Below are 121,896 nucleotides of genomic sequence, written 5' to 3'. Positions count from 1 at the left end.
TACCTTGAATCACAGAAACTTTCAGGCACTGGGGACTGTGGGAGCACCCTCTTGCTTGGGCTTTCCTGTCTAGCACCGACAAAACATCTCCAGCCGTGCTCTCCAAGGGCTCGCTGAGATCTTGCAATGGAAATTGAAATGGAAACGCAATGGAAATTCGCTGTTCATGGGCAGAGAGCGGCTGCATCAGCAGGGATGGACCAGCTCCGCATCCCCTCGCACAGAGCTGCATCCCCTGGGATGCTCCAACGAGCCCTCCGGTCCCCGGGTAAATTTGCTCTGCGTGACTTTGCTCACTACACCAACACAGAGGTACACAGAAAACACTGCTTTATTGACTGCATTTGCCAACACATTGAGGAATGCAAAGGGTTTTTTTTTCATAAGCAATGGGCCATGGTCCCAATGTGTATTAAAGCATACACTGTATCTAAACAGGATGAAAATAATGGCAGACAGAGCTATTCCAAGGCAACACAAATAGCATGCATAATACAGTCTCACACAGAACGAGTCTGATAACATTATATTGCTTTAAGGATTAACTAACATGGAAAATGTACAAAAAGGAGAAATAGGTTTTTGCATTAATGAAAAATACATTTTTTCTCTACAAAGGAATTTCTAATACAAGAAAATAAATATTGCAACATAAGCCAAAAATAATTTAAAATTGCTCTTTTCAATATATTTTCAATATTTCTCTTTTATATTAACAAATGGCACATCACGTTCTTTGAAACAAAGAAAACAGAAGGGTTTCTCCTCCTGTGACATTCATATCGTTTCCTGTAACTGATGTGAAGTGGGTCTGTTTTGAGTGTGGAATGGCGCAAACTGCGGGGGGATTTCCTTAAAGAACAACCAAATCTCACGCCCTGCCCTGCAGCAGCATCTTCCCGCCGGCGGCTGCTCCCGCACCCCGCTCCCGGCTCTGTTCCGCACCCCGCCTTGGGGCGAGCTCCGTGGGACGGCGGGCAGCCAAACCCCGTAAAACAGGTGCAAGCAAAAATAAAATCATTTCAAAGATGGCTGTGTGGAAAAGGGGTGTGTGGAATCGGAGATGTCCTTGGGAAACCCCACAGCTATCGGGGCTGGGGTGATGTTGGGGCTGTGCTCCACGATCAGGGCATGATGCTATTCGCATCCTCACCTCAACGGCTGCTGCTTCTCCAAGGGAACGGGTGCTCTTACAGTGCAAATGTCAATTCCTGCAGTTTATACATCTTAAAAGACAACATTTCTCTACTAAAATAAACCCTTTTATTTTTTTTCTTTCTATTCATTTCAAAATACATTTACAGTAACATCAAAAATATTTTCCTTGTGCATTTTCTCTCCCGAACGCCAGGCTCCCCTGCTCCGAGGGGATGCGCCAGGGTGGCTGCAGCCGTCCTGCTGCGGGCCAGCCCTGCCATCCCTTGCCCAGCCCCACGGCTGACGAGACCCCCTTGGCTCCTCTCTATTCCCTCCACCCGATTCTTCTCCCCAGGTTTGATGTGCCCCACAACCCCCCTTTAGCCTTCCCCACCTAAACACCGTCTCCCGATGGCAAAATACAATGTCTGATGGTTTGGGAGCGTTTCAAACTGTTTTATTGCCTGGTGCTGGCAGCGCCGGGTTGGTTGTTCTTTAAAGTCTCCCCCTTTTTGCTTTCCTGTACTGAGAAGACAAGTAGTGCAGAAGCTGATGAATGGAGCTGTGTACAGTGAAATTTGTGGATTGCTTTTTGTTTTTTTAACCATAATTGAGTGAAGCACACGGAAGCAAGATTCATTAAAAGGCAGCATATTGATTATTGTTATGACTCTTATACTAGGATACTGTAGCTAAAGCTAGCAAGCCTGATAAGATAAACTAAGTCCTATTTACTGTATTTAACATTATCTGAACATACTGAGCCTTAATTAATGAGCAGATTTTCATTTCCAACATCAATGGATTATGCTAATTTATAACAAAGGTGGTTCCCATTTTGTTGATTTTCTGTTGGTTGGTGTTTGGTTTTTTTTTTTTCTTTTCCTGCTAATAACTTGTGTAACATTCTTCCCATCGGAGGAAGATTCCTCCCCAGGCATGGTCAGTCTCGGCCGGGTTAGTGTTGGGCTTAGCCAGGGCTGGGCGCAGGCGCTCGGCACCCGACCCGAAGCCCCCGCTGCTCGCCATGCCTGGGATGAGCTAGGCTGTCATCGCTTATCTTTGCTGCAATTTGATCAATAATAAGGACTTTGGAAGGCTGATAAAGATGATCTACTCTAAAACATCAATCGAAGGAGTCTCAGAGTTTCAAAAGAAAGCTCACAGTGAAATGAGCAAAAAGCATCGGAAATCAAAACGGCAGGATGCGGTCTCGGAGCAGCAGCATCCCTCGGAGCAAGCTTGGAACCTAACGCCGCAGCAGTGTGTTATGAGTGTGTCTCTAGTCCTTTGTTGCTAAATAACTTCCAAATTTTTCATAATGACAAGTTTCCGGTTTCTGGCTGTGCTGCTTGACTGTCAAAATATTCTTTGGCATCCACAAAATTATTTGACTGATTGGTTTGACAATTGCAAGGTTTTTTGTTTAGTGATGGGTTTAACCGGTTGCAGAAGTGTCCCAGGTTTGGTTATTTTTTTTTTTTAGTTTTTTTTTTTAAAACATTTTTTATTTTTAAAAAACAACAACAACAAAAGTTTCAGTGAATTCCTTTTTTTTTTTTGTTCCCTGAGCTCACACTGGGGTCACTCCAATAAAACACGTAGCACGACTTAACTGTGACCTTTGAAGCCAAAACCGAAGTAATGGTGCAATTAAGTGCAAACATGGAAATTCGCCTGACTTGTAGGTAACATGGGCTTTTAAACAACATTTAAGGCTTACTGGGGACATTTTATGCATTAAATTATTGTAATATTTATAATGTCAGCTTCTGTGAATCACCCTCCCACAACGAGTCAACAGCTTGTAACCAGGATTTAAGGAATAAGGAAAAAAAAAAAAAAAGGATGGGGAGGAATAAATTCACCATTTCCATTGTAGCGTTTAGTAGGAAAATAAAATGGTGAAGGCAAGCGTTTCCATTTCCCCTCGGTGATGGTACGTTTGGCCTCGGGGCCAAGTATTTCATTGTGCAAAGGGGACTTCGAACGTGCCACCACAGCACGGTGGGACCACGGCAGCCATCGGAGGGAAGCCCGGGCAGAAAAACTTCGCTCAACCTCCCGGGTTAAACCAGCTCCCGACTCCCCACGGTGTTTTTAAAGGATGCTTTTCTCCTCCCTCCTGCCCCGCAGTTCCATTTTCCAGCTTGCTAACAGCTGATCAATTCACCTGAGTAAATCACTTCAGTTTTTCTAATGACCTCAACGGGGTCGACCTACAGGGCAGGGACAGGGAGAAATTCTGCATCCTGGCCCCTGGGCAGATCCCGACCAGACGGAAAGCTGAGGGGAAAAATAATGACCGAATTTGTTTTTTTTTTTCTAAAAATAGAAATGTAACATTGCTCTCTTCCACCCCGAGCGCTTTCCTCCAAGCTTTTTGTGCTTTAGTCATTATTTATTTTAGTATCGCTTATTTTGCTTCCTCGTATACGCGCACACAGGCGGGTATTTCCCCTCCCGCAGCTGGCCACTACCGTACCCTCCACTCGCTCCCTGCTCCAGGGGCAACCGTCCCGGGCAGAAATCTGCCCCTCGTTAAATAATGCCCATTAATTAAACTGTCATCCCTGCAGAAAGCACAGGTACCGGCACCCTCCGCCCTCTCGGCACCCTCGACATCGGTCCCGCCGGGTGCCGGTTCGTCTTCCCGGGAAGTGGGGTCCGGCGGGGATCCGGGGAGGGACCACTACTGTCATGGTCATCGATGTCAGTGAAGCTGAAGCTGTATCTCAGGCGTATAGAGAAGAGAAAGACAACAGTGCCGAATTTCCAACTATATACACATATTAAAAATCCCCCTTGCTATGATACCAGGCAGAAATTGGACATGGCAGTTGGAACTGGGTTGAGGCCTCGTCGAGCCGGCACAGTCGGGAGGAGTTAAGATGCCAGGATGCTCATCCTGACGATGTCCTCACCGGCCGCATCCAGCTGGCCCCGCTGCGCCCTGCCGCCGCGGGACTCCCCGTCCGAGTCGCTCATCTCTGCGTCGGAGAAGTAGCCGTCCGTCTCGGCATCAAAACGGCGCAAGGGAGCTCCGCCGGCACCGTCGGGCTTGGGGGGCTGCGACCTCCGAGTCCCTCGGCTCTCCTTTGGTAATTTGAACCGCACGACGGTTTTGGGGCTACCTACGGAGTCAGGCACTTTGGCCGCGGGGCTGGGCTCTGGCTGAGCGCAGCGCAGCGTCTCCTCCTCCTCCTCCTCCTTGCTGCCGCAGCCCCTCACCCCGGCCGGGGGGTGAGGCTCACCGGCTTTTGGGAGAGAGCCCTTCTTGGCCGCCTTTTTTGCCTCGCCTGTCCCTTTGCGGTCGGTGGGAAGCTTCGCTGCCCCTTTCTCCAACTTGCTCGGTCTGGAATCTGGAGCGAAAGGCTTGGCGGCGTCATCCGACAAGTCACTGGCGTTGTTAGTCCAGGGCTCCGAGCTCTCCGGGTGGCTCCCACCCATGGCGGGGGGGCTGCTCCTGGGCAGCTTTTTCTTAGTGTTCGTTCTCGTTTTGCTTTTCACTTTCTTTGTGGCCTCGCTCTGCTTGAACGGGGACCTCAGGGAATGGTCCATCATGAAGCTCAGCAAGGTCTCCTCGTCCTGGAGGAGCTCCTCGGAGAGGCCGGGGGTGCTGTCCTCGTGGTGGGCGTTGTTGAGGGACCACTCGCTCATCGCCATGTTCTCTGCAGTGATCTGGACCGACTGCGCCAACCAGCTGTTGAAGAAGGTCCCGTCGATGGGGAAGGAGGTTGACAAGCCTGGAAAAAACAAAAGGGGAAGATTGCCTCAGGAGCCAGAAACAGCCACGCTGCCCTTCAACAATGCCACCGACTTCACCAAAACTCCCCGGCACCAGAGAAACACTCAAAAGGTCAACCATAATGCACCGCATCAGAACACAGAAGAGGGTTTACTCCAGCACTAATGATGAATTTGGGATCCACTGAGGTCACAGCACAACAACCTGAGTGATCTCCCACATCCAACACTCCATGAACTTCCCCAAATCTAAACAGAGCATCTTTCTGCAGCAAAGATGTCCCAACTCAACCCAGCATGGTGGAAAACACATTCCCATGCAAAGGCAGCGGGACCAGCCTTTTAGGCTCAGGTGTGAGCCTAAAAATTCAGCGACTGCTACCAGAGTGGGACCTGTGCCCAGGCGAGGGGTGACAGGTTCCCCAAGGAGCAGCTGCCACCACGTGCTGCCAAAACCCCGTCCATCGCCCAAGCTGGGGTGGTCAGTGGGGTGATGGGACCGGTGCAAAGGCAAGGGAGGCAGGTCTGAGAACCTCTCCAAATACTCGAGAAGCATGAAAACTGAAGAAGAGGAGCAGAGATGACAGGCTGGAATGGAAAAAGCCGAAAATCTTCCTACTAATTCTCTCTGAGAGCAAGAGCGAGCATTGCAGGCTGGGCTGGGTCTAATTAGCAACTGGAAAGGCGCATACCTGCGCAAGCACACGCAGTTTTAATCCCCGAAACAGAAACCCACAGGTTCAACATCAGAGCTGGTTTTACGGATGGAAGAAAAATTAGGTTTGGGGTTTTTTTATTTCAGGTGAGAGATTTCCTTTTCAAACAGTCAGTCTAGCAACAGAAGAAGGGAAGAGCAGTGGCACGGGCAGGGTGACTCACGTCCGCAATGTGTGCCCGTCTCGATGACAGCTTCAATCACCCCTCCCTGTGAGCAGCAATACGGGATGTGACCCCCTCCTCCGCACCAAGAGGGGACAAACAGAACTCCCTGCGCAACGCCAGGGCTGCTCAAGGGCGGCACTGGGGAGGTTGGTCAGGTCGGATCCCCTCTCGGAGGTGACACTATTGAGGTGACAGTCCCGCACCTCCCGGTAGGTCACCATGGTCCTTTTGGAGAAACCCCGCTGCCCTGGCACCAGCCCAATGCAGGGGAGCAAGGATGACCTTAGAGCACTGCGTGGTACCCAGGCACTGAGCGGCACAAGGTCTTGCCGGCAAGGGCGCTGCCAAGCTCGCCTTCCCCCAGCCCTTCTCCGATGACTGCAGACCCAAGTGATGCTTCAAGCCCTTAACAAAAATCCAGGAGGTTACAAGATCGTGGTGAAGCTTTGGGTCAGCTCCCTGGTTTCCCAGGCTGGCAGCGGTGCGGCTTTTCTCAGAGACACCTCAGTCCTTCATCATTTGTGGGAATTGGCCCCAGAAAATCCAAAGTTTCTTTAGCAGAGAACAGCGCAGACACGATGCGTGCAAAAGCCGCGTTTCCAAAGGAGCTCCTGCCTAAAAAGCCAACAGCTCTGAAGTTAAGAGAAAGCAGCAGAGGCGGGGTGAGCAATGTCTAAAGCGGAGCAAGGTAGGGTGGCCCAGACCCCCCGACCTCCCACAGAAACTCTTAGGAGGGTTTTATAGCACCCCCAGACTGTCCGAGAGCCCCACAGGACCAGTGCACCCACGGGGCAGCTGAGCACATGTGAATTCATCACCTCGTGCCCCGCATGCTGGCAGAGGTGACAGCGCTGGAGGAAGCTGAACAAAAACCCAATTCCATGTAAAAACCATATGCAGTTGTCAAGCATCTTATCAAAAAAAGACTTTTTTGTTCTGTTTTCTTACTTCCCCCCCCAGCTCCGTCTGCTGCTGAGCGGCGGTAGGCTGTAGCTGATGGGGAAGAGCTGGAGGTGGGGGAAGCATCTGCAGAGCCAGCCTGCATCTCCTTGCCCTCTGAGCAAACTCAAGAGGCCGGCCGTGCTTTGTGCCTGCCTCCTGGTTGCTCCCAGACCGCCGGCACAACCAGTGCAACCGCACGGTCCTGGGCAGTATAGGCCATGAAATATGTGCTCAGCACAGAAGATACAGGGGATTAGCCCTACTGTGGGGTGGGTAAGTCTGATTTTATCACCAGAAAGTGAAATCACTCTTCAGCAGCACATCCCAGGTTTTGTAACACATTCGCCCAATCCAGGAGCAAGCCCCGGGGCTGGGAGGGGCGGGCAGATTTTACACCCCCTGCCCCACCAGGGACCAGAGATGGAAGAGGCTCCCCCAGCCTCGGGTGTAACTCCACTGCAGACATGCGGGAGGGATCAAGGGCTGGGACTCTTAACCCTGCTCCCCGAAAGAGGGAGCCGCCAGCGGCACAGGTCAACTCTGCACCCATAAAATCAGACTTACCCAGTTGTCCCAACACAGTTTCGTTGACTGATTTCCTTTTCTCTTTCTTCTCAGGACTATTTTTTCTACCATCTCTTCCTTTCCTTCTCGGGTCACTTTTCTTACCCTTTGTCTTCTTCCCAGTTTGTTCTGGCATTTTTTAGAAAAAAAGGAAAACTCCGTGTGAGACGAGGCATCAGGGATGCTGCGGTGAGCAAGTTCCCCTGGGGCACACCCCTCTGGTGGAGACCTGGACCAGACCTGCAAACAACTCCAAGCCAAAGGGAGAACAGCGGCCACTTTTTGGCCAACTGTAGGCTACCGTCTCTATAGGTTAAGAAAATTTGAATCCCGTAGGTTATATAAAAAAGAGGTTTGGGCCTTGGACATGAACTTAGCCCGGTTGCAGGAGCAGTCCTACCGAAGGCAGGGGACTCGCTGGAGACTGTGGCCACTGAGGGGCCCTCCTGGACCATGGCTTTGGGGTGAGGACCTGCGGGAGCAGCAGAAGCCAGTAACCCTGAACCCTGCTCAGACACCTTCATGGAGACATGGGGACCTCCAAACCCGGCGGTGTGCCACCCATCACCAACAACAGCATCTTCTGGAGGGACTCAGCTGCAAAACCAGTTTGTCAGCAATGGTCTCGGCAGTGTTTTAAAGCGGACCTTGATTTGATTTGACCTTTCAGTGATAGTAATTGCTCGCACTGATACTGTGTGGGCATGAAAAAAACCCCAAAGCTATAAAACTTAAGCAGTGTCTTGAGCATAAGTAAATGGAGTAGGAAAGATGACCAGCATCGCCTATGGAAAGCCAGGGATATAACTCTTAGCTATGTAGACATTCAGCTAAAAATCAATATTTCCTAAATGGCTTTGAACTTCTACTGGATTTATTCCTCTTGGGTAAACAGGACAAATACCCTATAAAAGTACAACTTGTATTGCCAAGCAAAATACTTCAACAGTTTTTACCTACTCTGTTAGGTCATTCTCCCACAGAAGTCCATGCTAAAACTTCTGCTAATTTGCAGCGGGGGGAGGATATTGCCCTTAAACCAAAATGTGGGTGGCTGATGGAAGCGGAGACGAGACACGCAGTTTTTCAGAGTCTGGCCCGCAGGCTGAACCTGCACAAGCTGTGCAGCTAGCGGAGCAGCGATTTTAAGAAATGAATCAGTTATTGTGTCAGCCAGCAGCAGACCTGCAACCAGCCTCAGCAGAGAGGCCGCGCACTAGACGGGTCAGAGGGAATAAGCCCTGCGCTCCCCTTGGTGCGGCAGTGGAAACGTACTGGGCGTGCAGGGGAGGGAATTCGCATTGCACCTGCCTGACTCTGGATTAACTGAGGATTTACAGTCCTGGGGTTGCCAAGCCAGGAACCCCCTCCTGACCAAAGGACTTACTGAAGGAAAGAAAAGCAAAAGCAAAATTGGTATTTGCTACTTTCCTGCCAAATAACTGGAGAAACGCAGACAGATTTTTCACTTCGCTTACAAAATAAAAATCTAACTTTGTTTAGACAGCACAATGGGGCTAAAGAGAAACCCGAGCAGTACTTTTTGAAGAGGGACCTGTCAAAATAGTAGCCGTGTTTCAAAGCCAGACAGTGTTTACTTTCCACTCCATGCAAGAAAAATACAGGGGAGAGAGGTGGGTTCATCTTACACAGGCAGTTCTCACTAATTTTATTAAAAATCTCCTGCTTAAATGATCATTTGTCAGTGGGAAAAATAAACTCCTCCAGTTATGAGTTTTATGTGGGAGCCATTCCAAAGAAACCTTTGTGCCAAAACCATCTTTGGAATAACCCCAACAGATTTTGGTCGATGACTACTGTAACAGCAGTTAAAAAACTGGCCTCATCCAGGCAAAATAATGGAGCCTTCTTCCTTTCTCCAAGAAATCCCAAGCTCACGGAGCAGCCCAGTTGGGAGCTGTGCGGAGGGGATGCTACAGGAACTGTCCCCCCACTTTCAAACCAGTCAGAGCTTCATAATGATGGAAAATGCTGCAGTGAGTTACCCACAGCTTTGGTTCCGCTGGGTGCTCAGTATCTTTAGCTCTACGTATCATCAGTTGGCATGGAGGAGGCTTAGCAAACGTGTGGGTGTTGGGAGCACTTGGTAGCATCAGGGTCTACAATGGTGCGTGTTCGGGATGGGACCAGGATGAAACAGTTCGGAGCTGAGGCAGAAAATAAACACAACACTGCTTTCCACGGCTCTGCTAGGTGCTGCCACGCACGGGCAGCACAGAGCCGGCGGTGCAGCTACCGCAGGAAGGGCAGCTGGAGGCTGAGCCCTCCTCTGATCTCCTTTACACCAACCGCCCCTCCGTGCTGTGCTGCTGCGGCCCCAGCGCTTGCTCCTGCTGTCGAGCAAAACCTGGAGATCAGCGCGAGGACCACGTGCTGCACCGGGGAGGCGGTACGTACCGACGCTGCGCTCTTCCCTGCACTGCGACTGTCACAGCTAACCGGGCCAGCCTCTCTTCCCGCATTTGGGATCGCAACTTGTGCCCTGATGCTACCTCCCAGCAAGGGAATTCCTCCTGAGCTCAGGAGACCCTATGCACCGATGCTGAAAGACATTCAGGTCCCTAAGGCCCCCCTGGCATGGGAAGGACCCAGATGCACAAACCACCTGGAGATCCCAGGACCAAATTCCCGCAGGTGGGCCCTTTCCCCGGCAGCAGCGACTCGTGGGAGCCAGGTCCCAGAGGCAGCAATCCCTGCCGAGGCTCAACCAAAAAGCCAGTCCCAGGAGAGATGAGCAGCTCAGCTCGGTCGGTTCAGAGCAGAAAACGAATTGGCAAACGCTAACCATTTGGGGCAGGAGAGAAGAACATTTGCATCAAAATGTATGAAGCAATCCCACAGCCCGCACACCAACTGCTGCCTGAGTCACGCTCTCACTGCGGGTTTGTCTCTGATCACTCACCTTTAGGCAGAACAAACATCACGGTAACAGCAGGCGAGCTTTCCCCTGAGTACACGCGTAACATTTTCAGGAAGGGCAATTGCACAGTGCCGGCACTCGGTGGTGCAGGCAGCCCTGAAACAGGAGCAGCAGGGCCCCAACACAGCTCCCCCTCGCTGGTCAGCATCCACACCCTGCCAAGGAGGGTCCCAGCTCGCCCACGCCAGCCCTCCCCGGCAGGAGCTGCCAACTCCCACCCCATCGCTGCACCAGAGAGAGGTTTGGGCATGCACTGGAGGTCAGACTCCCCAAGGCATTTTGGGGAACGCAGGTCCCCAAGGGTATTTCCAGCCATCTAACACCCTGTTTGTGATGGAGGTGAGCTCAAAAAGCCTTCCTGGCAAACTACCCTGTGCTTGTCTCCTTCTGAGAGCTGCAAGTGGTAAACTGGGTTTGCCCAGCTGAACTGAAGAGCACCACAAGATCCCCTGTGATCCCAAAACCCACAGAGCCCTGCAGCGACAGTGCATGGCATCTGCTTTCAGGATCTGAGTTTGTTGCCCTTGTCTTTTATCCACCCGTTATTCCCAAGCCAGACGTCCCGCCTCACCACCCCAGCCAGCGGCATCGCTGCCGGGAGCACTGGCTGGCACAGATTTCCTGGTGCCAGGGAGTGACTCTTGGGATGTGCAACGCAGGGTGTCCAGTTGGTGGGAACAGCTGGGAACACGTTTTTGTGTGTGCCCAGGCTGGTGACCCATATCGCTGGGTCAGCAAGGACGTACAGGGCAACCCACAGCATCACTGATCTGTGCCATGAGGACCAAGAATTTACAGGACCCACATCTCCCCGGAGCACACCCTGGGGTCCCGGCCATGCCTGCCCTGCATTGCCGCCTAGCTCTGGCCACGGAGAGGAATTTACACAGGCTCCGAGTCACAAACGCCTCAACATACACATTACTCAGCCTCCAGAACTCCACTCAAAGGAAACTTTTGTCAAGGAGAGCTCAGCCCAGACAGTTCCTGAAGAAACCCCAACTATGCGATGGCTTCAAACACAACTCCAAAGCCACAAACACAACAACCGTCGGAAGAGCCTGCCAAAGTGCCAGATGCTGCTGCTGGAAAAACTGTTCTGCAGCCATGGGATTTGGTCTGTGCTGCCACTGAAGGGAAAGGAGGAGGGACCAGGAGCTGCGGGCTCCAGCACTGCTTGGGCAAAAGGAAAAAAAATAGGACAGAAGGAAACCAACTTTATTTCAGTTCCTTAATAAAAGGTGCAGAGGCTTCGCATGTGGTAGGCACGACACCCCCCACTAGTAGGTGCGTAGAGCAGAGAATTGCGGCCGACCAGAGCTAAAGGACCTGGCCTCTAGCAGTAACAGACATACCACCAGCAGCTTAACCTTAGATTCTTGACAGAGCCAGAGGCATCTGCGAAGAGTCCAAAGCGAGGGCTGCTGACCTGTGCCAGGGAGCCAGCTGCCATGGATCAGCCCCAACATCAGCAGCCCCGTGCCCAGGATTTGCCATCTCCTCCCAGACAGCTCCATCTCCACGAAAGCTGCCGAAACGCTGCCTTAGCATCACCCCCTAACCAAACCCTTGGTCTTTCTGACCAATTCCCGTGGAGAGGAGGATCGAGAGGGATCTCAAAAACAAGGAGCTCTGACACTCCGGTCACGCAGGGTATGGCTTTATTGTTTGTTTCTGAACAAAACTGGAGATGTGCAAAAAGTCCACATACGAACCGTGCTTAAATAACACTGCAGGGGAGGGGGCAGCTCTGGCTTCCTTGGGGTGGGGGGCTGAGGCTTGGGCACGAGTCTTTGGCTTCAGAGGATGGCAGGGACAGCGTCTGCGAGAACAAGCTCCGGTAAGTGGTACTGACCTGGGTAAAGATCTTTCTCAATAAGCTTCATCTGGAGATGAAAGATCTGCTCCTGAAGTTTACAAATGGTGTGCTTCATTTTCTCCCGTCTCGTCACCATGTAACAGAGATTTCTAACCTACGGAAAAACAAGAAACAGTGCCCATTTCAGACAGGGTTTAAGTGTGCCCGCCCAAGCTGTGTTGCTGCTTCTGCTCCTCAGGGAAATCCCCGCTCCCCAGGGTTCAGTCTTCTTCATCTCACCATCATCTGCACTGCACCAAAACTCCTACCAGGGCTCTCTGGATGCGCCAGGACTACAGGTGAGGGCTCTTGATCCAAACTGTGTAATATAAATGGGGAAGACCATGCAGTGAATGATTCAAAGCCTGAATGTCCCTGCTCTGGCTCTGACAGCCACGACCCCATAGCGGGCAAGGAGGGCTGGCCGGCTTCTCCAGCACGTGCACTAGGCATACAAAAGCTGTAAGGAAGCATGGTATCTCCAGAGTTACGACTTTGCTTATGCCAACAGCACTCTCTTGTAGTCTCATGTAGGGAGACCCTACAAGTCTCTCTTGCAGCACCAAGTCTGCTTGCAAAGCCCCGCAGATGCCTGCCAACACGCCTCGGGCACTCACCCCAAAGCAGATCAGCCACCCTGGAAAACCCAAACATGGCTCTGCCCTGGCACCGGGGCCAGATTGGCCACCACCACTCCCAGTGCTTCAGGCAGCAGCGAGCTGGGACCGTCCTGCCCGGGGGGCTGGGGCAGCCCTGGGTCCGAAGCCCTCCCCACACAGGGGACCACGTAGGATGCTGCACGTAGGAGAGTCTCTCTCTCTCTCTCTCCTGCCTTCATCTGAACATAAGCAATAACCAAGTTAATCTTCAACTTCTCCCATCAAAGGCCTGAATGCACAGGCAGGGTTTGCACTTCGGCACCGCTGCTTTCGAGGGCACAAACTCAGCCCGAATAACACAGCACGTGGGGAGTCAAACAGGGCTGAGCGTGCCACTAATCTGCTCCAATTAGTCAGGATTAATTTTCAGTACTTGTTGCAGCACATCCTTTAATTCTGCTGCTGATACACATCAGTGCACAAAGTGACCAAGACCCACAAAATGGGAACAGAGCCAGGAGAAACAGGTAAATTATTTGTGACCTTACCCAGGTACAGCAATGGTGTGGGGACACACGCTGTTTTAATCTCCTGTTAATTGTTAACAGCCCTAATGAAGAGGTTGATGTCTCTAAAGGATTTGGAAGGTCTCAGAAGGGAAGATGGTGTAGAAGGAGCATTATAATAGATCTGTGCAAAGGCCCAACAGACACACAGTGCCCCGAGCATCGCGCTGAGCACTCAGCCCAGCAGCTACATCACGCATGTGCCTTGATCACACTTGACAGAGAAACCTGCACAAAAAAATGCCAAACGCTAAGAGGTACTTTGGTCCTCTGGGTCAATTAGCCAGTTCTCATCCACAAATTGCTCTTTTTGCAGGGAGGGAGAGACCCTCTTCCTGCAGCCGGTGCAGGGAAGGGGCACAGCTGGGCTGGAGCCCCAGGTATGAGGCTACCAATCTGCTGAATGTCAGAGCCTTAGAAAACTGCCTGCTGCCCTAAAGCAAATGCCAGGACAGGACACAGAAAATACAGCAAAACATCCAGGTGATGCTGGCTCAGGTCAGCAGCCATGTACCAGTGCGGCTCCCCTGCCTCAAATCTGGCCAGCATCCTCCCCTCCACATGGTTACCCACACTTGCTCCACATCTCCCTGCAAATCACCGGTGCATTTTGTCTCAGTACAAGATATTTTATTAACCAAGCGGGAAGCCCTAAACGCAAAGAGCAAAGCACAAACGCTTGCATGAGCTAGCGCAGCAGCAGTTAAACCCTGCTCCTCACACAGGGCTGCTGATAAACACCCCCAGCAACCCCAGACGATGCAGCTGCCATGTGATGCCCGACGGCATCTGTCTTGTTATGCATTTCAGCGCCGTGCTTTTTGCCAGCCCCACGTAAGGGCGGCTGGAGAGCAGGGCTCTGTCACCATGGCTGCAGTGGGCACCGCGGCTTTTGGCGGAAACAGAGGGTTTCGGCTGCGAAACAGAAAATGCTAATGGCAGCTAACAGATTTGTCAGCGTTTACTCAGCTTCCTGATGCTCTGAAAGAGCAAAACTGCCCGTAATAAGGTAATGAGGAGGTGGCCTGATAGGAGGCACGGGCAATAAAGTGCGTGGGGTATGTTCACACTCACGCATGACCCTGATGCCTCTGATTCCTCCCCCTCCTCATCCTCAAACGCCTCTCTGCAGGGGAAAGCTGGGGTATTTCCAGGCTTTGGGGACTGTCCCTACAAGGTCGGGAGCCTTTGTGCCTCTCACAGTGACAGAGCAAGCCAGGACCTCGTCCCATGCTTACCTAATGTCTGCCACCAAAGGCTGTGAAGGCAGCGGGACGACCGTGGCCACCCCCTTATGGCATCAGTCTTACCTAAGGACAAATTGGAAACACTCAGGAATACAGGAGAAAAAGCTGCTCTTTTTTCTTTTTTTTTTTTAAATCCCCTAGATGTAAATATAAGGCAGCGAGCTATATCCTGTATATTTTACTACATTCTCTTTTTTTTTTGTTCTGGATTGGAGAATATATCAAACTCAAATTTCTTTATGAGGAAAACAACTGCCTCTGGCAACCTGCATCTCAAAGTGTTTGGTGGTATCTCTTCACCATGATTCGATATTCCTGGAAGAAAACATTACTTGTTCTCTGCTTACAGACTGCTGGTGTTTACACACACTTAAACAGATAAACACCACCCAGCACTGCTTCCCCAAGCCAAGCTTAGATGCTGGTATGAAAGCCTGGAAACTAGAGGTTTTTGTTAACGCTACTTTAAACAACCAGTCCTTGGAAAAAGCTTCTAGAAAATTGAAGAAGGCAAAAGAGGGTTAAAAAAGGCCAGAAAGAAAATGGGGGGACCGTATTAGGATTCCCAGGCAATAGCTTTAATTTGTTGACACCGTGAAGTGCAGAAATGACAGTGGTTAAGAGGTGGCAGAGGGAAACGCTGTCACTCTGGCTGCCCCAAGGCTTCTGCCTCCCCAACTCTTGGATCTAGATACCATTATCAGCCCCCAAAATCACAACCATTCCAGCCAGATCAATTGCTGCAAACACTAAAACAGCAATGTGATGCCCCCGTGGACACCCTCCAAAGGCTACCCCTCCAGGCTGCTCTTCTCTGACCCCTATTTGATGCGCTGCCTCACTATTTGCAAGTGAATTTGATGTGATGCCCCACTGTTTGCAAGTGAAATGGCATGACTGTGAGTGGTGCTGACAGACAGGATCAGATACCTGGGATGCACTGGCAGCAATGGGATTTAAACCCGTATCACTAATCTGAGCGCCAGACTTTGATCTGGCCAGTGTTTATTGTTCCCCTGTCTTGGAAGAAGAGCAAACAAACAGCTCTTCCAGGGCCAGGCGGTGAAACCTGGCAGGGAGCTGCTAAGCAGAGGCTGAACACTGATGGGGAATGACCCCAGGAAGCCTGGAGGCAACCCTGGAAAATGAGGAATCTGGTAAAACCCATAGTTTTGACACAAAGAGATCAAAGGGAAGCTGCCATGCCATGTCTTTGAATTAGGCAGCTCCTGGAGCAAAGTGCTGTACCCAGAGATGCACAGTGGTTCGCTGCAGCTGGGAAAGTCAAGCTGGGAGCAAGTGGAAGCAGAGGGAGGTGGAGCAGCCTGGTTTAGATTTACAATATAGAGAAGCAGATGAGGGGAAAAAAAGTGAGTTGAACTTGTCACCCTCGGAGCCGGCAGCTGCAGCCTGTTGCCTACAGCTTGGTGCTGGAGACCCACTAATGCTGGCCCAACACAGAGATGGAAACACGATGCAGTGAAGGCAGGAGCAAAGGAGGGACAGACTGGAAGAGCGATGGCAATGATGTACGCAGGGATGAAGGCCAATATGGCCAGAGAAAAGAAACCAATAGCTTGAAATCCAATTGTTTTTACACAGGAGAAGGGTCTCAGGCTCCAAGAACCACATGGGGAACTGCAGTGAAGGACCGGGACAGGCTGGTCCAGAGCTGAACCCCACCTGGACATGAACAGCCCGCTCACCCACACCGCCTTTCTCCCCATGGGTTCAGTTATGCTGCAGACCCACAGCGGCTTGGAGGGAGGGCTCAGGGATAAGCAGGGCAGCATCGCCACCACCTTCGCATCCCAGGGAGCAGCATGTCCCCTGCAGCACCCTCCACCCCCCGGCTCAGGGCACCACCTCCACCAGCTCAAAGCAATGCCTTTTTCCTGTTTTCCTCCTTCCTTGCCTGCTCCCAGTGACTCCCTGAGCCCTTCCATGGGTTCTGCACCGTGGGTGGGCTGTCAGGAGGGGAGCCAAGCAGGGACCATGGATTCACCCCTCTGGCAGGAGCAGGAGAAGGAGGACCAGGTTTAAAACTCGGGTTTTAAACACAGGAGGAAAGGGAGCTTGGTCCGTGCGTGCCACACTGGGCAGCCTTGCCCTGCACTGTGCCCATGTTGCCCCCCAGCAGCAGCACTACCGCACCGTCCCCTCCCAGGCCGCTCTCTGCCGTCTCACTTTGCGTGCTGTGCTTCTTCCCCTGTGCTTCCTCCCCTTGCCGCTTCTTGCCTTCACCTCCCCTCCTCCTCCCCAGCCTGCCTCTGCCCCATCCTTGCTCCTGCCCGCTCCTTCCCTCCATGCAGCCACGACAGCCAAATCCGCAGGCAGGCAGTGCGGCGCGGCAGCGAGCACAGCCCGGGGGGCTCCAGCATCGCTTTGGTACTGCTGCTCCGCTGACATTTGCTCTCCCCAAAAAAGCTGCCGCAGAGGCAGCTGCTCCCTCCCCTGTGCGACGACGGCCCGTGCCGCCGGGAGCTGCAGGCGCCTGCATCCTCCGTCTGTATCCTCCGGCATGGCTCTGCCTCCGCCGGCAGCTCCCCCAGGAGCCGACCCACTTTTGCCTGCGGCAGGGCAGGGAATGCCCGGTCCCGCTGGCCCTGCAGCTCGCTCCTGCCATTCACCCGTCTTTGATGTCTAATGTAAGTAAATAATGAAGTGTTCCTCTGCCTTGCTGCTGGAAAGCATCTGAGGGGCAGCACAGGGTAGTTTTGTGGTCTGGGGCTATGAAGAGCTCGGTGGAGCAGCATTATCTGCCTCCCAGCCACCCAACCCCACCGATGCACCTCTCCCCGCAGATATTTCTTCTTTTGAACCCCTGGCTGAGACTGCCACTAACTCATTTCATGAGTGTCAGTGTTTTGGCAGTGATGATACACGCGCGCCGAATAACGCTCTAGATGAAGGGATGCACCTGTTAGGGGAGTCGAACTGAGTCACCAGGGAACAGGGCTCGTTCTGTCTATAGGTGCCAGCACACATTAAAGCAGCCCTGATGGAGCATATGGGTACACCACTGAAAGAAAAGCTGTACTCACTCTCTCCAGGTCTTGCCTGAGGTGCATGAAGAGCTTTAAGCGTCGGTAGAGAACGTCCTGTTCTTGCTGGGCCAAGTTGTCCACTTCATCCGTTTTTGGTGTCAGCAGCGGTTTGTTGGAATTTGCTTTCCTCTTCAGCTTCCAGTACTGGTAGACAAAATCCACCAGCGATTCACTTAAGTCAAGGTTCTCCGCCACCTCCGAAGGCTTCACGAGTTCATAGAAGTCCTCCTCCAGCTGCTGGAGCTTCTGCTTCCGCAGCGTGACCTTCTCCAAGTCCAGCTGGGCTTGGTCAGGCTCTGTCCGTGCCTCCTCGGGCAACTTGGTGGCACCAGTGCTGTGCTCAAGGCAGAAGGACTTGAACTTCACTTCGTCGTTGTCTGCTAGAATAGTCCGCATGTCGAGGTTGTGGTCGAAGGCGCAGGTGACGTGGAACGCGGTGACGCAGGCGGGCATGGAGCACTGCGGGGAGAAGGACAGGGCTTACGGCCAGGGCAAAGCACCATCGGCGGGGGGGATGCTTACCAACACAACGTGACCACAAGGCTCAAGCCTGGCTTAGTACAAAAACTGTGACACCCGTATGAGTGACAACGCCTACCACGAAGTGATGGAGGTATCTTATGGAGCAACACCTGTATCGCCCAAGCCTTACACCCCCATGACCCAAGCAGAAGAAATGCAGGGCTCACTAGCTATCAGTGGGCACCTTCTCACCTTACCTGCTTTAATCCTTCTCTTTGACGAGCCCTGCTCATCTTTCACCCACCATAAACGGGAGCTTCCAATGGTTCTTCGAACACGACATGTCAACAGCCAAAGACAACAGCATGGGCCAATGGGATGCTCAGACTGTCAATAGATTTCTCCGGATGGAGAAATTTCCAGCTGTATTTCACCCTTAAACTACTCCACTCTTTTACCACTTCTAAAGCTAATATACCATTTTTATTGAAAGCATACAGAACATGTCACGGTTTATGAGTGAATGCGGTATCTCCGAAGCAGCCAACGCTCCCGGAGCACGACACCTTTCTCCTCTGGAAATTACACAGCCTCTGATTAGCTCCATTTAAAAAAAAAAAAAAAAAAGGAAGACAACTCAGCATATACAGAGCAAAACATCATAAAATGAACTTTTACAAACTGGTACAGTGGCTAGACCGTTGTCAAACTTATATCAGATTAATTTTTTAACAATTTCCCTGATGTACCTCAGAGTTAAATTACTTTGGATCCCACAGGCAACAAACCTCAGCCTGGTTTCCTATGGAGGAACCCCTCCAGCCAGCGCAGTGTATATGTCCATGTCAGCACCTTCTCCCCCTCTACTCATTAACTGGTTTTTAATGGCTCAGAGTGTCAGGTAATTATTTCAACCATAACCCATAAGAAATCAGTCTATTCCAGCTGCTAATGATCAGTTAAACTGCAATAATGAGACATTTTAAGTGGGCTATTACTGTAGGCACCGTATTTCAGCATTTCTAGAAGAATTGTTCTTGCGGGGGATGAAGATGCAGTTGCAGCCTGAAGGACCAGGCAGAAGCATGTGAAATGGATGTTGATGACAAACCATTGGGGATGCTGTAGAGTTTTAGTGGGGCTCTGCTGCACTTTAATTCTCGAAAAGAAAAAAAAAAAAATTCCGGTAGTAGTTGAGGAACAGAAGTTTTACAGCTTTTTATCTTCATCCCATCAGCCCTGCATTCCTGCTCAGTCACCCAGCATGTAAACTTTTGACATTGCTGCTTTTAGACATTTTCCCTTGACTTTGTTTATGAATCTGCTGGTGCTTATGAAAGCGAGAGACTCGCGTGGCTGCCAGGGCCAAGAAAAGTGTAGGCAAGCGGTGTCCAAGTCCTCCACTTCCAGGGCTCTCCAGGCCCCGCTCCAAAGCCTCCAAAACCAGTGGGAAGAGCTGGATGCGGCGCTGACGCGGCCGAGCCCTGAGCTGTACGAGCACGGCTCTGGGCAGCGATGTGGGGCACTAACTCCTGCAGGCACCAAACATAAGCAGATTATTAACTCCTACCTCCTGCTTACCCTGTTCAAATATGGCCATTTGTTCCTAATTTCAGCCTGAAATTGCTCGTGAAAATAGCTGATAGCTTGCACGAATCAGCACCCTCTGCTACGCTGCCGGCGCTTGCATAGAGCCCGGCACCATGCGGGACCCGCCGGTGCTCCCCGCACCCGCCCAGTGCACCCACCGCAGCGGTGGGCAGCGGGCGCCTGCCCTGCCTATCCCGCAGGACAAGCCCTTGGCACAGCCTCCCACGCGGCTGAAGCACCGGCTCTGCTCTCGAGTTTTCATTGTTGCCAATGAAGGAGGGACAGAGGGAGCCCAGCCTGACTTGCAGTGTCCAGGTTTATTCGGTGCAGTCAGCATATCACGCACTGGCTTTTAAAGCGCAAGTGCTTGCTCCTGCAGCCATGGGGCAAGCGTTAATACACGAAGGGGATGCGATGCACTTTCAGGTTGGAGGCCTTTGCCAGCTGGAAGTGCCCATGATTGAGCTTTCTTCTCTGGTAGCCAAGATGGTAATGGTACTGCATGAGCTGCTGAGGTACTCCTGATGTACTCCAGACGTACTCCCGATGTACTCCATCCTGGCTGTTCTGGCATAACAGCTGGGGGTGCTTCAAACTACAGCACACATCTGTGCTGTTATCCACATAAATACCTATGGTAGGGAAGATGGACATGGAGAACTCGCTGCTCTCAGTGAATTACGTGAGCTAAGGAAAGCCACGCAGCAATGTCCCCTCCCTCCTGTTTCTGCCACCAGCAGTTATATTGGCATTAGTACCACGGTCGTGGCTTCTGCCAGGACAAGGGTGCACAGCGCACCCGCTAACAGGAACGACCATCACTCCACCTTTAGGAATAAAGGAAATCGAATGACACCCATCCCGGATCTCTCCTCCAACAGATGGCAAGCAGCACTTGTCAGAAACCGTGCCCAAAATGCAAACAGAAAATAATTAGGCAGCTCAGCTGACAGGACAACAAAGAGAGGTACCTGGTCGGCCGCGGCTACCCGGGGACCTTGCATAAACTGACAATAAAACCATATTGATCCATCCCACAACGGTGCTGGAATGAAGCCGCTCTTCGTGGGAGGGAGAGATCTGCCACGCAGAATGAAGTGGGCTCGGAAGGACTGGTGCATCCCCCAAGTCTGCTTTGTTATTGACCGTGCTTTGTTATCTCACAGCACCTTTCATTCAAGGATTTCGGCATGCTTTGCTTGACCACGCAAATCCATCCCCAAACAGAATTCCGAAAAAGAGGGTGAAAGCTGCACCAGTGATTAATGTGGGCTGTTAATTAGTCCCCAAACCACTCTTAGTGGGAAGAAATAGAGGGATGATTTTGTTCGCCAAGGAAATTCAAGCAGAAGTTTACCAGTTTACAGAGGTGCTCTGCTGCAGTTTGGGGCTGGAGGGGAAGGAAGCGGCTCCTCCAACAGAACTACGAGGGAAACTCAGGAAGGAAAAATTAATTACCGGTACTGAACCCTGGCCAAGCCATCAGCCACGACACTTCTGCATCCTTACAAAACAACCATGTGATTTTTAGTGACCACAGATGGTCTGGATCCTGGTAGCGCTCCTCAGCCGAAATAGGCAATTTCAGCATCTCAGACGTCCTCGGAGGATGCGGCGGTGAGTCAGAGCATGGCGTGGGGGCTGCACGGTGCACACACACTGCTCTTCCCCTGATGTCAAGCTGTACTTTTTCAGGGCTACAGGCACAATCGGTTGACAGCTCTGGGAATCACCGCACCAGTTATCCCAGTGGATGGGGACCAGTGGCACAAGGAGCTCAAGGCGAGCGGGCAGCAGCGGGCAGAGGAGCAATAATGAATAAGTGAGTGCTGGAGGACACATCTCAGGGATTTTTCTCAAAAAAAAACAAACCAAAAACCAACAAAAAGCAAGCTGGAAGATGATGACAGCAAAAGATTGTGCCCTTTGGAGAAGCCTGCCAGGAACTAACAGAGAGCTGGCACTTTGCACTGCTCTGAAAGGCCTTGGTGTGCTCTTCCAGTTGCTCAGAGAAGCGAGGAGGGAGTTGGTGAGGAAGGAGCTGGGTCCCAAGCAAGCACAGCTGGGACTCGGGCTGTGCCAGGGCCCGGTTCCTAGCACTCTCTTTTCTGTCTCGGCAATGCAAACGAGAGAATTCCTGCTAGATACTGAGCTCTCTTTGGCATCTCCTGATGTCTGACCACAAGAACCACCATGAAGTCATGATTTCCCCTTAAGAGGAGACGGGGGAAGTGTGCCTCCAGGCCTGCATCCCTGCCCAGCATCCGGGAGCTCTGGCTTGACTGCGGCCATGCCGAGATACCCTGGGTTCCCAGCTCTGCACCAGAACAGAAAGGGAAGTAATTACATGCAAGCAGCAAGGTCAGAGGCATGGAGAATAGTGGGGAGCCCTTCCTCAGGCTTCCCCAGTTGTGCTTCCCTTTTGATGGTGTCATGATTTTAGCTGGGATAGAGTTAATTTTCTTCACTGCAGCTGGCACGGTCAAATTTGGATGGGGAAAAATACCCCAACGCACAGAGATGCCGATGCAAAAATATCTCACTTTAGTCTCCGTTAATGTGGCCGAGGTGGGTGTTTTCTGAAGCTGCGGTGCTGCCTCTGAGCATCCCCCTGCCCCTCTGGGATGACAGTCTTCCCCTCCTCCAGCTTGCCATCCGGATTTTGCATTCCTTTTTGGCAAAGCCCAGTTCCAACCAGCCACTTGGAAAAGCCCCTCCTGAAAGCAACACCCTTCCTTCCCCTGACCTGCCCCACCTGGAGCACCTGATTCCTGCTGCCAAGAATAAAAGCTCAGTGCTTTAACAGAAAACAACCTTCTCCTTTTACAGCTGGGTCATAAACCTGAAGCGCTGACAAAGGTAGTTAGATTACACCTGTATAAACAGGCACTAATCAAAAATATGCTCCATAAACATAAGCTTTCAAAACAGAGCTCTGTACCACTGATGAGTGTGGAGCCTGTTTATTTACCCATGGGTGAACTTGCTGATTTACCCCATAAATCCTTAAATAAAGGCACTGCCTGCCTTTTTTTTTTTTTTTCTTCCTTCTCCCCCTTTCCTTGAAGCAAAACCATCCTGAGCATGCTGGGGTGGCCTCAGCAAATGCTCCAGTGACAATCTTGTGAAGACTTATAAACCGTGAGCTGCCGGCACAGGAGACAATAAAGCTCCTGTTCCATCTCAGGTGACCTTTAATGCAAATCCATTCAGTCCCAGGGATCTCACAGCTCCCGTGCCATGCCGGCACTAAGAGGATGAAGCCTCAGAGAAGCTGAATTCTTTTTGATGCTGCCAAGCCTGTTTGCCTCCTTCCCTGCCCTTCCGTTCTTTGAAAGCAGTTGCCGTTATGACACAGTATCTCCATCTGGCAGGGTGAATAAGCAGATCCACCCAGAGCCATCAAAAAAGAAGTGAGTCAACACTAGAGATTTAAAGAAGTATTGTGAGATTTCATTTCAAGCTAAGGGGATTGCTTTTAATAACTCCCTTTAAAGTATTAAACCCAAGGCAGTGGCACAAATGCAGCGGAGCCTATAGACATCCTATTCCTACCGCCCTTCTGCAACCCGCCAGCTACTTCTGGTCCCCAACAGTCACTGCTGCCGACGCTGACCTCCGAGGTGCAGCTCCCGTCGCGGTACTGGGGCCGATCAGTCAGGATTGGTACACATCCCAAACTTACTCCCAATTTTTCAAAGCTTAATGGCTATTCCATCCCCCTCTGCATGCCAAGACTGCTTCCATACCTAGTCTGCCAACAAAAGCAACAGGCACCAGCACCACAGAGCAGCAGATCCCCCAGTCTGTCCCCACGGACCACCGGGACATTACACTGGCGGGGCAGGGCTAAGCTTGGGGAATCACTTGCATGCAGCAAGGCTCCCCGAGAAGAGAGACCATGGCCTGGGAAGCTCTGTCCCACTTTTGTAATAGGAAAGCCCAGAGCGTCCTGGTTTCGGTCTGAGATGAGAATGTCTTGCCCCCTCTTTAGTACGCTGCTGCTGCGGGGAGAGCAGGCAATCAGCTGTCTGCAGTGGTTTGCTTAGGTGAGCACAAGATGTGGGAAAGTAATATGCGGTAAATACTCTATTTTCCAAGCCAGCAGGCTAGTGAGGACTACCTAATCTCAATGTTTCCCGATATCCCACAAGAGAAAGGCTTCCCAGCCAACCCTCTGGTTTGTGAAATGCTTGGGCTATGTATCTCATGAGTATCTCACTTTTCCGGCAGCTATGCCAAGCCTTTATGCTGGAGGTTCCTGATTTCAAACCAAGGTCATTTGCAGTCCCGGTAATTAGTGTCACTACAGCAACATCACTGTATTATGCAAAGAAAGTTAATCTAGATTCCTAGCACTCAATACATTAAATGATTGCAAACAACATCTGATGATGTCTGATGGGCACTTGTGCTCCGTTTACTCAGAGCAGGAGTAAGACGCGGCCAGACCGCATCCACCAACAGCTCGAGAATCTTCAGTGGCAATTATAGGCACAACCCCGGAGGTCTGAGATTCTTTGGTGCCAAGTTACATACCTGAATACATGTCCCGGTGCACTCCTTGCAGAGGCTGCAGGACAAAGCCCATCTGCTTGCTGGGATATGTGAGATCTTTGTAATGGGTTCCATTTTTTCAGGACATCCAATGCTAACCTGGCCAAGAAATAGGAGACAAGTTGTAAATACTCATTACCCTCCCAAATCTCCTACGGGGGGATGTCTGTGGCAGTCTGAATGAGGGATGGGTTTTTTAGTTGTTTCCCCCCCCCGCCGAGTCACTTATAATTTGGAAAAAAAATAACCACACCCCCAAAACCAGAAACAAATCTGGATGAAACGGAAGTTCCCGCTGAACTAATTCCTCAACTTGATGTTACCGTGTATTTCAAATGGACACACGAAATTAGTTTTACCCTGCCCAGGCAGGTCCTGTGAATGCCCCCCACCTCTGCGCCCTTGCACCCCACCTCTGCGTCCTCCCTTAACAGGGTGATAATTAAAACACAGCCAGATGACTGACCGGCATCGCGGCTCTGTGGCCTCGGCAAGGCTTAATGAGCCAAAACTGGACTTGCTATTTAGACCATTAATGAACATCCTGGGCTCAGACATGGAAACCAGGTCCGTGCCCACCCGTGTGTCAAGAGGAGGTTGGAAAACATCTTACTTCAGGTATCCATAAGGCACAGCTAACGTGGACCCATTTCGTCCCGCTCCGGGTGGGCTTCAGCGCTCCCCCTCTCTTCGGGCACAGTAGACACTTGGGCTGAACCCCGAGGGCGCAGGTCCGGCACAGCCAGCTCCCGATGGGGACCTTCAGGATGCCATAGCACGCCTGTGCAGACATGAGGGAGGTGGGTTAGCCCCAGCAGCCCGGGAAGAGCATCCTCCAGGGCCTCCTCCTCCACTCCTACCTTTTTCACTACTGCTGGCTTATCGCCACCGCATCTGGGCATCGCAATAATAAACAGCAGATGTGAAGCAGCTCCGCAATCACAGGCAGTGAGGTTAAGCTCTTCATTCCTTGCTACCTTCCTTATTTTCATGTGGATACTCATGCCAGATCAATATGTCCTGGATTTTAATTAAAACCTAAGTACACAAACGTGCCATGTACCGTGCCAAGCATCCAGCCGGCTCTGGGTTGTTGGGGAGATGCAACCAGGCTGCTCCATCAGAGCCCCACCACTGGCAGCTCTGTGGTACGGACACCCACCCACTCATCTCCTGCCCGTTTCTGAACAGCTATCAGACCCACGATGACTCGGAGAAGTAAGAAATGCTGTGAGGAGAAAACCTCTGAGGTAGCTGAGGGCTGAAAAGCCACAATCCCATGATTGAGAAAGATGGCCACGCTGGTTACACACCCAACACAGCCCGAAGGCGAAGCGAAAATAACTACGGAAAGGTAAAAAGGGGAAACTGATAGCCATAAATATAAATGAAAAGGGAGGAACCATAAAGGACAATAAATCTAAAGGGTGATAAAACTGAAGGAGGCAAGAACAAGTCTATGGCCAAGAGACAGAGAACTAAAGGACTCGGGTCGCCCACGGAGCTCCCCGAGCTGCTGCGATAGCGCAGGATGCAGCGAAGCCAAAGCGCTTCATAAATATTTCTCTTCCGTACTTGGGGAAGAGCCAAATGATAAGCCGTATCACACAATGATGATGATAAAATACTTTCCACTTCAGCCGTAACTTACGGCTGCATTAAACAGCTAGTGCTAATACTAGACAGTTTTTAACGGGCAGGTCCTGATAACTCACACTTAAAGGGTTTTCAGCGAGTGGCAGACAACCGCCCTGGGCACCAACGTGGGCTGTGTCACTATTTTAAGTGAGGCAATGTAATTAATTCTAGATCTGGCTGCTCTGACATCCCTCCAGCAGCAAACGGGCAGCGCCGATAAGGACCCCCAGCGCTGCTGGCTGTAAATTGAGCCCAGGAATTTGTCAGCTCCACTTTTTGAATTTTACCCCAAAAAGGAAGAGTTTTTCATCCTGGTGCTGCAGGTCAGTGTCCCCACAAGTGACATGGGACAGGGGAAGAGGGGGCACATGGAGATGCACTGGCACGGGAGGAGTGTATCCTCAGTCCTTACTGGCCAAGAACGGACTTTGTAGCACGACTTCAGCTTGCCCCAAAGCACAAATTTACTCTGATAGTGATTTCCAAAGGGAAAAAGCCACTTGGTGAACAGATTATTGGGATAATAAGGAATTAAGGGAGGTAATATTATTGCTGCAAGTCTACACGGTTCACAGAGACTTAACTGTGTGCTTCACAGCGCTTTCAAATCTGACAGATAAATCGTTTCTGTTACAGAGCTTTATAAAACATCTGATTTAGTACCAGACAAAAATCAGCCCGGTACGTACTACCAGGAGAATAAACTGGCAGACTGATCTCAAAATCCAGGGTAAAACAGGAATTATGATCAGGTGTGCATCTCTAGCAGAGAATTAGCTCTCGGTTATTTATTCCTAGAAGTTTTAGAGCAGCTTAAGGTGCAGTTCTGCTCCTGGGCGCAAACACTACAGGGCCTCTGTCCTGGACAAGGAGCGGCTCAGGAAATGAGTTGGGTTATCAGCTAAACATGCTCTCCCCATCCAGCACCAGCCAGAAGGTGCTCCAGGAACACGGAGCCAGAGCAATGCTGAGTAGGAGCAGAGCAGCTATTTTTATTGCTGCGCCTGTCACGGGCTCAACGTCACCGAGAAGGGGACGCCGAAACACCGGGGAGGACGCTGAGCCACAGAAATGCTCGGTGTGGTCCATGTAACAGAGGGAGGCTCAGCCGTGTCCCCATGCCAGGGAATGGGAATTTGGTAGCGACAGGACCATGGCACGGTGGCTGGAAGCTGGAGATGGATCATTCCCGTGCTAAAGAGAAGTGCGACATTGCCACCATGAGAGCGATGAACCGCAACGATTTAGCGGCGGGGGAGAAGATGCCTCCTCGCTGAAGATTTTTAAATGAAGATTGCATGTGTTTTCTAAAAGCCGCGTTTCACAGGAATTAATTAATAGCAAGCCTCGTGGCTTGTGTTATGCAGATGAGATGATTACAACGATCTCTTCCAGCACCACAACCCACCAATGCGTATCTGAGCACAACCCTTCCTCTGCCCCTTCCCACTGGGATGCAGGATGGAGCATCGCTCCGGCCGTGTCCCCTGGCACCCGCAGCTCCCCTCTGCTGCTGCCCAAATACACCGAGCAAGTGGCAGTGGCACCTGGTTCCCCACGGGAAAGCATCGTGCCCAGCAGGTTTTGGATGTGGGGCTAGCAAAGGCTCAGGGAAGGTCAGATTTACAACATGATGCCACGTAACACCCTGTGCTGCATCTCTGGACTTTGTGGCTTAGGGTGCAAATCGGGGCAGAGATTAAATCACAGGCAGTTTACAGGCTGCATCGGGCTTAGGGCTGGACTCTGCTCCCTGAAGACAATGGAAAATCTCCCTCTTCTTTCAACAGCCTTGAAATCCAGCCTGCCGCGTCCCCTTCTGCAGCACCGCTCTGCTCCCAGCGCTGGGGTCGCTGCTGAAAGTGGAGCCCATGGGGTGCTGTGGCCCGTGGTGGGCACAGCCAGGGTCCGAATGTCCCCATGGCAGCCTTGTGCACACTGACTTGCCTCCCCCCAAGCCCCTGCCCGCAGCACGTGTCAGCTCACAGCCTGGCACTGCCACATGGGCTTGTTAAAAAAAACCCCAAAACCCAACAGAAAAACCCCCCAACCCCAACCCTGAATCGTCCTGGTATTTTGTGGAATCTGATTCACCGATGGAAACCACTCAAAACACCCACCTCCTGCAACTATAGATATCTCCAGCGCTCTCCCACCTCCAGGAGCACTGATGGAAAAGCTGCCCAAAAGATGAGCAAATGGCTCTCTTCAGAGGAAAAAACCAAAACCCTTCACACAGAGCGTGAAGCCCAGGAGCTGCCGCTGCCTTTCCAGCACCGCACGGCACCTCCCCCCACAGCACAACCAGCAAAACCTCCCCAGACCCATGTGGGACCCAGGAGACCCTCACAAGGCTGCCTTCTCCTTGTCAAGGTCTCCCTGCCTTGAGCACCAAGCGCAAGAGCCCACAGACGTCCCCAGCAAGGGCTTGGAGCATTTGCAGTCTATTCTAAAAATAAAAATTATTTTCCTCCAGGCAGCAAAATAAAGTGAAATCCTACACTTGTACAGCAGGGAAGCTGGGATAGAAACCCTGCGATGTGAGACAGCGCTAGTGGAGCGGGAAGGTCCTGCTACACTCAGTATAATGCAGAAGAGGAGGAGGAGGCTGGCGGTCCGGGCCAGCCCACCCCTCCGGCGAGCGCAGAGCAAGTGCAGGGCTGCAGACCCTCATCCCTCCCAGCCCATGAGCCAGTCCCACTCACGGTGCTTGTCACCCCTGGATGCTAAAGGTCCCACAGCTGCAGTTTAATAAAGAAAGATGGGGTAAAGAAAGAATAATAATGGAAGAGGAGGCATAAAATACAATATGACCGGCCAGAGAATAAGGAGGACAGGGGAAAGCAAGCTCGCAGGAAGCCGTTTTCAACCTCCGGTTGTGTATTTCTGTGGGCACTTATGAAGCGTTGGGGCTAAGAAAGTAAGAAAAGCAAGTTTGCTGTCTACCAGCTATCCAGGATCCCATTCTTTATCCCCGGTCCACTGGAGACGCACTGGGAATCCATGAGAAAAGCTGAATAGGTGTCTACAGCTCAGGGAAAGGGGGACGGTGGGGATGGAAGGAACCCAGGGGAGGGTAGAGTGTGATGTGCAGCCAAAACCTGCCGCTGTCCCCCCGCGGCGGGGGCTCACCTGGTGCACGCAGACGTTGCACTTGTCGCAGAACACCATCTCGTTGCCGTCCTCCCCCTCCGGCGAGCGGCAGACGTCGCACACCACGTCCTCATCGTACTCGATGCCCAAGCCCTCCTCCGTTTCGATGGCGATGTTCATGTTCTCATAGCACATGGTCTCCAGCTCCTCCAGCACTCGCTCCAGGGTGATCTCGTCCAGCTCGGGCTTTTCTGCAAGGCAGAAGGCAGAGAAAGACACTGATGCAGCTCCGGCACAGGAGCCGACCCGCCTTCGGGGAGCGTTTTGCGAAGGGCTGAGCATTTTAAACGGCAATTCAAGAGGCAAATCCACGGCGACGGTAAGCGCGGTGATTCAGAAAACGGCTGCTTCTAACTCGGGATGCAGTTTATGTTTCATAGACAGTAACAAAATATTGCTGCTGGCTGAGAGGAAAGAAACCCATTCAGCTGAAGCAATGAGGATAATTAGGTCTGACAGTTTAAATGTTCAAGGAGACAAGTTTTGCAAAGATGTTTTCTGCAGCGAGGGCTCAGACAAGCTTTGGCAACACAAAGTCAATGCTTTAATTGTCAAGATGAAAATTGACCCTTTTAAGGCCAATTAAATGGAACTGTAAAACTGAAGCCAAAGGCTGAAACTGAGGACAAATGAGGTGGTTTTTTTTTTCATGGTTGGGTTTAGTGTAACCAGAAGGTCAGACCCGCTATGGGCTCAGATCTTCTGTGCTTCGTTTTATTCCCTGGGTACCAGGATCCTTGGTAGAAAGAAGCAGCAGAGGTGCTTTGCCAGAGGTTTCTCTAGAGCGACAACCAGGAATATGAGGCCAATAACCAGGAGAAGCTTTTTTAGAGCAGCAACTTCCAGCAGTGGGATACCCGGTCACTGGTACGGGGGGGACACTGAACGCTGCTCCCAAAGGCGCTGCCTCTAACCCGCACCCAAAGATCCTGGTGCCACAAACGCAATGTGAGGTCACTCCAGGTAAGGAAAAAAAGAAAGAAAAAGATCTGTCAGCAGCAGGAGCGAAGTTCTCTGCAGGGTAAGAGGCAGAGCTAAGCCCCCACGGCACCCTGTCTCCCCATGAGGACTATTCCATCACCGGAGAAGGCACAGAGATGGGGATGGAGATACCAGCAGGATGCAATAAAAAATATTTGAACTTTGCATTTAATTTGCTTATATTATCCGTGATAACAGCCAGGATGCTCCAGAACGCACCAGACAGCGGAGGAGCCTGACCCACGCTGCTGTCCACCTTTCCTCTTGCAAGGCAATGGGAGAAAATATCTCGTTTATGAGCAAAGAAGGAGAAAAAAAGGCTTGAGGAAGTATTACTATGAAGCAGTTATTAATTAAATGTTCAGTGAGAAATTTGCCATCCTGGGCATCTGTTGAGCCACAGTGAGACATCCCTGTCCCAGATGAGCTCTGGGGCCCTGAGGAGCCCCCGGGGCTGGGAGGGGGGGCTGCAGGGGTCCCGGGCAGCGCTCCCAGCCCCTCTGGCTGGACGACGCTTGCAGAAGCTGCACCTTTCCCCAACGGCCACGGACTGGCTGACAAAACTCTGTTAACGGGGAAAGCAACCCGTAGGCGAGCTCGGCAAGCAAACACGCCATTGTCTGCCTTTTTAAGCTCTTCCCCAATGTTTCGCATTGGCACGGTTTCCCTTGGCTTGACAAGTCTCTGCAAACATCTAGCCTGGCATTTTACATGTCTGTGTCGAGTCTGAGATACCATCTAAGACAGACAACACTGTTCCCTATCACAGCCCTTTCAAGCGCTAGGGTTGCTGTGCCGCAACACGCCGAGGAGCCTGACAATACCTGTTTTATTACTGAGCAGCCCCGGCGATGGGCACGGGGTCTCTGCAGAGCCCCAGGCTGGCACAGGCTGCCCGGGGGGGCCGCCGGGGCTCAGCAACGCGAAGCATCCTATGCTGGTATGGTGGCACTGCGAGCCCCGCGTGCCAGAGCCAGGACGGAGCCGCTAGCTTGCTCTTGGCATCGTGCCGGTTGGATGCAACAGGGCAGGGAGCGGGTTACAGACAAAGCCAGAGCACTATTTTTGCCTTAATGGTGTCCCTTTATAAACACACCACCTGTGTTGCACTTGCTAGATGGAGAGCTTCAAGCCATGACTTCATGCGAGCATTAAATAAGCTCTCGGTCAGCATTTCAAGTCCACAACTGTGACTGTGATCCCGGGCACCGGAGTGTCAGGCTGGAGTCACTCCCTTTCTCCCAATATCTCAGGCTCTGCTCCCTCTGCTCTTCTGTAAAGCAAAATGATCATTAAAGCGTTCCCCAGGCATTTTCTAGAGCCGCCCTGTGCTCAGGGGAGAGGCCAGGCAGAGAGCCGGCAGCTGCAGGGAGCGCAAGGAAGGAAGGGGAGGGAGGTTTCCACAGGAATCACGACCCTGACCTGCCCGCAGCGTTGGGATCCCGCTGGCACCGCCAGGGTCGCCCTGGCATCACCACCGTTCCCATTTCACCTCCAGTGGGAAGAACCAGCTCCCATCCCACCTCCTGCATTTTCCATCCACAGCAATGTCCCGCTGTCACCAGCTTAACCCTGGGGACAAAGTCCCCGCCGATCCCAAAACTCTTGCACCGGAGCAAGGCCAGCGCCCCAGCGGGGTCTCCTTACCAGCCTACACGCAATGCAGTCGCTATGCCGTTACATCAAAAAATATAGATCTCGCCCTCCCGCACGCACGCACACGCGTGCGCTCTCACACTCCATTTAGATGTAATTACATTAGGAATTCGTTTGCCAAGCGCCATTCAGAATACCTCGGAGCTTATTGAATTGACAATTGCACTTGATGGGGATGAAGCGATTAATCGCTTATGAAACACTAAACAATGGGGCCTGGGGGTGAAGTGCTTTTTCCATTTGTGCTCCATTTATCTCCTTCTGCATCGTATAAAGTTTGTGCTGTTAAACTCCATTCATAAAATTGTCATCTTTTTTGGCTGCGAAATCGCTATCTGTATCGATCGTGGCCAGCTAAATAGAAAAACCAAAAAAATACTCCACCAAAACACTCCCTGTGTATGTGCACGAGTGACACTGTTATTGTCCCCAGGGAAGCAAAAGCAAAGACCCAGATACTGGTCGTGGCTACAGTGAATAAATCCAGCAATGTCCAGGGGTAAGTCATGACTGAGACCATCACCAGGACTGTGGACTCTACCTGCTGACCAAGAAAAAGGTTTTTTTACCTGGTTAAGGTTTGCCAAGGCCTTGAATGAAAGGTGGGGGAGAAAATGAAGCTTTTCTGAGCCTCCACAGACAAGGGCAGCGTAGCTGCAAACTTCTCCGTAGTTTCTGTCCAGAGGGACATAGGCAGAAGTGAGAATTCAATCTCACACCAAAATAATCACCGCTGATTTGGAGCCATGTTCAAAACACTGACACGGGTGTAAAGGGCTCCGTGTGCCCCATCACCCCTTCCCGGAGGCCACCCACACCCGCTCCCCATTAACACTGAGCATGTTAACGATGATGGGTTTTGATGTGGCCACCCAGCCTCCCTGGGACACCCCCGACATCGGCCCGCGGTGGGAAGGTCTATCACCCAGGGAGCGCTGCCTCCCACCGCATCCCAGACGGAGAAAAGCCATCCTCTCTCAGCCCAGGATGCAGGCGGGCAGCAGGTACCCAGCCAAAGGAAGCATCCCCCGACAGAGAAGGGGGACTTTGCTTTGGAAATGGAGGAGGAGAAGAGGTGCCAGGCGATGATGCACTAGAGGAGGTCTCCAGATCTGATTCAGGAAGGGAAAACATGTAGGAACCCAGCCTTTTGTTTGAACTTTGCTCCCAGCAGAATATTTCTTCCCTGTATCTCTGCCATCGGGGTCTGCCACGATCCCTGCAGCTCCGCAGCCACCCAGCAGCCCTGTTATCCCCGGGGAGCTCCCAAGGCGCCCGCCCCGACCCCATGTGCCTCAGCACCCCCAGGCTTGGGAGCAACTGCCCATACCGCAGCTGAAACACAGAATTTTACATATTTTATCCCAAAGGAGCTGGGATCACTGGGCTGGCACTGAAGCCGCAGCGCCGGGTCTAGAAGAACCATCAGGCACATTCCTTTACACAACACCGCTCTCTGTTATAATTATTTCTGTAATATCGTAATTTATGTGGCATGAAGGAGCGATATTCTTCTGCTAAATGAATTCTCAGCTACTCCTTATCGTGGTGTGAGCCGACTCACTGCGCGGGGAGAAAAAAATAGCTGGAGAGCCACCTTTCACGAACGGAGACCTATTTCTGACTAAATTGCACTCCACTAAAATCAATTTACTGAAACAATAAATTCTTTTACCCTGTGGAAGATACCTGGAGATAAAACAGCTCATGAACAAACAGCCATCAGGGCTGCAGGCTGTGCCATTAGCTGATTCACAAGCTATAAACCTTGGAGTCTACTTTTCAGTAAAAATATTTATAAACAAGCAAAATTACTGGTTTTTTGGTGTTGGTTTTTTTTTTAAAGAAAAGCACTTGTGAGATGATGTAGGCTTATCTCTTAGTATCTTTGAAAAACTGAGAGTGAAGGGGTGCCAGCTCCCTGATGGAACAGGGGTTTTGGCGCATGGCACAGGGACTGCGGGCTCCCAAGATCTCCTTCCAGCTCAAAGACCGTCTCTGCAGCTTGCCCTGGGCGAGCCATTTAACCTGCCTGCCTGGGCTTCTGCCTCTGCAAGCTGTGCAGAGGATCCTTCCTCCCTCAGAGGCCAGGAGAACTGAAGTAATCTGAGGATAAAAAGCACTGGCTAGGTGCTAAAACTGAGTTTAGGCACCTCAGTGCAGAAGGACACTTTGGGAGAAGCACAGTTTGCCTCTGAATAAGGCTGGAAGCCGAGCACACACGTGCTCAAGGCACCCGTGGGGACACCAGCCACCCCTGCCCTGGGCTGGGTGCTCCCCTGGACATCCCGGACCCCGTCCCAAGCATCCTTTGCAAAGGTCAGGGGATGACAGACAACCACCCGAACACCATACCAGAACCGTCTGGGGCTCCCCCAGCCACCTCTAACCCATCACCTGCAGGCACACAATGCTCGGGAGATGCAGTGATTGTATATTCATCTTTCATCAACGTTATTTATAAACAGAACCTTAATGTAAAATGTGACCAACAAAACAAACAGCAACATACAACCAGCGCGAGCTGAGCATCCGCAGTGAAACGGCTATATATTTTGTTACAAACACAGCCTGCTAATGCACTTAAAAGATTTACAGAAACCAATTATCACCCTTTCTGCCACCCACCGACATCAATTATTGCTCAAATTTAAGATGATGACAAAATGTTTTAGAAGCCGCTTTATAAGCTGCTGTCTCTCTCCAGCAATGCTCGGCACTGACAGAGCTGTCCTAGAGCACTTCTGATGAAAGCCTCCTCACTCCATCCAGCAGCAAAACTCTTGACTATTGCTGGAAACTACCGCAATTACTGCAAGCAATTTATGGAAACAGCAAAACAACGGCTTGCCATAAAAACTGATTGTGCTGAAAAATGTGGAGGCAGAATGTCTAACGCTTCTCCCGCTGATTTCCGACCCTGCTAATCTATACATTAACACGGCTTTCCTGCAATGTCTGTTTCTATAAGGAGTTAAATAAGCTGGGCTTTCCCTTCCAGAGGCTCTCGGTGTTTTCACCTCTGCCCACAACTTAAGAAACTGCCACCTGAAAATATTTCTGGATTTCCTTGCTCGAAGGCCGAGGCTATTTTCACACAAAATTAGCCTGGATTCTTATTTGAGCTGGAATCATTAATTACTCCTCTTCCTCCCCCCGTTCGTTTCAGCCACCTCGCGCCGGGCGGGCAGGCTGCGGCACCCCAGCGAACTGCCGCGTCGCACCCGCTCTCACCCGGGCAGGGGCACCGCGGCTCCCACTGCTTCGGGAGCACCCTGGCCAGTGTCGGCAGAGGTGGTGGCTGGGGCGATGCTGGTCACCCAGGAGAAGGGCAGCAGCCTTGCGCACCCACCTCCCACCTCTCCAAGACCCCTGCCGTGCTGCTCAGTGGGTTCTCACCTTCATCATTTCCGAGTGACATCGTTTCTGTGCCTCTTTACCCTCTGGGCTCGCTGACTTGCCCGTTTACAAGGCGAGTTCTGCTCTTGCATTACATCAGTGCCTACATTAGCAGCAAGAGCCCGCCAGCAAGCACGAGCGTGACACCTGCCTACGGGCAGCCCAGGTGAATCCTCCTCCCATTGATACCAACGGTGTTAATCCAGATGAACAGCGATGTAATTGAGAGCAGCTTCCAGCCCTAAATCTGTTCCCAAGATACTTCTATGCCGTACATCAGTACCTCTATTAAATACATCTCTTGCTTGTAATATACCGCCAAGTAGTGGAGGGTTTGCTGGTTCATCTATCCAGGCACCAAACCGGTCTGCTGCTGAAATCATTACTTGTGCAATGAGCTTATGATCTCGGCAGAGAACAAAGATTTCAGGCTACGTGCGGATGTTTGTTGTGGGCTGCCGCACAGACATGTTATAAACCAGCTCCAAACTGGCAGGGTTTCTTCAAAACAAGAAAAAAAAAATACTCCAAACAAACAGACCTTGAATTATTAACGGGCTAAGCTTTCTCAAGTGATGAGGAAGCAGGGTGAGCCTGGGTGCAGGGGCATGGCGGGGAAGGGGGTGGAAGGGCCACCGCTGCGAGTGGTCCCTTATGGCTGTGGTCTGGGGGGAAGACACTTGAAAGGGGGAGGCCGGGCTGGTGGTTAAAGGAAATGGATCGCACTACAAAAAGAACAGACTCTGGATATCCTCCCGCTGGCCGGGACTGGGGAGCATCCCTGCGGGAGGACAGCAGCCCCCGGATCCCCCACATCAGGGGGCAGTGGTCCCCGTCATGGGGCTCCCTCCAAGCGGCTGCACCGGCAGGGAATGCGGCTGTGTCTCTGCCACCACAGCACAGCAGGGAATCGCACCCAAAGCCGTTAAAATAATGGAAGAGCTTCAATGACAGATTTTGGGGTGGCCTGCACAGAGGATGGAGACTGGTGATGGGCACCCAAGGGTGGGTGGCAGCTGCACAGGGACAGGCCCTGCATGGGGAGCGCCAACATGCTGCCTCGGGAAGGGGAAAGAGGGCTCCCCAAACCCTGAAAGGACACCGTGGGATAGGGCTAGCCTTGGGCAAGGACTCCCGGCACTGTTGGGCGGCAGGCAGCCGCTCTCCATGGCGTACATTTAATGGCAGCCTCTGCTCCATCGAGCGCATCTTCCCCGGGGTTACTCTACCAACTTTGGCTTATTCCACGTCTACTTGACCAATCTCACCTCCGCTGAGGGAGGTATCAACTCATTAGCGCACAGACATATCTGAAGTATGCAGTGATGAATTCCCCCCGGAGCTTCAAAAGCAATAAATGTGACCTTTGCATGTTCCTGCCATAAAATACCAGGAACATCTCCAGCTCCCAAGATAGAAGCTGTGGTGGGCATATGTGAGCAGCATACACCATATGGATTAAGTCAAGGGAATACTTAGAAACTTCGACTTTGCCTTCAGCAAAATTGATTCCGGCAACATTTTTAGCCATTTCTTGAGGATTTTCCGTGTGTTTATGAAGTGCCGATCACTGCAAAGGGATCTTTCAGCCTTGGTCTTTGAAGTCTCTCTAGCCCCGCTCCTACAATAGCTTTGGATTTAGTGGAGATCACAAAATACAGCATAAAATCTTAATATAAAACCCAAGATTTTTCTCTAAAAGGAAAGACCTGTGCTGCCTGGAGTGGTGTACTCATAAATCTGGTTTGGGGTTTCATTCAGACTCCTTCAGACCCACTTTTTTTACTACCTCATATTGCAGCAGCAACAATAAAACATTTAGGCATGCTTAAATATTGATTTAATCTCTAGCACACAGAAGTTCTTTAAAGAGTACATTTCTACCGAGTACAGTAACAGCTACCGAAGCACCTTACTGGGGGGTTTAAAACTATTTAAAGCTGTTTTATGTGAAAAACTTTTGGTTTTTGGTGCAATTCTACCTAATTGGGAGAGGAGCCGGCAGAGTGCAGAGAGCTGGAGCTATCTGGAGGTTTATCTGATCTCGGTGATAAAATTCCATCCCTGGGGTGACCTAAAAAGGACTGGAAAAGGCATGTGCTATGTGCTACATGGACCAACGTGCTGCGCTAAGGCAAAGAGAGATGGATGATCTCATAGGTGTTTTCCAGCTCTCCTCCCCACGGCTCCTCAAGAGCCACTCAGAGATCAGGCTCCTTCTTTGTCATTAAATATTTTGGGAATGACACATTGTGCCCCTGGACTGCCCAGTGACAGCAGCTCAGCTAAACACCCACGAGGAATTTAAACTTCTGCATATCTCTTGACGCTGGGAGATAACTCCTGACTCCTCTGAATAGGAGGAGAAGCTGCAATTCTCCAGTTAAGTCATGTTAATGATCTAAGAGATTAGCAAAGCTGGTTTGGAAATCTCAGTATGTCATTAATGTTGAGGGCTTCCGGAAGAAAGCGCTATTTATGGACTGCTTTCAGACCAACCTAAGCAGGCGGCAATCTTCTGTGTTGGATGGTGAAGGGCATGAGCTCCACGTCCCACATCCGATGCACCCGGCTCCATGGCTTCTCCCATATGGGAAGCAGAGGGAGCAGAGCCTCTGCTCCGGCACAGCCCAGGAGGTGAGCAGCGATAGATCTGCTGCAACCGCTTTCTTCTACATGCACCCAAACCCCATCACTTCCACGGGCAGGAAAATGCATCCCCCAAAGAAGCGCTGATGCCCTGCAGCCTCTGCGGTCCAGCCCCCCGGGCAGCACCGGGCACGGCCGGTGTGGGGTGATGCAACTGCGGTCCCGCAGCCAGGAGCGCCAGCACCCGGCCCGCTCCCTACCTGCCAGACCCCGGCTCCCCGTGGTGCCGGGGATGGGTTATTAATCAATGCCACATGTTTTCCCTTTCAAGTCACTGGAAAAAATGCACTAGCCCTCGCGCTGCTAGAGAGGTCGGGAGGGCTGGGGGATGGGGCGAGACACCAGAATCCTTCAGGCTGAAGCCATATCCGCAGTGGATTTCATACGCCAAATGCTGGTTTTCAAAGCTACTCTCTCCCCAGCATGTTTAAGGCTCAGCCAGTAATTACAGCGCTCTTTCAGCAACAGAAATGGGCCCCAGAATCAGCTGATGGGCAGTGAGGTTCTTTGCGTTGCCACTGCTGAAATCCCCTGGGTTCGTTATTACCATCTGTAGTTGGTTATGGGCTCAGCGGCTTTGTCAGAGACCTGGTCCCAGCAAGCCCGCTACTGTACAAATACTTCCTAAGGACCGTCCTTGAAAAAGGTGATAAAAGACCAGGAGCTGGAGGAAGAAAACTGCAGCTTGCTCAAAATTGCACAGAGGGTCAGCGGCAAAGCACTGGCTGCATCCCGACATCAGGTTCAGGGTGCACTTGCCGGGATGCTGCGATGCCAGCCCACCCCAACGCGCCTGCTAGGAGGTGGGTATATGGCTGTGACAGTGCTCAAGCTCCCCTCCTAAATCCAACATATCCCAAGGCAGCGCTGCTGGCGAAGCCGCTTCTCTCCCCCAGCGCGCTCGGGCTTGGCACACGCCAGCCCGAAGGTGATGTGCCGCTCGCATCTGCGGGGACAGGCAGCTCCTGTCTGGCCTGGGGCAGGGGCATCCCTGCCCCGACGGCACCCGTCTCATCCTAACCTTCCATCCATCAGCATGGGAGCTCCACATCTGAAACCCATTTAAGACATTGCATTTGTAACCTAATACTTGGAAGAAATAATAATAAAGCGAGCCAAATTTAACCCAACTGAGCTGGAGAATCCAAATCTCTGCCTGCTGCCTTCCCAGAGACTTATGAAATACGTACAAGGGGGAAATGGAAATAGAAATAACCCTTCTCTGAAGCCCAAAGACACCTCTGACGGCCACCCAGCTGTGGAGATAGCGAGGGAAATGCCGCAGGAGATACAGTGAAAGCACGGTGGAGTCAAAAGGACGCCTGGTGCAGTACAAGCCAGTTTCTTGATGCAGTAATGGCAGCTGCCCAGCGTTAGGAAGGGTGGCTCCTCTGCATGGCACCCAAGTGGGATGGAGCCACTCGGCTTTGCCCAGGAGCCCCATCTGCTCTGCCCAAGGACTTGACCGCAGCTGCCAGTATCTCACAAGCTGGGTGTGCTAATGACAGAGCTAGGCTGCTAATACAGGACCAGTTAATGAGGGCAAAGCTGACTGCCATTTGCAGTGACGCTACGGGCTCCACAACACTGAGATTATGGGAAATCCAATATACAGGATACATATAACAGATAATTAGCCAAACTCTAGAAGTAGCCTCTACAACTTCCTCAAGGTCTCAGAGATCATGGTAACAACATCTGGTTGTAAATCATGAGACCACCAGAAGAACACACCTTGTCCCACCCTTGAAAGACCTTTGCAACAGGAGTAGTGCTTTGCGTAGGCATGTTTCAGCTTTCACTGACCTCACAAGGTGAATGTTTTATTGTGTTGTTTTTCTTACCTGCGTAGCAGCAGCCGTACCACAAACAACCCTTACCTAACAAGGACTGGAAAAGCCCTCCACAGTCTGGCAGGACTACACACGCACGTGTCTGTGCCAACAAATCTGCCCAGCAGACCATGCTAAGCTCTAGTGCCAACGGTCAAATTCCAAGTCCAGGTACTTGCACTCAACCGAAATGCACTAATGGATTTTAAGAATGTGCAGTGATATAACAGCAGTGATGCAGGCTACATTATGCTGTGATATTGAGAGACACCTGGGAAAGGAGAGACAACCCAGGACCAGCATTTCTGAGAATTACATATTTTGACTAGGAAATCCTCTTGCCTCTGACTCCACTTGCCCAGTTGGGTACAGCTGGAGAAACGTTGGAGAAATGTTTTCAGATGTGGCCAAAGGAAGAGGAGCCAGGGTCAACACACCCCTCCCGATCAACACCTCCTCCTACAGTACAGATGCTGCAGCGATGAGTAGGGGAGATGATGATGGTCATGAAATCAAAGCACAGTCATGTGTGATCTGGATCTATTGGTTCTTCTGCAAACCAGAGCCCCGCTCCACAGGGCATGCTGCACTGTTCCTACCATCATCTGGTTTGCCCCATTCTTCTTGGACCAGGTCTGGAAACCCCTACATGAGTGAGAGGCACTGAAATGCACCCAAGATCCTGCACTGCAGCAATCCCTCTGATCTCTTTTGGAGAGCCTGAACAAAAATCTCTTCTTCAAGGCCTTTTGTTCCACACGATTACTTAAGACTGAATGTCTACTCTAGGATGCCCAAGCAAGGAGAAAAACAACAGCAATACTCACCCATCTCCTTCAGCTCCATATTAACAAGTTCCAACCAGCAAGCATCAAGCTCATCCAGATCATAGCGGCTCACTCCTTGCAAGTAAGTCCTCGTAGCTTCTGAAATCTCGGAGCCAGGCAGGCTACTCGGTGAAACCTGTGAAGGAGAGTTCTCCAGCTGGGGTATGATCCTGGAAGAAAAGAAGGAGAGGTTGAGAATGAGCTACAACTCACAGAAGTGTCCTGTTTCTTGCCATGGAGGGTGCAGCCATACCGTGTACAAACCTCACTCTAAGAGGAAAAGCAAGCCCAGCAAAATCAAAGGGATTTTGTGTGCTCTGGGTTGTCTCCTATGCTTTGGATGCTCTGAGGACCACAACTGGGACACAAGCACTTTCCTGGAGACTGTTGGTCTGAGCACCTTATGTGATGGTCTCAGTTGGGATGCATCAAAACAAGCTGATTTTCAGAAAATGCTGAGCACACCCCGGCTGCCGGCTCCCCTTCTCGGGACCTCAAACGGGCTTCACAAGGCTGGACATCCTCAGTATCATGACCAACTTATGAAAACCTCATCTTTTTCTCCAACAAAACAGTAAAAAAGCTTTTGAGGTCTTCAGAGATAAAAATCGTGTAAAACCAGAGAAATATCCACCTTTGACTACGGCAGATGCCTGGTGCTCATGGACTGGGAATTTGCACTTTTCCCAGTGTCCTAGAGAAAATCGGCGGGGGGAGGTGGGAGGATGGCAGCATGGCCCCAGCATCGCACCTGCTGCTGAGAGCCAGCCCGCATCCCGCTGCGGAGCGGCTCTGGCTACCGCTGGGCTGGCTTCCTATGTGGCACCATGGCCACGCACCTCAGGCTGCGATCCGGAGGGGACGGAGCAGTCTAGGAATCAGGAATTTGGTTTTTGTCCTGTGCCTCCATCTGCCTCAGTGTATTCTTCCCTCCAGATCGGCGACATAACATCAATCCCTTCAGAAATAAACCTGGTATCCGTGCCACATGCAGGCTTTACCACCCCATCTCATTCTTCCTAAACACCCACTGATGGCTTTCGGTATGAACCGGCCCGCACCCCGCACGGCTCCACGCTGCAGAGCAGCCCCGGGGAAGCACCGAGTGGGTGGCTCTGCGCCGGGCTCTCTGCGGGAACACACCTGCTTTTTGAGAGCTCTGCAATTCCCCCTCACACCATGAGAAATTAAGCCATTTGTGTTGCTCCCTTCTTCCTTCCCTCCTTGCATTACTACCTGCCTGGTGGCAGCAACCTCCTACATGTTTGGATTCCCGAACCAAACAACTCGACCTACGGGTACAGCCGCCGGCATCAACCTCATGTTGCTGCCCCTGACGTCAGAGGGTTGTTTCTGCCCATGGGGGTTCGCAGAGAGGCTCACACAGGAATACATCAGGGCAGAAATAGCCCATTTGGGAGAAATACACTGTCCTGCCTGCAAAACTGGGAAATCTGATTTAGAAAGCACATGCAAGCAGCTGTTACAAATAGCGATGCTCTTGCCCGCAGCCAGTGGTCCTGCTGGCAAGAGAGGACCGTGGCACCAACCCATCTCTGCCCCATCATCCCATATCCCCCCAAAAGGCAGGATGCACCAGAGACACAGGATAAACACGGCAACAGAGCAAGGGCTTCTGCTCATCACACTGCCATCCCCAGCTCCTCCCACCCACGGGCGGGAGGGCGGCATGCAGGTGCTGGGCTTGGCACTGCCACACATTCTGCGTCCTGTGAATACGAGACTCTTTGCCCAGTAGATGAATTTAAGCGCAATGCTCTGTCCTAGTTACACTCGGAAACATGAGCTCAGCCAGTGCCTTCTCCCCACTGTGCCCTGCCCTAAGTGCTCAGCGGGAGCAGAGGCATCTGTCAAGTGTCTCCAGAGGTCTCCGAGGCCTGGGGGAAGCCCCAGCTCTGCCAGTGCTTCCCCTCTCACCAGGCCCAGGACCTGACTGCAAGAAAGGCAAGTTATAGTTTGGCAACCAGGAGTCGCCCAGCTTTGCTTGCTGCCCTCTCCCCAGAGAGGCAGGCAGTCTTGGCTGGGCTCTCCACCTCCAGCCCCACTACACCAGTCGACGGATGGGCTTGTGCTGAGAGCTGGTACCAGCACAGGCCCATGGCAACTGTCCTTTACCTACAGCAACAGCTTTCCCGTTCATCCACGGAAATTAACTCATGAGAAAAATGAGGTCAAACAGATACGATGGTCCAAACACTGATAGCAACAGTGACTCCTCCAACCATTAACTCCTCAGAAGCAACTACTGCTGCTTTACTGGGGCACAACAGAGATTGGATCCTGGTCCTGGGCTGCTCAGATGAGAAGCCTGTCCCACTCTGTGCAGGTATCCACTCCCCAGGGCACCATTTGCAGGCAGAGCAACCCCTCATTTAAAACATCCTCCAGCCAAGCCCCTGTGACCAAACCCCATGCTGCAACGCAGACTTTAGCGCCGCATTCACACCGTGCCGGGCAGCACTTCGGCAGGCTCGGCAATGGAGAACGTCCCACGGCGGCCTGCGAGATTTGTTCTGAGCGCTCTCTAATCACAACCACAGGGACGGGGAGAGGAGCTGCCTCATCTGCTGCAGACTCCCAGCACAGAAAGCGAACAGGCGCTGGCTGTCAGCTCTTCTGCCTTTTCTTGGCAACTCTGCGGCAATATGCATGACACTTGCCATGCACACGTCAACAGTGTCATGCGTAATGACATGCAAGCAGAAAACGAGCTGGAAATGAAAAGCAGCCTGTGGTGCCAGCTGACAGATCTCTGCAAAGTTGGGAACTGGAGCTCGCTGCAGTATTTGCACAGCTCACGTTACCTCCCAAAATACCACCTCCTGGCGCAGATGTCAACACAGAAGGACGCTGCAAAGAAACAAACAAGCAAACAGCAACTCGCTGCAGCATGTCACCCCCTTCCAAGCACCTTCTCAGCCATGTAAAGCCTGAGGATCCAACCCTCCTCTTGCACCAGCACCAGCTAGGAAGCCCACTGGCCCCGGCAAGACTTTCATCTGCCTTCTGTCCTGATATGTAAGTTAACGTCAGAGCATCGAGTGCCTCGTGCTCTGCGATGTGTCTGGGGCAAAGCCATTATGTCCATCACGTAAACAGCTGAATCGTGGTACCAAATGCTCCAAGGTCTGTAAGCACCAAGGGGAGAAATTCAGGCACAGCTGCCCTCGGGAACGGGACCCTACCTGCCTTGCCCGAGGTCATGAAGAAAATCTGTGGCAGGGCTGGAAAATGAGCCTGGAGTTTCTCCAGACCCAGACATATAGTTTAATTGCTGTCTTCTGCAGTCATGACCATTGGAAGCACTTCCAGAGCCACAAGCAGGAGAAGCAATAATTTGATTGCTTGGAGAGGGAAACATCAAGAAAGGGGTTCTTTTTGCCTCTTTTGCCTTACTTTCCCCACCAGTACCTTGAAAATAGAGATGTGCCCTAACGCCTTGAGGACATTTCCAAATTTCAGTTCAGGATCTGAAAACAACCCCATGGAAAGACAGCTCTCAGTCCCCAGATTTTAGAATGAGCTCACTGTAATCTAGGACAGGGCTTGGGGATTCAGTAGCATTTGTATTTAATGTAGACAGCAGTAATAACACTGAAAGTATGCCTGCTCCAGTCAGGCTTCAGGACTGTCACCTAAGGAGCTCCCAACTCCCTAAAATATACAGAAGTCACTGGAGCAACGTGCTTTGGTCCAAGGACTGAACCTCTCCTTCCCAGGAGCCCAGGTCCAGCCCAGCTTTGCAAAGCGCCAGGCCCTTCTTACAGAAGAAAGCTCAAAGCTATCGAGAGGAGGAAAAAACCCAAAATTCCTCCAACTGCGATGAGTATTCCTGTTGGAAAGAGCTGTCTGAGCAGGCACAGGGACGGCGCTGAAAACCTTCATTAAGCCGAGTTACAGAAGCTGCTCGCCGAACAGCCGGCTGCAACAGGTGATAGTCTGACACGGGACCAGCCGGGGATGCTCGGGACGGTGGGAGAAAGGAGCCGCTATTTTTAGCCTGGCATAAAAGTGCAAAGATTAATTCTCTGTGTATGTATCACAGGGGTGGCCTGAACAGGTCATTTACTGTATTGACAGCGACTGAAATGCACTTAGTTTGATAAGGATGCTGACGGTGACTGGAGAAATCTCTTTGCGTTATCTATGACGGGGTACGTACAATACCGCCCGCTGAGAGCCAAGCGCGGCGTTCCCGGCGCTGCCGGCGTGCAGGACACAACGCCCGCCCAAGCCTGGGCAAGTCAGCCCCGACGTGTGTGTGCAGGCTCTGCCTTCTCATTGCAGGTACCTCGTGGAAAAGGAGTTTTGCTGAACCTGATGCTCAGAGATGGGAGATGAGTGACTCTCCCCGGTCACGCAGCCACCTGCCAAACACTACCCAACCCCCCGAAACCTGGATGTGTGTTTAGACCCTCTCCGGTCCTGGCTTTGCGCAGACCCAGTGATGCAGAGATCACAGGGAGCTTCATGGGGTCACCGATGGCAACAGCACCGCCGGCATGAAAGCATGATGTTCCTAACACTGCCCCGATAAATGGAGTTTGCTTCTGTTTAACAGGAACTGGAATTTACAGAGCGACCCTTTGCTTCTCACCATGTCACCGTTGATGAAGATCAAGTGAATTAAAATACAAAGACCTAACGGCACGCTCCACGTGCTCGCTGGCGCTCAGTTAAAAGGTTTGAAACGTGCCAACGCAGTGATGGCAGGTGCCTCCCACCGCCTGGAAACACACGTATCGGGGAGGGTTGATCAGGTGCTGCGGCACTCGGCTACCGCGGCACCGCGCTGCCTGCACAGCTCCTGCCTCACTGCAGTTTGCTGCCGTTACTGGTTATTAGTCCTATAAGGAATAAATATTAGTACGAAATGTATCTTCTGAACAGAACCACTAAACTTTGCTCTTGGAGTTTCCTCTTCAAGGGCAGGACCCCGTGCCCCCGCGCCCAGCCGGCAGCACGGGCTGGCATCCCCCGAGTTAATTCAGACTTCAGGATGCTGGGACGTGTTTGTGCCGTATTCCCACCACTTCAAACGCCAGCAAACGGAGGAGGTCAGAAATGAAGGAAATGCACAAAGAAGGCACCTGGAGGAGAACTTCTAACCCCAAGCCTGTTGGGTGTAACCAAGGGAAAAGATGAAAGCATCCACAGCCCACCGAATCCCTTGGCATGAAACCTGCCCCTAACCAGCCTCTGAGGCCAACACAGTCACGGAGGAGGAAAGTGCATCAGCTGGAGCCTCCCCAGGCAATGCCCACGAGGGGACACGGTGCCCCTCAGCCCCAGGAATAAAAACGCTGCCATCGAGACCTTACCCACAGACTACACACACCCAGTGATGGCCAGACCCAGTGAGGCTGAAACCTGATGTAGGGTACCTAATCAGAAAGCAGAAACTGCAGATTCAGGATCTGGCTCCTCTTACGCTCATTTTCTACTGACATGAATGTTATGACTTTAGCGTAGCCTAGTTTGCACCAGTAGGAGATGAGAGTCCAGCACCAGGTCTCAACCTCCGCAGGGACAGCAGTGCCTTTCGCCAGGACACTTTGCCCTGTCGGGTGGCTCTGAGCTGTGACTCGAGCACTGCCAATACCTGCTGCCCATCGGCACCTCAGAAATAACTACAGAACTATTTTTTAATACAGCGAGCAGCCTGAATAATGCTACAAAGACCTGCTGGAAGCCTGGTCCAGATCAAACCCCTGACTCATCTGCAGCACTTGGTTAAACACGAGGTTTTTACGGCTCACAAACGATTCAGCAAACCGTACAAGAGGCTATGCCTGCTCCTATGCGTGTCCCTCCCGCCCCGAGGGGTGCAGGAGGCTGCCAGGGGCTCTCACGGGATACCCCGAGCCTCTGGGAAGACCTACCACGATGCAATGCCCAGAGGTGTGCAGCCTCCTGTCAATTCCTGGATTTGCTTTAGTGGGTAAAATCATGTTCCTAAAAAGCAACCCATTCCTCCCTGACACATGCTCACACACCAGCAAAGAGCTTCTCAGTGTTCAGATATAAAGATCAGTGACTGCAGAGACAGTTGCCTTGGGCTAAGAGAAACGGTGGAAGGAAGGGATCCTACCATTTGCTACAAGAGAGCAATCCTTTGGAAAAACCCATGCCTTGATTTACAGCAATATAGAAAACAGACCATGCTGTCTACCCTTCCTCACCTACAATAACAGCAAGAAAATTTGAGCTGGGAAAGCTGAAAGCTTTGTGCTGCCCAGACACACTGCAGGGGAGACACAGCTAGAGAAAGGGAAGAAACCACCGAGGACACCCTCACCAGCCTCTCCTGCCCGTCTGCTGCCAAGCTCCGAGAGCTGGGGCTGGCAGGGATGTCATCAGGGCTTCCCTTTCGTGCAGGAATGGGGCTTAATCCCTCTGGAAGCATCCACGTTTCCAAATAGCTGCTCAGTGGAAAAGGAAAAGCCCAGGCTGGGTGATGGAGACGTCTGCACACGTGCTACCAACTCACACAAATTCGCGGTGAATTTTCCATTATGTATTAATATTCTTCGCATTCCTGTTTCAGGCATCGGTGATCCCATAGGAATCAACGCTTCCTTCTTATTTCTGGTCTTGTTTTCTAGTTCTCCTCTCCTATTCCAGCCTCAGGCATGGTGGGGAAGATGCAGGACTTCCTACCTGCTTCAGGATGGGCAAGATGCCACCTGTGGTGCAGGACGTGGCAGGTAAGGGATGCCCACCGCCATTGCCGGGGTCGTGGCGGGCAGTAGGTTCCCGGAGGCGTCTGACAATACACAGGTACATGCTCAGGGAGATGGTTTTCTAAAGATTGGTGAAAATACCCATTCCTCACCCTCGGTGAGAGGCAGCGGCGTGGCTGTGCTGTGCCCTGGCATCTGCCTCAGCCTGGGAGAGCGCCTGCACCCCCCTGGCTGATGGCACCAACACGGCTGCCCAGGTGCTCCATCGATTTTTCCTGTCTCAGAAAGCAAGACTCAAGCTCTTAATTACTTCAATTACCAGTTTTCCCGTTTCCCTTTACCTGTATTGAAGGGCTTCTGTTAGCTTGTGTAGAAAATTTTCTTTTTTAAAAAAGGCAGAATCAGTCAGGTAAACAGCAAACGCAGTGCTAGGAAATCCATTACTGGGGCATTTGTGAGGCTGCAAACTCATCAGCCCAGCCTGTTTGTGCTGCCCTGCCATCTCTGTTGGGGCCAGCTCCTGCACCAGCACAGCACAAGAGGAATTTAACGTGTCTTCAAGGGTTTTTCCCATTCCCCCAGTTTTCATGCTTTAGTTATTCATCCCTAGACTCGGTTCAAAGACAGCAAAGCACACACAGCCCCTGGCATGTTCCAAATAAATGGTGACAGTGACACGAGCATCCCTTCAGCCAGGGACCCTGTGTGGGCCATGAGCAACCAACCCACCCAGACTGGGTCTGTACAAAAAGCAAGAACATGCTCCAAAAAGCCCCAAAGCACCTCTCTAAACCTAAACTGGAGCAGAAGAGTCTTGGGTAGCTATGCAGTTATGAAGCACGTGGGCAATGCAAGATCCTGAGCTTCCAAGGCCCTGTGATGTGCAGAAGGTGTTGAGAGAAGAGAAAGTATCGCGTGTGATCCTGGGTTGGGGATGGAAAGTGCCACGAGCCTGGGGTAACTCATACCCCAACAGGGAACGACTCAAATTCTCTAGAACGGGCAGGTGGCTGAGGATAAATAATCCTGAAGCAGGAAATGAAAACGCTACAGAAACAAACAGCATAGCCTGAAAGTTGATTAGAACAACACAGGTGCGTTACAGAGAATCATTATCTGATTACAGCAACACAAGGATTTTCTTCATCAAAAAACACCTTAAAAAAAAACGCCAAGCAGAAACCTACTGCCTGGACCCTGAAGTTCTACTCAGGTAAAAAGCCTGCTTTTACTGAACATAAAAAAGAAACACTGTGTTGCTGAAGAGCGCGGTGAGCACCATGCTTCCCAAATGATGCTGCTCTTGGAGGAAAAAATGCGGCCCTGGGCAACAGCTTCTTGGAGATGCCACCAAACAGCTCAGGGAGCCGTGAGGTGCCCTTGCCCTCCACGCCGCACGTGCTCTTCAATACCATCCCCACCCACTCCCCAAAGTGACCCCCAAAGCCCTGCTCGTCCCTCCAGCCCCTACGGCAGTGCTGGGAAGGACAGACATGCCTGGCTCCACGGTGGCACAAGGGCTTTACCTGCATCTGAGCACCATCACGGAGCACCCAAACACAGCAGACCCACCAACATAAGGTAAGTCACTTCTTGCAGCTCCAGAGCAAGCGGCCGGTGAGTTTGGCTGCCCTCCTTAAGCCAGAGCACTCCAGCGAGGCAGCGTCCCATCAGCACCTTGCTGCCGCCCCAACGACCCGGGACGAGGGCAATGTGTGGCCTCACTGCGCAATACACTACTGAGACAACTTGTTTTCCAAGCAGGGCTCCAATGGTGCGACCACATGCCTTCCCATCGCAGCTACTGGTACTGGCGTTCACTGGTGATGTCCCACCACCAAGATGCTGCGGCTCTTTCTGCACCACCACGGCAAAACACCACGGAGGCAACGCCTCCACCAAGTGCTGAACCATCTGAAGAAGCCCAATTACTCTGGAGGAGCATTTGCTCCTTCATTTATCCAGCCAGCATGGCATTTAAAAAAATATATCTGTATCAATCAAGGGCTTATTTAAACAAAGGGCTGAAAATTGGGACCAGCCTGAAAAGCACAACAAACCTGAGGCCATTAGTCAGAAAGTGGGTCTCAAGGGCACTTGAGGAAAAGGAGTAAGTGGACCCCAACCCTCTTGAGGATCACAGCTATCTCTGGAGAAGATTATGCGGTAATAAAATATACTCAGCAAATTCCCCTGGTTAATCTCATCTCTGTAAACTGAATGCTTCACTTGGCTGAAGGGAGAAGGCATTTTCTTCTATATGCTCCCTTTTAATATACTAGATAGAAATAATTAATCCTGCATAGTGTTTCTCTGCTGAAAATAATTTTATTACAAGGAAGGCTTTAGTCAGTCATCTTCTCTTTACCTACATGCCAGTCTAAATTAGTCTTGTCCAGTGTCCATAAATAAATCCTCTTAGGAAAGTCAGTGGAAAGATAACTCTGCCAGCAACCTTCAGCGGATGCTGATACTGTTCTTGCCGCCAGCTCTGCTTGTGGGGGAATTCTCCTGTGGCATACGATGACTTTAAAAAGGCAATTTAAAGGGATGATTTTTATTTTCTGTTTATTAAAATAGCGTCTAGCAGGCCATTCAGACCAGATGCCCAATCTTCTTATGAATATAAGCTAATAGATTTTATAGGTGCTATTGCTCCTCGATAGCGGAGCGGAACCTAAGATGTTAGAAAAAAAGCCTGGTGGCACGAGGGCGAAGGATGGGATTGCAGATGGTGGCGGATGGTCACGGTAATGAGCTGCAACCCACAAACAAGATTTTGTGACCCTCAGTGCACCCAGGCCCAGATTTACCGACCATGTTACACTTACTTATTCCACTTCTATGCCTTCTATTAAAGTCTGTAAAACCATGAGCCAAAAACTGTACTCCCAAAGCTGGGTTCAAAGAAGGAAGGGAATGCCAAGAAGATGTTAAATGGGTTACATTTTAAATTAACTGGCCTGATGTTTAGACTGGCATGCAAGCTGGCTGGAGCGGCTGGATGAGCCTAAAAGCATCTTTAGGATCCAGGTCTTGGTGCTAATGAGTGCCTGTGCGCTCCACCACTCCCCTCCTTGACTGAAGATGCTCCAGGTAACATCGGGCTCTCAGTTACCAGCTCAGGAGCTCACAGCCCTGTGGGCACCCTGCTGTCACCCCTGGCACAAGCCACTGGCAGAAGACCTGAAACCAGAGACCCAGAACCCTGCAGGAGGGACCAAGGGTACCCAGCACCGGCCAACGCATCCTCCTGCGTGATGGAGCAGAGAAAGGGCCGGAGGTGGCTGGTCCCAGGGAGGAGCGTGGTGACACTGCGTCTGGGCAAGCCACTGGCACCAAACCCTTCTATTAGAAAACAAGAACCTCAACAGAATTAAAGCCCTGTTTTTAGTGGGCACTGCTGGGACCGCTTTGTGCAGAAAAGTAAGAATTTGCAGTATTTCCTTATTGGCTGTTGCAGCCGAAACCCCTCAAGATTTGGCAACAGCCTCTGCAAATCTGCGAAAATTCATATGTACATAACAGAGCAGCTGCGGGAGCACCGCTCAGCCCAAGGGTCAAAGGTGGGGCCGTTCATAGGCTATCCTCATGTCATGGGCTGTAACAAGCACATTTCTAGCAAAAATAGTTGATGGTTTCATCACCACCGCTGCTCATGGGCATGCCGGATGACTGGGCTGACACTAGCCCCTGGTATAACATAAACCTTCAGTAAACTACTTGTCCTAAAAACCTACGCAGGCAGTAAACACTTGGTTCAGCCCTGAAGCTCTCGTTCGCCTTCTTGCTGCTGGTTTGGGAGAACAAAGCAGCTGGGTTTGGCCCCAGGGGGATCCACCAAGCTCCTGTAACAGGAGCACCCCTGCCCAGAAGGCACCCCCTGACTGCCCAAACACCGATGGCCAACGCTCAGCCCTGTGAAGGTCCCTCTGCGGTACCGAAGCAGCACTCGGGATGCTCAGGAAGGGGTTAACGCTGCTTGCAGCAGTGTCCTGCCCTCCGGGTACCAGCAGCCAGTGAGTGTGGCTGCGGGTGACGTAATGCCTGGGTGGCTGCAATGCCTGGGTGGCTGCGCAGGCTGCACAGCCCATCCCTCCTATGCTGGAGATGTCAGGGACCCCGCGATGCACCAAGAACCCAGGGATGTGTTGGAGACCCCGGCGTCCTCTGCCAGGCAGGGACCAGCCCAGGACCAGCTCAGCTACACCCACCGCCCCTTCAGCTGTTGTTTTTCCCAGCTGAACCCCAGCCGCTCGGCACTTTCCAAGCAGTAAAGATTTTAAATGATCATTATCAGCTTTTAAAGCACCCTCAGCGATCGGGGGGGTACAGGGACCGGTGCTGTACAGCTCCGCGGGGCACAGCCTCCCTGACCCGCTGCTGCCAGCACTGTGCGGCACTTTTCAGCTGGGAAACTCCTTTTGGCTCTGGGACTGTCCAGGGTCTTGCTCTTTGGGTTTGGAAATCCCCCTGCGACAACCCCATTTCTAGGCAAAATGTCAAGGACCGGGTAGGGTGCCCCTCTGGTGCTGCCGGCAGGTCAGGATTTATACAGGCTGGTTCTGGAAGTTTTGCAGAAATGCAACTGAAGGTCCAAATTGCAATTGACAGGTGCAACAAGAAAAATGCTCCATTTTTCCCCCTCCATGTAATATCTCCTCCAGTAACAGCCTGTAACCCAAGTGGGTCCTTCCAGGCCTCTGGAATAATGTAATCCTCTAAGGAGAAAGTGATTCACTCTTCTTTGATGTGATAAAAAGAGGAAAACAAGTGAACAGGAGGCACTAAACAGCCATCTTGTTAAACCCAGACAGCTTTTCCAATTTCGTTTCTGAGCTGTTTATCACCATATAAAAAGCCTGATACTCAGCAGACTAGATAAAGACCAGAGTGTTGATGTCCCTGCCTTTCTCACGTTTATATTCCAGCCTAAATCTCACTGAGATTTAGCTCAACAAATGAATTATTTAAGTCTCAACTCTGATTCAGTGCCCAGAAAATTATTCTGATGTAGACCGGAGAAGGGACCTGGTAAACAAGCGCTCGGGTGCAGTGTTGGGGAGCTGCAGAGCAGCGTCCACCTTCCCGAGGTGGAGGAGAGGACGGGCACCATTTCACAGTGGGTTTCATCTGCACAACTTCTGTGCAGAGGAAAACCATGGCTGCACGGACAAACAGGGCTGACCGAGCAGTGGTTTGCTGGTTGGAACAACAAAACACAGATGTTTTTCTGGTTGACTAGACAAAAGCAGCGTCTGGGCTGAGAGCAAAATCACACAGAGTTGCTGATGCTGTGGGAGGATCTTTGTTTTCCTTTCCTCCTTTCCTCTCTCTGCCATTCAGACTTAACAGTGGCATCAAAGGCAGCAGGAGGGGGCTCTGACCCTTCTGGCTTGGAAACCCAGCAAAACACGGCAGCTCCCGGCCCCAGGGCAGCTGCAGAGGATGCTCGGGAAGCATCTGCTCCCCACAGGTGACCAGGGCAGAGCCAGCACCAGCACCCATGGATGCTGCTCCCAGAGCACCACTATCCTACCTGGTGGCCCCTCAGAGACTCGTGTTGCATGCCAACCCTCTCCAAACCGAGCCAGCAGGTTGCTAGTATTCTGCTCATTTCCATTTAAGCAATACATATCCTGGAATTGCTACTAGGGAAGCTAGGGACACTTGAGCGTATGTTTTCTGGATATAAAAAGACGAAAAATGTTGCTTCTTTATGTAACTTAAGCCAAGCTACTAACGTTAAAGCATCTGGAATTAATTATCTCAGCCAGATAATGTTTCCACAATTATTTCAGTAATGCAAACAGCTCCACTTGCATTTGTATCTACCTACTAATGGGGAGCAGAGACAGGCTGTGAGCGATGGCAGCAGCTCTGCACCTGCCATGGTATGAGCAGGGGCTGCAAGCGTGAGCCACAGCACATCAGGAATTGGCCAAATCCCCCCAACCCTGCTGCTAACGGAGCTGAGCATCGGAAAGCTCAAAATACAGATAAGGGCACAAACATGACTGTTCTTGGGATCAGCACGGTGCCATCGCACGGGTCTCCTTCCAGAAAACCAACCCAACGAAAGCAAGGCTTTGAAGCATCGGGAAGAGCAGCATGCAGCCTTCCCTAATGTGTTTTGGATCACTGCGCTAACGCTGAACCCCGAAACACATGAGGACAGCTTTGACACTGAGTTGTTCGCAGCAGCGCACAGCCCGTCCCACAGAACCAGGAGGGCTCCATCTGCCTCTTGCACCACCCATGTACTGCTAGGCAGGTACGCTTGGTTTCCTGCATTTTCCAGATCTTCTTCATGTGCATTGAAAAAAATCACCTACCAGCTCTTCTCCACCTCACCAAGGTCCCAGGAGCATGGTAAAGCTCACTTTCCAGCAATGCAGGCTTCACCTAAATTCAGCAGGATTATCCACAGCAGCACCAAGAACCGGGCAGCTATTCCCACTGTCGGGCTGTCCTGGTCCTCCCAGCGCTCTGAAGAGCACTTAAGAGTAATGGTTTCTTGTATTGTTCAATGCGGACATGAGGTGCACTAAATCACTAAGAGGTGATTTAATTCCTGCTGCGGTTGCAAGCAGCAGCAATCAGATCCGCTCCGGTTTGCCCGGCTATCGGCTAAATTCATGGTTCTGGATGGAGAGCGGAGGTGACGGAGCCAGATGCGGAGACTCCCGAGGCTGTACCAAACCAAGAGCCGTAAACCTCATTACGGAGCAACGGGAATCAAGCCCGCTCATTCTATACATTTACTGCTGAAATACACTTGACTTTCTGTGCGCTTGATCCAGTACAAACCACAGGCATCCACTGGGAGGATTAGCAAACATTTAAAATAAAAGTCCAAGTGGCTCGGTACTAGGTAAGAACAGCCTGGATTAACACGTTTCCCGTAGCAAACTAATAAAGGTGAGGACTTGCTGAAAGCCCACACGAGAACTTGTCAAGCAGACTGTAAAATAGAAATGATTACAAGTAACAGACAGAGTAAATCACACTTAACTCCTTTACAAAGCGCTCCCAGGCACTGGGCACGAGCTAACAACCCTCTACAGCGCCGATACCACCTTTTGCACTGCCCAGACCCCCTGAGCCACTGAGCCGCTGCTGCCATAGAGGCGACTCACCCCATCCTAAATCAGATGTCTAAAAGACCGCTAGGACAGACCACCCTGCAAACAACCCGCCCCTCCCCACTGATGCAGGGACAAGGGCTGCCTGAGCAGATCCGAGTGGAAACCTCCCTTTCCCAGCGGCAGGGCTGCAGAGGGAACTCCCTGGTGTCACATCACCGGGTGTTTTCCTGCTGTCCTTGATCGGTGCCACTGGCCAGCCCTGAGCACAAGTGCTGCCAGGGACCCGCAGCTCAGCCTGGCCACCCTCGCCGCAGCCAGGTGTCACCCCAGGGGTCCCCGAGAGCGCGAGGTGCGCGCAGGAAGCAAGCTTTCCTCTCCCCGTGCTCCCATGTCCCAGGGCTTGTGATCTAAACATTTAGGCCTAGGGCAGTTGGGTTTTCCATTTTTCATCGGAGCAGAGTCTCAGATCTTGAAAGGGAAGCGTACATGTGTTTCTGAGGCATACCAGAACCGAAGCATATTTAAGGGCAGGCAGCCACAAAACGGGGATAACTGACCCAAGAAATGGCCCTTTGTAAAATCAACAGCATGCCATCTGCAAGCCCCACACTCCCACGTTTTTCATGGTGAGCTGGAGGGAAGGAAAAAAAAAGGAAAGAGAGAAAAAAAAAAAAAAGGATCATGTTAAAAAAAAAAACAAAAGCTCTGCTCCAAAAGATACACAAATTGCTGCAGAATCCTGCCTGCCCCTTCTGCAGCAAAGCCCAAGGGAAGCTGCTGATGAGTCAACAGCCAGCCTGCGTTGCCGACCGAGGAAAGGAAGTCCAATCTCAACACTCGAGAACAAAGTGTGCTGGTTCATACAGTATAAGCTGAGAACGAAGCCTCGGAAAGCCCTCCCCGGGCTGGGAGCCGTGCTGCTGCAGGGAGACAGCCTGGCCGCCATCCAGGGCTGCCGCCGCACATGGAGGAAGAGGGAGAGGTGAAATCCAGGCATTGCTGGGACATTTGCATCGTGCCACCCCGCTGTCGGGCCAGCCTGGCCACAGCTCCTCAGTGCTACCATGCTCCGCACCACAGCAGAGATCGCTCCCAGCGTTATTTTCTCCCTTTGCTGGAACTGCTCCCTCCTCGTGCTGGGTGTTCTGCATGTGGCATCCAGCCCTGCTGGGATGAGCCAAGGTGTCCCCCACTGGGAGCAGAAGGGAAGAAGGACACGGATATAGTCCTACACCCATTACTGGTGCACCAGTTAATTCTTCTCCCTGCCCCCAGTACACTCGCCTCCAACACTGCTCGCTGCTCGCAGGCCCACTCTGCGTGCCTCCTCTTGCTGCCTTTTGCAATGACACCAGTATCGCAAAACCATAACGTGAACATCCCTGCTGACAACTCTGCACCCTCTCAAAGACCAGCTGGGCCTCCTGGAGATGTTGGGGCAACTCGTTATGGGACTGGAGCCCACGAAAGGAGATGAACGCCGGGCAGCTCTACATCGCAATCCGGGCAGGGCCAGCCCCACTCCAGCTTGACACGTGCCCAGCAGCACAGCAAGGAACTGCTTTACCTGTACGTGTGGCTGTTGGAGGAGAGGGGCCAGAGGGGACCCGAGGGAGGAGGATGCGACAGCGACACAAATGCCGCGCCGACGTGGCAGACGGCGTTTGCACTGGTGCCACCGCCATCACCGAGCTGGTACTCGCAGAGGTTGTGCCTTCCTGTTGCCACAGCACTTTCTGTTTTCTGTTAAAACAGGGCTGCAGCAACGATGCAAGTATAGATCTGCGACGCCAAGAGTACCTGGGAAGCCTGCCAGCAAGAAGCAGCCTTCCTGCTCGTCCTCCCGCTGTGTGCAAATTCACAGGAAACAGAATCTACAGCACATACTAATGTGGCTTAATGCAAGATCCAAGAGCCACCTCTAGATCCTGCCCGCATCCCTGTCAGCCTGGGGAAGGAGCTGCGTGCCAAAAATGTTAAATCATTGAATAAAGGAGGAATTAGAGCCCATACAGGTGCATAAAATCCCATGTAGGTGCCACTGCTTTAAGGAGCGATGCTCTGCGCTGAGTGAGCCCAATGCACCACCATGCACACCACCGGCACCGCCACCAGTGGGTAGGAATGAGCCTGGGTCGGGTCCCTGCACACCTGCTCTGCAAACAGATCTTCACAGCCTCCTATGGGCATCCATGGCAAACCAGCAAGGCCCACTTTCCTCTTGGGTGTATCACAGTGTGACTCTGGGGAGACAGAGCTCATCTAAAGCTTCTCTTTCCCAGTTACAACAGGAGCGGTACCCACAGCCCCGATGCTCCAAGGCTGTTGCAGTAACTCCTCCTGCTACTTCACCTTGCGTAATTCTTAAACTCAAGCTGTGCCAAGATGGTCCAACACTGCATGCAGAACCCAGCTGTGTCCCACACTGAACTGGGATCTTGTACCTGGTTCTACACTGACTCACAGTAGGAAACTCTGTGCCTCAGTTTACCCGTTTGTAAAATAACTGCAGAGGTCACGCAGGAGCTGTAAGGCTCATCTCTTGTTCTGGAAAGCCTGTGGAGATCCTTCGGCTACAGGCTCTAGCAGAGGTGCAACGTACTGTCATCACTGGGATGTAGTGTCATCACCACCCACATCCCAGGGCGGGTGACCTGGAGATGCACAGGCAGAGGATGCCAGCTTGCCGCTCCCTGCCTGTCAGAAGGGAAACTCGCCTCGACATCTCATTCCCCTGCTCTCATTTGACTGCAGGCAGCTTTTCTCGCCACGCTGGAACCCTTCGAGCTTTGGGCAATTCTCAGGCATGTTACTGCACAGAATAAAACCCTCCTGAGTAGTGATGAGCCAGAAATGATGGTGGAGAGGACACGGCTGATCTCCTGTGCCGTCCGATAACCCTGGTGTGCGGGTGGCCACCAGCAGCATCTGTGCCTCCTGGGACACTGAGCCAAGAGATGCTGCACCTCTTCCCCCACTGCTTTCCTTGCAACTGCCCTGCAATTTGCGCTAACCTAGAAAGGACCCCCGAGTTTAAGGTGGCTCTTAGTGGAGGCATTTTGAGACGGTGGCTTTCTGGGGAAAGCATTCCTTAAAATACAGCTCCTTCCTTCTGCTTCATCCCCAGCTTTTGACATTTTAGAGCTCCAGAAAAATAAAATGTTTGAAAAATCTAATTTTCAGCTTTGGAGGCACAAAACCTAGAGGCAGGCTGCGGGTAGGAAGAGCTGGTTTCCAAGCGCCCAGGCGGGAGATGAAAAGAGCAGCAGCAGCTGCGTACAAGGCACCTTTCGGAGGGCGAGATCCATCTCTGGAGTGGGAAGCGACTCTCGCACCCTTCGCGGCAAAATCTGCTCGCTGCTGATTGCTCAGCCCAGGAACCAGACCCCTGGGGTCGCAGGATGATGGGCTGAGTATTATTTTGCAGGCAGGGCTTGCCTGCTCTCCAGCTCCTGGGGCTCTAGTGGCTTCTCCCCTCCCAGCCTCCCTCTAGGAATTTCACATGGAAATGGCTGTCAGAAGTGACAACACTGGGACTGGATTACCACCGGCATCCCTCCCCTGCTGCCGCAAACCTAAGAGCAGGATACTCAGTCACACCACTGCATTACACCTTTGAGATGAGGGGGAAAAGCAAAACGCTGCCCCGACAGCAGGGAAGAGCGGCAGCTGCTGGGTTCCAAATTTCCCAGTCTAGGAAAAAATCAGCGCTGGGATTTTTTTCAGCAGAGAAAGGAATTTGGATTGCCTACCTCTGACACAGGGAGGATCTGTTATGTTTATGTGCAATATTTCGTTTGAGTAGGGAGAAAGGAAAGTTCGGAAGCAAAGGGGGAAACCGGTGCAGAGCCCACGGAGCAGCAGCCGCAGGGTGACGGCGAAAGCAGCAGCTCAGGTGGGACCAGCGAGGTGCCAGCTCACTGCTGCCAGGATGGAGACAGGAGTAAAATTAAAGCAGTTGAACTATGGAGGGGAACAGAGTTGTAAGGCCTTTAAAGGCTGCTCTCTTTAGGCAGATGAAATACAGTCATCTCTTGTGAAAAAATACTTGACATTTCTCCAAAGGAGGGCAAGCTGCAAGAGGGAGTTGTCTTAACACTGGAGATACGAAAGGGACTGCAATCTTCATCTGTCCTTGGCAGTCCGAACGCTGCTCTCTCCATCTCCGACTCACACCAGTGGCCCAAGTGGGAAAACACTGAGGATGCTATCAGAGGCAGGGCTGCTCGGGAGGAGCGCACCCGCCTCTGCTGCTCCGTCTGGTGTGCGTGCGGAGAGATGCTGTCCTGATTAAAAAAAATCTGGCAGTGTCACCGTTTGTCCCCCTGGGACGTGCATCATGGCCACAAACCAGGTGCAACCATTAACGCTGCTGTAAAATGAGCTCTTCATTCCACTCACATCGCACTAGCGAAGGCAAAATATCCTGAATGGGCTTCGGTCCGAGGACAAAGCCCTTCAGGCCGTGCTCGCTGTCTTGCCAGGAAAGAGAGATGGTTCAGGCAAATGAGACATGGTGCAGGAGAGACAGGCGGAGCACAGGAGGGGCAAGACCTCTGAGGAAGCTAAGGCTGTGGGTAAGGAACACGATCCCGCAGCAGCCCAGGAGGAGCAGCCTGGGATGAGCAGGGCACGTTGCAACCCAGAGGGGCTGCAGAAATCCACCTGGGATTAGCTGAGAGTGATGGAGCCGCTGAGTATCTTTGAGAGGTTGCAGAGAACGAGTCAGATTTCAGAAGACAACGTACATTATCTGCCTTTAAAAAGACAACTTGGGGAAAACCACTGAAACACATAAATAAGCAATCTGTATGAATGCACACAGAAAATAACACGGGGCAAGAACCACCTGACATGGGCTGGGACCTCTTCAGTGGGGGCATAGGAGATGAGCAGGTGGGACCCATCTGGACTTAGCAAGGCTTCAATACTACCTATCAGGACACGCTCCCCCGTGTCCATGGGCTGTGCCGAGACCTCTGCAGGGCCAGGCCTCCTCGCGCAGACATGGGGTACGCTCGCTCGGTCTGCTGAGTTTAACTTCGATGAAGGGGAAGTCATAAACTGTTAGGAGAGCAAGGCTTGAACTCAAAACAGTGTTGAGGAACTGAAGAAAGAGCTGGAACTATTGCAAGAGGCAATTCATCAAGGATTATGGAATAGCACCGAGCTTGAGAATAACCAAATGAGCAGAACAATCCCCAGAACGAGGAAATTCTCCAGAGGAGGATCTGACAGTGGAAGTGAAACCCAAGCTCAAGGTGAGTGGGCAGCACCAGGCTGTGGTGGGGTGTCTGATGTCCCCTGCGAAGCCTGTGGGCATGTCCCTGTGGTGACATGGGCAAAACCAGGGGAAGCCTGGAAGACTGTGACAAAAACTTTCACAACTCCAGAAAGCATTTGAGAGAAGCTTAAAATGAATGGATCTGTTCAGTCTAGAGGAGAGAGGACTGAGGAGACATGATAGAGGCCCAAAAAAATGTGAAAGACATTGGGAAAGGGCTGGTGCCGAAGTGGGACAGGGTGGGATGGGGACCTGGAGGGGACAACCTGCACCAGGCGTGCTTTAGGAGCATCTCTGCGTGGGAGCAGGCGGCACAGCAGAGCTGCCCCAAAGACCCCCAAAACCAAGGGCTTAGGGAAAAGCAGAGGGGCACGTCTGCAGCCTACCCCACTCCCCAGCAGCCCCGGCTCAGAGGTCTGGGATGCAAAACCCCATCCGACGGGACGCCGGGAAGCAGTGCCCGTGGGCAGCCCAGCACCCCGCTGTTCAGGCTGGCTTTACATGGGCACCGCCAGCCCAGGCAGTGCCGAGCTATCATTTTTCAGCTGGAAATAGCACCAGCACGAGTCCTCAGCTGGGGAGCAGAACACTTGCGAGTCCAGACTGCGGTTAGCTATCAAAGACAACTAAAAAAAGATATTCCACACATAGGTGGTTTTTTTCCCCTCTCTTTTTTTTCTGTTTGGGGTTTTTTTTTTTTCTCCCAAGGATTAAATCAACTCAACGGCCCCCTTTACAACTTCCCTTTTGATGTGTTCAGACTCATTAAAGTTTCATTTCTTTCTCTGTTTTCCCCGGGGGAGGAGGGGGAGCGTACACAAAAGTTTACTTCAGAAGCGAGGTTGGCAGCTGCAGCAGCAGCTGCTCTTGCTGTGGGACAAGCGGAGCCTCCGCTGGGCTTCACACCCTGCCCAAATCCCTCAGCAACACGCACCCTCCCGCAGCCGCCCCGCTCCCACGCGCAGCCCCAGCATCACGCCGGCACGATGCTTTCACGAGCGCTTTCGCAGGATGTGTGCCCAGGGTCCCGCGCCACGAAGCGAGGGGTGCAAGAGCTGCAAAGCCCCTGCAAGCCCTGTGGGTTTTGGGGTCCAACTCTGCAAGTTTTGTACGCGCTTGTTGACTTGCAAGGTCCCTTCCCGACCCGCCCAGTTCCCCCCACCAGCAGCCCCAGCCTTTCCCCTGCAGCTTCGGCCATCGCCCTGGGATAATCCCCTGCGCACAGCGAACGGGTTGCAGCTCCCCCACGTTTCTTTTCTGCCCGAGCAGCTGTTTTAAGTGTCTATTTTAAAACTCAGTTCCCTATTTTAAAATAGCTAATGAGACACCGATCTAGGCTGACAGACGTCGTCTCTACAAGGTCCAGGAGATGCTCGTCTATTTGCTGGGCTCCCTTTCCCAAGCCCCAAATCTTGGCATGCCCATCACGTTTCCAATACGCACAAACAAGCTTACATGGTAAAGAGGGAAGTTTTTAATTTAAGGACCAACTCCTGCACCCTGGCCGTGAAATACCAGTTGCACAGCCACGTGTTTCTAGATGGAGATGTATCAACCAGCCAGACAGAGGCTGACGTTCTGAGTGGTTTTCTGTTGGTATTTTTTTTATCCTCCCTTTGATTTTATCAGGTCTTTTTAAAATTCCCCAAACAAGAGAAGCTGGCCTGCCTGGCACGGCTCCTCGCTGCCGCCCGAGAAAAGCTGGGCACGTACGAGAGGGACTTTCAGAAAGCAGCTGCCCATGGCAGGGCACGGTGGGAGGTCCCCGTGCATCCCCTTTACATGCTCTCTGAGATGGTGCGCACCCCACCAAGGCAGAGGGTCCCCGGGGAGGTGACCCCGCTCGCTTACCTGACCACGGGCTCGGGGATGGCCTCGGCGCTCGCTGGCACCTGGACGCCCTTCTCCCACTCCTGCCTCCAGGGATCGGCCAGGACATAGTACTCGTCAGGGCTGAGCTGGAAGGAGTCGGGGATCTTCATGGCCGTTATCAGGTCCGTACGGAAAACCTGCATCAGAAAAAAAAAACCACATCCAACAGGCAGGGCTCCGGCAGAGTCTGGGTTCATGCGTGCCTGGGGAGGGTGCCCGAGGGACAGCGTGGTGGATGCCTGCATCCCCAACAGCACGGCTCAGGGTGTCACTTTATGTGACCTCCAGGGTGAGGTTTGGGCAGGATTTGGGGAGAAAAAGGTGCACAGGCAGGGGCTGCCCATGCTTGGCCCGAGCCCCCGCAGCTGCAACCCCTCCAAGGTGCCCTAGCCCAGGCAGATGTGAAATCCAGCCACAGGGTGCAACCACAGCCAAGACACGGACTGAAAATTAGTACTAAGCTAGAGAAATGACAGTCTGCTTTCTCTTAGGGGATGAATGTTTTAACATAGCAACACAAATATCTGCTCCAAATGCCAAGGGATGTACAGCAATTGGGCTTCTCCACATTCAGACTTGCTGGGGGAAATGCTGCTTTCTTTGTTCTTGGCATGAATGAAGATGCAGGAAACACAGAGCCACATCATCACCCTGAGCATCTTCATGTCCCATCCTGTCCCCTCACTGCCCCGAGCACCTTCATATCCCCAATGCATCACCTCACTGCCCCAAGCAGATGCGGCCAAAAGCAGAAGGTGTCCCGTCAGGGCTTGATTGCTCCAGTGGTGACTGCACACCGAGGAGCAAAAGGCAAAATAAAGCCAGGCTGGGTTACCCTGGAGCTGGAAAATATCTGACTAAAAGGTGATGTAGGTGCCTGCTTACACCTCTACAGTCAAACACATGCAGATTTTTCCTGACCCAATAAACCTCCTGTGAGATCTGACACTGGACCCCTCCTCTGCGAAAATCCTCCAGCCCCTCAGACAGTGAACAGGCTCGCTCTCCATCTCACTTCTGGCCCTGCAGCATCTTCCCCCAATACACTACGATAAAAACTCATTCAAAAAAATCCCTCACAGTAAATCAGGTTTTCCTTCCAGAGGGTTGCCTGACAGCAACGACTCGAGCAATCCAGCCTCTTACAGCATAAAAATAAATTGTAAATGAAAATGGATGATTTCTCCTCTCTACCATCTGCTATTAGCTGAGATAATAACTGACGGTGCCAGCAATCATGCCTGGACACCATCTCGCTCAATCCTCTCCATCTCTGCTACTTCTGTGTCACCTTCTGCGGGGCCGGGACAGATCCGGACAGAAAACACCTGATAGAAGCTGTTTAATCTGTTCAGAGTCTATTCTCCAAATTGCTTTGTCAGAACCACAATAAATGATACAATATGGTTTTACACTTTCGATACAAAGGTAACCACTCTGGAGAGTATTTGGGAAACCAAATCAGCTGAGATGGAGGAAACGAGACATTAACTAAGACCACTGAGACTGGTATTTAGGTCAGTTTGTTTAATCCTCAGAGTCTCAGCTGCTAACCCAATTAGAGTTAAATACAATACATAAACAACCTTTTCTATGTTGGGACCTCTTTGAATTTTACTGGTACATTCCTCCTGAAGCATCGGCTTGGAGACATTTTTGACTATGTCTATAGAAACCTGATTTGAGTTGGCCAGACACAGTCTGAGCGCATCCTTCAATAAACATAATTAACAGCCTACATATTACAGTCAGAATTAGGCTCAGTTTGAGAAAGATCAGGTTCCTTTAAGTCTCTAAGTGCTACAAATTCACGGTTACAGATGCCACAGTAACCTTTTAATACGCTGCCAACGTGAGAAATTTTAAAAAATATATATTAACATAGATGTTAATTAAACAAGGGATATGTGAGATGTCATAGCCCTTCCAGTGCTGTGTGTCTGCACGTCAAAACAAGCAAAGTAACCCCCCTGTAACCCCTGGTTTTCTAAAACACAGTGTACGAATATGCCCCATTCTTGACACCCCTGGTCACAGCTCAGGGAAACATCGCCGTTACCTCGTTACCCGGTGCAGATAACGCAGATGAGGATAACGCAAACCTGAGCGAGCCTCCCTGCCTCGGACTGCTCTGCTTTGGCGGACAAGATGCTCCCCCCTGCCTGGACCACGCATGGTCGAGGGCAGCGCCGGGGGCCGGCGCCACCTCCCTGCTCCAGCCACCAGCACCAGGGCAGAAGCATCGCAGCACATCTGCGTCGCTCCACTTGCAAAACTCTTACAGAAAACACTACTTTGGAGACACTCGCTCTCGGGATTTGTGGGCAAAGCCAGGTAGGAACGCTTTCCAAAGGTGCTGGGAACCCAACAGGTTTTCAAAACTCTCCGGACTGGACCCTGCTGACATGTAAGTGCTCTGTACCTCCCTCACCGCCAACTCAGTCACCTCGTGAAGACACCCCCTTCCACGCCGCAGGGTGCAGGAGCGTGGCATCACCCCTTCGTGGCATGCAGATACACACAGTTCCTCCACGAGCCTGCCCAGGGTGGTGCTGGCAGCGCAGGCAGGGCCCCGCAGGCAGCACAGGGCAGCAGGCACGCTCGCGCTCCCGCTGCACGGCACACGACCTGGCAGCCAGCACAGGAGCAGCGATGGGGGATGTGGAAGTGCCCTTTCCAGGGCAACTGGCTCCCAGGAAAGGCCAGCCATGTTGCTAATCTGCCCTGAGAGGTGTCTCCCCTCCCCGGGGCGCTGGCACCCACAGCAGCAGCGCCCTTTCCAGAGCCTTACCCCAAACAAGGGTTCCCACTTTCTTTTGCAAAGGCAGCACCAGGCAACAGCCTCAGAGGTGATGTGCCCCACCACTTCAGTGTAACACCAGGGGTGGGTGGCCACGGTGGATTTACGTCAATGCCTGGCCCATGCCCTTCCTCCTGCCGATGAAGAGGGAGATGAATGAGCCCGCACTGACATGCCCCACGTCGAGCAACCGGCCTGGGAAGGAGCCAGCAGCGCGGCTGGGGAGCCCTGGACCATCCCCGCAAAGGGCTGCTGCCCACGGGCAGGAAATAAAATGGCTCCATCCGATCCTCGTGTCAGAAACTAAACGCATTTTGCTTTGCTTATAGCCATTACTTAATTTCCTTAGCGCTCTTGGCTGTTTGCTGGGGTCATGGCTTTGGCGGTCCAGGCGCCCCAGCAGCATCCCACAGGCAGCTAGTCATGCATCCCACGCTGCTCACCGCTGCTCCGAACCAGCAGGACCAGCCTCACCAACGCTTCGAAACATCCTCGGCAGATGCAAAACCCTCTGGCAAACCGCCGCATGTACCTCACGGCCTCCACGCTGGAAAACACAGCCCTTGGTATAATTTTTCCCCCCTGCATGGTGTGGATCCCAGGCTTGTGTTTTTCTACATTAAGTCTTCCCCAAATTCATCCCTTCTGGCTTTTCAGCTCACATCGGCATAGAAGCTTAGTTTTAATTTTAAGCCAAATAAACACGATTGTATCTATTTCCCTGAAGATGATAATGCACATCGCAGGCTGGATTTGCAATCTCACTACTTCATTTATTTAGACCTTCTTGGAAAACAGATAAGCTCACCCATCCGACAGCGGCACGCACGCCCGCACTTTATCACAGCGATGCCTGTCTTTTCATGAAGAACTGGAAATGCTCAAATTATTAACTATCAAAGCAGAACACTTTAGAAATGATAGAACGGCACAGAAATTGTAAAGGAAAGCAGATCAGTTGTCTGGAAATCTCCCAACAGCTAATACGCTCAAATTGTAATCTAAATGTCTTTTTGTTTTGAATTGTCTGGGATTAGGGTTGGGAAAAGACTCAATTATTCTACTCAAACTCCTCTGAATTATTTATGAAAACCAAATAAAAGATAAATTGGGCACTGATGAACTGAGGACCTGGTGGTGAAGAGAAAGTTGGGTACCAGAAAACAAGCAATTTTCCCTCAATAGGAGTGTTTACTGTTTCTCTCCGTCCGCAGGAGCTGACAAATTGTCTCCGAGGCCAAGCTGCCCCGCTCCCTGCTCCCCCCGCCACCGCCGCAGCCCTGGCCAGGCTCCGTCCTCCCCTTCCAGCCTGGCAGCAGGATCCAGTTTATTGCCTATTGATCTGCCAGCGACAGGGAAGGCCAAACCAAGACGTGCGCTTTATTACCTCTGCTCACTCATGAACCTCAGGCAGGTTTCGGCGATGCTCGGGGATGCATCGCACCGATGCCCAGGGGCCAGCCTCACCCATGTGTCAGCTTTAAAGATGGGGGAGGGGGGTAAAAAGAGCAGGAAATTGCAAAATCCCAAGATATTTTTGCCTTTGTACTTCCAAGCAGGGGTACGGGAGTGGGGGTCAGCGTGCTCGTGCAGCCTCAGAGCCCTGCAGGAGAAAGGCGCTGGAGAAAACCTCCCTCTCGGTCCCTGCTGATCCCAAAGCCGCAGGGGTGAGCAATGAGGAGTGTTTCACAGCAGGGCACAGTAAGGAAAAGGAAAAACTAAAGGTGTCCAACGTTCCCCCGGAGCTGCAGCAGGGAGGTAAAACTTGAAGCTCCTGCTGGGGGCTGCACCTCTTGCTCCCCCTTGCCATCCCTGGCACTGCTGGCAGGACCATGCCTGCACCCCACCACGGTCCCACTGACCCACCGCCACCTGCCCACCGAGCAACAGAAAATGCAGGTGTCTGCGGATATTACAGTGATGGATAGAGTAAGTATTGATAAAAATACTCCTGAAGACACCACTCCTCAGCACAAGTGTACCCAACGAGGCGGCAGCAGCAAACCATGAAGTACTGTACAAAAGCAGCAATCGCTGTAGCAGCTTCCTTCACCTCTGCCACCGCCGCCGTTCCCAAAGCAGCCCATCGGCCTCGCATCTCAGCTTCCCGGCAGGCTTTCCTGCTCCCATCCGTGTTGCTCATACACGAGGTGGCAGGTTAATTCCCAGTGTGATCACAACGACCTCACGTCACAGACCAGGCTCTACCAAGAGCAGCCCACGGAGGACACTGACCTCCCCCCAGTAGCTCAGGCCACCAACGCAGAGGTCCTGCCACTCCAGCTGTCCCACCAGACCAGCTGTCTCATCACACACACGGTCTCACCCAGATCTTCTTCTGTAGGAAACAACCTCTAGGCAATTATTGCTCCTTGGACCAAAGAACTACTGGGCACTCACAGACTCGAGCTCACCCCTCCTGTCCCACCCACCACCACTGCCAGCCACAGCCTGGTGCTGTGGATCCAACTGCTCTGAGCTGGCTCCATCTCCAAGGTCTGCAAGCCTTTAAGTCACCCTTGGGACTCACATCCCACCAGCCAGGCAAGCCTATATTACCGATGTCTACTATTTCCCCATTTCCCCATCCTTTCTGCCCACCAGTTTGCAGTGTTGGACTGACTGTCTCCCAAGGACAGCTGGTCCCAGCCGTCCAGGAACGTGAACAGACACTGGGACACCAAAGCCACTGCCTTCCCCAACGATACATCAATATTTTTTGCTGTTTCTGCAATTTGCTGTTGTGAAGCAAAAGCTGTATTGATTTTATCTCTCAAAAAAAAAAAAAAAGATCCCCCCAAGCTAATTAAATATAACACATCTTCCAATTTTCACATCCTAACACTTTACCCTTCCAGCCTGGTAGGGGAAGGATGCTCCTGTGGTTATGGCAGAGACCTGCAAGGCAGGGCTTGGATTCAGCTCCTCCTTCAGCCACCTCATGCACCGGCCATTTCACCTTGCAGAGGACCTGCTGCTTCACCCACCAGATGCAGGTGTGCAGCGGTTCCCTGCACCCGAGCCGGCTGGTGGGCATCACCAGGAGCTCTCGCAAGGACCAGCATCCATTTGTCCAACGCTTGGACAACCTCAGAGAGAAACACCTAGCCCTGGAAGGAGATGCCATGCATGCAGTGCCTCGCTGCGACGGGCACGCCACGACGCTTCAGGAGCCCTTAGCAAAGGACTCCCAGGCTGCGCCGCTTTGCAGCGGCATTCCTCCTCCTCCACGGCCAACCAGCCCCTCTCCGAGCCTCTCCACCACCCTTCTGTGCAATCCTCGTATCGATTTCCAGGTTCTTTGACTCACTCAGAAACCCCTCGAACAAAGTGGCCCAACAATCTCACTGCCATTCAGCTCCCACTTTACATGCTCTGTCAAGGACCCGGCTTTTCAAGTGACTGGACCGTAGGTGTGAGCCTGCCAATTATCCCCTTAGCCCCAAATACCGACCTGAAAACAAGAAATTCAGATCCCGCGGTAACAACTTTCTGCTCGTATGAAACCAGCTCCTGGGCGAGAGCCAAAAAGCTGTATCTGTTTTGGGCTTTAAATCGAAATGAAAAGAAACACTCGTCTAGCACTGGTTTTAATTAGCTTTTAAAACAGCAGCCAGCCCAGGGACTGCCGTGCAGGATCCAGCGCGGATGATCGTACCCAGCAAGGTGGCACAATCTTGGCATCGCCCAACACGGATGCGCAGCTGGGACCGCTGGTGCCTGCTGCAAACCAACCCGGGTGAGAACCGGCTCCGAAGGGACCAGGCAGCTCAGCCAGACACAGACGGGCTCCAGCAGGCTGGGTCCCCGTGCACAAGGCTTTCTGAGCCAGCAGGAACTGTGTTACACATCTTCCCCTGCATCTGCACCCAGCTGACCTTGGGGCTTTTAGACCTTACTCTTGGGGCAGAGAGGCAAGCTCCACCCCTGCTCCCAGTCCCAGGATGGAATGCAATTTTGTTTATACCCAAAAACATCTGTATCCCTGAAAAGTTTTAGCCAAAAAAAAAAAAAAAGAAGTTTCTGAAGGACTCCACGCTGCGAAGCACTGGTATGAAATGCAAGAGAAATGAAGCCCATCATTCAAAATCAAGCACGTGCTGGAAAGCGCAACGTGCTCGCTCAGGAGAGGGTGGACAGGAGAGGTGGGAAGGGACTGGCCACAACCTGCAGCCAAAGTCTCACATTTGAAGCTGTTCCCTCCTACAAGCCAACAAAACAGCAATCCTCCCCCGACGCCCCGGCACCCACCGCAGCAACGCGGGGTCTCGCGCGGACGACCCCTCCGCAGCGAGCACAGGCAGCGTGGCGCTCCGAGCATCGCTTTGAAGGATGAGCAGTAGCGGGTCAGCGCACGAGGGACATGGGAGCGCTTTTGACACCAAGGTAACAGGTTTTCTTTAAGTTTTGGTTCAACATTCTTTCCCCACCCTGCCCCCCCCAACTGCTGTCCCGGCAGCCGTGTCCCACGTACACCCCCCTGCCATAACCCCCGTCCTCCATCTACTCTGGGATGATGGGAGTCTCCGGCTGCCTCGTTTGCAGGGCTCTCTCCTCATTTCCAGCCAGCGCTATTAGCTCGTCACCCTCTCAAGCATAAAATTGTTTGTTGTAGCTCATGAGTCACAAGGATTTTTAGAGAAAGAGAAAACAACGGGAACAATAGGAGCCCTGGGAATAGTTTTTGGTTGTACAAACTGTCTTCGTATCAGCTTGAGCCGGCACCTCCGTGGGTGCCGCCCTCAGCTGCCCAGCCCCGCTCTCCTCTCACCCCCCCAGCCCTGTTGCCTTGCTGTTATATCACATTTTTCCAGCCCTTTCCACACCAAGACAAGCGGCGATATTCAGTAGCAAGGCTCCGAAACACGGCAATGCCTGGTGTGTGTTTGTGAGCAGCGATATTATCTGCCTGTGGGGAAAAAAATACTTACTCTCATGTTCATTTGGGAGCCAGCCTGCTATCTCTTCATCTAGTCTTGTTTCCTCTCGAAATGCTGAATGTTAAAGATTCAATGAACAACAGAATTTAAAATAGGAACAAGAAGCATTTTTGTCTGGCCCTTCTCAGCATTCAGAAGACAATGGTATTAATCTGTTATCCCCACCCCGGCTTGGGAAAAGTGACAAAGCCGCTGCAGTCAAACCTTTCAACAGAGATGGATTTTTCCCCTCATCTAGCCCAGCAACAGCATGTCCAGTCTTGCTTGGCCATACTCGTAAAAGCCCTTATTCAAGCATGGATGGAGAGCCCGGGGACTAAACTCACAGTGCATTGGGCCATTATATACCTATTGCAGGGAATAAACCAAGATCTAATGCACTATGAATTACTTTTTAGAAGGGAAGCAATGAGGATGTTTGTTAAAAGGGTTAAATCCTTGTAAAGAGATGTAAAGACATCTTTCAAAACACGGAAGTAATATCTAAACAAGGCAAGCAGAAAATAACGTAAATTGTATAAATTTGTGGTTTCCCCTTCATCTTGAACCCTGCCTGCAGCTGCGGTTCCCTCGCCTCAGAAGGTACAGCCTGAAGGGCGGTGAGGATGTCCGGTGAGATGAGCAGCACCCGCAGAGGAGAGCTGAGACTCCACAGGGCTCTTCAGCTTAGAAAAGGGACAGCTGGAGAGGCGTCACGCAGGTGGTTTGCTCAAAAAAAGCAGGGGTGTTTTTCCCCCACAATAGATTCTAGCACTGCAACTCATTGAAGGGTAGTGTTTTGGATCCCAAATAGTTCAGGAGCTAATGACTAACGCGCTTGGCTAAGGAGTGACTCAGAGGCAGCATCCGAGGGAGTCCCCAGGCCGATGATGGCTGGGAGCTGGCAGATAGAGCCGGCGACTATCATTACACACTTGCCTTGTTCTTATATTCTCTCCTTAGACGCTGACAACTGTTCCCTGTCAGAAACAGGAGAGAGGGCTTGATGACTGCAGTCTAACCAGCAAGGCTTGCGCTCATATCCCCAGCAGCCCTATAGCCGGGGGCAGGATTGCACTAATGTGCCAGTAAAAGAAGCACAAATCCATACTTCAGGCACATCTTATTCCCCGCTGCAGATTCAGCATCCAAGGCAGCGAGGACCTGCGCGAGCATCCCCCTCCCTCCAGCTCCTGGGGCAGGGAGCAGGGCCAGCATCTCCCCGCAGGGCTCCCGGGCCGGCGGCACCCGGGGATGGGTTCTGGCCACCACGCTCCATTTGAGGCCAGGTTCAGAGACAAACGAGCTCTAATGAGATTAATTAAAATGACCAGATCGGTAGACTGCTATTACTGCAGATGCAAGAAGCTGCTGGCAGCTGCCCATGTCCATCCCCTGCCTACAGGCAGGGGCAAGGCAAGAGAGCCATGCCCATGCCCGGGGCACCATCGGCATCGCAGCTGGGCTCTGCCCCGAGGTCTTGGGGCGGGCGAGGATGACTGTCACCTCTGCAAGGGAGGAAGCCAAGGCAGAGGCCTGGTGCCTGGGACACATCAGGAAAGAGCCCGGGCAGAGCCCCGTGACAGACACAGATAAATATAATCACCCTCCCTGGCAATGGCCCCCTTCGCGGATGTTTACAAACAGCTCAGTACTTTTCCATGTTAAGAAGCTTGTTTTTCCAGATGCCTCGTATCGGGGGGTTTTTAATGTGTGTAGTTAATCCCTTCTCACAGAGTCTTTCATAATAAACATCACCCCCTGACCTGGCTAATAACTATGTAACACTAATGCTTTTGATTTTTTTATCTCCTGCTCGGGCTGGGGGGGGAACGCAGATGGCAGCTCGCAGGGAAACGGGGACACGACTTTGAGAGGGGCAGGAGAGCTTGGTGGTTCCCCATGCATGCAAACCCCCGCTCCCCCAGCCCATCCTCCAGCATCGCCACCCCTCCAGATGTGCCCGGACCCTCCGCACCTGGACAGCAGCTCAGCTCTTGCTAAAACTACAAGCCATGTGTAAGGCATGTTTTGTGTTACTGTTTGAAAAGGCTTGTCCAGCCCCAAAATGTCTGGGGCAGACTGCCTGGGGGGATTCAACGTCTATTAATACGTTCATCGTGCTCTCCCTGTTACCCTCCTGTGGTTTCCATCTTCAACGGGACGGCAAAGGAAAAGGTACACACTCTTTCATGTTAAGCAGTTTTGACAGCAGTGTGGTTTATGTCTTACACTTCTCAGTACTTGCTCCAGTGGGACACGATCCCCATCGCAGTCTGCGCCTGAAATCCTCCAGGGCTCCTGTGAGAAATACCCTGGCACATGCCAAACCCTGCAGTGTGTCACAGATGATGGGAAGTGGATCCCACACATGGACCAGACGGGTTCACAGGGGCTCACAGCAAGAGCAGAAGTTGGGTTCCTCATGGAAAAGTTTGGAAGGTGCTGTTGTAGAGGAAATCCATAAACCAGCGCTCCCTGGAGTGACCTCCAAACCATTACCATGCACGGCCACAGGTCTCAGACCTGCCGTGCGGGGCAATCCTATGTCCAATCCCAGCAACACGCTGACCCCTGGGTTTCACCTGGAGCTGAATTCGAGCAGACCTGATGCCAGCGGCCATGGGGGAGATGCAGGGTATGGGGAGCCAAGCTGAGATCTGGACCGCTCCCATCTGCTCAGGTTCCCACCATGCTTTTGTAAAAGATTGTTTGTCAGCTTGAGCATCCTGGCCAAACTCCAGCTTGAGTAATTACCCATCGCCTCCCCAGATTCCTCTGGAGTTCCAGTTCAGATATGCCACCGGGGTTCACTTTCTGTCCCAACTGTTGCTAAGCTGGGTGCTGTAAAGCTTTTGCTCCACTTTATTTGTTCCAGAGCTACATTTCACTGAGAACCATCCTCTGGGCATAACAGAGCATGAAGCAGAGGGATGAGCCTGGCCTCTGCGGGCCCACATCTGACGTCTTCCCGGGTACCGCGGCCTAAGATCTAGTTTTCACTCCAGCTGTTGCAGAGCAGCAAAACTTGAATCCGGGTCTGACCATCCTTCATAAACTGCAGAAGCATTTTCACTTGGAGCCTTGAGCTTATATCCAGTAACTTCAGCAGCAGCCAGGGAAACTCCTAGCTGGCTGATAAAGCTAATTCATATTAAAGGCAAAAGAGTGTCTGTACCAGTGATGCAGAAAGAGATCTCCCAGCGCAGGCTTTTCTGGGGGAGGATTTTACTGGGCAGCAGCAGGGTGACACGTGTGGCACTGTCGGTGACGCATGAGTCACATCCTCACGCATCTAACCAGGTCTAATGCTGGGCATCTCCACGGGACTCCTGAAGGCACCTACAGGGCTAATCTGGTGCCTTTACGGACACACTGGGCACAGGGATAGGCAGTTATTTCAGAGGAGGGGTAGCAGTGCCCCAGAAAGCCCTAAATGCTTCACTTTTTCAATGGGGGATTCAGCTCAGAATACATCCCCCCACCCCTTTCAAGAGACACATCTATGATCAAAAAATGACATTACCAGCCCTAATGCACAACTTTCCGCTAGCCTCGTCAGCAGCCAGTGACATCTGCACCCGATTCTTTGCTCTCCAGCGTTTCCGATTACCTTAGCTGATAATATCAGCTTTTCAGCCCCTCTCTTTACCCAAGGCACAAACAACTCAGACTTTTTACGTCTCTGTCCACTGCCAACTCATCAGATATATCAATGTAAATCTGTCAGAGTAATAGGAACTTAGAGCAGCTGTAATTCAGGTAGTGACCACAGGAAAACCTCAAAATCTCTACTCAGATTGATGCAAAGGGAGGATGTTAGAGGTTTGTGCTTACAGGGCCACAGCCTCAGGAGAGGCATAACATTGGGGCTTGGGAAGGAGTTTACAGCCCGTGAGCAGGCATTAGCCATGCCAGCTTCACCTGCTTCTAAATTTAGCTCTGTTTGACTCCAGACCCCGGTCCAGAGGAAAGGAAATGTGAGAACAATGTCCCTCTGGCTTTGCTCACGCTGCTCTTGAAACGAAGATGACCGCTGCTAAACACTGCAGTTGCTACAACAGCAGCTCATGCCTGGTATAGTTTCCATGTCTAGTGGAAATGTATCCAAGGCACGTGAAGAAGAACAGGGCACAGCATCGTCCCTTCTAGCAGAGTCCTTGGGAAACGCAGCTCCTCCTGATGTGACCCCAGACCCTGCACCGCAGAGCTGGCAGGGGCAACCTGGGCAATGCCCTCCGGGGTGGGCAGCGCTGCCCGTACCGACTAGGAGCGAGGGAAAACCCTACAGCAAGGTCAGACACCAACAGCCTCAGCTTTATGCCCTTGAGCCCCGTGACAGCAGGAAACCAACACAACATAATCTCCAACTCAGCTGTGCTGTCTCTCATTTCACAGCTCCCCGTACCTCCCACTTATTCACAGGGAGGAGCCTCCATGCCACCGAGCCACCCTCCCCTGGCATCGGTGCTATGACCTGTGCCATTAGTGAAGGGCATCCAGGCAGGCAGCCAAACCAGGGAACTTCAGCATGTAGCCACCCCAATGCTGCAGGACCTCCCAACCCCACCAAACTCAACCTCTCCCCTCTTGCATCAACAGGGATGGAGTGCGCACAAGGACCCCCCAACCCTTCACCAGAGATGCCCGCTGGGTACCTCCGCCTGCTCCCTCCCAGCAGAGCTGAGCACAAGGCTGGGGCTGGCACCACTGGTGGAAGCCGTGGCCCTACACCGTGGGCTCTGGCTTCTGAGAGAATGCCCTGGCCTGGTACCCACCACCCACAGCCAGCCGTGGGCACACCGGTTGCCACCACGCCTGGGCGAGCACAGCCCCAGGGGAAACTCGACTTTGGCAAAAGCCTAAGAGCCTACATACCTCAGAGGGCTTCTTCTCCTTCTGCCGTGACCAGGTGGATTTGGTATTCGGAATTTTGGAGCATCTGGAGGTGGTTGTGGTGTGACCTGCAATGAAGCAACGGAGACAGGTTACCTGGAAAAGTTTTTTCTGTGTCTTTGTCACCAGCCCTGCTGCCGCTACAGCCTCAGCCAATGCCTTGCGTCAACGCTAAGAGGCAATAATACCTTGCCATAGCATTATTTTTGTGCGCATCCCAAGGCACTTCACCAAAACAGATTAACATCACTTTCCTGCTGCTATCGATGATGAAACAGAGGCCTCTGAAATTTAAAAGCACCATTTTCAAATGCAGCCATCAGAAATGAGAAACCCGAAGTCAGTGGGAAGAATGGCTTCTAAGAGAGCATGAGCCACAGCTCATGCCTGGCATCGGAAATCTCTTCAGATCAGGAATTAAGAACATGAGACTAAAAATTTTCTAACAAGGCTGCTTGAAGACAGACATCTGAACTGCTCGAGTACTTCAGACCCCGTGGTCAAAAATATTGACCGAATGGGGTAAAATTCCTCTGCCCATGCCAGGACTAATAACTTCCACGCCTGTGTGCAGTTCAGCATCTGGAGGGAACCACGCAACAGGACACGCCAAGTGAACGCACTCTGCACTTTTCCGTAGTATGAGAGGATTTGCTCTGGCATTTGGGATTACTTTATGCTGGGAATATTACGAATGGACTCTCATCATCCTGACTGGAGCAGCAGCATCACCACTGCTACTGCCTCCACGAGGCAAGGGCAGCTAAAGCCTGAAATGTGCTGGGACCGTTACGATATTAATCTTTATTTCCAACCCATAGGTGTTACTATCACTTTAAAAAGCTGTATGCATTTGGTAATAATAAATAATAAACTAATTACTGGAATCTTTTTATGATAACGATTGTGGTTGGGTCTTCTGTATAGCAGGATCCCTTCAGATTCCACTATATAAAAATGGTTTTTTGGTGGGTGTGCAACAAATTAGCTATCGATGAGCCTATTCTGATTTTATCCTTAGCCACTGATTTTATCCTTGGATGGCTGGATAGGGGGAAATAACGCTGGGCACATAAGCAAATGCCAAGCACAACACATCCATGCATGCAAGGACTCAGGAGGGGCTCTGGGCTGGGAGCTGAGTGGGCACAAGGGACCAGGACTGTCCCCAGTGCGGTACCAGCGTGGTGGGAAATGTCCCTCCCTCCACCAGCACAAGCAATTTAGTCCCTCGTGAACCCAGATAAATCCCCCGTGCCTGTTTTTGCTCGCAGGGGAAGAGGCACTAGTTCATCTCGCACTCTTTACTTGATAAACCCACTTTCTTGTACTTCACAAAACGAAGGCCAGGTTTGATGGCATCAGTCGCTCCCAAGAGACGGCTGTTTTTCTGACTGCAGTGTCAGGCTAGATGTCACTGAAGTGTGCTCCACATAAATGCATTTTTTTTCCTCATTTCAGCACACAACAGGACTGCATCGGCAAAGCCCACAGCAGAAGGCCCTATGCTGCAGCCGCCGGGAAATGCCGCTTTACTCGGCCCATTGCTCAAAGCATCACGGCAGCAGATCCACGGCTTCTACTGAGAGATCAAGTCACCAGTTTCCACCTTGCCCCCTCTTCTCAAGCTACGACGTGGTGCTACAACTATGTAGGCTTAGATAACATGCCACTACCGTCCTTTCCCAGCAAAGGGATAAAAAAGAAGGTCATCCCTTTGTCTACAATTATAATGCAGGAGAGCATTTGTCAACAGCTTAGATATCACCTGCAGCATAAATATCCAAGCCCAATAGAGATAAGGCCATGTTGTTTAATACTGTGATTAAAGATGCCTTAGCCCCGAAAGGCAGAGAAGCCAGCTAGCATGGGTCGCCTTGGTAAGCCTTTGAGCATCTGGGGATTAGGAGACGGGAAGTTTGGAGCACGGCTTCCAAAACAAACCCCTTTCTGAGATAGAGATGTTTTATTTTACGAGAAGTGAGCAGAGTCGACAGAGCCTGAAACACTTTCCGTAGGCACAGCTCAGCCCCCAGACCCCCCCAGAGCTCCAGCAGGATGGGGGTCCCCTCTGGCAGCCAAACAGCAGGTTCCTGTCGGCTGCAGCGGTGCAAGCTCTGGTCACGCTGACAATTTTTTTGGCTAAAGCTGTGGGAACAGCAGCCAAACTTAGCAAGATCAGCCTTTCCATAACCCCCTGTAATCTCCCCATCATCCTGTTAGGAAAAGGCCCAAAAGTTTAGTGTCTTTAGCGAAGTCCCTTTCGTGCTCGGATATCCAGCAGCCAGATCCTGTAAAGTGTGGAGAGCAAATTCCCAGCACGGCCCCGATGAAATTACTGTGACATTCGTAAGAAACCAAGAGCAACAACTAGGAAACTCCGGAGCCCAGACAAGGGATTAGACTAGTGCCTCGAGGGTACTGAACACTAAGGCACTGCGGTATGTCTGCAGTGGGTGAAACCCTGGAATAAGTGGGAGAGGAAAGCACTCTATTTATAGCCAAAATTCAGCACATTTGCACATGTTTATTGTTGAGCACATGCTTCTGTGCTTTCCTGAATGAGGATGAGGTGAGGTAGATGTTGAAAAGCAAGCGTGGGCTTGCAAGCTTTGCTGGCTCGAGCCTTATCCCTTTTCCCACATCACTCTTCAGCTTGCAAGAAGGGAACAAGGCGGCTCCCGTTTTACCCTGACTCCAGTAAAAAAAATTCCCTTTCCCCCAGTACAACTCAGTCAAGAGCTAACCGGTCTCAGGGTGCAGCTCACAGGAAAGGACAACTTGTCTACAAAGGGTGTCTGCTTCGTTAGCAGATTTGCAATCAGTAGCTTTCCCTCGCCCAGGCTCCGCACAGGAGGGAGACACTCTCATCAGTTAAGAGGAGCCACAGCCAGGGCATTTAAATTGATATCAGCTTGTTGCTGCATTTCTGACAAACCCAGCCCAGCACACAATTCATTGTGCAGAGACTTCCCAGTAAATGCAGTTTCCTCCACTCTTTGCAAAGTAATTATTCAAGCGTTTTCCCTGCTGGAGGTGAATCACTTAGTTATCTCGTTCAAAGCCTTGAATTAAAGGTCTTACTGTCAGTGGTGTCTGAGTTATCACTGCTGATCGAGTACTTGCGTCGTTTTTCTTCCATCTGTAACAAAAGAAATTGAACATTACACTTAATGCCCAGGAAACTCATCTCAGCACCAAATCACTGTTATCTCTGAATATCTGCATGCCGGTTATCCCAGCACCAGACAGTACTTACCCTCACAACACACAACTACCCAGGGGCTTAAAAAAAGAAAACAATCCTCATAGTAGGGGTTTTTTTAAACTTTAAGGGTGCCAGTGTCCCTCCACCAGCTTTCCCCACTCCTAGGAGATACACTTTGATCACTCAGGTTTGCATAGCAATTTGCCTATGCAGGATCCACAACTAAGCATCCCTCCCTCTGCAAGAGCATCGCCACCGGAGGATGCCCCACCACAGACCCGGGGGTGCCCCACCACAGACCCGGGGGTGCCCCACCACAGACCCGTGGTGCTGCTGGACGGGACAAAAGACATGCCAGGAACTACCCATCTGGGCTGCAAATTTAAGAAGTGCACAGAGAAAAGAATGGAAACTATGTGCACTCTCAGTATGTCTGCAGGGGAAAGTCCGAGCACCACGGAGCTGAAGAGGACCCCTGTGTACAAGGAGACCGGGGTTTTACCCTCTGACTCATCTTCCCACTCAGGCGGTATCTAGTTCTTTTAAGACTTCTGGTGTATCTGTCACACAGCCAGCGTGTGCTAGCCAAGCCTGAAGCACGCTTCCCACCACCCAGAGCTGCTCTGCCTGCTCCGGCACAGCCATGCAGCCCCCCGCCAGCACTGCGGGGGGAGAGCAAGCGGCTTCTGCACAGCTGCTGTGACTTCTCTATCCTCTCAGAGACAAAACCAGAGCAGCGGGTACCACTGCACCGATTAGGAGGAGAGGAGACCTGTTTCAAGCTCAGCTGCTGATTCTCTTTGTGACTTTGAACAAGCCACGAAACCGCTTGAAATCAGCGGGTTGTCCTGAACTCGCCCCTCAGGAACTGAGCGCTCAGCGCTTAAAGTCAAGTACCTGTACCAGTAGGAGCTTGGAAAAAGCAAGGAAAAGCAAGGGAAAAGAAGGAAGAAAGCAAAAAGAGATTTTAACTTTTGAAGACCCCAGTCTACCAATGTGGCTAGTGGCTGATCAATGTGGCCCCCAACACAGAGCTTGGGGAGCTCTGGATGGAAAGCGCTACCCATGGACCAGACAACCACCCAACCAGCTGGGAGCTAAAATACACCGCAGAGAACAATTTTAATCTCATGGAAATCTTCCTGGTACTTTCTGAGATATTTTGTAAGAATCCAAGGTTGTTGACATGGCATACAAACTACCGCTTCCATAAATGATAAGTGCAAATGATACTAAAACACTGGGTTTGTGCAGTTCAGTCGCAGCACATACTAGCAGCACACAGACCAGATAGCAGGCTAGAGTATGCCATTCCCCCCAGACAACACAAAAAGTTCCACATAAGCATATAAAACCCTTGCAGTGCTTGTATTTTACAATATACGCACTGTGTTTTATCACACCATTATAAGGGATAATACTACAAAGTATCATAAACATTCTAACCATCAGTGTTGTGGTGAGGCATTGCCCTGTCAAAACATGATTAAAAATGTTCCTTGAGAATATGGCAATATCAATACTTTCCCCCAGTGATTCATGGGGAAACAGATGTTATTAAACCAGCCTTGTTCCAAGTAGCCATTAGATTTTGCTTGGGGAAAATGATATTGAAGACAGCTCTAACTGCAGTTTACTTACTTTTAGTGGAAATTCTACCTGAACCTTTTAATCTGGCTCTACTGGTCTGATGCAGGAAACGGGCTTTTGAAGCACAAAGCTGGAGCTATGCTTTTATTGACTCCAGTGTTCCTAGTCACAGAGGTTAAATAAGCCAAAGTCAACGGGGAAAATAAACACCTGAGCTGAAGCACAGGATAGCCAGGGAGATTTCCAGTGTTTCCCATCCTTGCCTTCACAGCAAGACAGTGTCACTGACATCCCTCTCCTTCCAAGGGAGGGAAAAAGGTATACGACTGATGCACAGCACAGGTGTTGGGATGCTGGGACTGGTTTTGGCTCTGATATATATGTGAGAAGATGCACTGATCATCCCTTTAATTGAACTTTGTCCCTGCATCCCGCTTCTGTCCTGCCCCTACCTGCACAACACACTTTTACACGCTTACTGTATAATGGTATGAATTTATATTCACATACAGAAGTGGTTCACATTGCGGGTAAAAGAGTGGCTCTGCTTCAATAAATCATTTTGCCACTTTGGCACGATCCAAGACAGCATCCTCTGAACCAAATAGCATTTCAACTGCTCTGAATGAAATTCTGGCTTGAGCAAAGTATGGACATCTCTGAACACAGCAGCACTGAAAGGCAACATCTGCCTGGGTAGAGGATGGCACACAACGGCCCACAAGGTACCGTGTGCGTGAAGGAAGGGAAATTTGAGGCCAAAACCACGGGACTCAACCAGACCTTTGCAGAAAACGGTTACCTTCCAGGCAGTGTGCTAAGAAGATGCTGCTTTCTGAGGGACTCATCTTCCCCAGCAGCCAAACAGTAGTAAACCACATGGTACTTAACGGAGGAATTTACTGTAGAAGAAGGGTAATTGGGCCATTTCCCCATCTGAGGCACAGAGTTATAAAGTCTGATGGTGGCTGGGTGAGCCATCGGCTCTCAACACCCCTCCGGCATCCAGCACTGGGGACCCATCGCCCGCATCCCTCACACTCCCAGGGCCGGAGCTCCGGCCTTGCACGGAGCAAGCTCTCAGGAGCAATTCAGTTGGTGCACTACTAAGCAATTCAAAGTCTCCACGAAATACAGTCCCTGCTCCAAAATTAATCCTTTGTTTACATTAGAAGCTAATTTCACCTTTAACTGACCCATTCCCCGCATGGCATCATTATTAAAGTCATAAACAAATACCAAAAAAATTTGTAATACTTTGAAAAGGTCATCGTTAGGTCAAACTTGGCCCAGAATCTAGCTTTTACAGAGCCAGAAACCGAGAGAAAGGGTTCTATGTATGCTTGCTTAAAAAAATTAAAACAGAAACAGATGTGGGTTTCTTTTATAAACAAATGAACATCCCCCTGAAGTGTCTGCAACTCAAATCCACAGGCATAGCCCTGCAAACCCAAAAACGGGAATTGCTTGCAAACTAACACATGTTCAGCATTGCCTTTGTTCAAGCTGAGAAAGGCAGATAAATGCTAAACCAAGGAAGATGATGGCCCTCTATCAGCCTAAACAAATGTAAATCACTAGGGCTATGGACAAATTAACCACAGGATCGGTGGTAAAATTGAGATGATGGCCTCAGGCTGCCTGGTCCTGCCTCGCAGCAGGGAAGGGTTGAAGAAGAGCTTTTGGAAATGCAATGTTGCCCAGCCCATGCAACCTGGGAGAAGTGAAGGCAGCAGCACTCTTCAGCACACCCGGAGAGGTGTGTGCCCAGACCCTGAGCTCCTGTCCCACCTGGGCTCTCCTCCCCGCATCCACGCTCCCGTTCACACTAACCCAAAACGCCCCATCCAGCCTTCAGCCAGCAAACAACTGCTTCCGACAAACTCCTCGCCCTCTGCAAACCCCTCCAGGATCCTTGTGCTCTGGGGAATCCGCTGCCATTCCCCAGCTCCCTGCAAACATCAAGTCCACGTGGGATTTGGAGCTTCTGGTGGCATCGCAGCACCGTGTGCAGGGGCTGTTTGCAAGAATGAGCCATTCTGGATTGAGGCGAGCAAACTAGAGAAGTCCATACATGCCTGTGCACACAGGGACCAGGCACAGAAACCTGCAGAAGTTGCAGTTAAAACAAAAAAAAAGTATTTGGTCATCACCTCTTCCCAGCGCTCATCCGCACGTTAAGGGATGCGCCGCGCTGGGTCCCCCTGCGCCGTCACCTCTGACGCTGTGACAGTTGAGCAACACCGGCTGAATTCTGTGTTCTGTTTGTGAGCTGCAATGAGACTGCAGAAAAACCACTTCCCTGTTTGTTCTTCCAAGCACAGAAATAGGAACACAAACAGAAAATAGTGCCCCCAGCGGCATGCACACCGCTCCGGCCAGCCCGGACCCCCGCTCCCACGGACCCCCACACCCAGACCCCCCCCGTCCCATCGCCTGTGCCCGGGCCGGTGGGTGACCTGGAGTCGAGGGGCAGCTCACCAATGCTTCCCCTCTGCGTTATTTGTTTGCTCTGTCTAGGAATACCAGCAGGTTGTTAGAAAGTATAAGAAGAAGGGTGGAGGGCTGGAAGGTCCCAGCCTTTATACCATAGGAGGGTTGTCCTCATCAGCTTGCCTTTTCTCATTGACAATTTTGAAGCCAAGCGCTGCTGTAGGAGGCTCTGAGAGAACAGCAGCATTCCCCGACGCAGGCACAGCCCCAATTTCACAACAGAAGAACAAACTTTTTGACCAAAGGATGCGCATCGGCTGCGCCAACAGACGGCCAGCAAAACCCCAGAGCACAGCCCTGACACCTCAGGGGAAGCTGCGCTGCTCTGTTCTTAACCTCCCTGGCAACCCCGCAAAGTGTACATTCAGAAAGCCACGATCCTGGTACCCAGGAACAGTAATTTTCTGGGCAGCGGGAGCCTGCCCCTGCCAGCCGGGGCTCGCCTGCCCCTCCGCTGCCTCCACGGGCTGCTGTCAGCTCCAAGGTCTTCAGCAAAAACTCAACTGCCCAGGTGAAGAGAGAGCCATTCCTCCTCTCCTCCACAGCAGCTCTGCTTGCTGCCTTGGCTCCCTGGGGCAAAATTTAATCTCATTTAAATTTAAAACAAAACAAGCCCTCCTTTACTTCCTGTGCTTTGCCTTTTTCCACATCTACAAGGGGATTTTTTTTTTTCTTTACTACTCACATTTATAACTTTGCTTGCCTCTTCTGACTTGTTACCCTCTAATTATCCTTTTTTTTTTTTCTCCAGCAAGCCCAGACAGAGCACGGGTAATCAGAAAGGTTACTGCGGGCACCCGGGGCCACCCCTGCCTCCGGGCAGGGACCAGGGCAGGGACCAGGGCAGGGCTCTTCGCCCGCCATCGGCTGCCCCATCCTGCAGGTCTCTGAGCACCCGCATCTCAGGAAAATCCCCAGGAGCTGTGGGCGCCCCAACCTTTGTACCGAATACCCAGAGAAAGGCAAAGTCCAGACCTTATTTAAAACCCCTTAGTCCGAGAAGCACCTATCCACCAACTTTCAGAACTTGGTGTCAAACAGTATCAGCAGCCAACAATACTTTAATGAACTGCACCTCCCCGCCTACAGACCGAACGTGTACCCTCCCATCCTTTTGCTCCAAGCCTTCAGTGTTGGACATCAACCTCAATTTTCCTAGGAAAAACAAATTTAACCTTCGATTTAACCTTTCTGCAAGCTATTTTTACTTCTATCTCAAGCTTATTTTAACCTCAGTAGCCAATAAATGCTTAAAGGTCAAACACCATTCCTAAGAGCCGGGCTCCTCACCCCTGGGAGAAAGGCTGAGATCATTGATTTTTTTTTATTTTTTTTTTTTCCCCCAAGCAAAATCCTCTCTTAGAGATGTCCCAGCGGTAGGAGGGTCTAGGCTCAAACCCGTAAATAAACAATTTTCACTGTGGGTGCTGAGAGAAGGAGCTGGGAATTTTCCCTGTGAATGCCATCCTTCCCTTCCCACTCAAACAGCGCTCAGGATGTACAGGTATGGAGACAGATATGGGGGTTTTTCCCCTCCTAATTGCACCCCTAATTGACAATTCGGCACCCCCCCGCCTCTGCAGCGCTTCCCAACTTCCAGGTCGCCTCCTCCATCCCCAGGAGTGGAGCAGCCGGGGGGGGGGCGGCGGGCTCGGGGGGGCGGGTAAGGAGGGTGGGGGGCTGCAAGCCCCGCATCCCAAAAGCGAGCCCCGCATCCCAAAAAGCATCAAGCCCCGCATCCCAAAAGCGATGCGGCCGCCCCGCTCAGCAGGTGGGGAAGGGGCTCGCCCGGTGGCGGGGGCGGTGCGGGGCGCCGCTGGTTTCCCCCGAGGGATGGGGATGGGGAGGGGGACGGGGACAACGGCTGGTTTTGGGCCCGGGTGATGCGGGGGGCGGCGGGCGCCCCCCGGGCCCGGCAGCCCCGGGGACCCGGCGGCGCGGCGCGGTGCGGGGCGGCGGGGGAAGGCGGCGGGGGAAGCCCCGAGGCGCGGCGGCCGGGAGCGGAGGGGAGGGAAGGGAAGAAGGGAAGGGAGGGCAGGCGGGAGCCGGCAGCCGCCACGCCCCCGGGCACCGCCATCCCGGCCCCGCGCAAGGCTCCGCGCCCGCGCAGCGCCCTGCGCATCCCCCGGGGCAGCGCTGCCCGGCCCCGGAGCCCCAAACCCACCCCACCCCCGTCCCCCGGTACCGCACATCGCCCCGCAGAGCCGCGGTGCGGGGAGCCCCCCCCCGCCTCCCCTCCCCTCCCCTGGGCGGGCAGGGCGCGGGGCAGCCGCTGCCGCAGTCATTAATTTGGAAAAATAAAAAAGGCGAAGGTGCGAGCCGACCCTTTAAAAGTTCTTGTTTACATTCCCGCCGCCTCCCTCCCGTACACTTTAAAACAAGAGTGACCAACATGCGCAATCCACCCCTGGAAATGCTGCACATCCCCCGCCTCGCAGCCGGAGGGAGGGAGGGAAGGAAGGGGGGGGAATAAATAAATTTAAAAAAAAATAAATAAATGCAAGCAAAGCAGGGGGAGCTGCAAAATAACCATCCGCTGCAAAATAAGCCCATTCCCGCCGCCGAGCCCTTTACCTTTGCCAGGAGAGTGTCCTCCAAGAGTTGAGGCTGTCTCTCGGGTTACGGGCGGGGAGGGGGCGGGGGGCGGGGGATGCTCCCGCAGTCCCCGGCCGGGAGAGCCCCCCTCGCCGCCTCACGCCGGTGTCATTGCCGGGGCCGCGCCGGCCGGGCCCTCCTCAGGAGCGGCCGCCCGGTAACTCCATGGATGCGGCCCCCGCTCGCAGCCGAGATGGCCGCTCCGCCGCGGCCGGGCGAGCCCTGCCCGCCTGTTTCTCTTTCTTTTTTAACCCCGCACTTCCTCCGGCTCTCCTCGCCCCGCCGCGCTCGGGCTCCGGCTCCGGCAGGGAGGCGGGGAAGCGACTTTCGGAGCGGGGACGGATAATGGTGGCGCTTCCACACACACACACACGCACGCACACACACACCACCCCCCCCCTCCCTCCTCGGCCGCCCCAAATCTTCAATTTCTTCCCCTCCCGCGCCTTCTCCCGCCCCGAGGCGCGGCGGCAGGGCCAGGTGCGGCCAGCGCGGGTCCCGCCGCGGGGCCCATCCCGCGTCCCGCCGCCCGCCCGCCCCGCTCCTCACCCCCCCGCCGCCCGCCGGGGCCCCATGGCGCTGCCCGGAGCCCCGGCTCCGCACGCCGGGAGCCCGCTCAGCCCCGCACGCGTCCCGCCGGCTGCGCTGGCCCTGCACCCCCGCACACACACCGCACACGCACACACACACACACACACACCCCCCCGCACACGCACTCTTTCCCTCCTCTCCCAGCACCCCCCCCACCCCCCCCGCGCCCCCTCTCCCCGCCGCGCACACGCGTACACGGGGCCGCTGCTGCAACCTTAAAAAAAAAAAAAAAGCTTATACTTAAAAAAAAAAAACACAACCTTTTGGCGCCATATTAATGACGTACTTAAAATTTGCCATTTCTCCTGCGTCAAAAAGACGGTTCTTGCCCATCGCGGAGCGGGCGGGGGCCGCGGTGCGGGGCTGCTGGCCCCCCCCTCCCCGCGTAGCAAAGTTGCGCGGCCGCGGGGCGGGCCGCCGGCGTGGGAACCGCCGGGGTGGGGGGGGCGCGGTACCTCCGCGGGCCGCGCAGCACCCGCGCAGGGGCGAGCAGCACCCGGGCTGGAGATGGGCTGCAGCAGCGAAGCCCCGGGGAGAGGCGGGGGGGGGAGATGTGGGGGTGCTGTCGTGTCCCAGCCCTCCCCCCCCCAAAAAAAAAAAAGTTTGCAGAGTTTCTGCAGAGAGGAGCGGAGCCCCCCCGCCGTGTGCTCCCCAAATGGATGGTGGGGCTCTGCGGGGAGCAGGGCTATTGCCCGCTGGCTCCCCAGGAGTAAAAGCAGCGACGGCGCAGCCATCGAAATGAAAACACTTTCTTAAATTAAAATAATAATTTAAATACAGAGGTCTGTACAACATACATCTTTCCAAACTCTTGGAGGCCCTACAGTAAAACAAATTGCAGAAGTTGTTTTGCACTGTGTTAAACTATTGCTGCAGAAAATTAAAATTCAGGTTAAAGATGGTTATTCGATCACAATCTGCCGTCATCTCTTAAATTCATTAAGCTGGTCCGCTCTAAAACCGTGAGTTACTGGTTGTTAAAAACCATTGGGACCACAGCTAGACTCACCACAACTAAGGCAGTCTGATGTACATCCCTGTTCTGGCTCCTTATAATTTGCCAAACTTGAATGAATTAGGCTGCAACTTTCTGCCTTGGCAGCCTGTGCTGGACGTTTTCCGAAGTCTCTGAGTCCTTTGGCTCTTCCAAGGATGAAAGCAGAGCAGGAGAGGAGCGTTGGTCATTCTGGGGCGTGCTGAGGTTTTTTTGGTTTTAGGACTGTAAGTCTGGAAATAGGGTCTTGAAATCTGGCATGAGACAGCCTTTTATGGTCTTTTAGCTAAACCCACCCAAACTAGTCATGCTGTTGGGCTTTGGGGAAGCGCAGCTCACAACACACATCAAAACCATGCCTCATTCTGGCTGCTGAAGTCCCTCAGGACGCTGCTTTTGGGGCACCTGCTGCCCCAGTGCTCAGAGCCCGCTCAGCGGCCCCCCAGGGAAGGGGAAACTTCAGCCCCCAGTTTTAAAAAAAACTTTCCTGGTAGTAGGAGAGCAGTGGGACTCATGAGCATGGCCCCCTTCTGTCCGTCCCCACCAGCCCCAGGTGCCTCGGCGGCCGCTGGCCCCGCTGCACCGGCACCCGGCGGCATTCGCTGCCGGGACTTCACCCATGGATCCCACCCCATCTATGTGCCCAGGCTGCCTTAAGGGATATTTTGGAGGTCACTGTGTTACCTGGTCAGAACATCAGAAATGTCCAAAGCGAGGCATTCTGTACCAATTTACAGAGACTTTCTTGTGCTCGCATATTCTAAAGCAGTTCTTAATTACATTGTCATAATCTGTTTTCCATATGACACCTGCGTGCCACGGACCTGCCCCGTAAGCCAAAAAGGAAACAAATTTTGGCCAGATCCTCATCTTATCTGCAGAACCAAAAACTGCCCACGGAACGAAGCAGGGGCTGCAAGACGTGGACACAGTCGGACTGTAAGGACAGGATAAAACTCTCCCCAAGAAGAGGGTTCTCTCTTTGCCCTTGCCACAGGCTTTGTAACGCTAACAAAGTCATTAAACCAGGCTTTTGGGTGCTGATGGTTGTATTGCCCACATTGCAGGCGTGTAGCTCGAAACCTTTAGCCTGAATTGCTGACATCCATCTTGGTACAGCTGGAAGCTGCGGGTGCTTGTGCTTGCATGTATCATGTTAAATGCTCTGAAAAAGCAGATATTACGCTTCTCAGATGGAGTACCCTGAATTAGTCAAAACTGACCTTAATCCATCCACGTGTCACCCTGACCCATCTTCATAACGGGTGTTTGGGGAGGATTAATGACGTGCTGAAGCACTGATGCGGTGTAGTGGAAAGTACCGTAGAAAAAGCCATGAGGAAATTAATAATTCTGTCTTCTGAGGAACCAGCCAACGTCCTCACTCCAGTCCTGTACAGCACGCTACAGCCTTACGGCCCTGCTGGCCATTTCTCCAGGGCTTGTGGACACCACCTCTAACGGGGGTCACAGCACATCAGAACCCAGGTACACAGACCAGTTCCTCGGTACAGATGAGTTGCGCTCAGCAGGTCCGCAGCATCCCTAGGCACAACCTCAGTGCATTTTTGCTATCCAGATGATGAGCACCTTGTTCTGCTTCAAAAACCGCCCGTGGGAATATCGGAGCTGTATTTTCTATTGCTGCGAAATCCAAAAGTGGTCAGACGTGAATAATGTGCTGAGCTAAGGCCTGGGATCATGTGCTGAACAATAGGAACAAGCCAGCGTTGCTGAGCCCCTTGCTGACCGTCTCACGCGCTGCACGCCATTGCGATGCAGAAGGAAAACAGTATCTGATCATGCAATCAAACTCTTGGTCCGCTTCAACAAAAGGGCGTAGATTAAGTTGCACTGGCAACAAGAACTCAGCCATTTCTGCATTTTGAGTACTTTCCTGGGCAGTTGCAATCACGTGCTTAACAGATTTTTGCCTACTATATATGCAGACTTACACAAAACTTGCATACAAATGCGTATATGTAACACATGAAATACACAGCGGTAACCCCTGATGGATGGTTCTACAGGAAGGTCATGTGTATGATACATACGATACCCAGTTTACATAGTATGACATTTATGTAACACTTGTGAAGAGCTCTGACAGGGTGTTGTCAGCTGGCATTTGCTAAGAGAAGAAATAAATCTAATAATATAAGCCAAAAAAGCATTTTGGAAGAAATAATACTGCACAAATCCTCTAAAAGGACAGAATTGTCTACACAACAAAGGCTCAGCTGATTGATGCTAAAATAAGCAGTTATGCAACAAGTAAGAAATACGATCTCCAGGGAAGAAACCAGCAACATTTTCCTTTCATCTTCATTCACCGGTGCTTATTTTTGCATACCTGAAAGAAAAATATAGGCAACCTTCCGATGACGAGCACGTAAGTAGAATTAACAGCTGGTTTTAAGTGAAGGACGGCACCTTTATGAGCTTTGTGCAAGTTCTGCAGAGTTAAATCCCGTCACTAAACACGAGCCCCCCCCAAAGTGCCGCGGAGCTGCTGCTACCACTGCCCGTGCCTCGGGGCTGCTGCCGTGCTCTGGGGAGCGGGCACTGTCATGACTAGGTGCCAATACGTTGATTTTAGGGGTGAACTGGCTCGCTGTAGAGCTATGATTACCAAACTATTAAAAAACCTTCAGAAGAGCAATCATACAAAATAGTTCATCTCCCAACGCTTCCGTTTAATAAAACTCCTCAACAGGACTTGAGACCAGGGAAAATCTGGGTGCAGACAGACCTCACGGGAAGAGGAAGAGGAAAACCCACTGGCCTCGTTGGCATCAAATTTAATTACTGTAGTACATTAGCACCAGACACACGGATAGAACAGGTCCAAGGGAGTGCGAGTGTTCCCCAAATACAATGAAACTGCAACTGCAGTTTGAAGACCCTTCAAAACAATCTGTTTAGTGGATGTTAGCTAGTGAGAAACGACGAGGAAAGCTCAGCTCCCTCAGCCTGTCCCTGCAGCGATACCCACCCGGCCCTGAAACCGGGTGCTGGAGGACCACCGCAGGGCAGGGAGATGCGCTGGCCACAGAGACCTCATGGAGATCCTCAGAAGCACCACAGTGCAGGAGCCACTTGGCTGCTAATTTACTACCGTCGATACGCTCCTCTGAGGCCTCTGGTAGCCAGAAGTCATTGAAATAGCCTCATGGCTACTTTAATTTCTATCAAGGACCAGAGTAGTCCACAGCCATTCCAGGAGGAAAACACAGGGATGATGAAAATCTTGCTGCATCCAACTCCCAGATAGGCTTGCCCAATATCCCAGCTATAAGCAGGATATTTAGTTTTTATTAAAATACGTGTTAATTTGGAAAGTAGTAAGCAGATGCAGTAGAAGAAAAAAGAACAAGCTCTGTTCTAAATTACAATAATAATCACTCCCATCTTCGAGAATGAACTACTACAAAAAGATCAAGGAGAGATGGCTGCTATGGTCATTACATAAACTAATCCCTTTTCTTTCTCATTCATTCTGCATAATTCTTTTCCTCTCTGAAGCTAAGGAAAAATACTATACTTACAGGAGAAGAAAATTTGATTTGGCAGATCAGTGGACAGTGAGATTTTGTTTGCAGGTCTCAATTACCTTCAGTAGCTAGAAATTTGGTATTAAAATAAACTGTAAACAAACAAAAAAAAGTAGATATAGCATTACAAACATCCATCCCTGGATGGATAGCTCAAAAAATTCTCTGTGTTCTAGCAACAGCTGCTTTAATATCTTTCAAAGAAATGGCAGCCTCTCTCTGTCTGAAGGGATTACCTTTAAGGAACGCATCCCTAAGTGTTTCTGTGCAAAGATGCTCACGTTCTTGTGGGTTTTGTGCACTGAATTTCTTCTGCCAAATTTCAAGATTCCTTTCTGTTGTTGTTGTTTGTTTCTCTGTTTTCTGTAAGTTCATTCCTATTACAAAGCACATCTAATGCGGCACACGTTTCATCTGGTCCCCAGACTGCAAGAACTGGGGCTTTCAAAGGGCCCTCGAGGGTAGATTTGGGGAAATAACGACCATCAGCGCTCAGCTGAACAGCTTCGGCGCTGCTCCTGCGACAGGAGACCTGCTGCAGCTCCTCGTGCTTCGGGCGGACCCTTGGGCGTCACAGCAGACTCCCCAGCACCACACTTCCTCGCTTTCACCCCTTTGCTCCCTTTTTGTTGGCGTTTCCAACTTTCCACAGCCGACGCGGCGATGGGATAACGTGGCTCCGCAGACCGCTCACAGTTTCAGCGTGAAGACGTTTGAGCGCTATGGGCAAAGTCTGTAGTTCTGGGCGATGGACGATGAAAACAGTAGTAGATTTAGAAGGTTTAGAACAGTTGAGCTGGAAGGGACCTAACAAGGACCATCTAGTCCAACTGCCTAAGCCTCCCTCTTCTCTCCCTCGTGAAGGGCTATCCCAAAGGCGGGACGTGCCATTGCGAGCCCTTGTCCTGCCCATTCCCACCCCGCAGCCCAGGGAAGGACCCACCCAGGTGTAAAAGCAGCCCTGTTTTACTCCCCTGAGGAGGCCAGCAGAGCTTTGGAGCTCTTTGGAGCTGCTTCCCAGCTCTGGCTTGGGAGGGAGGTTAACAGCAGGTGCCAGCGGGTGTCTTCCTACCTGCAGATCCCACCACAGAACATGCAATTACTCTCCCAATTAAAAAAAAAAAAAAAAAACAGAAAAAAGTCATTAAAGATCTGAGTCAGAACTCAACGCGCCATTTGAGGGAACGGTACATATGCTAAACAATACATGCATCAGGACTGCATTAATCCACGTTTTATATGGATTCTCTCTAGACATTAGGTTTGTAACAGAGTTGGCTATTTCCCTGTATTTCTCTGGAGTTGGAGGGTGTGAAAAAGACATTTCCATTTCATTGACTAAGTTCCCAAGGGGAGAGTTTATGAAAGTGCAAGTGCATAATTTACTGCCTGACAGGATAAAGATGGTATCTACTTTTAAAAAAATAGTGTACCCTGAAAAACAAAATTGCTAGAACAGACATTTGTTTTCTGTAAGTACCATATTTTAGAAGCATTTAATTTAGCTTAGAAGCACCGTTAAAAATATATGCATTGTAAATTGCAGCTGTATAACATGATATTTATCAGATAATGTCACTGAATAGTCTCCTGTTGCAATATAAATGCCAAGGCATTTATAGAAAATAAATGTTGAAGTAGAGCGCTTTCTTTTCAAAGTGGAAAACCATTAGCTCATCCAAAAGTCATAAATAAAATGATGAGGGTTTGCTTACAGGGCTGGTTTTAAACATAGGGGGGCTGACACGGACGCTCCATCGCCTGAGCAATCTTCCCAAGCAGCAAACTTAGCCTGGATGCAGCGAGGAGAGAGGAAGGCACGTGGGGCTCGCAACGACGGTTCAGAAAGACCTACGAGTAGGCAGAAGGACAAATCAGCTGCTAATGCATCTGAGGAAAGGAGATAAAGATGGAAAGCGAGGCATTTTGTGAGATTCACAACTTCACACAATATTTATTTCAAGAAAATTGATCAGATGTGAATATAGCCAGGACTCCGTACAACATGCCACAATACCAGCTTTTGAAAAGGGTGCCCGAAAGCTGGCCCTGAAAGCCACGTTTAGTCACACAACTCTATGGTCTGATTTTCAGAGGATGGAGCACCTGGCAGTTCCTATTGATTTCTTCAGGGTTTGGATCAAGTTGTGCCTGTGCCGCACCATTTATTAGCATAAGGTACAAAGGGCTACGAGGGAGGGACAGCAAATAAGATTTTGGATCCAAGATCTCCACCTTCTGCTCCTCTGAAATTTCAGGACATTGATCTAGTCTTTTCGTCTCCCGTTAGGACAGGACTCAAATGAGGATCGTGCTGCCATTCATGCAGATCGACAGAGTGCTTTGCTGAGCAAGCTGCACGCCACGTAGGCAGCTGGGTCCCATCCCACATGCTTTTTGCAACACAGGTCCGGTTGCTGGCATTGCTGAGACTGGAAAACACCTCTCCGATTCGACAGGGACCCACCCCATGAGCTGCTTCTCCGTTGCCGCCGAAGCGCGATGGCTGGAGGTGCGATGCTCGGCCCAGCGTGCAGGGGAGGAGCGGAGGAGTACCCACCCCACCGAACGCCTGTGGAGTAATCCTGCTAATTTCATTTCAGTTATTCTGCGTTTGCCATAGCCAGATAACCCACGTTTTGAGAGATTTGTAATTTTCAAATCATTTTTTAGGCTATGTAGTTAGGAGCAAAGTCTGCCTGTAAATTCAAGAAAGATGCAGCCATAACATTTATTTTGTTGTGTCTATAAAGCCAGAGTGGCCACCCTACAAGTCCATGAGCATGCAGTCATCCATGCCAGGGTGAGAAAATGAGGGCGTTTCAATTCTGGTTCAAAAATCAGACACTTTTCTGGTTAACTGTGGAAGCCTGAGAGGGTTCCCTACCATCAAATGCTTCCAAGAGTGGGCCTAGCTGAAAGCTTAGGCACTGTTCTTCTGAAGGAAGGAATGAGATACCTGCAGCCCTCTCCTGGCTTCATGAATTTATCCTTTCGTGGTCCTGCTCCTCTTTTAGCCACTTCTTAGATGGCTCACGTAGTGTATTACTGTCTGCTTTTTCCTCCCTCTATTTTCTCCTTCTGCTACCCACTGCATTTTTCTTTGGACAATCGAGGCCACTGATGATCTTCAAGAATCATATTCATACCAGATTGCTGATTATCCATCTCTCCACACTTGCTCACCTCTCCCCATTGCAGAGCACGCTTCAGTCTGCCCCGTAACATCACGCCCCAGGGCAACACAGTCAAAACTGAGGCTGGATGCGTCAAGCTGAGCCGAACCCCTTCTCCTTCTTGCCCAACTTCCTCCCTCCGCTCTCCCGCTGAGAGAAGTGACATACCAGTTGAGCTGTGCCAGGCGTGTGTTATCAAAAGCACTTTATATGATGGATGAGATGATGAATGCCAGAAATACATGTCTAAAATAACTTTTACATACAAGAAGTGGCCGGCTGGATGAATGGCTCATCAGCCGTGGAGGGGAAGTATAACACACCAGCAGGACAGGTTTCGGGCCACATTCAGAAGATACTTCAGTATTGGCAGCTCCTTGCAGAGGGGATCCCATACAGAGCACTGCCCTCCTGCAAGCATGGAGGACCTCGAGGTTGCGCACCACATTTGTGAGATATCACAGCAATAAGACAGGGTGAAGGCTTGTTAAATCATGAAGTCCATCATCTCCTAGGATAGCATTACAGCCCCTCCGCAGAGAATGTTCCAGCTATTTATTTGAATTTACCTTTGCCCTTTGAAAACAGGCCACTCAGCCCCACATCCACCCGAGCTGTTTTCTGGTGAGCTCCACAGATGACAGAGAACTATTGAAGCAACAATTCCTGCATGCCAGGACTTCAACACATTGTATATGCAATGCATACCCTCTTTATAGTGGTTATAATCTTCAAATCAATCGTACCTGGCAGCGGAAGTTTAACATTAACGACTTTCTTATTATGGATGGAAAAACCTTTCAGAGCTAATGAGCAGAAATGAGGCTGCTTAGCTCCTACCTGAGGAGGTGACTCCACGGTCATGACCAACACTTGGAGCAGAACGGTAGCGATGCTTGCTTTTAGCACACGTCTGGCTACGCCATCTCTGCCTTTGGAGCCGAGACCCGAGTTCAGAGGGGCTTTAAGTATCTCAACTCATGCCCACCTAACAGCAGGGAGGAGACAGCACGTTACGCACCACGCAGCTGTCGACCCAGATGCATCACCCTTCCCTGCAATACGAGCTGGGACTGCGGTCCCGGGGGAAGCCTTGCTCTCCCCAGCCACAACACAGGGACAGCTGCTGAGATGTGAAAGCGGGAAGGGGGGGGTTCAGTTTGATTTTATCTCTACAGCCAGGAGAAAACAGGACCCAGTGAGATCCACATTTAATTTCCCAGCTGGTCCCACGGGGCAGAAGGAGCGGGTGAGCCAGCGAGGGCGTGCACCCTGGCCAGGGCACACACGCAGCACGACATCGTGCCAGGGGGTGGTGGCATCTGCCCCGGCATACCTTGGGGAGCAGCATGCCACAAGCCTGGCTGCTGGAGGAAAAATAAACAAATACAGCGAGTCACAAAGGCAAGTGGCATATGACGGGGACAGGTACTTATGCAAATAGACTGTTAACACCCAGCCAGACAAAGCTGATAAGCCTCCTAGGCCAGCTGGAGGCTTCTTCATCCTGCTGGGGGGAGGAGGAGGACAGCTTTAGGATAACAATAGAAAAACTGAAAAGCAAAAGCGAGGCAGCTCTGGGAAGGTTGCACAGGGCTGCGCAGCTTCGGTACCAATCTGCCGCACCCTGCCATGCCAGCGCGTCGCTGCACCGCTCGGCGCCAGCCGGGACGGCCACGCTCTGCTTCCAGAAGTATCCTCCCATGCCGATGCAGGGTAGCGTGTGTGTGGTGCCCATCGCTGATGGGTGGTGGCCACCTGCCAGCATGCACATCCCTGCATGCCAGTGCAGCAAGGTAATCAATCGCACAGCAAAGTTTCTTGGATTTGTGAGGCTGCAGCACAGGGGGTGCAGCAGGAGCTGCCTTCCCCTGGTCTTGTACTGTCTCCATAACTCTCCCCTGACTCTCTGCTGACCAACCCCCCCCAGGAGCATAAATGAGAGGTAAATTACCCCTCTGCAGTGCTGCTGGGGATCCCCCAGGAAGCTTTGTATCTGGCCTGGCTGGGCTGCTGATAATCAGATAGAGGGGGTTTAAAATAATCAAGTCTAAGCAGCTGAAATCCAAACTGGAATAGGTAATGGGGTCAGAAAACAAACCCTGCAGCCAGGGCACAGCTGGAGGGTCTGTGGGGCCCGAGGGACAGGGCACCATGCACATACCTGGGGCAGCGTGAGCCAGGAGCGGTGATGCTTCTTCAGGATGCTGCCCAAAAAACAGAGTCCCCACATGTGCTTTTCTGGCACTGGGAAACCTGCATGAAAGACCCCACATGCAGAGCACATAGAGCCCCAGAGAGCCAAGTAGCTCCTCTCCCCCCGTTGCATCCATTATCATAAGCCCGAGTGGTAGAAGAAAGGATTTTGCCGCCCCAGAGCTCCACCAGTCTCCAAGGCTCCAGTCCAGCTCAGAGGATGCAGGACACCTCCCTGCTCCTGTAGCATCACCACGCCCAGGCTCCCACTCCCTGGTCCCCCATCCCACACTGGCTCTGCCTTCACCTGCCTCATCCATGGGCAGGGAAGAAGGGTCAGAAACACCCAGGAAAGGGGTGATTGCTAAGTTTAGGGAATATTTGTTTTGCCCGCCACTCAGATTCCCAGCTCATATCAATGACGTAATGCTCCAATGGTGAGAAGCCAAAGTTTACCCTTCCTGTGGAATTCCCTTAGGAAAAAATATTACTGCGATGTAAAACTGAAAATTGAAACAGGCTGGTGATTCACCAGAGAAAATGCCTCTCCCTTTTCCCTCTTCAGTGAGGCAGAGATGAATGTTGTAAGGTTTGAAAGAAAAACTGAAAAAGCCTTTAATTAATCCCTGGAGGCTAAACTATGCCAGATATGGACAGGATTCTTCCTCTGCCTCCTTTTTGGAGGCAAGAACATGCTGCTGTCTCCCTGCTGCAGCTCTTTCTGGGGGATTCTCTGATCCCCAGAGGAGGATCCAAAGCATCTTCCGAAGCTTTTTTGGGGAGAGGGTGGCTGCCTGGGAAGCCTCGCTGCTGTCCCAGGGCAGTGAGGGGCCCAGGACCCCCCTTCCAGCATTTCCCAGATCAGGGCAGACTTTTGGAAGCTGCTACCTGCTGGGAGGAAACTTTCCAAGTTCAAGGTCAGGTTGTGTTTGTCTTCCATCCTGACAGACACAAACTGTTATGCAATATTCAGGAAGTCACTTTTATCAGACTCGATTCAATTTATAAGATTAAGAGCATGGAAAAACAAATACTAGCGCTGGATGGAAAGTGCTGGCACTAACCAGGCCAATGCTTTGTTTGGACAAGGATTGTTAATAGGGTATCTCTTATTTCCACAAGTCAGTAGGGGCAGGATACAAAATGTGCTGCTTTTTATAGGGGGCTGGCGACGATGAGGAAAATTAACCCTTGCTTAGAGAGCGCAGAAATTGTAGCAAAGCTTTGAGAGCAACTTCTGTGGTTGCTACTGCAGCTCCTGCAGAAACAGCTCTGGCTTGGGATCATCCCATGATATAACACTGGGTTCAACCCCCAGCAGAAGGCAGAGGACTGCAGCTGCATTGCTAGCAGTATCTGTGCTGGCCAGATTTGCTTGGATGTAGCTACGTCAGCGCCAGGCAGGAGCGTGGCTGCAATACGGGTAAAGGCTTCACTCACTAAAAACCCAGCTTGCAAAGTAATGGGTAAAATATAGAGCATGTGCAGTTTTCACTGGGATTGACACCAGTTGGCACAGCCAGATGACCTCGTTCAGAAAATGCACTGGAGAAAAGAAATCTTAACTTGCAGAGGGAAAACAGTACCAAGGCAGACCCAGGCTGGCCCTACACCTGACATGCAAGTCCTGAGGTCTTTAAAGAAAAGCACCAGAGGTGCATCGATCATTCGTCCCATGAAGCAGAGGCCTGTGCCAGCGATCACATCAGCCACAGTCCAGAAAACGTATCTGCCTTCCTGACATTTTTTCCAACCAAGACCCCTCAAAGTTTCAATAATCACTGCTATTGAGACTAGTTCAGACCAGTGCTTTCTGTTGATAGACAAAAAAGCATACAGGAAAAAATTGGAAATTTAGTTTCCAGCACTGTGAACTCCCTTAATTCAGTACCATGTATATGCACAGAGATATTATACACAGAGAAATTTAAAATGTAGTAATGAGGCGCTATAAAGTTTGATAACAGGCTCAAGGAGCGCCTGAGGTTTGAAAGAAAACTATTAGTAATAGCGGGTTTGCAAGTTCAGCTATGGGAAGGACCACAAAATCTGAGCTTTTATTGACTGCCTTGTGAGGAGCTGCCTTTATTGTTGAAGTTGGGAGCTGCAGCCTGCACTCTGTGTTGATTCTGATTATAGAGTGGTGGTAATTAAACCTCTGGAGCATTAAGTCACCATTTTAACCAAATGCCTGCATTTTATCTTGATGGGAAATTGAGAATGAGATTCAGATTTTCACAGTAAATAAAAACTGTTGGCTGTTTCACAGATAATCTGTTTCCTCAGTTTATATATGAGAAAATCCCGTATGGGTTTCTTCTTCCCTTTTGCAACTGCACACGCTCCTTGAGGAAGCTCAGCAGCAGCCCTGCCAGCTTCTGCACACTGTTCAGCCTGTAAAATAATAAATACAATCATATTGTGACTCCTTATGAACAGTGTTAACCCAGGGACCAGTATCCTTATCTCCGTGTAAGAAGACAGAAGCACACAAAATTTTGCTCCCGTGACGTAAGTGGCCAAGGCCAAAGTCAGGAATAACCCAGCGCCCAGGTTCACAGTCCATCCATCAGCTGTACCCACCGCCTGGCTCTGAAGCAGTGATCTTACCTACAAATAGATATCCAAGGTGCAAAGCCAGTTTATGCTTAGGCTCAGTTCTGTGATGGCAAGCACAGGTCTGTCACTGCACACCTGTAGCTTCGGAACTGGGAAAATACAGCCATTTCAGGTCACAGATACAGGCTAGCCATCTAATGGTGGCTATTTTCACTGCATACCAATTGGAGCCCGCTTGAACAAGCAACCTAAATAGGCGAACCCCTGAAATCTACTATTTTATTGCAATTAACAGCAATCTATAGCTGGAGCAAGATGCAGATACTCGGCAGCGCTAGCAAAAGGCTGCAAGGCTGCAGCGTGCACTGGCTCAGTTTTGTGCAAGCAGCGGCGTTAAGTGCTTTGGGAGATCAGTTATTCTGATAATAAAACAGTTGCTTGTGCAGACGATTGGGCTCCGTCACTTTCAATGCACAGCCGTTGCCACAAAGGCTTTCATCCTTTGCTTTCGGAGTAAAGTGCATCCTCCCTGCCCAGAGCAGCAACAGGTTTACCACAAAATACTTGCAGCATTTGATGTCTGCAGAGGCAGGTATTACTCACCCAGTTGCTTCTTATGCAAATGCCCCACCGTCCCTGGGATAGCAGGGTGAGTCTGCAAATCCAGGGCTGTTGGAGATGCCCATCCTTGTGTGTCATCCGAGTCCAAAGTAAAGAGCAGCCGTAGGGCTCGTTTGGGGCCATATTTCTCAGCAGGCAGTCGTCTTGCAGCTCTGCGGGTCGACCTGCCATGTTACAGCATTGGGAGCTGGTGGGTACCAGAGTCTGAGGCTGCATCACTTCACCATCATCATCATCACTCCACCTTCAGTCATCTGCCGAGTGGAAGTAACAGCTCGCAGCACATAGGTGTACGTACACAGAGGCTTCTGCGAAGCCTTGGGAGAGCTCCTGGCTGCACAGCTGCCTTGGAGAGAGCCGTCAGGAGGAGACATCTGGAGCACACAGATCCGCTCCCTCTCCAGCGGGCATCAGCTGGGCCACGAGAGCCCAGGTGTGATCCGGAGCATCACCCCTCAGAGATCCTCCCCAGCACTGCTCCTTGCTATCCCACCCCGTCCACAGCTCGGGAATTTGTCCTGGAAACCCAAGCCAACTCAGAGCCAAAGTTGTGATGAAGGTTTCTCCACATAGAAATGCAATTGTGGCTGGTGTGGCTGTGACCTAAAATAGAGTAAGATGGCTTCCAATTCGAAAAGGATCAAAGTTGTCGCTTATTTTGGAGAAATCAGTGTTTGCTCCTGAAAGAGCACGGATTACTCTATTATTCATAGCTAATAAAGTACAGGAAAACTGAAAGACGTTTTGCTACTGATGTCCCTGGATCAGGGATTTCACACCTTCCCTCCCTATACCATACTGGGATATGATGCTCTCCAAGTCTAACTGATAAATTCCCTACCCCATCCAACTGTTCTACATCCTGTTTTTATACTCCAACATGAACAAAATAAAAAGATCAATATAAAAAGAATTTTTTTCCAACCAAGCAAATTAAGGAATGAAAACAAATCTACTTAACATTTCTAGATGCAAATATTTGGGGTAGGAGAAAGAAATAGCTGATTATCTTCTCCATTTGTCAGGACAAATATAAAAGTATCTTTGAAAGACTCACCTAGGCAACGTTCTGCATTCTGACATTAAGAGAAGCATTACTTGATTGCGTCTTTTCTCAGGAATGGGTAAACCGGTCTGGTGGTTTGGAAAAATATACATAAGCATCTATTTTTTAATTATTTTTCTTTTTTCCACAGACCACTGCCATTTTCTATTTGAGTGATGGCCAGAGTTAGAAAGGATAAACCACCACAAGGCAAAATTTTCTCAGAGTCTTTTTCTGCTATGAACTTCTAGAAATAGCAAAGGAAACCTTGTTTGTGTGAGGATGGTGTCAGATGAAGAAGAATCAGGCTGCCTGAATAGCCAGGAGACCACCCGCAGTCACCTACATTTTGTGATGCTGGGTAAGTTACCGGAATCAGCAATGATATAAAAATATAGACCCATTAATCAAAGAATAAACTGCAGAAATACTCAAATAACTCAAAAAGACTGCAACAGCTCTGCCGAACAGCTCACATCCCTGCTTTCCACCCCTCCCAGGAAGCCAGGTGTAGGTGGTTTGCTGCCATCCTCCCTCTCTTCCCCTTTTCCTTCTCACCCAGGTGATACCCCATCCTCCTGCTCATTTAGGCCCACAGTCTCATCCACCACATGGACAGACTGGCTTTCTTTGGAATCATGTCTCAAGCTTGCTCTTTTTCTTCTTAACATCTCTAAAGCCTGTTTTTTCCTTAAAAAAAAAAAACAATTCTCCTCCAAGCCTCCCTCCTCTCTTACATCACTTACTGCAATCTGCAGTTTTAGCAGCTGCCCTCAAGACCACATCAATTCACTCCACAATCATACCGGTCCTTTGTTTACATAATTTACAAGCTTCTTGCCTTCTCCTCTTTATTCCTGTTACCTTTCCACATCTCCTCTTACCTCACTGAACCAATAACCTACCTACCATACAGCCAGCCCATAACCTTTGCCCCGCCAGCCTCTATAATCAGTCTGTCAGATTCTTCCCTGAGCACAGACTCGCTTTTTCCCCAGCTTTCTTTTAAGCCTGGGAAAACCTTCCCGATAAAATCTGAACAGCCACTCCTTTCTCCTCCTTCAAAACTATCCTTACAACTCACTTCTGCCAAAAAACCTACCAAACTCAACCTTGGCTATGGCTGAGCAACTGATGAACTAGGATTTTCTTTCCTCCTTTCCTTGCTCCCTACCTCTGCTCTCAGCTAAGCGTTAGCCAAACCAAATTACGCTACCAAAGAATGGTCCTTGCCTTATATATATTTATGCTGTACCCCATGGTTATTAGTGCCTGCAGAACATAAGACCCTCAGGGCAGGGATTGCCTTCCCCCCCCACCCCTGCTTTTGCAATGCAGCCAGCGCAACCGTGCCTCAATTCCCTGCACACACTCCCAAAATATAAATACGTGCTGATAACGGGGCATTCCCTGGAGGAGAGGTATGGCAGAGCTGGGAACCACCAGTGAATGGCAACGGTCACTGGCACCGAACGGGAGGGCAAAGAGAGATCAGACTAATTGGGAAAGAGTGAAATAAGAGAGCACAGAGCACTGAAACTGGTGGTATCGCATGTGGCAGCAAGCAACCACCAGCACCTCCAGAAGCTACCGCATTTCTGTGCTCCAGCCCATCACAAAGCTTTCAGACAGTCAGACCCTGCTTCCCCATACTTAAAGCAAACTTTGTTTTCAGCAAAAAAGAAGTGCTTTCAGCCTTCCCTTCTAAACCAAGCCCATATTACGATAGCTAAAATGTCAGAGCTAATTAAGAAGAGGAAGCTGCGTATAAACCAGCCAAGATGTGCATCTGCCACCAAAGAGAAAGCGCCTATTTTCTACAACCCTCTCCAGGAGCTGGAGCACACAGCAAGTCTTCCCCTAGAAGCAGATAGCTAGCTGGCAATTTGGTCATCCCTGAATTATATGCTGGAGCGCTAACTTCCCTTGTGGTTACAAAAAAAGAAAGGCTTTAAAAACATGATTTTTAAATGATGCCGTGGGGTATATTTAAAGACTAGCTAGCCAAATTCCACCCTGCCTGCCAGAGCACCGTCGGGGCTCCAGCGGGGTTGCAGAGCAGATAAGACAGCACAGCGTTTGGCCAATTGGTTTTAACCATCATTATATAATATTGATGTCACATTGAATACACATATATATTCTGGCATAGCAACCGAAATGACATTGATTTATTAAGTTGATAGCGCACACTGGTGCCAAGCTGCCAGGTAATTGATCAGCCGCCTGGGCCGAACTTCAACTTGTAATTTCCAGCACAATTTGACTGATCAGCAACACCATAATTGGTTGCAAATGTCCTTCCTTCTATTTGTTTTGTTAAGTGGCTTTTTCATTAACACAGCAGAGCCAAGTAAATAAATATGACTTTACTATTGGACCGAAGGCAGAGAATAGTTGAGAACTGGATGCAGACTGGGATGGGACTGGGCGATATTGTCAAGCCAGCACATTTTTTTTATCCATTCTCCGTTTTGCTGCATTTAGGGCCCTGGTTGCTTCAGAAGAGACCTTTTAGCAAAAGGGGTGTGGCTAACACTATGCTCAGTAAACCACAAATTTATTGAATTTATGCCCCCAAACACCCTAAGTCAATAGGTTTATTATTAGGCCAAGCCTTAATGTCTCTACTTAGAATATGTCCCTGCTAAGAGAGGAAACCAAGTCAAGTCTCTGGGAATGGGCTCTTTGCTCTGGAGGGCAGCATCCAGGCATCTGAACGAGCTGGCAAACTTAAAACTGGGCAAAGAGGCTTTAAGGGAGGCGGCACCTCCCTCCTCCAACCCACTCTAACACCAAAGCCTAAGCTGAACCAGGAGGTGGGTCCCATCCCAGCTCAGCTCCACCACCACAACATGCTCACAGCCCTGCACTTTTACAGAACCACACAGACTGAGCTTTGCTATTTTAAAGACCAAGAAGTGTCAGATATGGTCTGAGGCTAAGTAAGTTGTGAAGTTCCTGAAAATATTGACTCAAGCTTTGTTTCTGTGAGCAAGTGCAGCTACTTGAACAGAAGGGGAGAAGTGTGCTGCTGTGGCTCCAGCTACCCCGCAAAATAGCTCTGTACGTGACTGCATTATCACATGCCATTTCTGATTTCCAACAGATATATAAAACATTGCTTTTTGGGTGAGCGATTACTCAGTATGTGCTTTTTTTAATGCTCTTCCCATCTCTTTTGCCCTATTCCAACGTCAGCCCATTTCTGGCTTTATTCTAAACATTTGTAACTACGTTAGACCAGAGGATGAATAGTGCTGTGTGGTGACTTCACAGCAATGAAACAGTATTACAGACCTTTCACACTGAGTCACCACAACACATTATAGGAGCAAAGGCAATAAAAAAAAATAATGTCAAAAAGAATAAAGGCATTGAGTCAGGAGAGAAGAACTAATCCGTTATCTTCAACTATTTTCAGCAGTTCAGGACTTTATACCTTTGATACTTTTCATCCACTGGACTCTGCCAAATAGAGCTGCTGGTTTTCTCCCGTTAGCTCCCTGAAAATATCCAAGAATGACTTACTCCAGCGTGAATAAAATTAAAGACTAAGCTACTAAACCGACGTGCATTCTTTGAACTATCCCATTCCAATCTCCAGGATACCAGCATGTTGCAAACAGGCACAATTCATTAGCTGATTCTTAAACCTGCCCACAAAAGAAATTGGGATGGAAGTGTTCAGTACCTTGTTTTGGGTTTTTTTTAAAGCTTTTTCTGTGGCAGACTTTGAAGGGCTCTGGACTGCAGCTACACAGGCCTGCAGGGCTGCCCAGAGCACAAGCCCCACAGCAGCAGCACTGGGAATAATGGAGTTTGACTGAAGAGGTGGGGGACAAGGCATCACTCCCTACCCGTTCAGAGAAATACGTGGCACAGGGCTGAGGTTTGTGATTTTTGTATACACTTTATAAAGAGCTTAGCATAGTCATTACTCAGCAAAAAAACCCAAAAGAAACAGGCTTGCAGTTGGTTTGTTCAGACAGTTGTAAATTATTAGCATTTACTATGCCCTGGTGCATGTACAACCCAGGAAAAAAATGCCCTTCTTGTAAGGGCCTGTCCTGCAGCTTCTGCTCAGAGCATTTGCTCCTATGAGTGGGGTCACAGAAACCATGATTATTAATGTGATTAAGCAGCAGACACCCTCCCCCTGTATTTAATTTGAAAGTGCTCTCCTGTGCCCGGATCGTGCCAAGCCCTCACCTCCCTCCCATCCTGACCTGGCTGCACAGCAGCTCCTTCCCACATCACTGACTACTTTGTCCCTTCAGACTGCTCCTTCCGAAGCCTGAATCCCAAATTCACAGGAGCACAACCTCCCCAAAATCTAGGGCAGTGCTCCCAGCAAAGCACATGGCAAACCAGAAGATTGCTTTTCATGCAAAGCACAATAAATCTGCCCCAACTTATTGGAGGGGATGCATTAAATAAGCCTTGAATTTCCCCCTGCCAGCTTTTCATGGGGAAAGAGGTTGGTTTGGTTTGCAACAGCTCCAGAAGTTAGACATGAGGGAAACACGCACTGGCTCTCAATGATCTGTCAAGGGCAGTGGCTGCTTCTTGGCAGGAGCCTCTGCTGAAACACCAGCGAGCATCTCTTTCCCTCCCAGCACAGCACTACTGCCAGTGACTAAGCAGTTTCTATAAATCAAGCTGCAGCAGAGTTCAGAAGCCTAATAATAATCTGAAGATGTAAAATAATAATAATATGGTGGTTTTAATGTTAAGAAGGTCACAGATAAGTGTAATAGACATTCTGATGTTGAGACTTGTAGCTTGGTTTCGAATAATTTTAGCACTCTATTTGATGTCTAGTCTTAGAGCATTAGAAACTGGAATTAAACAATGCAATTAAAACACAAAGCTGTAATCTGATCTTATTTTCTACTTCTAGCCTTGCTGCTTCACCTTTTCCTCCAAGCCCTTCGTCTCCCACATGCTAAAAGTACTTGCCATCGCCTATTTGGGCTTTGGTACCAGCTTGCCTGCCGAGACACCAGCAGCACTCCTGCCCCCCCATCCCGCTCTATTTAGCGGCATTCAGTCAAGGCCACCACAGCAACTGGGTGTGCACGGGGTGGCTCTGAACCAGCAGCATACGGGTGCTGACGTCCTCCCGAGTACCATAAACATCCAAGGCTTTTGCACAATGCATCCGAAATGCCCGACAGTGCCTCTGCAGCTGGCACAGGACGAGCCCTTCTTATGCCATTTACTGTAACTGTCTCATTATTACTTTGTTTATATTGGTACAACTTAATCCAACTAATTACCATCATGAACTGCAGCACATTAAGGCCCTGGCTATAAAGGACTATTGTACTGCACTAAATGTAATCCTTCTTAAAACATCCTGTGCTCGTACCTACCAATTTTCCAAGATTACATCTGTGTAACACATCAACACCGAAGCCTCTGCAGACCTTTGATGTACATATGCTGAAGCAAACGTCTCCAAAGCAGGCATGGGTTTGCACTGCCGGCTCTTCTGGGCAGGAGCAGTTTGTTACACGTATGTTCAGTTCTGAGCAGTACCAGACACCGTGGCTGGAAGTAATAGACATTCCCAGAGCAAGATTAATGAAAACCTTACAAAATGCCATCTCCACATTGCCATTGCTTTCATTTTTTTTTTTCAGGAGATGCCATTTTCCTGGAGTTTCCAACCCCATCTCAAGTGCAGTGTGGTTCAGGACAAGGCAAGCTCTCCTTCTTAACAAAGCTGAAGTACCAGCTCTGGATGTTTGTCCGGGATAGCAGGGGCTGGGGCCAAACACACCGCTGATCCAGCTCAGCCCAACACAGTACACATTTCAGTGTTCACATTAGCCAAATTAAGTTCCTGATGGTACAAAGCAGCAGGTGCTTTGCAATGCCCAAGCTTTGTGATGGCCTGCTGCGCAGGAGTGAGGGAAGGGTGATATCTCCAAATGCATAAAAGCATCCCACAGCAGTGGTGTATCCATCAGCTTTGGCAGCTTAGGGACAGATTCCTATGTCAACACCCATCACAGAGTCCCAGAATGGCGGGGGCTGGAAGGGACCCCTGGAGCTCACCCCGTCCCACCCCTGCTGGAGCAGGCACCCCCAGAGCAGGGGCACAGGGCCGCGTCCAGGCGGGGGGTGAATGTCTCCAGGGAAGGGACCCCACAGCCTCTCTGGGCAGCCTGTGCCCCTGCTCTGGCACCCGCACAGGGAAGGGGTTTGTCCTCATGTTCAGGTGGAGCTTCCCGTGTTCCAGCTTGTGCCCGTGGCCCCTTGGCCTGGCGTTGGGCACCGCTGAAAAGAGCCCGGCCCCATCCCCCTGACACCCACCCTTCAGATATTTATAGGCATCGATGAGATCCCCCCTCAGCCTTCTCTTCTCCAGGCTGAACAAGCCCAGGTCTCTCAGCCTCTCCTCACCAGGGAGATGCTCCAGCCCCTGATCCCCTTGGCAGCTCTGCGCTGGACTCTCTCCAGCAGTTCCCTGTCCTTCTTGAACTGGGGGGCCCAGAACTGGATGCAGCACCCCAGATGTGGCCTCACTGGGGCAGAGCAGAGGGGGAGGAGAACCTCTCTCAATCTGCTGGCATGAACACCAGGACACCATTGGCCTTCTTGGCCCCAAGGGCCTGGTGCTGGCTCAGGGTCACCTCGCTGCCCCCCAGCATTAGGGAATAACAACAAAGAACTTAATCCACACATCGCAGCGTAACATGTCACCGCTGTATTACCTTGTAAAACAACATCATGCTGATCAAGCATCCAAACAGCCCAGCCTTTACAGCAAACATATCACACTCCTGCCGCAAGGCCTGAAACTTGAACTGGTGTTACTGGGGAGGTCAGCAAGAAGATCATACCTTAGAGCAAGGCCACACTAATAGCAAGCCAGGATAAAGAGGGTTAAATTTGAAAATAATGCTTAGTGATTCTGATACTACTGAGCTGTGTGGAGCCTGGGACCATTTGCATCCAGAAGGAGCCATTTTTGTCACACAGCCTCCGGTTTTGCATAACTCAGGCTTGAATCAGCATTGTATCCAGCAACAGCACGGTAACATTCAGGTGCATGGCAAGTCTGGGGTGCAAGAAATAATTTTACTGGCAAATAATCCAGCTTTATGCCACTTTGGTGTGGTGGTTAACTATTACCACATGTGATTTGTGGATAGGGAAACTGAAGCACAGAAGGACAGCCCTGTGTTCAGTAGCTGGGAGATCCTGCAGCCTCATCAGGCCAGTGGGAAGAGCCTCGCTGCTCCATTGCACAACCCCATGTGTGGGCATGCAGCTCCCTGGGGAGCCTGCACCCCACTTCTGCCCTGGCTCTTCTACAGCTCAGCTGCTGATCAAGACCAAGCGTAGCTGCAGGATTAGTCAAGCCCCTCACTTCACATTAATCCCCTGCTCTGCCAGGAGGTACACCACCATTATTTAAGCACCTAAACCCCAGCCTAATTTTCAGAGGTCCTTGATGTCTGCGTTGAGTCCAGAGATGTGTGAGGATCCTCAGAACTGCTGAAAACCAGGGCACTATTCTTGAATCAGTATTTATCTCTTTCTGTATAATCTTAAGCAAAGAGAATAGTAGAAGTCCATGATACACTACCCAAGCTATAAACTTACATGAAGGTGGTGTTATAGTCAAGGCATTGCAGTGGATTATAGAAATTAAGTGACTTCTGCAGGATTTCCTATGTGCCCTATTTCCACATCTGTGAAATGGGGATAACAAGACATCTTGCAAGGTGCTGAGCCACTAAGAGTTATTATGGGAGCTGCAGAATTTACTATAAATACCTGAAGAACGAGGGCATTCAGTGTTACACTAATAGAATACAAAGTCTACAAAAGCCTTTGTGTTTTAGAGCTGAAGGCTTGGGATAACTACAGGAAGCTGAAAATAATCCTTCCAGACCTTCATCCACAGCCACTGATGTTTCCTGGCACACTAGGGCACGTCGATATGGTGGGAAGGCAGTATTTATTCTTTACAGAGATGGGGATCTAAGAGCCTTCGAGCTGGTGACTGCTTGAACTTAACTTTCACAGGGAGAAGGTTATAGTTTCAAAAGTAAGCAGCAGGGCTTTTGAGCTCACTTTCAAGTTCAAATTAGGCCAGGTTTGGAGAGACCACAGACCGTTTTACCACTCTCGGCCTGTTCTCTTGGCTTTCTCCTGAAGTCAGGCTACATCAAGTCCCCTTCACATCACCCAAGCGGTACAAAAAGGCTTTAGGAGAAGTCTGTCCCAGGCTTCCCGCAGCAGCTCTCACTCTTTCTCTACAGCAAAGCTCAACTCCTGCATAGCTGTGACCTCTTATTCCTTGGACCTAAGAGACTCTCCTGCAAGATCCAGCAGATGCAGATGTAGACAAAACAAATGCATGAACCTTAGGGAGAGGGGAGGAGAAAGACCTGCCCCTGCACAGTTGGTGCAGCAAAGCTTGTCTGGAATCATGAACCTCCCTTTAGGTTAAAGAGTCTGTTTCTGTGGGCAGCTGCAGCTGGCAAGTCTCTGCAGCTCAGCCCTAAGCCAGGAAAGCAGGAAAAAAGCAGACTCAGACAGCAGAGCTCCACCTGGTTGTACCTCCACTCCTGAAGGAGTGGTCTTCAGCCTCTCCAGCTTTGTGAGCCCCCAGTATTTCCCCTGAGGGGCTGCAGTAGGTTTGTTTTCCTTAGCTGCTCTTCCCAGACCTTTGGAAGGAGCCCATGGACACCTCTCCCATTACCACAAGTGAAAAATTTCTCTGGAGGAGTCTCAAGACTCCTGTAGATCTCCAAGGATCAAAAGGATTTTGAAGGGCTAATCCCCTTTCTCCTCCAGGGCAATCACCATCCCTGTGTAGGTTAATTTAGCAAAAAGGCAGCAAAGAAACTTCATGTAGGGATCCCCCCCCACCCATGCTGTGCTGGTGGCTGTGATGAGAGGCAAGGAAGAAAAGTGGGGAAAGCTGTCAATAATCCCATCTCACTGCTGTTACCATCGTCTGTCCTGTATATTATGTTGGCAGCAAAAGGGAGGTGCCTCAGGCAGAAAAATACCATGAAAAGTATTTTGTTACCCCTGACCTTGTCAAACAATATTTGTTCCTGGTGAGATGTTTCATTTCTGCAATTCAGCTGTTTTCTCAACAAATGGATCTACGCCTTTCGCTGGGTGCTTCTGCGGGTTAAAAATTGACTGAACACACTGATTTCATGAGCCCTCTGGAGCTGTAGCAGCTTTATCAAAGCTGTGATCAAATATATTTGAGCCATATGTGTGAGGGAGATTAAGATGAATTGTAAGTCTCTGCCCGTTAATTGCAGAGTCTGCCCGACTGCCCAGCGTGGGCTTCTGCATGTGCCAGTCAGCAGGGCTGGACGAGTGAATACACACAAACAGAGCAGCCGGGGTTAAAATGTGCTGGACAAGGTCAATTTGAAGCACTGTCCTGGCGGAGCTGCTGCCCAGCTCCCATTCACATGGGAAATGTTCAGCAGAAGGGAATGAGATCTCAGACCACTGGGCTGAGCCGCTTTGGACTGGTGAAAGTCAAGTGCCTCAAAGAACAAGCACATTACATACCATAATGCATCTAAAAACCATGCAAACCTCTAAATTACAATTGTCAACATTCAGCCTCCAGTTAAAAAACGATGAACTTAATTACCCTCAGCAATATATTCACATATACATGACCAGAAAAATTTCTGGTCTCTAATGCATTGGACTGTGAATAAGCTACATGCTCCAGCAATAGCCTCTGTAAGTGAGGCTCGCAGGTTTGTTGGGAGCATGTTCTTACACGTCACAAAATGGGACATTTTATTTTGAGTATCCCCCTTATTTAGGTAAATTTTAAAATTATTTGATTGGTCTTCTGTATTTCAGTTATTTACAGGCAAGAGAAATAAATACTAGTGTTGACTACATAGTTAATATAAATTAATTTTTTAGTAAGTACGAACTATTTAGAAAGTTGTTTGTTTTTCTTTTAAAAGGTACTTGAACATTGAAAACATTCTTGTAGGATTTTTATAAGTGCCTCAGCCTCTCCAGTCAAGTAACATTTTCAGGTTCCCCACCTGTAATATTTTATACCTGATATTTTACCTGGAGCCACAGCAATATCCACTCTGACACATAACCCAAGCCTTTTATTTGGCCATGGCCTTGGTCCCTCTGGGGACACACTCTGCCCTTTTCCACCCACTCTTTGTCCCAGACCACAACAACAGGAGAGGAGACATTTAGCCGGTACGGACTCATCTTGTGCACAGAAGCCTTGGTTGTGTCATCATACCTACGCTGCATTTTTCAGAGGCACTGTGTGCTCGAGCCACTGGAAAGATTTCTATGCCATTCCTCTGGGCTTAATGCTTATTCATTTGAGTATATTACTATATAAAGGATAATTTAACTGTAATATTGATCAATTAATGGTCAATTAGTGTTCATTAAGGTGAAGTGGCAAACTCAAAACCGATAAAGTGTGCTGTTAGATTTTCTAGAAGAGGTCATGGATGCTCATAAATCAGCAGCAGTTAAGGAGAGACCCAAGTCCTACGTGGATAAGTACATCCAGAGCCGCAGCCTGGGCAAAGATCAAGATTTACACCAGTCCCTAAGTATTAGAATAACAGTTTTTGGCTGGTTTTGGGGGTGGGGTGGGTGGGTGGGGGTGTATGTGTGTCAAGGGGAACAGACTTTTGTGCACATACCTGCTACTGCATCTCTTGCATCCTCTTCTGCAGCATCTAGAGCTGGCCACTGCTGGAGACAGGGTAAGGGAGCCAGCTGGACCACAGCACGGTGCAGTTTGTGACCTTACGTGCTTGCCAAAAGCCAACCTCAATCACACGTCTGTAGTTAGGAAAGAAGCAGCTTTTAGAGACCTGGAATGTAGAGATATTTAGCTGCATCAGAACTAACAAATGACCTCAGTAAGAATCCCAGCTTTACTCCATCCTGCACTTGGGAAGAACTGAGAGCAGGGAGGATGCAAGGAGACAGCCTCGCAGTCTGCAATGGAGCAAATGAAAGTTTGGATCTAAAAGCCTCCAGACTCTGGGGAAGTTCAGGTCCAAATTTGCACTTTCCAACTTTACCCTTCGAAACTCTTGTTCGCGGTATCTCATTTCACTCAGCACTGCTATCCTGTTTTTCAAGAAGCAGACATGGAAACCAATTGGGTTTGGGTCTGTCTAACATTCTGGGAAACAGTCCTGAAACCTAGAACTTGACCAAGACTCATGCCTAAGCTCCACCAGACCCTTCAAGCACCACTGCTAGCGTTCCAATAATAAAGTTTCACCCAGCTCTCATCTTAAAGCCATGGATCCCGAACTCACCTTTAACCAGTCACTTGTCACAGTAGGGTGCTGCACAGTGCTGCCCTCTTCGAAGTGCCTCACCTCTAAACAAGCATCCATTTCCACCCATTTACAGAAACTGCCAGCTTGTTGTTACAAACCCAAAGCAGAATCAGCCACATCTGGCTAAAACACTTCTCAAAGCCTGTGTGGGGCTCAGGGGGGCTTTGAGGCCACCATGGCCAGCAGCAGGACACTGGCCCCAGGTTGCCCCACCTCCAACCCAGCCCTTTCTCATCCACCTTGAGTAAGGCTCCAGCTATGCTAAATCCTACAGCAGTCTATTTAAGTGCATTTTTAAACTTCCAGCACATGTATGTTTCTTATTTCATCAAAGGCTTGAATTTCTTTTTGGTGACATAATTTGTCAACACATGCAGTTCATAACAGAAAAAAAGGTTGATCAAAGAATAGCAGGTAACTCTTATTTACTGCGTGATAGCAAGCTAAATTGCTGCTATAGCTTTGTATTAGCAGCTCCACATTTAGTGCTTTTATCAGCATTTCAGCTGCAACACACACTTCAACTTCAGATAGACAATTTAATAACCAGAAAAGAGGGTTTTTTTCCCCTCTGACAGACGAAGCTCAGTGCCAGTGTTAGGATGCAGGAAACTGTTACTTACAGCTAGTAATTAACCCCAGACAAAATACTGGATTTGTACCCAGTGCAGGAAGATGGGGAGCGATGCACAGCTGTCTAACCACAAGACAGCGGTACAGCTCTGCAGATGCTCCTGGTGAGCTGCTCTCCTTGAGAGGGGAGCAAAAGCAGCAGAAGTGGTTGGAAATGCAAAAGCAAGCAGTGGATGGCAGTGGCTGTTGAACTTTAGGTTCAAATTTCAATTTGGGTTAAAACCTCTGTTATTTGAATTCATCAGTTCAATTACATACCAGAATAAAACCATATCATTTCCATAGCATACCGCCTTCTTTAAGAAAATATGAGACATTAAAAGACTGCTTCACAGACATTACTAACTCGGTCTCACATCCCAGTAATACCAACACCTCTGGGTTTCAGGTTTGGTTTGGGTGCCAGTGGCTCAGGCAGTATCTCCCACATTGATAACCTGGACATCCAGTGCCTACATTTTTAACCATTCATATCACCTACGATTACAATTTTTTTAAATTTTTTTTTAAGGGAATTCATAATGCTTCAAGAGTACAAAGCTCCAGGGCCACATGGTGGCCCAGTGTCAGCTGGAGTCTGTGTGATCATCTGACCAACCCACATCCCACTTTGAACACCTCGTTGCCCTCGCACACCCCAGAAAAGCCATATGTCACACCCCACACTGCATTAGTAAACCTAACCTATCTAACACCCAAACCCAAGTATTTCATATACCAGCTAGAAGGCAGCTCTGTACAATGCCATCCACCAACATAAACCACATAGTCCTGGGGAAGAGTCCCATTTTACTGGATTCGTCAGTCCCTGCCATGAGTCATCTTACCAAACTTAATTTAAAACACAGATTTAAAAGCCTTTACAGAGACAGGGATGCAGGAGCCCAGCCTGGTAACACACTCAGCGAAGCCCTCATCACCTGAGCAAGGTGAGCAGAGCAGACCCACAGACCACAGCCAGGTGGAACCAAGAGCCTACATCATCAGGCAAGTTCATGGTGATGAGGCAGGTCTGAGGACAAGCCACAGAGTCAGCCCACAGGTCAAGGTGAGGTCCAGCGAGGGTAACCCAGGCCAGACACCAACCAGCAGCTCTCAGGCAGGTCCCTCATGGCATCAGGGCTGTTACCGAGGCAGAACATCCATGCGAGTGTGATGATTGAGCAGGTCCACAGGCATGGCTGTGACTGAGCTGGAGACCAGCACCCCTTTACCACAGCTCAGGGAGGGATTAAGGGTCCAGGATTGACCTTAAATTGGCTCCTGGGCAGACGGTGTGGGTGAGTCCCCAGCTGAGGCTGCTCAGGGCCATCAATGCCTGTTAGTGCCCTCACCTGACACCGGAACCTATGGCAGTGAAGAGACTCACTTTCCTTAACAGTAAAGTATATATGACAGCACCTATAACATGCTTCAAATTATACTAAATCCAGCCTGGCCAGGATTAGCAATGTGTTGTAAGTCTCTGCTTCTAGTTTTCTATATGAACTGTAAATAGAGCCCAACAGTTAAGGTATCTGTTAAGGAAACACACCGTGAGATGAGGCCACCTCCTCGCTTACGGCTACATCAAAGCACAGCAGCTTCCTTCAAAGGCAGACAGAAGACTCTTTTCCTGGAGAAATCCACACCCCAACTCCTAAGCATATGTGAAATGGGGGGTTTTTCAACTTGTGACTTAAGTGACTTGAAACAAATCAGATGTTGAACCATATGGGTTTGGGGCTTTTTGAGACTGTAAACTTTTTTTCATTACAGATAAAGCTAATGACGATGCAGCTCTGTGCTCCAGAGCCGCAGGCCAGGAGGCCTGAAGATGGACGGGTGGAGTGAGATGGAGGGTGATGCCGTAAGAATATACAGGGAGATAAAATCAGAAAAGGAGATTACGTGTTGCTGGGTCTGGCATGACAGCAGCTTCATGGACATCGCATAAGGGCTGACGGGCAAAAGTTACCCCACTGAGAGGCACGCTGCCAGCCGAACAGCAGACTGACGGCAACACCTGAACTCTACAGAAGACAACAAACTGATCTTGCTCTTGGCTTTAGTTCAGCTGAGCAGCCCAGGCAGGTTAGAGGTCTCAGACCACACATTATATCTGGTACAATAGCCCATTAGCTGCTCTGCACAGCTCCTGAGGGCCGTATTTTGATTTGTAAGCTGTGTGTTGGTCATTTATCTCCCTGTTTCCCCTCTGTTTTTTCCTACTGTGTCCATCTTTGCTTCCCCCATACCGTTGCATCAAAACCTATTTCAAAAACAAGATGATTGTTCATTCTCCACAGTCCCACCCATTTCCCATTCCATATTTCCAGTAGTCTCCATTAGGCAGGTTTGTAACAGAACAGTCGAGAACTGCAGACTTCCAAAAGAAAAAGAAAAAGACAAAAAGATGGCTGTGTCCCTTTACCTGAGCTGGCAGCGTTTGACGGAGCGGTAACACACCTTGAGGGAAGGGAAGGAAGGTTTGAAGATGGGATGCTGCTTATCACAAACCAAACAGTGATGCACCCGCAGAATAAAACTATCAGCACCAAGAAACTTCTTGAAGAGGCAAAGGGAAATGGAATTTTGCAGCTTTCATTCTGTCTAGGATAAAGGCAAAGAATCTTTCTGCACTGTAAAATAGTGTTTGTATTTTGACCAGAAACTAACTCTCTACCAACTGTAGAGAAATTTTATGATATCAGATCATCACAAAGCAGAATAAAAAGTGATTGTTGTAATTAAGCACGACCAGAAGTTTGCTGTTAAGGACAGAAATGTCCACGATGAGTGTTACAACACGTCTGACATCCATATGTAATGAAGCAGGAGTGAGACTTTTCACAGTTTTCTGGCAAGTGTAAAGGTGCAGGGAAGAGGTTACAGGGCACGGCTGTCCTGGCAGGGGAATGTGCTGACTCAGCACCAACAGTCCAACATCTTCGTTCTCGTAAGTACAACTGCACTTACATCACACCCAAATGCATAATATCTTTTGTTCAAAATATCACACTTCTGGCTGCTTAAGGAGCAACAGAGGCAAATAAAAATGATCTTTAAGCTGCAATTTTCTGCTGCATTTTGCATTTTGCATAAACTCTCCTCACTGCCTTTCCAATGAGCGCAGTGGAGATCTGCCTGTTGATCCCCATCAGCTCTGCCAGCCTCACTGACTTACAGGGAATGTCTCAGTCGTGTGTCACACTGAAACTACCACTCTAGGACATTTGACAAAGAAAGTAGACGTAAGAAAGGCTGTACTGTAAATATTTGAAGAAGTACAAGGTGCAAGTATAGTTAGTGGCGTACTTTGGTAATAGATCATCCTATAGTCTACATTATTCTGGTAACAGAATAATGTTTCATAACTGAGACAAATAAACCTGACCCTGTTTTAAAAAAGGGGCCATATATTACAAACCAACTATGTTTAAAATCCAGTACCTGAACTGGCAAAATTTGGATAACTGCTCGCAGCATCTTGCAGAAAGAAGATACAAATTGGGCTCCATGTGCAGGGTTTTAACTTGAAAGGATTATCCCCATCAATTAATATTACGTTACCAGCCTTGCAAAGAAATTAACTCATTTTTAACATCCTGATGTAAGCTGAGCCAGGAAAGAATTACCAAGCCAGCCGCCTCTTCTGACATACCCCTTATCTTCAGCCAAGTCAGATACCTAAAATCCTCAGCGATTCTCTCACGAGTAGAGATAAACTGAATTCCCAGATATTCCCTTAGGGTATTCATCTTCCTCACCTTCACCTGTCCAGGTGCTTGTTGGCCAACAGCCCCCTTAGAAAACAGCCCAGCCCAGCCTATTCATCAGAGACACCCAGCTGAAGAGGGAATGAACTGCCCTCTAGACGTGCCCACACCGGGCTCACCACCACCACCACCATCACCGTCTCAGGTGAGATGACTTCTACCTGGGAGTCCTTTGAGAGCACCTAAAAATGAAAGGTTCCTGGGATGTCTTTCCTCCGACCAAAGAATTTCTCCATCTGATTTGTAGCACATTGCAAACCAGCTGCCTTCCGCAGCAGAAGGCACGGTGTCTCGGTGATGCTGTCCTTTCTGACCACACTGGCATGAAAATTACCATACAACAGTGAAACACTATTACATATTTAACATAATGTCTTAATTTATTTCCATTAACTCCTTTCTCCCAGGCAGAGGAATGGTTAAACACAAAGGTGGTGATCGCTGAGGGTGGTTGCCTCCTCTGTTCCACAGGAACAGGCGTGCTGTGCTCTCCAGGAAAGTTCATTAAATGCAAAGCGTCTGATTCAACCCCGCTCGCAGGACTGAGCCCAGCAAGCCTGCCAGGGGAAAGGATGGAGCACGAGCAGCTGCCTGCAACAAGGTCTCATCACCCAGGCGGCAGGACCAGGCAGGGAAGAGGTTACAGGGCAAGGCTGTCCTGGCAGGGAAACGTGCTGACTCAGCACCAACCAGCTGCCAACGAGACCACGGCGACGCAAAGGCGAGGAGCAGCAGAAACCTTTGGAGAGGGTGCTCTGGTTGTAGGTGTTCGGGTCAGTATTTCTACAAGGCTGAACTGGATGGGAAAAATGAGGCCTTAACATTGCCTTTCCCTAGTGAGTCTGCCATGGGAAGACATCTTATTCCTCACATCTTTCCTGGTATTCACTGATGGTAAAGACACAAACACCTCATCACCTAAGAGGGGATGTAAGTCCCTGTCGCCTAAGAGGGGATGTAAGTCCCTGTCGCCTAAGAGGGTCTGTAAGCCCCTGTATTAGCTCTTGAGGGCTATGAAGAAACTTGCCCTGGCACCCTTCACAAATTCTAATGTTTATCCTCTGCTTTTACATTATATTGGATCATTAAGCTTAAAAGGCTCCTTTAAATTGGTTAATGTGAGATTTTCATTTTCCTCTAGATTATTTTTAAAAGAAATTATAAAAGAAAGGGAAACGCTACAAGGGACAAAACCAAAATATCATCCATGTCCAAGCCTTACTGAAGTCAATGTATTTTGCATCTACTGTTTTTCTTCTAACGACATGGCCTGTTACTCTTTAAAATGAAATTAGAGTACTTTGACATGATTTGTTCTTGACAAATCTGTACTGGCTGTTGCTCATCTTATTTTCCAGGTATGTGATTCTTTGCTCCAGCATTTTTCTGGATTTTGAGTGTACGCTGACTGTTGTAGAATTCTCCTGCTCTTTTTCCTCTCACCTCTCCCACCTTTTAAAGATAAGCAATACATCAGTCTTCTGGTATCACCCCAGCCCATCCATGAATTCAGAGATACCAGTAACAGTTCTGAGATTACTAAAGCCAGTTCTTCAAGTAGTTTAGAATTAAGTCAGCCCCAGCCAATTTAAAAACATCTAACTTATCTCAGTAAGCTTTAACCTGGTTTCCCCTAATCTATGCTGAACTATTTATTTTTGTTAGTATTAATTGCTGTAAACACTTATTTGCTATTTACTTTTTATTGAAGACTGGTGAAAAAAAAGACATTAATTCTTTTAATTTTCATTGATCAGAAGCTTTTCATCTCTACAAAGTAATGGACAAATCTTTCATTTGCTCTTCCTCCCATTATGAATGGGCTTAAGAGTTATTTCTTGTTATCCCTGATGTCTCTTGCTAGCAGTGTTTGGTTGTCTACCTTTTCCATTTTGTCTTTTCCCTGATGTATTTGAGCTATTCCTTTGTGATCATCTGCAGTCATCTTACAAATGATAGTTCTTTCCTCTGATACCAATAAAGAATTTATGATTTAGTAAATCAATTGCATTTCCTATACTTTCTCTGCACCGGGATAGTTTGCATTTCTGCCTTTTCTCTCCAATGAAAATCTATCAGTTCTCCGAGTTTACTGAAAACAGGCATTTTGAAGGCCAGCCTCCCTTTCCAAGGGCCAGGAATGCTATTGCCTCATTGGCAGTGTCACCAAGCTGTCTTCCACCTTCGTATTTCCAGCTCCTGAAAGGACGAGATGTCCAAGAGCCTTCCCTCTAATTCTTTTGCTCATCTTCCACATCCAAAAATTGTCCAAAAGTCTTGGAGGAGGCTCTTAGAAGAGTCGGTGGCCTCCTTTAACAGCCTCAACCTCCTGTCACCATCGCTTTGGTCTTTGGATGATTCCTCGGTCAGTGACAAAAATCATCGGCCATCTGATCTTCCTGCCCCTGTAGCAGACTCAGAGTCTACTGTATTCGAGGGGCGAGCAGCCCATTCTCCCTGTGACTTCACTTCATTATTAATAACCCTTTTCTCCCTAGTTTTTTAGTCCTTCTCCAGGTTGCTGTGGGTCATCTATACTGTAGTGTCCTTGATTAATCTATTTTTCTTCTGATGTTGGCAAGTCTGAATCTAAATTTTGGGGTTCTTTGTTGTTGTTGTTTATTTGTTTTGGTTTTTGTTTGGTTTGGTTTTGTTGGGGTTTTGGTTTTGGTGTTGGGTTTTTTTTGGTAGTATCAGCTTCATTTATAGAAAACAGCTCATGAAACTGTCTTGGCCATGGGAGTCAGAGCTCTTTTGGCAGTATCACCCAAACAGCCATGTGGGTTTACGGCCACGCTTTGGGGTTTACGAAGCTACAGAGATAGGCAGAAGCGGCCACGCAGCGCTTTGCATTGCTTTGCAGCTGTGGCTGCTAGAATAGCCTGTGCTACAAGATAAGAGTTTCCAGACTGTGCTATCTGCCTAACTGGCTGAGGCTTGTATAAAGGGTTCATGTTGCCAGAATTCAGTCTGAATTTGCAGCTCCCAGGCTATTCATCATTTTTTCCAAGGGCCATGAAGAAGATATCATTGAGCTGGCAGTGCTGATCCTAGGATGCACCAGGGATTTCACTATACCAGAAACTCAGCTATAAGTCTGCTTTACACATCTGGAGCAGTGGAAATAGCCTTAATTGAGGCTATAAACTAGCTCATGATGACATTTTCTGCCAGTTCTGTGTATTGCAGAGGATACGTGTGCACCAAAAAGTCTTAAATCATTTCTGAGCTAGAACATAAAATCAATCTATTTAAATATGTTGTTTAAGAGTAAAAGGTTCATGAAAACTGCCTTTGACTTTCAGGACTAGAGACTCAATGGTGTGTTTAGATATATCCTCCACAAAGTTCCTTCCCATAGGTTTTGTTTGAAATGCTTCTCTATCAAAGTTGAGAGTGGCCAGTTCCCCTCGCTGCATCGTTTTCTAGAGGCTTATGTCAGCAGCAGGTTTCAGTCAGTCTAAAGATCAAAGGCTTTGATCTCTATTCATCTTGACTTAACTAAAAGGAAGCCACATCTGGAGAATTTATCTAATTCTGCAAGCTATAAATATGTATGGGTTTGGTACTATGTAATTAATCAAAAGCCTGAAACAGAATACATGTGCTAACCTGCAAAGATGTTGGACTGCAAACTATAGGAACTGATGAAATATCTTCCGATGCATACCTCTGTGTGTAACCAAACCACACAGTGTTGCAGCACTTTAGCTTTGTTTAAAGTGACCTCAGCACCGAGGATGCAAGCCTTCAAGAGTCCTGAAGAATTAAGCCAGCTATTTCTAAGCAAATGCAAGTTTCCTAGGGGGGAACAACCCAGAGCCTTTCCTTGCAGGATTTTGAATCAGTGCGCTCTGAAGACAGGGGCCTCAGTATAGAACTTGGATTTAGGTCTGGTTTTGAGTCCTGAATTTTTCGTTCTCAAAATCTGGATCAGCTTACATGTCTGGATCCCATCTCTGATTTTTCCCATTTACTCCAAATTGGCCATAAACAGCAGCAAATTTAATCTAATCTGGCAGCACTTTAAAAATACGTGATCAGCCTCCGGTGGTGACTACCTAGTTCAGCCTCCTAAACAGAACTGGTTTGTGCGCAGGAATGCAGCGACAATCCGAACTCCTGATTAGCTGAATACACCGCTCGTGTGGTCATTTTAAACTCCTGTACTTTTGCTGTGGGTTTTTCAAGAGTATGTAGTTGTTTCATTTGAAGGCTGTACCTAAAAGCTAGTGGTGTATCTACAGCTATTGGATGGCTGAAGCATGTGTTTGCAGATTAATGGCCAAAGTCTATGCTGGGAAACGGATGGGTTGGTAGATATGTTGTCTGGTTGGGAACCAGTCCCAAAAATTCTGAAGACAGACTGGAAAAATGAGTAATGAGGATCGCCTGAAAGATAATCCCAAAACAAACAAGCAAACAGACAAGCAAACAAACAAGCAACGTGCTCTACACCCGCCTGTGCTGCTGGCTCTTGCTTCTGGCTCATTGCTAATGAACCTCCGCGTGGCCTTCACCTGCCCGACCCAAGACCCAGCCGCAAAAAAATAAAGCTCAGAAAAAGACTTTTCTTTGTGGTCGTCACTGTCAGTGGATTCATTTCTCTCTTAAAACTCCTTTTCCACAAGTAGTGGGGAAATAACTGTAGTGACAGGCAAATACTGAGGAGCAGACCAGGACAGCTCTCAGTTTCCAAGCAACACAGACATTCTGATCATGACTATTATGATTTCACCTTTTAAAGAATCTCCTGTCTATGGCTAATTTTGCATAATGGGCTTTATTAATATTAATTAAATCTCACAACTCATGTGTGACGCAGCTGAGACATACAGTTTCAAGGCAAAAACCAGAAAAGTTACACAGTTGTGAAAGGCACGAAGACCGTACTGAAGTCAAAAGTATTCCTCCCTCCCGATTCCCTTGTCTTCGGGACCAAACCTAAACCTGCCTCCTCCCCAGCAGCTAGGACGGCTGCTGCTGCTCATGTTTTCCCAAGGAACATTTAAGCCTCTCAGCATCCAGCACCCAGCACCGATAACCACCCAAAGCCGAGCAGTGCCTCCACACCAGAAGAAATGGAGGCAACAGTAATGTGCCATAAATCTAGTATGAAGGATCATGTCTGGCAGACAGTCCCATCATACTTTTAAGCTTCTCCATGTTTTCTAGAGGAATTCCAGAGCAAGACTGACTAGATTAACTCACAAAGGAAACCACTTTTCCTCCTTTCTTCAGGGGACACTTAAGAAAAAGTTGTCCTCTGAGCGACCTGGTCTAGCTGAAGATGTCCCTGCTCATGGCAGAGGGTTGGACTAGATGGCCTCTAAAGGTCCCTTCCAACCCAAACCATTCTAGGATTCTATGAAAAGTTTGTTTTGCTATTTTTGTCCCTGCCAAATCCTTGCTACAGGCTGTGAACAGATGCCTTTCCTTTGGTGCATCTCCTGGCACACCCAGAACTAGAGGGGGTTTCTCAAGAGGGGGAAAAAAAAAACAACTAAGGGATTTAGAGTCACGCTTACTCATTAGAAGACCAGCCTCTTGGGAAAATATCTCCTTGCTTTGCCGTATTTAAAGCAGGATACTTGCAGATCTCTAATTGGCATTCTGTTGACTCAGTATTTTTCTTGTCTGTTCACACCCGTCACTGGGTAATGGAAATTTGATTACTGATGGTTTGCACCACAAGAAAATAAATTTGATGCCTTCAAATAGTATGGTTACATGGAGTCTGTCCATACCACTTTTTTCATTATCTGGCTTAGAGTAATTAATTATTATTAAGCTTTGTGTGCTGAGTTTGGGCAACCACTATGAGCAGAAGAGAATTCAGGACAGTGAAAGGCACATTTCAAACCTAGTCTCTAGGGTTTATTTCACCAGATTTTTGCATGCTTGACTGACCAAGTCTGCAGTATGAAAACCCATGGGCAACACAAAAAGTTTAGCTTTACAGTGGTTTTGAAAAAAATAATATAAATCTAATACTCCAAAATTTACCCCCAGGGTTGCAAAGAAGAGAGTACTTTATTTGTATTGGATGTTTAATAATTAGTAATGAACAGCAACTGTAGAATCATTCCAGCAGTAGCAGTTAAATATACTGTAGAAGGGAACGTAAACATGATAAAAAGGCTGCGACAATATAGGCACCTCCCTAAATATACTTCCTTTACAGGGCAGAGTCACCAGACCGAAGACAAACAAAAAAAAACCTCAAGGTGGCCAAAAATAAAGAGAACTGGCTAATGTGCGTGGATGCATTGGTGAATAGTGTCACACAACCAGCCATTCTTCAGCTTAGGTGTGTAAATCCCCACTGTAAACCCCAGAGGGTAAAGGAAAACCATCCTTTCACTGAATATATCCTGAACGCCAGCTTGTATAGATACCTCTGCATTGCTATCCTCTTGATGTGCGACGGGCCGGACATAAAGCATCGTCACAGCTGTGCTTTGCTTCCCTGGCCCCTGCACGAGGAAGAAAAGGTCGACTTGGTGTTTAATTCATGCCTGTAGGAGATGTAGACCGTGCTGTATGGAAGACCTGTCTTTGTCTCCCACCTACGGTTTTACTCAAGGTCATTTAGCTGTTTCATGGGAGAGCCAACACTGCTGATAAAGTGTCTTCATAATATTCACATAAAGCCCTGTCTGGGACTAATTCCCAGGGAGAAGAAGGTGGCAGCTTGCCCTTCATTGTGTGGAGGCAAGAAGTGAGTCACAAAACCACCTGAGAATCATGGGTTCACAGTCACCTGCCTTCTTCATGTAAGGAGTTTGTGTCAGACAGGGCAAGCTCTGAGGCCGTGGGATGGCCCTGGCTCCTGACGGATGCGGAGAGGGCAGCGTCCCGGCTCCTGCATCCCAGGAAGATCTCCCTCCCAAGGTGCCTGCGCTGCCTGATGAACTCACCGATGGCGCAGCTCACACTGGGGCATCTCCTGATCAGCTCTCACAGAGCTCACAAGCAGCGTGCGAGGAGGCACGCGTCGCACCCGCTCCCTGCTGACAGCTGCTAAGTCCTATACAATGTTCATCAGTTGGAAATGGCCAACACAGGCATCTGCTCTCTGGACATTCTCTTCTTGGCTTCAAACGGTTACTTCTCGTATCTGCTCTGGTGCCTGTGCCTTTTACCAGCAATGCCTGGCCACTGTGAAACACTGGGAAATGGGATTTTGGTAGAATCTGGCAGCTCTGAACTGGGGTCAGTATTTTATCTGTGTGTGCTCATGCACGGGAAGGAACACCAGAACTGCACATCACACCACGGTTCATTCCTCGAGCAGCTCTACAGTCCGTGAGCACCAAGATGCTGCTCCCGGCTAGCGGAAAATCCTCACAGTGGTGATGCTCTGAGTGGCTTTTATACTTAGTATTTAAAGACCACTTTTCCTTTTACGCAGGTTAGTACCCTCGAAACCCCTCCAATCAATACCCGAGGGGTGACGACCTGCACAAAACTGCTGTGAACGGATCTCTGCAGACGCCAACCACTGTTTCTGTGCACAGGCTCTGGCATTACAGCTCCGGAATGAGACTCTGCATTCCAGCTGCTATAAGACGGCTGGATACTCAAAACCACCCTCGGTTGAGCTCTGCACTTGAGGGTACTTCAGTTTATAGTTTAACTCTTGAGGAATAATGCCTGAACCAGTGCGCTATGCACTGGGCTTTCAGAGGA

General features: G+C 50.3%; 1 protein-coding gene across 4 annotated transcripts; it reads right to left on the bottom strand.

The window, feature by feature from the left end:
- Positions 1-315: 315 nt before the first annotated feature.
- JADE2 (jade family PHD finger 2) lies at positions 316-84,236 on the bottom strand. 4 transcript variants are annotated; one of them, XM_064458322.1, is made up of 13 exons: positions 83,703-84,236; positions 80,789-80,918; positions 76,922-76,979; positions 73,820-73,905; positions 61,202-61,359; positions 40,275-40,444; positions 28,910-29,121; positions 24,753-24,920; positions 24,122-24,238; positions 17,528-17,989; positions 12,069-12,186; positions 7,273-7,401; positions 316-4,883 (listed from the first exon to the last, which is right to left on the bottom strand). In XM_064458322.1, the coding sequence occupies exons 3-13, from the start codon at positions 76,977-76,979 to the stop codon at positions 4,024-4,026; spliced, it is 2,538 nt and encodes an 845-aa protein (XP_064314392.1). In that variant the 5' UTR covers positions 80,789-80,918; positions 83,703-84,236; the 3' UTR covers positions 316-4,023. The 4 variants fall into 4 exon arrangements, with proteins under 4 accessions (XP_064314392.1, XP_064314390.1, XP_064314393.1 ...); XM_064458320.1 differs by lacking the exon at positions 80,789-80,918; XM_064458323.1 differs by lacking the exons at positions 7,273-7,401; positions 80,789-80,918 and having other exon boundaries at positions 83,703-84,235.
- Positions 84,237-121,896: the final 37,660 nt, after the last annotated feature.

Source organism: Phalacrocorax carbo, chromosome 8, assembly GCF_963921805.1.
Source record: "Phalacrocorax carbo chromosome 8, bPhaCar2.1, whole genome shotgun sequence".
Classification (NCBI taxonomy): domain Eukaryota; kingdom Metazoa; phylum Chordata; class Aves; order Suliformes; family Phalacrocoracidae; genus Phalacrocorax; species Phalacrocorax carbo.
The sequence above is the reverse complement of the archived record's forward strand: the minus strand, read 5'-3'. Positions and strand labels throughout refer to the sequence as shown.

Bases quoted from the DNA above. Each gene is read 5' to 3' on its own strand.
- JADE2 (XM_064458322.1), bottom strand. From the start codon at position 76,979: ATGGAAGAAAAACGACGCAAGTACTCGATCAGCAGTGATAACTCAGAC. The intron at 40,445-61,201 runs GTAAGCGAGCGG...CTTTTCTTCCAG, and splicing joins ATCCCCGAGCCCGTGGTCAG to GATCATACCCCAGCTGGAGA. The intron at 12,187-17,527 runs GTGAGTACAGCT...GTTTTTCCGTAG, and splicing joins TCAGGCAAGACCTGGAGAGA to GTTAGAAATCTCTGTTACAT.